Source organism: Phyllobates terribilis, unplaced genomic scaffold (genome assembly GCF_046119375.1).
Source record: "Phyllobates terribilis strain yellow unplaced genomic scaffold, ASM4611937v1 Scaffold_1__5_contigs__length_1240528914, whole genome shotgun sequence".
Classification (NCBI taxonomy): Eukaryota; Metazoa; Chordata; class Amphibia; order Anura; family Dendrobatidae; genus Phyllobates; species Phyllobates terribilis.
The window spans coordinates 766,319,869-766,464,047 of record NW_027362761.1 but is presented as its reverse complement, the minus strand read 5'-3'; positions in this window follow the sequence as shown (position 1 = coordinate 766,464,047).

Genomic DNA, 144,179 nt, shown 5'->3' with positions numbered 1-144,179 from the left:
TTTGGCCTTCTAGCAGTGTGTGGGACTTTCTCTATTAGTCCATCTATACTGACCTCCATCAGGTTGCAAATTAAAAATAATTTTTATCTGCATCTACTTCTGAAAAAATATTTGGGCTTCTAGCTGTGTGTGGGACTTGTTCTATTAGTCCATCTATACTGACCTCCATCACGCTGCAAATTCAAAATAATTTTTTGTCTGCATCTAGCTCTGAAAAAATATTTGGCCTTCTAGCAGTGTGTGGGACTTTCTCTATTAGTCCATCTATACTGACCTCCATCAGGTTGCAAATTAAAAATAATTTTTATCTGCATCTACTTCTGAAAAAATATTTGGGCTTCTAGCTGTGTGTGGGACTTGTTCTATTAGTCCATCTATACTGACCTCCATCAGGTTGCAAACTGAATATAATTTTTTTCTGCATCTAGCTCTGAAAAAATATTTGGCCTTCTAGCAGTGTGTGGGACTTTCTCTATTAGTCCATCTATACTGACCTCCATCAGGTTGCAAATTAAAAATAATTTTTATCTGCATCTAGCTCTGAAAAAATATTTGGCCTTCTAGCAGTGTGTGGGACTTTCTCTATTAGTCCATCTATACTGACCTCCATCAGGTTGCAAATTAAAAATAATTTTTTGTCTTTATCTAGCTCTGAAAAAATATTTGGCCTTCTAGCAGTGTGTGGGACTTTCTCTATTAGTCCATCTATACTGACCTCCATCAGGTTGCAAATTCAAAATAATTTTTTGTCTGCATCTAGCTCTGAAAAAATATTTGGCCTTCTAGCAGTGTGTGGGACTTTTTCTATTAGTCCATCTATACTGACCTCCATCAGGCTGCAAATTAAAAATAATTTTTATCTGCATCTACCTCTGAAAAAATATTTGGCCTTCTAGCTGTGTGTGGGACTTGTTCTATTAGTCCATCTATACTGACCTCCATCAGGTTGCAAACTGAATATAATTTTTTTCTTCATCTAGCTCTGAAAAAATATTTGGCCTTCTAGCAGTGTGTGGGACTTTCTCTATTAGTCCATCTATACTGACCTCCATCAGGTTGCAAATTAAAAATAATTTATATCTGCATCTAGCTCTGAAAAAATATTTGGCCTTCTAGCAGTGTGTGGGACTTTCTCTATTAGTCCATCTATACTGACCTCCATCAGGTTGCAAATTCAAAATAATTTTTTGTCTGCATCTAGCTCTGAAAAAATATTTGGCCTTCTAGCAGTGTGTGGGACTTTCTCTATTAGTCCATCTATACTGACCTCCATCAGGTTGCAAACTGAATATATTTTTTTTCTGCATCTACCTCTGAAAAAATATTGGGCTTCTAGCTGTGTGTGGGACTTGTTCTATTAATCCATCTATACAGACCTCCATCAGGTTGCAAACTGAATATAATTTTTTTCTGCATCTACCTCTGAAAAAATATTTGGGCTTCTAGCTGTGTGTGGGACTTGTTCTATTAGTCCATCTATACTGACCTCCATCAGGTTGCAAACTGAATATAATTTTTTTCTGCATCTAGCTCTGAAAAAATATTTGGCCTTCTAGCAGTGTGTGGGACTTTCTCTATTAGTCCATCTATACTGACCTCCATCAGGTTGCAAATTAAAAATAATTTATATCTGCATCTAGCTCTGAAAAAATATTTGGCCTTCTAGCAGTGTGTGGGACTTTCTTTATTAGTCCATCTATACTGACCTCCATCAGGTTGCAAATTAAAAATAATTTTTTGTCTGCATTTAGCTCTGAAAAAAAAAAAGGCCTTCTAGCAGTGTGTGGGACTTTCTCTATTAGTCCATCTATACTGACCCCCATCAGGTTGCAAACTGAATATATTTTTTTTCTGCATCTACCTCTGAAAAAATATTGGGCTTCTAGCTGTGTGTGGGACTTGTTCTATTAATCCATCTATACAGACCTCCATCAGGTTGCAAACTGAATATAATTTTTTTCTGCATCTACCTCTGAAAAAATATTTGGGCTTCTAGCTGTGTGTGGGACTTGTTCTATTAATCCATCTATACAGACCTCCATCAGGTTGCAAACTGAATATAATTTTTTCCTGCATCTACCTCTGAAAAAATATTTGGGCTTCTAGCTGTGTGTGGGACTTGTTCTATTAGTCCATCTATACTGACCTCCATCAGGTTGCAAACTGAATATAATTTTTTTCTGCATCTAGCTCTGAAAAAATATTTGGCCTTCTAGCAGTGTGTGGGACTTTCTCTATTAGTCCATCTATACTGACATCCATCAGGTTGCAAATTAAAAATAATTTTTATCTGCATCTAGCTCTGAAAAAATATTTGGCCTTCTAGCAGTGTGTGGGACTTTCTCTATTAGTCCATCTATACTGACCTCCATCAGGGGTCAAACAATATATTTTTTTTCTCCATCTACCTCTGAAAAAATATTGGGCTTCTAGCAGTGTGTTGGACTTTCTCTATTAGTTCATCTATACTGACCTCCATCACGCTGCAAATTCAAAATAATTTTTTGTTTGCATCTAGCTCTGAAAAAATATTTGGCCTTCTAGCAGTGTGTGGGACTTTCTCTATTAGTCCATCTATACTGACCTCCATCAGGTTGCAAATTAAAAATAATTTTTATCTGCATCTAGCTTTGAAAAAATATTTGGCCTTCTAGCAGTGTGTGGGACTTTCTCTATTAGTCTATCTATACGGACCTCCATCAGGTTGCAAACTGAATATATTTTTTTTCTGCATCTACCTCTGAAAAAATATTGGGCTTCCAGCAGTGTGTGGGACTTTCTCTATTAGTCCAGCTATACTGACCTCCATCACGCTGCAAATTCAAAATAATTTTTTGTCTGCATCTAGCTCTGAAAAAATATTTGGCCTTCTAGCAGTGTGTGGGACTTTCTCTATTAGTCCATCTATACTGACCTCCATCAGGTTGCAAATTCAAAATAATGTTTTGTCTGCATCTAGCTCTGAAAAAATATTTGGCCTTCTAGCAGTGTGTGGGACTTTTTCTATTAGTCCATCTATACTGACCTCCATCAGGCTGCAAATTAAAAATAATTTTTATCTGCATCTACCTCTGAAAAAATATTTGGCCTTCTAGCTGTGTGTGGGACTTGTTCTATTAGTCCATCTATACTGACCTCCATCAGGTTGCAAACTGAATATAATTTTTTTCTTCATCTAGCTCTGAAAAAATATTTGGCCTTCTAGCAGTGTGTGGGACTTTCTCTATTAGTCCATCTATACTGACCTCCATCAGGTTGCAAATTAAAAATAATTTATATCTGCATCTAGCTCTGAAAAAATATTTGGCCTTCTAGCAGTGTGTGGGACTTTCTCTATTAGTCCATCTATACTGACCTCCATCAGGTTGCAAATTCAAAATAATTTTTTGTCTGCATCTAGCTCTGAAAAAATATTTGGCCTTCTAGCAGTGTGTGGGACTTTCTCTATTAGTCCATCTATACTGACCTCCATCAGGTTGCAAACTGAATATATTTTTTTTCTGCATCTACCTCTGAAAAAATATTGGGCTTCTAGCTGTGTGTGGGACTTGTTCTATTAATCCATCTATACAGACCTCCATCAGGTTGCAAACTGAATATAATTTTTTTCTGCATCTACCTCTGAAAAAATATTTGGCCTTCTAGCAGTGTGTGGGACTTTCTCTATTAGTCCATCTATACTGACCTCCATCAGGTTGCAAATTAAAAATAATTTATATCTGCATCTAGCTCTGAAAAAATATTTGGCCTTCTAGCAGTGTGTGGGACTTTCTCTATTAGTCCATCTATACTGACCTCCATCAGGTTGCAAATTAAAAATAATTTTTTGTCTGCATTTAGCTCTGAAAAAAAAAAAGGCCTTCTAGCAGTGTGTGGGACTTTCTCTATTAATCCATCTATACTGACCTCCATCAGGTTGCAAACTGAATATATTTTTTTTCTGCATCTACCTCTGAAAAAATATTGGGCTTCTAGCTGTGTGTGGGACTTGTTCTATTAATCCATTTATACAGACCTCCATCAGGTTGCAAACTGAATATAATTTTTTTCTGCATCTACCTCTGAAAAAATATTTGGGCTTCTAGCTGTGTGTGGGACTTGTTCTATTAATCCATCTATACAGACCTCCATCAGGTTGCAAACTGAATATAATTTTTTTCTGCATCTAGCTCTGAAAAAATATTTGGCCTTCTAGCAGTGTGTGGGACTTTCTCTATTAGTCCATCTATACTGACCTCCATCAGGTTGCAAATTAAAAATAATTTTTATCTGCATCTAGCTCTGAAAAAATATTTGGCCTTCTAGCAGTGTGAGGGACTTTCTCTATTAGTCCATCTATACTGACCTCCATCAGGTTGCAAATTAAAAATAATTTTTTGTCTGCATCTAGCTCTGAAAAAATATTTGGCCTTCTAGCAGTGTGTGGGACTTTCTCTATTAGTCCATCTATACTGACCTCCATCAGGGGTCAAACAATATATTTTTTTTCTCCATCTACCTCTGAAAAAATATTGGGCTTCTAGCAGTGTGTTGGACTATCTCTATTAGTTCATCTATACTGACCTCCATCACGCTGCAAATTCAAAATAATTTTTTGTTTGCATCTAGCTCTGAAAAAATATTTGGCCTTCTAGCAGTGTGTGGGACTTTCTCTATTAGTCCATCTATACTGACCTCCATCAGGTTGCAAATTAAAAATAATTTTTATCTGCATCTAGCTTTGAAAAAATATTTGGCCTTCTAGCAGTGTGTGGGACTTTCTCTATTAGTCTATCTATACTGACCTCCATCAGGTTGCAAACTGAATATATTTTTTTTCTGCATCTACCTCTGAAAAAATATTGGGCTTCTAGCAGTGTGTGGGACTTTCTCTATTAGTCCAGCTATACTGACCTCCATCACGCTGCAAATTCAAAATAATTTTTTGTCTGCATCTAGCTCTGAAAAAATATTTGGCCTTCTAGCAGTGTGTGGGACTTTCTCTATTAGTCCATCTATACTGACCTCCATCAGGTTGCAAATTAAAAATAATTTTTATCTGCATCTACCTCTGAAAAAATATTTGGGCTTCTAGCTGTGTGTGGGACTTGTTCTATTAGTCCATCTATACTGACCTCCATCACGCTGCAAATTCAAAATAATTTTTTGTCTGCATCTAGCTCTGAAAAAATATTTGGCCTTCTAGCAGCGTGTGGGACTTTCTCTATTAGTCCATCTATACTGACCTCCATCAGGTTGCAAATTAAAAATAATTTTTATCTGCATCTACTTCTGAAAAAATATTTGGGCTTCTAGCTGTGTGTGGGACTTGTTCTATTAGTCCATCTATACTGACCTCCATCAGGTTGCAAACTGAATATAATTTTTTTCTGCATCTAGCTCTGAAAAAATATTTGGCCTTCTAGCAGTGTGTGGGACTTTCTCTATTAGTCCATCTATACTGACCTCCATCAGGTTGCAAATTAAAAATAATTTTTATCTGCATCTAGCTCTGAAAAAATATTTGGCCTTCTAGCAGTGTGTGGGACTTTCTCTATTAGTCCATCTATACTGACCTCCATCAGGTTGCAAATTAAAAATAATTTTTTGTCTTTATCTAGCTCTGAAAAAATATTTGGCCTTCTAGCAGTGTGTGGGACTTTCTCTATTAGTCCATCTATACTGACCTCCATCAGGTTGCAAATTCAAAATAATTTTTTGTCTGCATCTAGCTCTGAAAAAATATTTGGCCTTCTAGCAGTGTGTGGGACTTTTTCTATTAGTCCATCTATACTGACCTCCATCAGGCTGCAAATTAAAAATAATTTTTATCTGCATCTACCTCTGAAAAAATATTTGGCCTTCTAGCTGTGTGTGGGACTTGTTCTATTAGTCCATCTATACTGACCTCCATCAGGTTGCAAACTGAATATAATTTTTTTCTTCATCTAGCTCTGAAAAAATATTTGGCCTTCTAGCAGTGTGTGGGACTTTCTCTATTAGTCCATCTATACTGACCTCCATCAGGTTGCAAATTAAAAATAATTTATATCTGCATCTAGCTCTGAAAAAATATTTGGCCTTCTAGCAGTGTGTGGGACTTTCTCTATTAGTCCATCTATACTGACCTCCATCAGGTTGCAAATTCAAAATAATTTTTTGTCTGCATCTAGCTCTGAAAAAATATTTGGCCTTCTAGCAGTGTGTGGGACTTTCTCTATTAGTCCATCTATACTGACCTCCATCAGGTTGCAAACTGAATATATTTTTTTTCTGCATCTACCTCTGAAAAAATATTGGGCTTCTAGCTGTGTGTGGGACTTGTTCTATTAATCCATCTATACAGACCTCCATCAGGTTGCAAACTGAATATAATTTTTTTCTGCATCTACCTCTGAAAAAATATTTGGGCTTCTAGCTGTGTGTGGGACTTGTTCTATTAGTCCATCTATACTGACCTCCATCAGGTTGCAAACTGAATATAATTTTTTTCTGCATCTAGCTCTGAAAAAATATTTGGCCTTCTAGCAGTGTGTGGGACTTTCTCTATTAGTCCATCTATACTGACCTCCATCAGGTTGCAAATTAAAAATAATTTATATCTGCATCTAGCTCTGAAAAAATATTTGGCCTTCTAGCAGTGTGTGGGACTTTCTGTATTAGTCCATCTATACTGACCTCCATCAGGTTGCAAATTAAAAATAATTTTTTGTCTGCATTTAGCTCTGAAAAAAAAAAGGCCTTCTAGCAGTGTGTGGGACTTTCTCTATTAGTCCATCTATACTGACCTCCATCAGGTTGCAAACTGAATATATTTTTTTTCTGCATCTACCTCTGAAAAAATATTGGGCTTCTAGCTGTGTGTGGGACTTGTTCTATTAATCCATCTATACAGACCTCCATCAGGTTGCAAACTGAATATAATTTTTTTCTGCATCTACCTCTGAAAAAATATTTGGGCTTCTAGCTGTGTGTGGGACTTGTTCTATTAATCCATCTATACAGACCTCCATCAGGTTGCAAACTGGATATAATTTTTTTCTGCATCTACCTCTGAAAAAATATTTGGGCTTCTAGCTGTGTGTGGGACTTGTTCTATTAGTCCATCTATACTGACCTCCATCAGGTTGCAAACTGAATATAATTTTTTTCTGCATCTAGCTCTGAAAAAATATTTTTCCTTCTAGCAGTGTGTGGGACTTTCTCTATTAGTCCATCTATACTGACCTCCATCAGGTTGCAAATTAAAAATAATTTTTATCTGCATCTAGCTCTGAAAAAATATTTGGCCTTCTAGCAGTGTGTGGGACTTTCTCTATTAGTCCATCTATACTGACCTCCATCAGGTTGCAAATTAAAAATAATTTTTATCTGCATCTACCTCTGAAAAAATATTTGGGCTTCTAGCTGTGTGTGGGACTTGTTCTATTAGTCCATCTATACTGACCTCCATCACGCTGCAAATTCAAAATAATTTTTTGTCTGCATCTAGCTCTGAAAAAATATTTGGCCTTCTAGCAGTGTGTGGGACTTTCTCTATTAGTCCATCTATACTGACCTCCATCAGGTTGCAAATTAAAAATAATTTTTATCTGCATCTACTTCTGAAAAAATATTTGGGCTTCTAGCTGTGTGTGGGACTTGTTCTATTAGTCCATCTATACTGACCTCCATCAGGTTGCAAACTGAATATAATTTTTTTCTGCATCTAGCTCTGAAAAAATATTTGGCCTTCTAGCAGTGTGTGGGACTTTCTCTATTAGTCCATCTATACTGACCTCCATCAGGTTGCAAATTAAAAATAATTTTTATCTGCATCTAGCTCTGAAAAAATATTTGGCCTTCTAGCAGTGTGTGGGACTTTCTCTATTAGTCCATCTATACTGACCTCCATCAGGTTGCAAATTAAAAATAATTTTTTGTCTTTATCTAGCTCTGAAAAAATATTTGGCCTTCTAGCAGTGTGTGGGACTTTCTCTATTAGTCCATCTATACTGACCTCCATCAGGTTGCAAATTCAAAATAATTTTTTGTCTGCATCTAGCTCTGAAAAAATATTTGGCCTTCTAGCAGTGTGTGGGACTTTTTCTATTAGTCCATCTATACTGACCTCCATCAGGCTGCAAATTAAAAATAATTTTTATCTGCATCTACCTCTGAAAAAATATTTGGCCTTCTAGCTGTGTGTGGGACTTGTTCTATTAGTCCATCTATACTGACCTCCATCCGGTTGCAAACTGAATATAATTTTTTTCTTCATCTAGCTCTGAAAAAATATTTGGCCTTCTAGCAGTGTGTGGGACTTTCTCTATTAATCCATCTATACAGACCTCCATCAGGTTGCAAACTGAATATAATTTTTTTCTGCATCTACCTCTGAAAAAATATTTGGGCTTCTAGCTGTGTGTGGGACTTGTTATATTAGTCCATCTATACTGACCTCCATCAGGTTGCAAACTGAATATAATTTTTTTCTGCATCTAGCTCTGAAAAAATATTTGGCCTTCTAGCAGTGTGTGGGACTTTCTCTATTAGTCCATCTATACTGACCTCCATCAGGTTGCAAATTAAAAATAATTTATATCTGCATCTAGCTCTGAAAAAATATTTGGCCTTCTAGCAGTGTGTGGGACTTTCTCTATTAGTCCATCTATACTGACCTCCATCAGGTTGCAAATTAAAAATAATTTTTTGTCTGCATTTAGCTCTGAAAAAAAAAGGCCTTCTAGCAGTGTGTGGGACTTTCTCTATTAGTCCATCTATACTGACCTCCATCAGGTTGCAAACTGAATATATTTTTTTTCTGCATCTACCTCTGAAAAAATATTGGGCTTCTAGCTGTGTGTGGGACTTGTTCTATTAATCCATCTATACAGACCTCCATCAGGTTGCAAACTGAATATAATTTTTTTCTGCATCTACCTCTGAAAAAATATTTGGGCTTCTAGCTGTGTGTGGGACTTGTTCTATTAATCCATCTATACAGACCTCCATCAGGTTGCAAACTGGATATAATTTTTTTCTGCATCTACCTCTGAAAAAATATTTGGGCTTCTAGCTGTGTGTGGGACTTGTTCTATTAGTCCATCTATACTGACCTCCATCAGGTTGCAAACTGAATATAATTTTTTTCTGCATCTAGCTCTGAAAAAATATTTGGCCTTCTAGCAGTGTGTGGGACTTTCTCTATTAGTCCATCTATACTGACCTCCATCAGATTGCAAATTCAAAATAATTTTTTGTCTGCATCTAGCTCTGAAAAAATATTTGGCCTTCTAGCAGTGTGTGGGACTTTCTCTATTAGTCCATCTATACTGACCTCCATCAGGCTGCAAATTAAAAATAATTTTTATCTGCATCTACCTCTGAAAAAATATTTGGCCTTCTAGCTGTGTGTGGGACTTTCTCTATTAGTCCATCTATACTGACCTCCATCAGGTTGCAAACTGAATATAATTTTTTTCTTCATCTAGCTCTGAAAAAATATTTGGCCTTCTAGCAGTGTGTGGGACTTTCTCTATTAGTCCATCTATACTGACCTCCATCAGGTTGCAAATTAAAAATAATTTATATCTGCATCTAGCTCTGAAAAAATATTTGGCCTTCTAGCAGTGTGTGGGACTTTCTCTATAAGTCCATCTATACTGACCTCCATCAGGTTGCAAACTGAATATATTTTTTTTCTGCATCTACCTCTGAAAAAATATTGGGCTTCTAGCTGTGTGTGGGACTTGTTCTATTAATCCATCTATACAGACCTCCATCAGGTTGCAAACTGAATATAATTTTTTTCTGCATCTACCTCTGAAAAAATATTTGGGCTTCTAGCTGTGTGTGGGACTTGTTCTATTAGTCCATCTATACTGACCTCCATCAGGTTGCAAACTGAATATAATTTTTTTCTGCATCTAGCTCTGAAAAAATATTTGGCCTTCTAGCAGTGTGTGGGACTTTCTCTATTAGTCCATCTATACTGACCTCCATCAGGTTGCAAATTAAAAATAATTTATATCTGCATCTAGCTCTGAAAAAATATTTGGCCTTCTAGCAGTGTGTGGGACTTTCTCTATTAGTCCATCTATACTGACCTCCATCAGGTTGCAAATTAAAAATAATTTTTTGTCTGCATTTAGCTCTGAAAAAAAAAAAGGCCTTCTAGCAGTGTGTGGGACTTTCTCTATAAGTCCATCTATACTGACCTCCATCAGGTTGCAAACTGAATATATTTTTTTTCTGCATCTACCTCTGAAAAAATATTGGGCTTCTAGCTGTGTGTGGGACTTGTTCTATTAATCCATCTATACAGACCTCCATCAGGTTGCAAACTGAATATAATTTTTTTCTGCATCTACCTCTGAAAAAATATTTGGGCTTCTAGCTGTGTGTGGGACTTGTTCTATTAGTCCATCTATACTGACCTCCATCAGGTTGCAAACTGAATATAATTTTTTTCTGCATCTAGCTCTGAAAAAATATTTGGCCTTCTAGCAGTGTGTGGGACTTTCTCTATTAGTCCATCTATACTGACCTCCATCAGGTTGCAAATTAAAAATAATTTTTATCTGCATCTAGCTCTGAAAAAATATTTGGCCTTCTAGCAGTGTGTGGGACTTTCTCTATTAGTCCATCTATACTGACCTCCATCAGGTTGCAAATTAAAAATAATTTTTTGTCTGCATCTAGCTCTGAAAAAATATTTGGCCTTCTAGCAGTGTGTGGGACTTTCTCTATTAGTCCATCTATACTGACCTCCATCAGATTGCAAATTCAAAATAATTTTTTGTCTGCATCTAGCTCTGAAAAAATATTTGGCCTTCTAGCAGTGTGTGGGACTTTCTCTATTAGTCCATCTATACTGACCTCCATCAGGTTGCAAATTAAAAATAATTTTTTGTCTGCATTTAGCTCTGAAAAAATATTTGGCCTTCTAGCAGTGTGTGGGACTTTCTCTATTAGTCCATCTATACTGACCTCCATCAGGTTGCAAATTAAAAATAATTTTTTGTCTGCATTTAGCTCTGAAAAAAAAAAAGGCCTTCTAGCAGTGTGTGGGACTTTCTCTATTAGTCCATCTATACTGACCTCCATCAGGTTGCAAACTGAATATATTTTTTTTCTGCATCTACCTCTGAAAAAATATTGGGCTTCTAGCTGTGTGTGGGACTTGTTCTATTAATCCATCTATACAGACCTCCATCAGGTTGCAAACTGAATATAATTTTTTTCTGCATCTACCTCTGAAAAAATATTTGGGCTTCTAGCTGTGTGTGGGACTTGTTCTATTAATCCATCTATACAGACCTCCATCAGGTTGCAAACTGAATATAATTTTTTTCTGCATCTACCTCTGAAAAAATATTTGGGCTTCTAGCTGTGTGTGGGACTTGTTCTATTAGTCCATCTATACTGACCTCCATCAGGTTGCAAACTGAATATAATTTTTTTCTGCATCTAGCTCTGAAAAAATATTTGGACTTCTAGCAGTGTGTGGGACTTTCTCTATTAGTCCATCTATACTGACCTCCATCAGGTTGCAAATTAAAAATAATTTTTATCTGCATCTAGCTCTGAAAAAATATTTGGCCTTCTAGCAGTGTGTGGGACTTTCTCTATTAGTCCATCTATACTGACCTCCATCAGGTTGCAAATTAAAAATAATTTTTTGTCTGCATCTAGCTCTGAAAAAATATTTGGCCTTCTAGCAGTGTGTGGGACTTTCTCTATTAGTCCATCTATACTGACCTCCATCAGATTGCAAATTCAAAATAATTTTTTGTCTGCATCTAGCTCTGAAAAAATATTTGGCCTTCTAGCAGTGTGTGGGACTTTCTCTATTAGTCCATCTATACTGACCTCCATCAGGTTGCAAATTAAAAATAATTTTTTGTCTGCATTTAGCTCTGAAAAAAAAAGGCCTTCTAGCAGTGTGTGGGACTTTCTCTATTAGTCCATCTATACTGACCTCCATCAGGTTGCAAACTGAATATATTTTTTTTCTGCATCTACCTCTGAAAAAATATTGGGCTTCTAGCTGTGTGTGGGACTTGTTCTATTAATCCATCTATACAGACCTCCATCAGGTTGCAAACTGAATATAATTTTTTTCTGCATCTACCTCTGAAAAAATATTTGGGCTTCTAGCTGTGTGTGGGACTTGTTCTATTAATCCATCTATACAGACCTCCATCAGGTTGCAAACTGGATATAATTTTTTTCTGCATCTACCTCTGAAAAAATATTTGGGCTTCTAGCTGTGTGTGGGACTTGTTCTATTAGTCCATCTATACTGACCTCCATCAGGTTGCAAACTGAATATAATTTTTTTCTGCATCTAGCTCTGAAAAAATATTTGGCCTTCTAGCAGTGTGTGGGACTTTCTCTATTAGTCCATCTATACTGACCTCCATCAGGTTGCAAATTAAAAATAATTTTTTGTCTTTATCTAGCTCTGAAAAAATATTTGGCCTTCTAGCAGTGTGTGGGACTTTCTCTATTAGTCCATCTATACTGACCTCCATCAGGTTGCAAATTCAAAATAATTTTTTGTCTGCATCTAGCTCTGAAAAAATATTTGGCCTTCTAGCAGTGTGTGGGACTTTTTCTATTAGTCCATCTATACTGACCTCCATCAGGCTGCAAATTAAAAATAATTTTTATCTGCATCTACCTCTGAAAAAATATTTGGCCTTCTAGCTGTGTGTGGGACTTGTTCTATTAGTCCATCTATACTGACCTCCATCAGGTTGCAAACTGAATATAATTTTTTTCTTCATCTAGCTCTGAAAAAATATTTGGCCTTCTAGCAGTGTGTGGGACTTTCTCTATTAGTCCATCTATACTGACCTCCATCAGGTTGCAAATTAAAAATAATTTATATCTGCATCTAGCTCTGAAAAAATATTTGGCCTTCTAGCAGTGTGTGGGACTTTCTCTATTAGTCCATCTATACTGACCTCCATCAGGTTGCAAATTCAAAATAATTTTTTGTCTGCATCTAGCTCTGAAAAAATATTTGGCCTTCTAGCAGTGTGTGGGACTTTCTCTATTAGTCCATCTATACTGACCTCCATCAGGTTGCAAATTAAAAATAATTTTTTGTCTGCATTTAGCTCTGAAAAAAAAAGGCCTTCTAGCAGTGTGTGGGACTTTCTCTATTAGTCCATCTATACTGACCTCCATCAGGTTGCAAACTGAATATATTTTTTTTCTGCATCTACCTCTGAAAAAATATTGGGCTTCTAGCTGTGTGTGGGACTTGTTCTATTAATCCATCTATACAGACCTCCATCAGGTTGCAAACTGAATATAATTTTTTTCTGCATCTACCTCTGAAAAAATATTTGGGCTTCTAGCTGTGTGTGGGACTTGTTATATTAGTCCATCTATACTGACCTCCATCAGGTTGCAAACTGAATATAATTTTTTTCTGCATCTAGCTCTGAAAAAATATTTGGCCTTCTAGCAGTGTGTGGGACTTTCTCTATTAGTCCATCTATACTGACCTCCATCAGGTTGCAAATTAAAAATAATTTATATCTGCATCTAGCTCTGAAAAAATATTTGGCCTTCTAGCAGTGTGTGGGACTTTCTCTATTAGTCCATCTATACTGACCTCCATCAGGTTGCAAATTAAAAATAATTTTTTGTCTGCATTTAGCTCTGAAAAAAAAAGGACTTCTAGCAGTGTGTGGGACTTTCTCTATTAGTCCATCTATACTGACCTCCATCAGGTTGCAAACTGAATATATTTTTTTTCTGCATCTACCTCTGAAAAAATATTGGGCTTCTAGCTGTGTGTGGGACTTGTTCTATTAATCCATCTATACAGACCTCCATCAGGTTGCAAACTGAATATAATTTTTTTCTGCATCTACCTCTGAAAAAATATTTGGGCTTCTAGCTGTGTGTGGGACTTGTTCTATTAATCCATCTATACAGACCTCCATCAGGTTGCAAACTGGATATAATTTTTTTCTGCATCTACCTCTGAAAAAATATTTGGGCTTCTAGCTGTGTGTGGGACTTGTTCTATTAGTCCATCTATACTGACCTCCATCAGGTTGCAAACTGAATATAATTTTTTTCTGCATCTAGCTCTGAAAAAATATTTGGCCTTCTAGCAGTGTGTGGGACTTTCTCTATTAGTCCATCTATACTGACCTCCATCAGGTTGCAAATTAAAAATAATTTTTATCTGCATCTAGCTCTGAAAAAATATTTGGCCTACTAGCAGTGTGTGGGACTTTCTCTATTAGTCCATCTATACTGACCTCCATCAGGTTGCAAATTAAAAATAATTTTTTGTCTGCATCTAGCTCTGAAAAAATATTTGGCCTTCTAGCAGTGTGTGGGACTTTCTCTATTAGTCCATCTATACTGACCTCCATCAGATTGCAAATTCAAAATAATTTTTTGTCTGCATCTAGCTCTGAAAAAATATTTGGCCTTCTAGCAGTGTGTGGGACTTTCTCTATTAGTCCATCTATACTGACCTCCATCAGGCTGCAAATTAAAAATAATTTTTATCTGCATCTACCTCTGAAAAAATATTTGGCCTTCTAGCTGTGTGTGGAATTTGTTCTATTAGTCCATCTATACTGACCTCCATCAGGTTGCAAACTGAATATAATTTTTTTCTGCATCTAGCTCTGAAAAAATATTTGGCCTTCTAGCAGTGTGTGGGACTTTCTCTATTAGTCCATCTATACTGACCTCCATCTGGTTGCAAATTAAAAATAATTTATATCTGCATCTATCTCTGAAAAAACATTTGGCCTTCTAGCAGTGTGTGGGACTTGTTCTATTAGTCCATCTATACTGACCTCCATCAGGTTGCAAACTGAATATAATTTTTTTCTTCATCTAGCTCTGAAAAAATATTTGGCCTTCTAGCAGTGTGTGGGACTTTCTCTATTAGTCCATCTATACTGACCTCCATCAGGTTGCAAATTAAAAATAATTTATATCTGCATCTAGCTCTGAAAAAATATTTGGCCTTCTAGCAGTGTGTGGGACTTTCTCTATAAGTCGATCTATACTGACCTCCATCAGGTTGCAAACTGAATATATTTTTTTTCTGCATCTACCTCTGAAAAAATATTGGGCTTCTAGCTGTGTGTGGGACTTGTTCTATTAATCCATCTATACAGACCTCCATCAGGTTGCAAACTGAATATAATTTTTTTCTGCATCTACCTCTGAAAAAATATTTGGGCTTCTAGCTGTGTGTGGGACTTGTTCTATTAGTCCATCTATACTGACCTCCATCAGGTTGCAAACTGAATATAATTTTTTTCTGCATCTAGCTCTGAAAAAATATTTGGCCTTCTAGCAGTGTGTGGGACTTTCTCTATTAGTCCATCTATACTGACCTCCATCAGGTTGCAAATTAAAAATAATTTATATCTGCATCTAGCTCTGAAAAAATATTTGGCCTTCTAGCAGTGTGTGGGACTTTCTGTATTAGTCCATCTATACTGACCTCCATCAGGTTGCAAATTAAAAATAATTTTTTGTCTGCATTTAGCTCTGAAAAAAAAAAGGCCTTCTAGCAGTGTGTGGGACTTTCTCTATTAGTCCATCTATACTGACCTCCATCAGGTTGCAAACTGAATATATTTTTTTTCTGCATCTACCTCTGAAAAAATATTGGGCTTCTAGCTGTGTGTGGGACTTGTTCTATTAATCTATCTATACAGACCTCCATCAGGTTGCAAACTGAATATAATTTTTTTCTGCATCTACCTCTGAAAAAATATTTGGGCTTCTAGCTGTGTGTGGGACTTGTTCTATTAATCCATCTATACAGACCTCCATCAGGTTGCAAACTGAATATAATTTTTTTCTGCATCTACCTCTGAAAAAATATTTGGGCTTCTAGCTGTGTGTGGGACTTGTTCTATTAGTCCATCTATACTGACCTCCATCAGGTTGCAAACTGAATATAATTTTTTTCTGCATCTAGCTCTGAAAAAATATTTGGCCTTCTAGCAGTGTGTGGGACTTTCTCTATTAGTCCATCTATACTGACCTCCATCAGGTTGCAAATTAAAAATAATTTTTATCTGCATCTAGCTCTGAAAAAATATTTGGCCTTCTAGCAGTGTGTGGGACTTTCTCTATTAGTCCATCTATACTGACCTCCATCAGGTTGCAAATTAAAAATAATTTTTTGTCTGCATCTAGCTCTGAAAAAATATTTGGCCTTCTAGCAGTGTGTGGGACTTTCTCTATTAGTCCATCTATACTGACCTCCATCAGATTGCAAATTCAAAATAATTTTTTGTCTGCATCTAGCTCTGAAAAAATATTTGGCCTTCTAGCAGTGTGTGGGACTTTCTCTATTAGTCCATCTATACTGACCTCCATCAGGTTGCAAATTAAAAATAATTTTTTGTCTGCATTTAGCTCTGAAAAAATATTTGGCCTTCTAGCAGTGTGTGGGACTTTCTCTATTAGTCCATCTATACTGACCTCCATCAGGTTGCAAATTAAAAATAATTTTTTGTCTGCATTTAGCTCTGAAAAAAAAAAAGGCCTTCTAGCAGTGTGTGGGACTTTCTCTATTAGTCCATCTATACTGACCTCCATCAGGTTGCAAACTGAATATATTTTTTTTCTGCATCTACCTCTGAAAAAATATTGGGCTTCTAGCTGTGTGTGGGACTTGTTCTATTAATCCATCTATACAGACCTCCATCAGGTTGCAAACTGAATATAATTTTTTTCTGCATCTACCTCTGAAAAAATATTTGGGCTTCTAGCTGTGTGTGGGACTTGTTCTATTAATCCATCTATACAGACCTCCATCAGGTTGCAAACTGAATATAATTTTTTTCTGCATCTACCTCTGAAAAAATATTTGGGCTTCTAGCTGTGTGTGGGACTTGTTCTATTAGTCCATCTATACTGACCTCCATCAGGTTGCAAACTGAATATAATTTTTTTCTGCATCTAGCTCTGAAAAAATATTTGGCCTTCTAGCAGTGTGTGGGACTTTCTCTATTAGTCCATCTATACTGACCTCCATCAGGTTGCAAATTAAAAATAATTTTTATCTGCATCTAGCTCTGAAAAAATATTTGGCCTTCTAGCAGTGTGTGGGACTTGTTCTATTAGTCCATCTATACTGACCTCCATCAGGTTGCAAACTGAATATAATTTTTTTCTTCATCTAGCTCTGAAAAAATATTTGGCCTTCTAGCAGTGTGTGGGACTTTCTCTATTAGTCCATCTATACTGACCTCCATCAGGTTGCAAATTAAAAATAATTTATATCTGCATCTAGCTCTGAAAAAATATTTGGCCTTCTAGCATTGTGTGGGACTTTCTCTATAAGTCCATCTATACTGACCTCCATCAGGTTGCAAACTGAATATATTTTTTTTCTGCATCTACCTCTGAAAAAATATTGGGCTTCTAGCTGTGTGTGGGACTTGTTCTATTAATCCATCTATACAGACCTCCATCAGGTTGCAAACTGAATATAATTTTTTTCTGCATCTACCTCTGAAAAAATATTTGGGCTTCTAGCTGTGTGTGGGACTTGTTCTATTAGTCCATCTATACTGACCTCCATCAGGTTGCAAACTGAATATAATTTTTTTCTGCATCTAGCTCTGAAAAAATATTTGGCCTTCTAGCAGTGTGTGGGACTTTCTCTATTAGTCCATCTATACTGACCTCCATCAGGTTGCAAATTAAAAATAATTTTTATCTGCATCTAGCTCTGAAAAAATATTTGGCCTTCTAGCAGTGTGTGGGACTTGTTCTATTAGTCCATCTATACTGACCTCCATCAGGTTGCAAACTGAATATAATTTTTTTCTTCATCTAGCTCTGAAAAAATATTTGGCCTTCTAGCAGTGTGTGGGACTTTCTCTATTAGTCCATCTATACTGACCTCCATCAGGTTGCAAATTAAAAATAATTTATATCTGCATCTAGCTCTGAAAAAATATTTGGCCTTCTAGCATTGTGTGGGACTTTCTCTATAAGTCCATCTATACTGACCTCCATCAGGTTGCAAACTGAATATATTTTTTTTCTGCATCTACCTCTGAAAAAATATTGGGCTTCTAGCTGTGTGTGGGACTTGTTCTATTAATCCATCTATACAGACCTCCATCAGGTTGCAAACTGAATATAATTTTTTTCTGCATCTACCTCTGAAAAAATATTTGGGCTTCTAGCTGTGTGTGGGACTTGTTCTATTAGTCCATCTATACTGACCTCCATCAGGTTGCAAACTGAATATAATTTTTTTCTGCATCTAGCTCTGAAAAAATATTTGGCCTTCTAGCAGTGTGTGGGACTTTCTCTATTAGTCCATCTATACTGACCTCCATCAGGTTGCAAATTAAAAATAATTTTTATCTGCATCTAGCTCTGAAAAAATATTTGGCCTTCTAGCAGTGAGTGGGACTTTCTCTATTAGTCCATCTATACTGACCTCCATCAGGTTGCAAATTAAAAATAATTTTTTGTCTGCATCTAGCTCTGAAAAAATATTTGGCCTTCTAGCAGTGTGTGGGACTTTCTCTATTAGTCCATCTATACTGACCTCCATCAGATTGCAAATTCAAAATAATTTTTTGTCTGCATCTAGCTCTGAAAAAATATTTGGCCTTCTAGCAGTGTGTGGGACTTTCTCTATTAGTCCATCTATACTGACCTCCATCAGGCTGCAAATTAAAAATAATTTTTATCTGCATCTACCTCTGAAAAAATATTTGGCCTTCTAGCTGTGTGTGGAACTTGTTCTATTAGTCCATCTATACTGACCTCCATCAGGTTGCAAACTGAATATAATTTTTTTCTGCATCTAGCTCTGAAAAAATATTTGGCCTTCTAGCAGTGTGTGGGACTTTCTCTATTAGTCCATCTATACTGACCTCCATCTGGTTGCAAATTAAAAATAATTTATATCTGCATCTAGCTCTGAAAAAATATTTGGCCTTCTAGCAGTGTGTGGGACTTTCTCTATTAGTCCATCTATACTGACCTCCATCAGGTTGCAAACTGAATATGTTTTTTTTCTGCATCTACCTCTGAAAAAATATTGGGCTTCTAGCTGTGTGTGGGACTTGTTCTATTAATCCATCTATACAGACCTCCATCAGGTTGCAAACTGAATATAATTTTTTTCTGCATCTACCTCTGAAAAAATATTTGGGCTTCTAGCTGTGTGTGGGACTTGTTCTATTAATCCATCTATACAGACCTCCATCAGGTTGCAAACTGGATATAATTTTTTTCTGCATCTACCTCTGAAAAAATATTTGGGCTTCTAGCTGTGTGTGGGACTTGTTCTATTAGTCCATCTATACTGACCTCCATCAGGTTGCAAACTGAATATAATTTTTTTCTGCATCTAGCTCTGAAAAAATATTTGGCCTTCTAGCAGTGTGTGGGACTTTCTCTATTAGTCCATCTATACTGACCTTCATCAGGTTGCAAATTAAAAATAATTTTTATCTGCATCTAGCTCTGAAAAAATATTTGGCCTTCTAGCAGTGTGTGGGACTTTCTCTATTAGTCCATCTATACTGACCTCCATCAGGTTGCAAATTAAAAATAATTTTTTGTCTGCATCTAGCTCTGAAAAAATATTTGGCCTTCTAGCAGTGTGTTTGACTTTCTCTATTAGTCCATCTATACTGACCTCCATCAGATTGCAAATTCAAAATAATTTTTTGTCTGCATCTAGCTCTGAAAAAATATTTGGCCTTCTAGCAGTGTGTGGGACTTTCTCTATTAGTCCATCTATACTGACCTCCATCAGGCTGCAAATTAAAAATAATTTTTATCTGCATCTACCTCTGAAAAAATATTTGGCCTTCTAGCTGTGTGTGGAACTTGTTCTATTAGTCCATCTATACTGACCTCCATCAGGTTGCAAACTGAATATAATTTTTTTCTGCATCTAGCTCTGAAAAAATATTTGGCCTTCTAGCAGTGTGTGGGACTTTCTCTATTAGTCCATCTATACTGACCTCCATCTGGTTGCAAATTAAAAATAATTTATATCTGCATCTAGCTCTGAAAAAATATTTGGCCTTCTAGCAGTGTGTGGGACTTTCTCTATTAGTCCATATATACTGACCTCCATCAGGTTGCAAATTAAAAATAATTTTTTGTCTGCATCTAGCTCTGAAAAAATATTTGGCCTTCTAGCAGTGTGTGGGACTTTCTCTATTAGTCCATCTATACTGACCTCCATCAGGTTGCAAACTTAATATATTTTTTTTCTGCATCTACCTCTGAAAAAATATTTGGGCTTCTAGCTGTGTGTAGGACTTGTTCTATTAGTCCATCTATACTGACCTCCATCAGGTTGCAAACTGAATACAATTTTTTTCTGCATCTACCTCTGAAAAAATATTTGGGCTTCTAGCTGTGTGTGGGACTTGTTCTATTAGTCCATCTATACTGACCTCCATCAGGTTGCAAATTGAATATAATTTTTTTCTGCATCTAACCCAGCCAATAGTTTTGGCCTAATACCACAGTTTGGCCACTCAGCTCTGCTCGGTTCCCATCCATTGTTTTTTTGTGCAAACAACTCCAGAGTTGTGAATTAGTTAACCACCAAAATGAGTGGAAAAAGGCCTGCTGCTGGTGGAAAGGGGAATAGGCGTGTTGGGAAGGGGAAAAAAGGTTGTGTCCATGGGGTAGGTGTTAAAGCAACAGTAACATCTGCAGAAGAAAGACCATCTTCCAGCCAAACTAAAATGTCTACTTCTTTTAGCGGACAATTTGATAAGATCCCTTTCTTACGGCCACGCCAATCGCTACAAATTCCAGATGAGGCACAAAAACAGCAGGTGCTTCAACGGATATCAAGTGCTCCTTTAAGTGGGCTATCCTCCACATCAACTTCAACATCACAAATACTCCAGTCCTCAAAGGTGTCACCCCAATCGCACTTGCTTCCTCACAGCTCCCAAATCTCCAGCTGCCCGTCTGAGTATGAGGTAGAACAGATGGTTGAGTCTGCAGAGCTGTTTACTCATACTATAGCCTGGGAATCAGAGGTCGACTCCAGCGCTTCTGTGAATCCAGACGAGGAAATGATCTGCACTGATGCCCAGAATCTTTATGAGTCGGATCCAGGACCAGACGCAGAAGGTTCTGACCATAATGTAGACCCTCATTCCCAAACTGTAACTCCTGTTGGTGGAGACAATGAGGAAGACAATGATGAGACTCAAATACCTGATTGGAGCGACAACTTTAGTTTTTTGTCAGGGCAGGAACAGGTTGGCTCTGAGGACGACGGGTGTGATAATGCACAGGGTGATGATGATGAGGTTGGAGATCCCACTTACTGTCAACCCACAGTCAGCCAATAGATGAGGTCAGCAGAGGAGGTGGAGGAAGATGCTAGTGACGACGAGGTCAGGTTGCGCCTTCCTGGACAGAGACGTAGTACTGGAAGCACGTCAACAACTGCATCCTCAAACACAACTCTGCCTCTCACCACAAGTCGTGGTGGCTCTTCAGGTCGCATGGGTGCTAAGCCTTGCATAGCCTGGGCATTTTTTCAGATCGATAAAGATGACCCAACTCGTGTTATCTGTAACATTTGTCAGCAAAAGCTAAGTAGAGGCCAAAAAATACATAGTTTGAGTACTTCATGCATGAACCGGCACATGGACATGAAGCATAAGTTGCAGTGGGAAGCTCAGTGTGCTACAATGCGGCCTAGCCGGCTGGGCCAACCACCGTCTGCCATATCTTGTGCATCCGCGGCCTCTTCATCCTCTGTGACTGGGGGGACAGCAGTCACACCTGTTTTGGGGCGCAGACCTGCCACCTCTTTACCCGCAACAGCCAGCGTGATTGGCAGGTCATCATTTTCTTTGGAGGTGGTAACACCAGCTGGTGTTGAGCGCTGTCCGACATCGATAGCACCACCTTTGGATCAAGGCAACCTAACATGTCCGCCTGCATCTTCCTCACAGACCGGCAGTTTGCCGGGGACACCCTTATCAACCCCGTCTAAGCACAATAGCCAGCCCTCGGTCCCTCAGATGTGGACAAGTAAAAGACCATTTCCTCCTAGCCATGAGAAAGCTAAGAGGTTGAATTTCACCATCTGCAAGCTCTTGGCTACAGAAATGCTGCCTTTCCACCTGGTGGACACAGAGGATTTTCGAGACCTTATGTCCGTCGCAGTGCCCCAGTACCAGATGCCCAGTCGGCACTACTTCTCAAAGAAAGGTGTGCCTGCGCTCCACCAGCATGTCGCACACAACATCACCGTTTCTTTGAGAAACTCTGTGTGTGACAGGGTGCATTTCACCACAGACACTTGGACGAGTAGGCACGGACAGGGGCGTTACATGTCGCTGACTGGGCACTGGGTAACTATGGTGACAGCAGGACAAGGGGCTGCTGTCCAAGTCTTGCCGTCCCCACGAGTTGTGCGTCAATCCTCTTTATGTGAAAGTTCCTCCACTGCTTCTGCCTCCTCAACCTCCTCTCGGTCTTCCACCTGCACCCAAAGCCTGTCTGGTCATGCCACAAGCTTTCTAACTGCGCAGAAGGGATCCTGCACACCTCCTTACTATGCTGGCAGTAGGGCTCAACGTCATCAGGCGGTTTTTACTTTGAAATGTCTGGGAAATGTGAGTCACACAGCTGAGGAGTTGTGGTCAGCTCTGGAGAACCAATTTCATGAATGGTTGTCTCCACTGGACCTGAAACCAGGGAAGGCCATGTGCGACAATGCTGCAAACCTGGGTGCGGCCCTTCGCCGGGGCAATGTCACACACGTGCCTTGTATGGCTCACGTGTTGAACCTGGTTGTCCAGGAATTTTTAGCCCACTATCCCAGACTAGATGGCCTTCTGCAGAGGGCACGGTCGCTGTGTGCTCACTTCCGCCGTTCGCATCCCGCAGCTCAGCGACTTACATCTCTACAGAAGTCGTTGGGCCTGCCACTTCACCGGCTAAAATGCGATGTACCTACCCGGTGGAATTCAACTCTGCACATGTTGCAGCGACTGTGGCAGCACCGACAAGCCCTGGTGCAATACGTTCTGACGTATAGCCTGGGCCAATGAGATCCAGAAGTGGGGCAAATCACGCTGGAGGAGTGGTCTCAGATCAGGGACCTATGCACCCTTCTGCACAGTTTTGAAATGGCGACGAAGATGTTTAGTGCTGACGATGCCATTATCAGCATGACTATTCCGGTGATTTACATGCTGGAGCACATGTTAAACAGAATTCGGAGTCAGGTGGTGGCACAAGAGGAGGTGGAGGAAGTAGAGGAGGAGGAGTTGTATGCGGAAGGGCTAACATCTGCAAGGTCCAGACGGTCGGCAGCACCAAGGCGGCAGGCATGTGAGGGTGGGGGAGATGGTTTTACCAGGGCGCATGGTAGCAGCCAAACTAGTGAGGAAGGTGCAGGAGCCCAGGAAGAAGTGGAGGACGAACTGATAGAAGACTCATTAGATGAGGGAGACCTTGATCACATTTCTGTTGTGCGAGGTTGGGGGGAGAGGGCAGAGGAAGGAAGCATGATTGTTACCTCGCCACCAACACAACAGGGACTTGGTGCTCCTGGATGCGCAACACACATGAGTGCCTTCTTGCTGCACTACCTGCAACATGACCCTCGAATTGTGAGAATTAGAAATAATCCTGACTACTGGGTTGCCACACTGTTAGATCCCCGGTACAAAAGTAAATTTGCAGAAATTATTCCTGCCATAGAAAGGGATGCACGCATGCAGGAGTATCAGCAGAGACTGTTGCAGAATCTTACATGTGCTTTTCCACAAAACACCAGTGGTGCACGTAGTGAATCTCACAGTTCAAACTTGCCAACCGTGGGACCGTCAAGTGTTCAGCACTCAAAGCGTAACAGAACCACAGTATCTGCTGGTAACATCAATTTTGCGGAATCATTTCACCACATTTTTAGCCCATCCTTTGCAAGGCCACAGGAGACAAGAAGTCTGACACATAGTCAACGCCTAGAAACGATGGTACAGGAGTATCTCCAAGTAAACATTAAAGCCATGACTGTGTCACTGGACCCTTGCTCTTTTTGGGCTTCCAATCTGGATAAATGGCCGGAGCTAGCCACTTACGCCTTGGAGATCTTGTCATGCCCCGCAGCCAGCGTTCTGTCTGAACGTGTGTTCAGCGCTGCTGGTGGTGTGCTGACAGATAAGCGCACGCGGCTCTCCACTGATAATGTAGACAGACTCACGTTCATAAAGATGAACAAATCATGGATCCGAAACGACTTTTCTACCCCTGTGTCATCCTGGGGAGAGTAAAAGCTTGATGATTGGTTAAAATCACCCTACCAACCGTTTTAAGCTTTCAAATTACTAATCATGTTCATCTGTATCTTGGCTGGAAAATAATTTGGGCTTTGTAGCAGTGTGCAGCACTGATTCTATTAGGCCATCTATAATAAGCTCCACCAGATTTAAAATTACTAATCATGTTTATCTGTATCTTGACTGGAAAATAATTTGGGCTTTGTAGCAGTGTGCAGCACTGATCCTATTAGGCCATCTATATTAAGCTCCACCAGATTTAAAATTAATAATAATTTTTAGCTGCATCTAGCCCGGAAAATAATTTTGGGGCTCCGAGATGCGCAATACACATAAGTGCCTTCTTGCTGCACTACCTGCAACATGACCCTCATATTGTCAGAATTCGAAGTAATCATGACTACTGGGTTGCCACACTCTTAGATCCGCCAAACTTTTCGATCAACCTTTTCATTTTAATAAAGACCAAAAAAATGCTCATTTTTGAAATTATAAGCATTAGCAGGTTATTAGAAACTGAAATCAAACAGTTTTCAACTCAAAACTTTATTCTAGGTGATGTTACATTTTCACATAGGACCCCTTGTTCGAAAGGAGCTTCTGAACTCTCTCGTCCATTGAATTTGTCAGGTTTTGGATGGTTTCTGCTTCAATTGTTTTGCATGAGGACAGAATACCCTCCCAGAGCTGTTGCTTAGATGTGAACTGCCTCCCGCCATCATAGACACTCCTTTTGATGATGCTCCAGAGGTTCTGAATGGGGTAGAGGTCAGGGGAGCATGGGGGTCACACCATAAGTTTGTCCCCTTTTATGCCCATATCAGCCAGAGATGCAGATGTTTTATGTGCAGCATGAGATGGTGCATTATCATGCAAAAAAATGATCTTGCTGTGAAATACACGGTTCTTCTTCTTGAACCATGGCAGGAAGTGCTGTTTGAGAAAATCCACATACATTATGGAGTTCATCTTTAGCGCCTTCAGGGATCCTAAAGGGGCCGACAATCTCTCTCCCCATGATTCCAGCCCAAAACATTACTCCACCTGCTCCTTGTTGGCGCTGTAGCCGTGTTTGCGTGGGGTGTCCATCAACCAGCCATCCTCCACTCCATCCATCTGGACCATCGAGCGCTGCACGGCACTCATCCGTGAACAAAACAGTTTTGAAATCAATCTTCATGTAATGTTTGGCCCACTGGATCCGTTTCTGCTTGTGTGAAGTGGATAGAGGAGGTCGACAGGATGGCGTATGCACAGCTGCAAACCTCTGAAGGACCCTGCATCTTGTTGTTCGGGGGACGTTGGAGGCACCAGCAGCTTCAAAAACTTGTCTGCTGCTATGACAAGGCTTTTTTGCCGCTGCTCTTTTAACCTGACGTAATTGCCTGTAGGAAAGAGTCCTCAATTTGCCCTTATCAGCACGCACGTATGTGTACTGTGAATCAGCTACATACTTCTTGATTGCCAAGACACTTCATCCTGATCATCGCACAATGTTGATTGTAGTCATGCCTTGACCTAAACACTCCACAATTTGTTGCTTCTCAGCAGCCGACACATCCTTTTTCTTTCCCATTTTGGCAGAAAATGTAGGCTGCTTAATAATGTGAGACAGCCTTCTTAAGTAGTCTTGCCTTTCATTGGACACACCTGCCAAACTAATTAGCACAGGTGTCTGCAATTGCTTACAGTGATATAAAGAGCCCTGACACACATCACCATCAATGAGTTTAACTGACAAACAAACAAATTCTTCCCTTATCACTCCTAAACACTTTTTGCATAATAATTTGGAACACAGTGTACATGTGCTTTTCCACAAAACACCAGTGGTTCACGTAGTGAATCTTACAGTTCTAACTTGCCAACCGTGGTCTGTATGGAGTTGTTCAATAAAGGGCCCAAAATTAAGATAACATAGATGGGAGAGGTCTCTATGAATAGGAATTCCTAAGTATTTGATACCCTGTGAGGGCCAGGCAAAGGGAAAGTTGGACTGGATGGAATCCTATATGGATTTGGGGAGGGAGACATCGAGGGCCTCAGACTTCGCTGCATTGATTTTAAAATTTGACCATGTAACAAAGTGATCTATTTCAGCCATAACAGCAGGGATGGATATATGTGATTGAGTGATATATACTAGGACATCATCAGCAAATAGAGAGCACTTGTACTCGGTGACTCCCACCTCAATCCACCTAATATTGGGGTTATGGCGAATTGATGAGAGCAGGTGCTCCGTCACTAGGATGTATAAGAGAGGGGACAGAGGACATCCCTGCCTTGTCCCATTGGTGATTGTGAAAGGTGATGAAAATGTTCTGATGCACCCCCTGGGCCTTGGGACACCCGGAGCCGGACCCTTTTTGGTGGATGCTGGTGGTTGTAGTCTTCGTGGCGGCGACCCGGTTCCGTGGCTCAGGGTGGTCAAACCAGTGGCGGAACTATTTATGTGGTTTTGATGTTTAAATGTCCGACTACGCCACCCGTGGATTGCGGTCAGAGTGAACCGCCGCTGCAGGGCAGACCGCTGAGGCTGGTGTTGTGGGTGCAGCAGAGCGTAGCATAACTCCCCACGGGAGGAGTATAGCCTCAGGGCAGTGTATGCGGAGGATGGGGGTGATGGTGCAGGGCAGCAGTAACGACACGGAGTCAGTGATGCAGTCCAGGGCCTTTACTCACAGTTCTTATTATCCAGACCACGTCTGCAGGTAACGGCTGCCCACGTCGTACTGTGCTCACCAGGTGAGGGGCTCAGACAACTCCCAGATAACTTTGGAGCGCTTCACAGGATCCCCTTTGTGTGTCCTTTGTCTGGCCTTTCTTACCAACCCTTCTGTCCGGCTGCCTCGGGCCTCCTCTTGGTAAACTTGGCGCCAGTTTCCCTGACCCTATGTGGTGCCTTCCTAGCGGGTGTAGCGAGGGGCTGCACCACATAAAATGTCACAGCCTCCGGTTTCTAGCTGAGGGTCGTTTCCTGCCTCCACTAGTTTCGGGGACCGGTCTCCCCATTTGGCCTGACCCCTCCACGCAGGTGGATTCGGGCGTGCGGTGGCGACTCGCCCGTCCGCACCCCTGGGATCCCTTCATTCCTCGTTCCTGGAGCCTTCTCCGCTCCTCTTCCTTCCTTCTCCCTCTTCCAGGCCTGGGCCTCTGTTACTAGGCCCGCCTCCGGAGCAGAGCTCATGCAGAGCCCCTGCTCCCTGCCACTTCTGCTCAGACTTCTCTGCACTGAACTAAGATGGTGCCCACCTTTTATACTCCCTTCTCAATGCACCCAGGAACTGCTTCCTCCCTGCTCCTGCACTACAGGGTTCCCCTTCCTCAGTGTTCCCTCCCCCCACTCCAGCCAGGGACAGGGACTGTCGTGCCCATCTCAGAGGCATATTGGTCGCCCTGCCCCACGGCAATGTGGTGTAATGCATGCAGGTGTCGGGTCCTGATCCACACTCCATCCTTACCTGAGAGTGAGATATCACACCTCTGGGTGAGGTGCAATACCTCTGTAGCAACCGAGCCCTCAGGGTGCTACAGTTCCATTTATCTTCAGCCTAGGTGACGTATTGTGATACAGGGCCGTGATTTTGGCTATAAAAGGGTCCCCTAGACCCCTACCCTAAGCTTTTTAAGAGAATCATATATGGCGTGCCAGGAGACTCTATGGAATGCTTTCTCAGCATCCAACGAGAGTATCTAATTACAAATTTTTAGCTGCATCTAGCCCAGGAAATACTTTGTGCCTAGTAGCAGTGTCTGCTAGTCAGCGGATTATCCCGGCTGTTAAGCAAGCTACACCACCTGTAGTTTGGACACTTAATTTTTTCAAAGGAAATGCTTCGGGACCACGGGATACTCAGTGAAGAGCATCAGGAGGCACCCCAAGGCATAGGGGCTGGGACTGGCAGTAGGATGCCTTGCGGTGGACAGCCGATCTCGATCCTTATAAAAGCTTTTTAACTGCAGCAGCTTTAGTGGACGCTACTGGAGCTGGAATTACGCGGCTGCTGGCATGAGACTTGCCCTCCAATAGATCCTTGTAAATGGATTTAAAGTGTATTCATTCAAATTAGAGAGACAATTTAAATTAAAAAGCTTAGAGCTGCCTCCACCACAGGGGGCTCGCTCGACCCACCAGCGGACAGGCACCAGTATTGGGAGAGGGGGGCTGGCCGTCAGGGTTCACCGCTGCTTTGGCACAAACCCGGCGACACGGAGGTGGCACGGGCAGGAGCGGACTGAACGTGTCGGCTTCTCACTTTTTGGATTTTAGAAGGGCATGACATGCCTATATCTGTGTCTCCCCCTCCTTTTACTCCTCCACCTCTTTTCTTTTCGCATGACTATATGTACTTGTCACTTTTCCATGTGTTAGTTGTGTCTTCTGAGCAGTTTGTCAGCTTTTGGACACCTTTGAAGGTGTTTTCTATGTGTTTCTATGTGTTTTTGTTTGCCTGCCATTGGTTTTAACGGTGTTCGAAGGTGTTCGACGAACAGTTCGGCGAACACACGGGTGTTCGATGAACCGAACCGAACTCGAACACTACGGGGGTGGCTCAACACTATTGAACACTGCCCTGGGAAAAGGACTTGCACGGGGATAGTTGCAAGTCTGCATCTTCTAATGCGGCAAGGATCACTTCTGATGGGCACACTTTTAGGCAGTGACCTGGGTGTCAGAGATGCTTCCAGGGTTCTTCCCCATGCTGTTCCCATGTCTTTTCAGCATTGTATGCATGTGTCACACAGCACATGGCCAGATAAGGTTGTAAAATGTTAAAATGACATTTCCCGGTGAATGCATTTGTCACGGTTGAAAGCAATACAAAAACCCATAAAAAACGCTACTTGTGAACATAGCCCAAGGTGTGGAGGAGTATTTTTGTTTTTGGTCATTTATTTTACCTTATACACAAGTCTTTACCCTGTAAAGGATGTTCCTTAACATATTTCCCAGGAAATCAGTTTCAGTTTCGTTTTTGAACGTTTTATTGTGAGCCCATAAAAGTGGCTTAATACCTCTGACCACGTTGTTGACAGCAGTGACCTGGGGGTCAGAAATGCTTCCTGGGGCGATCCCATGCTGTCCCCATGTCATTTCAGCACTGTCACTATCGTTTTGGGCACTTTTTAGGCTTTCTACAGACTGCCGGGGGTGCCACCGCAAAAATGCTCAGGTCTCCCATAGACTAACATTGGGCTCGTTGCTCGGGTCGAGCACCCGAGTATCACGGTGAGCTCGGCCAAAGCTTCGAGCACCCGAGCATTTTAGTGCTCGATCACACTAATTATTAACATTTTTATTATTACTGCACTATTACTATTACAAATGAACCAGTTTATAATTTTTTAATTAGTTTTATTTTTTGTATTACTCTTATGATTCTAATAATAGTATTACTAAAAGTCCTATACCTAAATCTGTTGATCCAGAAGATGGCAAAAACCCCAAGACACCTTCAGCCAATTCGCGATCAGTACAAGAACCCTGGATCAAATGTAGGTGTAACATTTTGTCTAATTTAACTGTAACCCACAATGTTACCTGTATCGAGCAAATAATCCAGCCCTTTTTTGAAAGCTGTTAGGCTGTGTGCCCACGTAGCATTTTTCAAGCGTATATGCTGCGGAATTTCCGCAGCGTAAACGCTTGAAAAACGCATGTATATCCGCACCCCATGGTCCCCAATGGGATTCCGCAAGTTCTATGCACATGCTGCGGATTTTTCCGCAGCGTTTATACCGCGTTCAAAAATCCGCAGCATGTCATTTAATTTTGCGTTTCCGCAAGCGGAATTGCCTTTGTCCAATGCATAAAAAACGCAAGGCAATTCCGCATGTGGAAAACGCGTGATAAACGCGCGAAAAATGCGCGATAAACGCGTGCGGAATTCCGCATGCGTTTTTCCGGGAGAGGACTTGCATTTATGCAGCAGAAATTTTCTGCTTCATAAATGCAACGTGGGCACATAGCCTTATAGTGTCTGCCATCACTACCTCTTGTGGTAGGGCACTCCACAGTCCGACTGCTCTGACTGTAAAGAACCCTTTCCTGTTTAGGTGCTGGAATCGCCTTTCTTCTACCCGTAATGAGTGCCCCCTGGTCCATAGTATGGTCTTTGGAAGGAATAAGTCATGTGCTAGTCCTTTGTACTGACCACACATATATTTAAATATGTAAATGATCTGCTCTGAGGCGTTGTTTTTCTAAGCTAAACAAGCTCAACTTTTTCAACGTCTCATCATATGAGAGGCCTTCCATCCCTTGTAATAATCTATTTGCCCGCCTTTGAACTGACTCTAACTTATGAACATCCTTTTTAAAATGTGGATCCCACAGAAGTATATGAGTCTCATCAGAATCACCTCCTCCACCGGGGGTTAACGTCTGGTGACCAGGGTCAGGATTCTGCTTGGACCGTACTTTGTCCAGCCTCAGATCCAAAAGACAAAAATTTTGGGCATCAGTGCAGATGCTTTCCTCCTCTTGAGTCTGTGAATCTTTGGAGCAGACCTCTGATGCCCATGGCATAGAATGTGTGAACAGCTCTGCAGACTCGCCCATCTGTGGTTCCCTACAGTCATTTGGGTTGTTGGAGAGTTGTGACTCTGGGGGAAACAAAGGTAATTTAGGTGCGACCTCTGAGGACTGTACTGTGTGTGATGTTTAGGTGGAGGAAGAGGAGGAGAGACCACTTGATGCTTGCTATTCACTGGAGCACATGCTCTTTCTGGCCCTCATCTACAAGGCGTACCACTGTGCAACTGCCAAAGAAAGGGAGTGGAGTAGCCCTTCCAGTAACAGAAGTTGTCAGTTGTCTTTGGATAGGACAACCTCGCTTTTTCCTACTCATGTTGCTCAGATAGTTTGGCCGGAGCACGTTATTAGCAACAAAAAAATTGATTTTCTACTGTGAAGCCCTGGATACAGCACAATCTCAGCACAAAAGAATTATAAGCTCAGATGTGGCCTTGTTTATGCTGCACAGTATTAACAGAAAAAAATAGATTTTTTACTGTGGAGCCCTGGATACAGCACAATCTCAACGCAAAAGAATTACAAGCTCAAATGTGGCCTGGTTCATGTAGCACGGTATTAACAGAAAAAAATAGATTTTTTACTGTGGAGCCCTGGATACAGCTGAATCTCAGCGCAAAAGAATTACAAGCTGAGATGTGGCTTGCTTTATGTAGCATGGTGCTAACAGAAAAAAATGGATTTTCAAAGGTGTACTCCTGCATGGAGCACAATATCAGCAAAACAGAGTTCTATGCTGAAATATGTGTGGCCTGGTGTCTTTGTCTAGACCACACTAATATGCTGGAAGGTCAATTTGACAGCCACACATGATCCTATCTATCTAAACTATCTGACTGACAAGCAACTGTCTAGCTAACTATTTCACTATCTCACTATCCAGGAGAAACAGCAGGAGCAGCCTCTCTGTGCTGTTACACTGACAAAATGGCGCTAAAACAACATGGAGAGGGACATGTGACTTCAGCAGTCAATGACACAGCCCCTTGTGTCTGGATGTTGTGGATGGTTCCTGCGCCCTGACTGGGTTGCCGGAATCTCCACACATTAAGTTAAGAAAAAAAAATTAAGATTAACACACAGTCCACCGCTCCTCTGACCTCTCCCCACCCCATCCCTTCATCAAACACATCTCCCCCGCTCATCATACAGCACCACTATCCTAGCCAAAGTCCTACATAATACACTAGTGGAAATGCAATCATTTACCGCACTTTGTCCGAATTTTGCCAATTTTGCGTAAAAATGTTCGGGGGCCCGATCACGAATCCGAATGTGCAATGTTCGTGTTGAATTTGCAAAAAAAAAAAACGTTTTCCGAACATGTTCGCTCATCTCTAGTAATGATAGCCTACAACTGAGCGTTTAGAAGCCCTCTACACTAGTGCAAAACAAAAGCAATCCTCATGCATTTTGCCAGGAAAAAAATAATTGAGTTACTGCTTCAATTACAATTCATAGCTGTACACTGTTTGCAGAATTATTAAGCAAATGAGTATTTTGATCACATGATACTTTTAATACATGTTGTCCTACTCCAAGCTGCATAGGCTTGAGAGCCAACTACCAATTAAGTAAATCTGGTGATGTGCATCTCTGTAATGAGGAGGGGTGTTGACTAATGACATCAAAACCCTATATAAGGTGTGCTTAATTATTAGGCAACTTCCTTTCCTTTGGCAAAATGGGTCAGAAGAGACATTTGACTGGCTCTGAAAAGACCAAAATTGTGAGATGTCTTGCAGAGGGATGCAGCAGTCTTGAAATTTCCAAACTTTTGAAGCGTGATCACCTAACAATCAAGCGTTTCATGGCAAATAGCCAATAGGGTCGCAAGAAGCGTGTTGGCCAAAAAAGGCGCAAAATAACTGCCCATGAATTGAGGAAAATCAAGTGTGAAGCTGCCAAGATGCCATTCGCCACCAGTTTTGCCATATTTCAGAGCTGCAACGTTACTGGAGTATCAAAAAGCACAAGGTGTGCGATACTCAGGGACATGGCCAAGGTAAGGAAGGCTGAAAAACGACCACCTTTGAACAAGAAACATAAGATAAAACGTCAAGAATGGGCCAAGAAATATCTTAAGACTGATTTTTCAAAGGTTTTATGGACTGATGAAATGAGAGTGACTCTTGATGGGCCAGATGGATGGGCCAGAGTCTGGATCAATAAAGGGCAGAGAGCACCACTCCGACTCAGACGCCAGCAAGGTGGAGGTGGGGTACTGGTATGGGCTGGTATCATCAAAGATGAACTTGTGGGACCTTTTCGGGTTGAGGATGGAGTGAAGCTCAACTCCCAGACCCACTGCCAGTTTCTGGAAGACAACTCCTTCAAGCAGTGGTACAGGAAAAAGTAGGTATCGTTCAAGAAAAACATGATTTTCATGCAGGACAATGCTCCATCACATGCATCCAACTACTCCACAGCATGGCTGGCCAGTAAAGGTCTAAAAGAAGAAAAAATAATGACATGGCCCCCTTGTTCACCTGATCTAAACCCCATAGAGAACCTGTGGTCCATCATAAAATGTGAGATCTACAGGGATGGAAAACAGTACACCTCTCGGAACAGTGTCTGGGAGGCTGTGGTGGCTGCTGCACGCAATGTTGATGGAAAACAGATCAAGCAACTGACAGAATCTATGGATGGAAGGCTGTTGAGTGTCATCATAAAGAAAGGTGGCTATATTGATCACTAATTTTTTTGGTTTTGGTTTTTGCATGTCAGAAATGTTTATTTCTAAATTTTGTGCACTGATATTGGTTTACCTGGTGAAAATAAACAAGTGAGATGGGATTATATTTGTTTTTTATTAAGTTGCCTAATAATTCGGCACAGTAATAGTTACCTGCACAAACAGATATCCTTCTAAGATAGCCAAATCTAAAAAAAAAACCACTCCAACTTCCAAAAATATTAAGCTTGGATATTTATGAGTCTTTTGGGTTGATTGAGAACATAGTTGTTCATCAATAATAAAAATAATCCTCTAAAATACAACTTGCCTAATAATTCTGCACACAGTGTATATAATATATCATTGATAATTTTTAAATATCATTTTTGTATACTATTTCTAATACATTCTATACCAGAAAATGTGGGTGATACAGCAAATGATTTGTATATGACTTTTACCTGTTTTCCTCTGAGATAGCCTATCTGAAAATGATAATTAAAAATAATTTGGGGGAAAACAAAAGAGAATGTTGCAATAGAAGAAACTGTGCTTTCAGCATCAATAATCCTCTTCTAAAAAGTACACTTATTGAGGGACATTAAAAGCCATGAATGTAAAGTGCAAACGCGTTTCAGACTGTCTGACACAGCACAAATCACAGCAGTCACAATGGATCGGATAATAGCGACGTCACCTCACCTGATTAACCCCTTTGGCGCTGATTGGCTGAAGAATAGTTACTAACTAGTGTTGAGCGAACATGCTCGACACTGCTCGGTACTCGCCCGAGCATCACGCTACTCGGGATGTTCGGCGAGCACCGAGCATTTCCGGGTTACTCAGGCGGGAGCTTGGGTCTCCGCCCTGCATGTTTGGAGCTCTTTACAGAGCCAATGAACATGCAGGGATTGCCAGCCAGTCACTGTAATGCCACAGCCATGTTGATTGTGGGCATTACATTGATTGGCTGGCCACACAGCGTCACCTCGAGTATTTAAAACCGGGCGCCGCCATCTTGGACACAGACGGCTGGGATCAGACAGTGTAGGGACAGCGCTGCTGATTTAGGGAGAGATATATACTGCAAAATAGTTAGTGTAGGGTCTGTTAAGGCTGCCAGATCAAACAAACAGTCTTTCTCAGGACTAATATCCATCCCAGATATCAGACAGGCAGGCTGTATAGGAGATGCAGTGGTTATACCAGCAAACGCTGCATTACAGTCCTGTGTGCTCCTGTTGCTGAAATTGCTGGACTTAGCTCCAGGTCCCAGGGGCCAGGAAAAATCCTTTTTTTATCATCTAAATCCTCTTTTTTTTTTTTCCTCCTTCACACTGTACAAATACCTTTTGGTGTCCCCCCCCCAAAAAAAGGAAAAAAAAGTGTGTCTGTGACAGTTCAGACACAAATATATTTGTTGAAAATAGTCTGGAGTAGGCCCGAGAAATAGAAGTGTGGTTTTGCAGTTCCACGGTTCAAACCTCTGTGATATCCACTTTTGGGCCATTTTTACCTAAAATAAAACAGTTTGAGTGTGTCACTCACTGTTCAGCCACAAATTTATCTATTTAAAAAAGTCTGGTATACACCAGCAAATTATAGCTGTGGTTTTGCCGTTCCGCGGTGAAAAATATCTATTATCCTGCTTTTGGCATTTTTTGCCGTAAAGAAAAACAATAATAGTGTCTCCTGATTGTTCAGACACAAATATATCTGTTGAAAATAGTCTGGTAAAGGACAGAGAAATAGAAGTGTGGTTTTGCAGTTCCACGGTTCAAACCTCTGTATTATCCACTTTTGGGCCATTTTTACCTAAAAAAAAACAGTTTGAGTGTGTAGCTCACTGTTCAGCCGCAAATATATCTATTTAAAAAAGTCTGGTATACACCAGTAAATTATAACTGTGGTTTTGCCGTTCCACGGTGAAAAATCTCTATTATCCTGCTTTTGGCATTTTTTGCCGTCAAGAAAAACAGTAATAGTGTCTCCTGATTGTTCAGACACAAATATATCTGTTGAAAATAGTCTGGTGTAGGCCCGAGAAATAGAACTGTGGTTTTGCAGTTCCACGGTGAAAAATCTCTATTATCCTGCTTTTGACATTTTTTGCCGTAAAGAAAAACAGTAATAGTGTCTCCTGATTGTTCAGACACAAATATATCTGTTGAAAATAGTCCGGTGTAGGCCCGAGAAATAGAACTGTGGTTTTGCAGTACCACGGGTCAAATCTCCTTATTATCCAGCTTTTGACATTTTTTTGTCGTAAAGAAAAACAGTAATAGTGTCTCCTGATTGTTCAGACACCAATATATCTGTTTAAATGAGTCTGGTATACACCAGTAAATTATAACTGTGGTTTTGCCGTCCCACAGTAAAAAATCTCTATTATCCAACTTTTGGTATGTTTTCCATAAAGAAAAACAGTAATAGTGTCTCCTGATTGTTCAGACACCAATATTTCTGTTTAAAATAGTCTGGTGTAGGCCCGAGAAATAGAACTGTGGTTTTGCAGTTCCACGGTAAAAAATCTCTATTATCCAGCTTTTGGAATTTTTTCCGTAAAGAAAAACAGTAATAGTGTCTACTGATTGTTCAGACACAAATATATCTGTTTAAAAGAGTCTGGTATACACCAGTAAATTATAACTGTGGTTTTGCCGTTCCACGGTGAAAAATCTCTATTATCCTGCTTTTGCCATTTTTTGCCATAAAGAAAAACAGTAATAGTGTCTCCTGATTGTTTAGACACAAATATATCTGTTGAAAATAGTCTGGTGTAGGCCCGAGAAATGGAACTGTGGTTTTGCAGTTCCACTGGTCAAATCTCTGTATTATTCAGTTTTTGGTATTTTTTCCGTAAAGAAAAACAATAATAGTGTCTCCTGATTGTTCAAACATCAATATATCTGTTTAAAAGAGTCTGGTATATACCAATAAATTATAACTGTGGTTTTGCCGTTCCACGGTAAAAAAATCTCTATTATCCTGCTTTTGGCATTTTTTGCCGTAAAAAAAAAAAATTAATAGTGTCTCGCTGATTGTTCAGACGCAAATATATTTGTTGAAAATAGTCTGGTGTAGGCCAGAGAAATAGAAGTGTGGTTTTGCAGTTCCACTTTTCAAACCTCTGTATTATCCACTTTTGGGCCATTTTTACCTAAAAAAAAAACAGTTTGAGTGTGTCGCTCACTGTTCAGCCGCAAATATATCTATTTAAAATTGTCTGGCATACCCCAGTAAACAATAACTGTGGTTTTGCCATTCCATGGTAAAAAATCTCTATTATTCAGCTTTTGGTATTTTTTCCATAAAGAAAAACAGTAATAGTTTCTCCCTGATTTTTCAGATTGTTTAAAAGAGTCGGGTGTAGGCCAGAGAAATAGAACTGTGGTTTTCCTCTTCCACGGTTCTAATCTACTTTTATTACCCTTTTTCCATTGATAGTGCTAGTGTAAGCTATTTTACTTCCTTTACAATGGGCAAGGCACGTGGCAAGGGACGTGGAACTGGACGTTCTGGTGATGGTGCGTGCAGAAGACGGGGCCGTGGCCAAGGTGAAAATGTGCCACAACCAACAGTCACATCTTCTCGATCCCACTTCTTGACCGAATCACTAGGGAAGCATAGAACAACACCAGCATTGCGAACTGATCAGTGTGAACAGGTTATTAATTGGATAGCAGATAATACTTCCAGTTACCTGGGCACCACCACCTCCGGTCTGTCTTCCACACGGTCAAATCTTAGTAGCCGTGAGTCTCGACCGCATACTCCTCCTCACCCTGAAGCTCCTTCCTCCCACCATGCCGAGTGTCGTCAGACAGCAACTGATCCCACACTTGGACACTCTGAAGAGCTGTTCACTGGTCCATTTCCAGATTTGTGCCCCTCGCCTGCTCCGCTTGAAGTGGTGGAAGAGGAGATCCCATGTAGCGATGCCCAAATATTTGAACAGCCACGGCCACAGGAAGTCGACACTGGCAATTTGTTACAAGAGGTGTACGATGACGAGACACTATTGCCTGGAAGTAAGGAGGAGGATCGTGGTGTGCAAGTGGAAGAGGAGGAGGTGGTGGATGATCTAGTAACTAACCCAATGTGGCAGGAGGACATGCAGAGCGAGGCCAGCAGCACACAGGGTGAGGGAGGCAGAGTACCCCAACAGGCAGGAAGAAGCAGTGTGGTGGCCGCACACAGAAGGCAGGCAACAGTTCCCCGTAACACCAACACGAGGGACGTTGCCAGTACAACCTGTACATCTTCCAGAGTCTGGAATTTTTTTAAAGACTCTGCTGATAACCCCAAAAAGGCCATTTGTACCACCTGCCAGGCCAGCATCAGCAGGGGTGATAAAACTACCAGCCTGACCACCACCAGCATGATCAGGCACATGGAAGCAAAGCAACCGACTTTGTGGGGTGAACCCCAGGGTCCACGACCAGTGTCAGCGGGTGTCACTACTGCTTCTTCTGCTGTTGTGCGTGCAATAGAACCACCTGTTGTGTGTGCAAGGCAATCCCCTGTCCATACTGCATGCAAAGATGCCCCCTCCTCTCAGTCTTCACTTGTTATGGCAGTTTCTCAAGAATCAGCATCAACGTTCACGTCCACGTCCCACCGCAGCGTTCAATTGGCCATAGCCCAGATCTTTGAACGAAAGCGGAAATTCGCAGCAAATGCCCCACAGGCCACAGTCCTAAATTGGCACTTTTCACGACTGCTTGCGTTGGAAATGCTGCCTTTTAGGCTGGTGGAGACTGGAGAAGAGCGGTGTTCGACTCGAACTGTTCGCCAATCTCAAATTCGAGCTGTATTGGGCAGTGTTCGAGCCCTTCAGCGAATACGAACAATTTGAAAAAAATTTGGTTGTTCGAGGTTATGTTCGATAACTGTTCGTGCACCAAAATCATAACTGGATTTTTTTTCAGTAATTCTGAAAATTAATGTTAATACGCAGTTTGAGTGTACAGCGGGGCGGGGGGAGGGGCAGGGGATGGATCTCTGCAGGAATAATGAAGATCTCCATTTTTTTTTCTCTTTCCCGCATTTACAGTGGGGAGGTGCAATCTGTCAGCCTATCAGCAGCGCACACACGGAGCGAACTGCTTTTTTTCACACAAGCAAGGGCATGTGTCATTGGTAGTGTATGTCACATGTCCTTGCCCTATAAGACCAAGCGATTTTCCCCATCGCCACCATTTTCTCACTGCTGCAGCTGCATGTTAGACGGCACCGCTGTTGCTGTGTGCGCTATTCTTTGTTAATTTCAAGCCAATTTTCGCACAAATCTACAGATAGCTTGGGAGTAGGGAATAGTTGTGATTGCAGTCCTTTTAAGGACTAGGTTACATCATTTCCTATGACTTTTATCAGGCAGGTCTGTGCTCTTAAATAGATAGGTTGGGAGTAAAGACTAATTGTAATTGCAGTCCTTTTCAGGGCTAGGTTACATCAGTTCCTATCACTTTTATCAGGCAGGTCTGTGCTCTTAAATAGATAGGTTGGGAGTAAAGACTAATTGTAATTGCAGTCCTTTTGAGGGCTAGGTTACATCAGTTCCTATCACTTTTTGCCAGGCAGGTCTGTGCCAGTGCTGTGCAAGTTTTTTTCACAGCATTTGGCTAAATCTAGCAAAGCAAATCCTTTTTGTCCTCTTGCAGTGTGTGTCAGTCAGTGGAGAAGTCTATCTGTGTTGCAAGCTACACCACCTGTGTATAGAATGCAAATTTTTTTACTGCACCTAGTGAAGAAAAACCTTTTGGGCATAGCATCATTTTATTAGTCCATCTATACTAACCTCCACCAGGTTGCAAATTCAATATAATTTTTTCTGCATCTAGCTTTGAAAAATTATTTCGGCTTGTAGCAGTGTGTGGGACTTGTTCTATTAGTCCATCTATACTAACCTCCACCAAGTTGCAAATTCAATATAATATTTATCTGCATCTAGCTCTGAAAAAATATTTCGGCTTGTAGCAATGTGTGAGACTTGTTCTATTAGTCCATCTATACTAACCTCCACCAGGTTGCAAATTCAATATAATTTTTATCTGCATCTAGCTCTGAAAAAATATTTCGGCTTGTAGCAGTGTGTGGGACTTGTTCTATTAGTCCATCTATACTAACCTCCACCAGGTTGCAAATTCAACATAATTTTTTTTTGCATCTAGCTCTGAAAAAATATTTCGGCTTGTAGCAGTGTGTGGGACTTGTTCTATTAGTCCATCTATACTAACCTCCACCAGGTTGCAAATTCAATATAATTTTTTTCTGCATCTAGCTCTGAAAAAATATTTCGGCTTGTAGCAGTGTGTGGGACTTGTTCTATTAGTCCATCTATACTAACCTCCACCAGGTTGCAAATTCAATATAATTTTTTTCTGCATCTAGCTCTGAAAAAATATTTCGGCTTGTAGCAGTGTGTGGGACTTGTTCTATTAGTCCATCTATACTAACCTCCACCAGGTTGCAAATTCAATATAATTTTTTTTTGCATCTAGCTCTGAAAAAATATTTCGGCTTGTAGCAATGTCTGGGACTTGTTCTATTAGTCCATCTATACTAACCGCCACCAGGTTGCAAATTCAATATATTTTTTTCTGCATCTAGCTCTGAAAAAATATTTTGGCTTGTAGCAGTGTGTGGGACTTGTTCTATTAGTCCATCTATACTAACCTCCACCAGGTTGCAAATTCAATATAATTTTTTTCTGCATCTAGCGCTGAAAAAATATTTCGGCTTGTAGCAGTGTGTGGGACTTGTTCTATTAGTCCATCTATACTAACCTCCACCAGGTTGCAAATTAAATATAATTTTTTTCTGCATCTAGCTCTGAAAAAATATTTTGGCTTGTAGCAGTGTGTGGGACTTGTTCTATTAGTCCATCTATACTAACCTCCACCAGGTTGCAAATTCAATATAATTTTTTTCTACATCTAGCTCTGAAAAAATATTTTGGCTTGTAGCAATGTGTGGGACTTGTTCTATTAGTCCATCTATACTAACCTCCACCAGGTTGCAAATTCAATATAATTTTTATCTGCATCTAACCCAGCCAATACTTTTGGGCTAATACCACAGTTTGGCCACTCAGCTCTGCTCGGTTCCCATCCATTGTTTTTTGTGCCAACAACTCCAGAGTTGTGAATCAGTTAACCACCAAAATGAGTGGAAAAAGGCCTGCTGCTGGTGGAAAGGGGAATAGGCATGTTGGGAAAGGAAAAAAAGGTTGTGTCCGTGGGGTAGGTGTTAAAGCAACAGTAACATTTGCAGAAGAAAGACCATTTCCAGCCAAACTAAGATGTCTACTTCTTTTAGCGGACAATGTGATAAGATCCCTTTCTTACGGCCACGCCAATCACTACAAACTCCAGATGAGGCACAAAAACAGCAGGTGCTTCAATGGATATCAAGTGCTCCTTTAAGTGGGCTCTCCTCCACCTCAACTTCAACATCACAAATACTCCAGTCCTCAGAGGTGTCACCCCAATCGCACTTGCTTCCTCACAGCTCCCAAGTCTCCAGCTGCCCGTCTGAGTATGGGGTAGAACAGATGGTTGAGTCTGCAGAGCTGTTTACTCATACTATAGCCTGGGAATCAGAGGTCGGCTCCAGAGCTTCTGTGAATCCAGACGAGGAAATGATCTGCACTGATGCCCAGAATCTTTATGAGTCGGATCCAGGACCAGAAGCAGAAGGTTCTGACCATAATGTAGACCCTCGTTCCCAAACTGTAACTCCTGTTGGTGGAGACAATGAGGAAGACGATGATGAGACTCAAATACCTGATTGGAGCGACAACTTTAGTCTTTTGTCAGGGCAGGAAGAGGTTGGCTGTGAGGACGACGGGTGTGATAACACACAGGGTGATGATGACGAGGTTGTAGATCCCACTTACTGTCAATCCACAGTCAGCCAGTCGATGACGTCAGCAGAGGAGGTGGAGGAGGATGCTAGTGACGACGAGGTCAGGTTGCGCCTTCCTGGACAGAGATGTAGTACTGGAAGCACGTCAACAACTGCATCCTCAAATACAACTCTGCCTCTGACCACAAGTCGTGGTGGCTCTTCAGTTCGCATGGGTGCTAAGCCTTGCATAGCCTGGGCATTTTTTCAGATCGATAAAGATGACCCAACTCGTGTTATCTGTAACATTTGTCAGCAAAAGCTAAGTAGAGGCCAAAAAATACATAGTTTGAGTACTTCATGCATGAACCGGCACATGGATATGAAGCATAAGTTGCAGTGGGAAGCTCACTGTGCTACAATGCGGCCTAGCCGGCCGGGCCAACCACCGTCTGCCACATCTTGTGCATCCGCGGCCTCTTCATCCTCTGTGACTGGGGGGACAGCAGTCACACCTGTTTTGGGACGCAGATCTGCCACCTCTTTACCCGCAACAGCCAGCGTGATTGGCAGGTCATCATTTTCTTTGGAGGTGGAAACACCAGCTGGTGTTCAGCGCTGTCCGACATCGATAGCACCACCTTTGGATCAAGGCAACCTAACATGTCCGCCTGCATCTTCCTCACAGACTGGCAGTTTGCCGGGGACACCCTTCTCAACCCCGTCTAAGCACAACAGGCAGTCCTCGGTCCCTCAGATGTGGACAAGTAAAAGACCATTTCCTCCTAGCCATGAGAAAGCTAAGAGGATGAATTTCACCATCTGCAAGCTCTTGGCTATAGAAATGCTGCCTTTTCGCCTGGTGGACACAGAGGATTTTCGAGACCTTATGTCCATCGCAGTGCCCCAGTACCAGATGCCCAGTTGGCACTACTTCTCAAAGAAAGGTGTGCCTGCGCTCCACCAGCATGTCGCACACAACATCACTGCTTCTTTGAGAAACTCTGTGTGTGACAGGGTGCATTTCACCACAGACACTTGGACGAGTAGGCATGGACAGGGGCTTTACATGTCGCTGACTGGGCACTGGGTAACTATGGTGACAGCAGGACAAGGGGCTGCTGTCCAAGTCATGCCGTCCCAACGAGTTGTGCGTCAATCCTCTTTATCTCAAAGTTCCTCCACTGCTTCTGCCTCCTCAACCTCCTCTCGGTCCTCCACCTGCACCCAAAGCCTGTCTAGTCATGCCACAAGCTTTCTAACTGCGCAGAAGGGATCCTGCACACCTCCTTACTATGCTGGCAGCAGGGCTCAACGTCATCAGGCGGTTTTTACTTTGAAATGTCTGGGAAATGTGAGTCACACAGCTGAGGAGCTGTGGTCAGCTCTGGAGAACCAGTTTCATGAATGGTTGTCTCCACTGGACCTGAAACCAGGGAAGGCTGTGTGCGACAATGCTGCAAACCTCGGTGCGGCCCTTCGCCGGGACAATGTCACACACGTACCTTGTATGGCTCACGTGTTGAACCTGGTTGTCCAGCAATTTTTAGCCCACTATCCCGGACTAGATGGCCTTCTGGAGAGGGCACGGTCACTGTGTGCTCACTTCCGCCGTTCGCATCCCGCAGCTCAGCGACTTACATCTCTACAGTAGTCGTTGGGCCTGCCACTTCACCGGCTAAAATGCGATGTGCCTACCCGGTGGAATTCAACTCTGCACATGTTGCAGCGACTGTGGCAGCACCGACAAGCCCTGGTGCAATACGTTGTGACGTATAGCCTGGGCCAACGAGATCCAGAGGTGGGGCAAATCACGCTGGAGGAGTGGTCTCAGATCAGGGACCTATGCACCCTTCTGCACAGTTTTGAAATGGCGACGAAGATGTTTAGTGCTGACGATGCCATTATCAGCATGACTATTCTGGTGATTTACATGCTGGAGCACATGTTAAACAGAATTCGGAGTCAGGTGGTGGCACAAGAGGAGGTGGAGGAAGTAGAGGAGGAGGAGTTGTATGCGGAAGGGCTAACATCTGCAAGGTCCAGACGGTCGGCAGCACCAAGGCGGCAGGCATGTGAGGGTGGGGGAGATGGTTTCACCAGGGCGCATGGTAGCAGCCAAACTAGTGAGGAAGGTGCAGGAGCCCAGGAAGAAGTGGAGAACGAACTGATGGAAGACTCATCAGATGAGGGAGACCTTGATCACATTTCTGTTGTGCGAGGTTGGGGGGAGAGGGCAGAGGAAGGAAGCATGATTGTTACCTCACCACCAACACAACAGGGACTTGGTGCTCCTGGATGTGCAAGACACATGAGTGCCTTCTTGCTGCACTACCTGCAACATGACCCTCGAATTGTGAGAATTAGAAATAATCCTGACTACTGGGTTGCCACACTGTTAGATCCCCGGTACAAAAGTAAATTTGCAGAAATTATTCCTGCCATAGAAAGAGATGCACGCATGCAGGAGTATCAGCAGAGACTGTTGCAGAATCTTACATGTGCTTTTCCCCAAAATACTAGTGGTGCACGTATTGAATCTCACAGTTCCAACTTGCCAACCGTGGGACCATCGAGTGTTCAGCACTCAAAACGTAACAGAAACACAGTATCTGCTGGTCACATCAATTTTGCGGAATCATTTCACCACTTTTTTAGCCCATCCTTTGCAAGGCCACAGGAGACAAGAAGTCTGACACATAGTCAACGCCTAGAGACGATGGTACAGGAGTACCTCCAAGTAAACATTGAAGCCATGACTGTGTCACTGGACCCTTGCTCTTTTTGGGCTTCCAATCTGGATAAATGGCCGGAGCTCGCCACTTACGCCTTGGAGATCTTGTCATGCCCCGCAGCCAGCGCTCTGTCTGAACGTGTGTTCAGCGCTGCTGGTGGTGTGCTGACACATAAGCGCACGCGGCTCTCCACTGATAATGTAGACAGACTCACGTTCATAAAGATGAACAAATCATGGATCCGAAACGACTTTTCTACCCCTGTGTCATCCTGGGTAGAGTAAAAGCTTGATGATTTCTTAAAATCACCTCACCAACCGTTTTAAGCTTTCAAATTACTAATCATGTTTATCTGTATCTTGGCTGGAAAATAATTTGGGCCTTGTAGCAGTGTGCAGTGCTGATTCTATTAGGCCATCTATACTAAACTCCACCAGATTTAAAATTACTAATCATGTTTATCTGTATCTTGGCTGGAAAATAATTTGGGCCTTGTAGCAGTGTGCAGTACTGATTCTATTAGGCCATCTATACTAAACTCCACCAGATTTAAAATTACTAATCATGTTTATCTGTATCTTGGCTGGAAAATAATTTGGGCTTTGTAGCAGTTTGCAGTACTGATTCTATTAGGCCATCTATACTAAGCTCCACCAGCTTCAAATTAATAATAATTTTTAGCTGCATCTAGCCCGGAAAATAATTTTGGGGCTCCTAGATGCGCAATACACATGAGTGCCTTCTTGCTTCACTACCTGCAACATGACCCTCAGATTGTCAGAATTCGAAATAATCCTGACTACTGGGTTGCCACACTCTTAGATCCCCCAAACTCTTCGATCAACCTTTTCATTTTAATAAAGAACAAAAAATGGTCATTTTTGAAATTATAAGCATTAGCAGGTTATTACAAACTGAAATCAAACAGTTTTCAACTCAAAACTTTATTCTAGGTGATGTTACATTTGCACATAGGACCTCTTGTTCGAAAGGAGCTTCTGAACTCTCTCGTCCATTGAATTTGTCAGGTTTTGGATGGTTTATGCTTCAATTGTTTTGCACGAGGACAGAATACCCTCCCAGAGCTGTTGCTTAGATGTGAACTGCCTCCCGCCATCATAGACACTCCTTTTGATGATGCTCCAGAGGTTCTCAATGGGGTTGAGGTCAGGGGAGCATGGGGGTCACACCATAAGTTTGTCCCCTTTTATGCCCATATCAGCCAGAGATGCAGATGTGTTATATGCAGCATGAGACGGTGCATTATCATGCATGAAAATGATCTTGCTGCGGAATACACAGTTCTTCTTCTTGAACCATGGCAGGAAGTGCTGTTTGGGAAACTCCACATACATTATGGAGTTCATCTTTACCCCTTCAGGGATCCTAAAGGGGCCGACAATCTCTCTCCCCATGATTCCAGCCCAAAACATTACTCCACCTCCTCCTTGTTGGCGCCGTAGCCGTGTTTGTGTGGGGTGTCCATCAACCAGCCATCCTCCACTCCATCCATCTGGACAATCGAGCGTTGCACGGCACTCATTGGTGAACAAAACAGTTTTGAAGTCAGTCTTCATGTAATGTTTGGCCCACTGGAGCCGTTTCTGCTTGTGTACAGTGGATAGAGGAGGTCGACAGGATGGCTTACGCACAGTTGCAAACCTCTGAAGGACCCTGCATCTTGTTGTTCGAGGGATATTGGAGGCACCAGCAGCTTCAAAAACTTGTCTGCTGCTATGACAAGGCTTTTTTGCCGCTGCTCTTTTAACCTGACGTAATTGCCTGTAGGAAAGAGTCCTCAATTTTCCCTTATCAGCACTCACACGTGTGTACTGTGAATCAGCTACATACTTCTTGATTGTGCGATGATCAGGATGAAGTGTCTTGGCAATGTTGATTGTAGTCATGCCTTGACCTAAACACTCCACAATTTGTTGCTTCTCAGCAGCCGACACATCCTTTTTCTTTCCCATTTTGGCAGAAAATGTAGGCTGCTTAATAATGTGGGACAGCCTTCTTAAGTAGTCTTGCCTTTCATTGGACACACCTGCCAAACTAATTAGCACAGGTGTCTGCAATTGCTTACAGTGATATAAAGAGCCCTGACACACATCACCATCAATGAGTTTAATTGACAAACAAAAAAATTCTTCCCTTATCACTCCTAAACACTTTTTGCATATTAATTTGGAACACAGTGTACATGTGCTTTTCCACAAAACACCAGTGGTTCACATAGTGAATCTTACAGTTCTAACTTGCCAACCGTGGTCTGTATGGAGTTGTTCAATAAAGGGCACAAAATTAAGATAACATAGACGGGAGAGGTCTCTATGAATACGAATTCCTAAGTATTTGATACCCTGTGAGGGCCAGGCAAAGGGAAAGTTGGACTGGATGGAATCCTGTATGGATTTGGGGAGGGAGACATCGAGGGCCTCAGACTTCGCTGCATTGATTTTAAAATTTGACCATGTAACAAAGTGATCTATTTCAGCCATAACAGCAGGGATGGATATATGTGATTGAGTGATATATACTAGGACATCATCAGCAAATGCAGAGCACTTGTACTTGGTGCCTCCCACCTCAATCCACGTAATATTGGGGTTATGGCGAATTGATGAGAGCAGGTGCTCCGTCACTTGTCCCATTGGTGATTATGAAAGGTGATGAAAATGTTCCATTTATCTTCAGCCTAGGTGACGTATTGCGATACAGGGCCATGATTTTGGCTATAAAAGGGTCCCCTAGACCTGTACCCCAAGCTTTTTAAGAGAATAATATATGGCGTGCCAGGAGACTCTATAGAATGCTTTCTCAGCATCCAACGAGAGTATCTATTTGCAAATTTTTAACTGCATCAAACCCAGGAAATACTTTGTGCCTAGTAGCAGTGTCTGCTAGTCAGCGGATTATCCCAGCTGTTAAGCAAGCTACACCACCTGTAGTTTGGACCCTTAATTTTTTCAAAGGAAATGCTTCAGGCCCCCGGGACACTCAGTGAAGAGCATCGGGAGGCACCCCAAGGCACAGGGGCTGGGACTGGCGGTAGGACGCCTTGCGGTGCACCGCAAGGCGTCGATCCTTATAAAACCTTTTTAACTGCAGCAGCTTTAGTGGACGCTACTGGAGCTGGAATTTCCGCAGCTGCTGGCATCAGACTTGCCCTCCAATAGATGCTTGTAAAAGGATTTAAAGTGTACTCATTCAAATTAGAGAGACAATTTAAATTAAAAAGCTTAGACCTGCCTCCACCACAGGGGGGCTCGCTAGACCCACCAGCGGACTGGCACCAGTATTGGGAGAGGGGGGCTGGCCGTCAGGGTCCACCGCAGCTCTGGCACAAACCAGGCGACATGGAGGTCGCAAGGGCAGGAATGGACTGGCCGTGTCGGCTTCGCACTATTTTGGTTTTAGAAGGGCATGACATGCCTATATCTGTCTCCCCCTCCTTTTACTCCTCCACCTCTTTTCTTTTCGCATGGCTATATGTACTTGTCACTTTTCCATGTGTTAGTTGTGTCTTCTGAGCAGTTTGTCAGCTTTTGGACACCTTTGAAGGTGTTTTCTATGTGTTTCTATGTGTTTTTGTTTGCCTGCCATTGGTTTGGTTCGAAGGTGTTCGACGAACAGTTCGGCGAACATACGGGTGTTCGACGAACCGAACTCGAACACTACGGGGGTGGCTCAACACTAGTGGAGACGGAATCCTTCTGCAACCTTATGGCGGTGGCCGTCCATCGGTACTCGGTCCCCAGCCGACACTATTTTGCCCGGTGTGCCATCTCCGCACTACACAAGCACATGTCCCAAAACATCTGCAGTGCCCTCAACAATGCAGTTACTGGGAGAGTCCACCTGACAACGGACAGGTGGACAAGTGCTTGCGACCAGGGATGGTACATCTCCCTGACAGCACACTGGGTAAACATAGTGGAAGCCGGGACCCAGTCGGACCTTGGGACGGAACACATCTTCCCCACACCGAGGATTGCGGGCCCTATGTCAGTCAGAGTTGCCCCCACAGTGTACAGCTCCTGCGCATCATCCTCCTCCTCATCCTCATGTTCAGCCTCCATCTCAGATATCACCACATCAGTTACAAGCTGGAAGCACTGCAGTACTGCCTCCGCCAAGCGGCAACAGACTGTGCTGAAACTCATAAGCTTAGGTGAGAAACATCACACTGCTTGTGAGTTGTGGACAGCTGTGAAAGAGCAGACAGATCTGTGGCTGAGACCGCTGAACCTAGATCCAAGCATGGTCGTGTGTGACAATGTCCGTAACCTGGTGGCGGCTCTGAGGCCAGGCGAGATCACATACGTACCATGCCTGGCTCATGTGCTTAACCTTGTGGTTCATCGGTTTCTTAAATCGTACCCCGAGTTGCCATATCTGCTCGTCAAAGTACGCCGCCTGTCAGCTCATTTTCGCAAGTCGGCTACAGCTTCCGCCGCACTTGCTGTGTTGCAGCAGCGTTTGCAGGTTCCGTCACGCCGAACTCTACCCTCCACATGTTGCAAAGGATTTGTGAGCAGAAGAGAGCAGTTGTGGAGTACCAGCTGCAACAAGGCCGTCGATATTCAGGTCAGACTCCACACATAAGACCTCAGGAGTGGACCTGGATGTCTGGGTTGTCTGACATATGTACCATCTTGACAAACTTTGAGGAGTCCACCAAGATTGTGAGTGGCGATGACGCCATCATTAGCGTCAGCATCCCACTTGTCTGTCTTTTCCAATGCTCTCTGCAGAGAATTAAAGAGGAGGCATTGCAGCCCTAGTATGATGAGATGGATCAAGAAGCCGTAGCGGTCGATTACACACAGCCCAGCCTCATCTCATCCCAACGTGCATTGGGGGACAATGAGGTAGAGGAGGAGAAGGAGGAGGAAGAACAGGTGCTAGTATCATGCGCTGTAGACGGTAGTACCTGTACAACTGTCGTACTGTCGGTTCTGCGTAGGTGGCCAGAGGACAGGGGGGAGGAGGAGGAGAGCATGGTCAGTCGTCATCTTGGTGAGGACACGGAAATCTTGCCCGTTACCAGTTCGGCACGCATGGCTGACTTTATGTTACGCTGCGTTAACCGTGACCCTCGCGTTGTTAAAATGTTGGCTGACAGTCATTACTGGTTGGTGACACTTTTAGATCCCTGCTACAAGGAGAACTTTCACTCTCTTATTCCTGAGGTGGAGAGGTCTACAAAAATGGGGTAGTACCAGAAGGCCCTTGCTGCAGAATTGTTAAAAAAATTCCCATCTGAACACGCTAGCGGCAGAGGTCACAGTTCGTTGCCCAACCAAGGCGTACATGCGAGAGAGACGCAACTCCAATCCAGCAGAGGCAGGGGAACACTGTCAACGTTCTGGGACAGTGTTCTCAGACCCTCCCTTCGGACAGACCCTGAGGTGCGGGGTACTCTCACAAGGAGTGGAAAGTTTCAAAAGATGGTGAAGGAGAACCTTGCCGACCGTACCAGCGTCCTCCGTGATTCCTCTGTGCCTTTAATTATTGGGTATCCAAGCTGGACACTTGGAATGAACTCGGTCTGTACGCCTTGGAGGTCCTGGCCTGCCCTGCTGCTAGCGTGTTATCGGAGCATGTTTTTAGTGCCGCTGGGGGAATTATAACTGATAAGCGCGTTCGCCTGTCAACTGACAATGCTGACAAGCTGACCCTTATCAAAATGAACAAGGGCTGGATTGGGCCAGACTTCTCATCGCCACCAAATGAGAGCAGAGTAACATAAAGTCAAATCCACTGTGTTATTTCGGGAGGTGTATTCACATGCACCGCTTCACACCCACACATGGCTATACGCTTCCTCATTTCGGCTGTTTTATGTTCTTCTCCTTATCCTCAGCCTCGACCACCACTATACCACCAGGGTGACCGTGGTCAGTGTTGCCATTATTGAAAGTTCCTCCATCCTTATTTTTGTCAGATTTTGCTTGGAAGGCATAAGCTAAGACTGTGGGAGACCCACTCCCCAATAATGGGAATAATATTTTTAAGATGCTGTACTGTATGGCTCTTGTAAGGGGCATTAAAACTGTCTTATTAAGCTACTGCGACCTCCACCACTTTTCCAAGGGGCATTAAAACTGTCTTGTTAAGCTACTGCGACCTCCACGTCTCTTCTGAGGGGCATTAAAACCGTCTTGTTAAGCTACTGCGACCTCCACGTCTCTTCCGAGGGGCATTAAAACTGTCTTGTTAAGCTACTGTGACCTCGACCACTTTTCCAAGGGGCATTAAAACCGTCTTGTTAAGCTACTGCGACCTCCATGTCTCTTCCGAGGGGCATTAAAACCGTCTTGTTAAGCTACTGGGACCTCCACGTCACTTCCGAGGGGCATTAAAAGCATCTTGTTAAAACACTGTGAACTCCACAGCTCTTCCAAGGGGCATTGAAATGTTGTTTTTTATTAACTCTAACCTCCACGACTCTTCGAACTGGCATTGCATTTCCTCCTAATTTTTGACAGCTTTTGCTTAGAAGGCATAAGCAAAGATTATGGGAGACCCACTCCCCAATAATGGGAATAATGTTTTTAAAATGCTGTACTGTATCGCTCTTGTAAGGGGTATTAAAGCCGTCTTGTTAAGCTGCTGCGACCTCCACCACTTTTCCAAGGGGTATTAAAACCGTCATGTTAAGCTACTGTGACCTCCACCACTTTTCCAAGGGGCATTCAAACCGTCTTGTTAAGCTACTGTGACCTCCACCACCTTTCCAAGGGGCATTAAAACCGTCTTGTTAAGCTACTGCGACCTCCACGACTCTTCCAACGGGCATTGCATTTCCTCCTAATTTTAGTCAGCTTTTGCTTTTCATTGCCTAGGCGAACACTAAGGGAGACCCACTCCCCAATAATGGGTAGAAGGTTTTTAGTATGCTGTAATCCATGTCTGTTTCAAGGGGCATTGCAGTTCCTCATAATTTTTGGAAAGCCTTCCATTCACTGCGTAGGCCAACAGTGCACAGCAGACCCAGTTGCTATAAATGGAAAAAATGGTTTAGTTAAGGCCCTCTGACCTCCATGTCACATCCAAGGGGCATTGGAGTGCCTCGAAATTTTTGGTAGTCATTGCACTCACTGTATGCCCTATAACTGTGTAGCCAAACCGCTCCTTTTGGTACAGAAACATATCCTACAAGACATGTGTGGTTGACTGGCCTGATATTGATGTGAATGGTCCCTGTTCCTCCTGCTCTTTCTCCTTTGCCATCACGTCATCCATCATTTATCACCTGAAGCTTTGTTTTAATGGGAGTCATAGAACTGGGATAGTAGCAGGAAAACATCCAGCAATCCTCGGAGGAGGTAGGATATGCGCCAAAACGCTGACCACCTCAGGCCTAGCCGCTACTACATACATGCGCTTGCATTCCAAGAAAACAAAGCAGATGCTAACTTCTGTCATCATCATCATGCTCCTCACCTTGGCACTCTTAACTCCCCTGATGGAGAAGCCAGGGCCCACAGGTGGAGTCTGGTTCTCTGGTGGGCTCGTCCAAAGCAGGCCAGGCTAAGAAAAGTGTGTGGGAAGGTGACAGGAGTGTTCGTCACAGTAGTAGTGGCGTTCGTTTTTCTTTTGCAAAAAAAATAGTTAGCTCCAGGTAAATTTTTAGCTAGTGCATTAGGGGAGTGTACATAGTCGTTTTAGTGGAGTCCATTTTTCTTTTAGAAAAAAAAAATATCAGCAGTTAGTACAGTGTAGTTTTATAGGTAGGGAGGTAGCGCATTAGAGCTGCAGATGTCACAGTGTTAGTGACGTCCGATTTTCTTTTAGAAAAAATAAATAAAAGTAGTACAGAGTAGCTTTATATGTAGGGAGTAGTGATGAGCGAACGTGCTCACTACTACTCGGTACTCGCCCGAGCATCACTGTGCTCGACGAGCTCGGTGAGTATTTCCGGGTTGCTTGGGCGGGAACTCGGGTCCTCTCACTGCATGTTTGGCGCTCTTTATAGAGCCAATGAACATGCAGGGATTGCCAGCCACACACTGTAATGCCGTAGCCATGTTGGTTGTGGGCATTACAGTGATATATTCAGTTGTGATACGAGGAGTTAGGCAGACAGGCAGTGTATGTGGCAGACTGCAGTGCATGATACAGCACAAGAGGGTCCATTGAACGTCCTGTTAGTATAGGTATTCCACAACATATATACAGTGCCTACAAGTAGTATTCAACCCCCTGCAGATTTAGCTGGTTGACACATGCGGAATTAACTTGGCATTGTGACATTTGTACTGTAGATCAGCCTGGAAGTTGGAAATGCAATGCAGCAAATTTTTTTTTTTTTTTTTTTTTTTAAAACGTTAAAAGTTAATTCAGAGTGTCATTTATTATTCAACCCCTCAAACCACAAGAATTCTGTTTGGTCCCCCTAAAGTATTAAGAAGTAGTTCAGGCACCAAGAATAATGAGCTTCACATGTGTGGATTAAAGATCTCTTTTGCCAGCCTTTTCTGACTATTTAAGACCCTCCCCAAACTTGTGAACAGCACTCAGACATGGTCAACATGGGAAAGACAAAGGAGCATTCCAAGGCCATCAGAGACAAGATCGTGAAGGGTCACAAGGCTGGCAAGGGGTACAAAACCCTTTCCAAGGAGTTGGGCCTACCTGTCTCCACTGTTGGGAGCATCATCCGTAAGTGGAAGGCTTATGGAACTACTGTTAGCCTTCCACGGCCTGGACAGCCTTTGAAAGTGTCCTCCCATGCCGAGGCCAGGCTTGTCCGAAGAGTCAAGGCTAACCCAAGGACAACAAGGAAGGAGCTCCGGGAAGATCTCATGGCAGTGGGGACATTGGTTTCAGTCAATACCATAAGTAACGTACTCCACCGCAATGGTCTCCGTTCCAGACGAGCCCGTAAGGTACCTTTACTTTCAAAGCATCATGTCAAGACTCGTCTACAGTTTGCTCATGATCACTTGGAGGACTTTGAGACAGACTGGTTCAAGGTTCTATGGTCTGATGAGACCAAGATCGAGATCTTTGGTGCCAACCACACACGTGACGTTTGGAGACTGGATGGCACTGCATACGACCCCAAGAATACCATCCCTACAGTCAAGCATGGTGGTGGCAGCATCATGCTGTGGGGCTGTTTCTCAGCCAAGGGGCCTGGCCATCTGGTCCGCATCCATGGGAAGATGGATAGCACGGCCTACCTGGAGATTTTGGCCAAGAACCTCCGCTCCTCCATCAAGGATCTTAAGATGGGTTGTAATTTCATCTTCCAACAAGACAACGACCCAAAGCACACAGCCAAGAAAACCAAGGCCTGGTTCAAGAGGGAAAAAGTCAAGGTGTTGGAGTGGCCTAGTCAGTCTCCTGACCTTAACCCAATTGAAAACTTGTGGAAGGAGCTCAAGAATAAAGTCCACATGAGACACCCAAAGAACCTAGATAACTTGGAGAAGATCTGCATGGAGGAGTGGGCCAAGATAACTCCACAGACCTGTGCCGGCCTGATCAGGTCTTATAAAAGACGATTATTAGCTGTAATTGCAAACAAGGGTTATTCCACAAAATATTAAACATAGGGGTTGTATAATAATTGACCCACACGTTTATGTTTAAAATTTAATAAAATTCAACTGAGCAACATAACTTTTTGGTTTGTAAGATTTATGCTTCTGTTCATAAAACCTACTCTCGTTTGCAGTTTGAAGGCTCTAACTTATTTGCATCTTATCAAACCAGCTAAATCTGCAGGGGGTTGAATACTACTTGTAGGCACTGTACAGGCTGGTCCAAAAGTAGGTGGACAGAAAGTGTAATAAGGTTATGAAGGGGGAGATTTATCAAACATGGTGTAAAGTGAAACTGGCTCAGTTGCCCTAAGCAACCAATCAGATTCCACTTTTCATTCCTGAAATCTATTGGGTGGAAAGCTTATCGTCCACATCTAATTCATGGTTTATTGGAGGATGATCCAGACAGGCGGCTACAATTTAGTGAGATTATGCTTAACGAAATTGAAGAAAATCCAGTAATTTTAGATAACAATATGTGGAGTGATAAAGCTTCTTTCAAATTATCCGGCCATATTAACAGACATAATTGTATTTACTGGTATAATGAGAACATGCATTTAACATTAGAGCAACAACTAAATGAGCCTGGTGTCAATGTTTGGGGTGGTATTTCAAGTTTTGGTGTTTTAGGACCAATATTTTTTGATGGAACAGTCACAGGAGATAAGTATCTCGAAATTCTAATGAATCAAGTTGTTCCGCAGTTACAGCAACAGCCTAATTCAAATGACCTTAATTTCCAACAAGATGGGGCCCCTCCACATTATTCAAGAGTAGTCCGCGAGTATCTTGATGAAACATTTCCTAATAAATGGATTGGCCTAAGAGGCCCACTTGATTGGCCGGCACGTTCACCAGACTTGACCCCAATGGATTTTTTCTTTTGGGGAGTACTCAAGGACAAAGTTTATAGTCGAAAACCAAAAAGTGTCAGTGATTTGAAAAATTACATAAGAGATGCATTTCAAGAAATTAATACCCAAAGAGACTTGTGCAAAAAAGTTTGCCGAATCGTAAGAAGCAGACTTCAAAGCTGTGCAAATTGTAATGGAAAACAGTTTGAGCACCTGCGTTGATAAAATTTAAGGGCTTTTGTATTATTGCTCAGAATAAAATTTAATTGTCAATGTTATGCTTACGTTAGTAAATATAATTTTATATATAAATCAAAATAAATGTTATTATTTTCTAGCCACCTACTTTTGGACCACCTTGTATATACAGTTATATGAAAAAGTTTGGGCACCCCTATTAATCTTAAGCTTAATGTTTTATAAAAATTAGTGTTTTTGCAACAGCTATTTCAGTTTGATATATGTAATAACTGTTGGACACAGTAATGTTTCTGCCTTGAAATGAGGTTTATTGTACTAACAGAAAATGGGCAATCTGCATTCAAACAAAATTTGACAGGTGCATAAGTATGGGCACCTCACCAGAAAAGTGACATTAATATTTAGTAGATCCTCCTTTTGCAAAAATAACAGCCTCTAGTCGTTTCCTTTAGCTTTTAATGAGTTCCTGGATGAAGGTATTTTTGACCATTCCTCTTTACAAAACAATTCCAATTCAGTTAAGTTTGATGGTCGCCGAGCATGGACAGCCCTCTTCAAATGATCCCACAGATGTTCAATGATATTCAGGTCTGGGGACTGGGATGGCCATTCCAGAACATTGTAATTGTTCCTCTGCATGAATGCCTGAGTAGATTTGGAGCGGTGTTTTGGATCATTGTCTTGCTGAAAGATCCATCCCCTGCGTAGCTTCAACTTTATCACTGATTCTTGAACATTATTGTCAAGAATCTGCTGATACTGAGTGGAATCCATGGGTCCCTCAACTTTAACAAGATTCCCAGTGCCGGCATTGGCCACACAGCCCCAAAGCATGATGGAACCTCCACCAAATTTTACTGTGGGTAGCAAGTGTTTTTTTTGGAATGCTGTGTTTTTTTGCCACCATGCATAACGCCTTTTTGTATGACCAAACAACTCAATCTTGGTTTCATCAGTCCACAGGACCTTCTTCCAAAAAGAAATTGGCTTCTCCAAATGTGCTTTTCCATACCTCAGCCGACTCTGTTTGTGGCGTGCTTGCAGAAACGGCTTCTTTTGCATCACTCTCCCATACAGCTTCTCCTTCTGCAAAGTGCGTTGTACAGTTGACCGATGCACAGTGACACCATCTGCAGCAAGTTGATGCTGCAGCTCTCTGGAGGTGGTCTGAGGATTGTCCTTGACTGATCTCACCATTCTTCTCTGCCTTTCTGATGTTTTTCTTGGCCTGCCACTTCTGGCCTTAACAAAAACTGTCCATGTGTTCTTCCATTTCCTTACTATGTTCCTCACAGTGGAAGCTGAAAGGTTAAATCTCTGAGACAGCTTTTTGTATCCTTCCCCTGAACAACTATGTTGAATAATCTTTGTTTTCAGATCATTTGACAGTTGTTTTGAGGAGCCCATGATGCCACTCTTCAGAGGAGATTCAAACAGGAGAACAACTTGCAAGTGGCCACTTTAAGTATCTTTTCTCATGATTGCATACACCTGGCTATGAAGTTCAAAGCTCAATGAGGTTACAAAACCAAAAAAAGTGCTTTAGTGAGTCAGTAAAAAGTAGGTAGGAGTATTTAAAACAAGAAAATGATAAGGGTGCCCATACTTATGCACCTGTCAAATTTTGTTTGAATGCAGATTGCCCATTTTCTGTTAGTACAATAAACCTCATTTCAAGGCAGAAACATTACTGTGTCCAACAGTTATTACATATATCAAACTGAAATAGCTGTTGCAAAAACACCAATTTTTATAAAACATTAAGCTTAAGATTAATAGGGGTGCCCAAACTTTTTCATATAACTGTATCCATCTGAACTAACAGTCCTTCTGAGGACTAATCCAGCAGCATATAATCAGTGCTAGGCAGGCCGGCAGTGTATGTGGCAGACTGCAGTGTATGAAACAGCACAAGAGGGTCCATTGAACGTCCTGTCTGCTGCTGCTGTAATAATTACAGATATTTGTAGACATAGCCCCAGATATCAGGGGCCAGGGTAATTTTTTTTTATCTTAATCCTGGTTATTTGCTTAATAAGCAATCCAGAGTACACCATTTTTCTGCTCCATTTGCTTGTTCTCACTGCAGAATACAGCCAGATCTGTTCCATATTTCAGTGATAAAAATCCAGAAATTTAAACTGAACGTGGAAAATATTGGCCTCCTTTTCCATTCTGTTGCAGTGTCTTGGTCAAGCTATTCACACTAGGTGTCTGTGAAGAATAGTATTAGTAAATTACAGGCCTGTTATTTAAAACCGTGGTTCTCTGTCAGACATAACACCTATAAGAGTGTTCCAAATTCAGCCATTTCTTCCATTTTCATTTCATTGCAGTGTGTCGGTCAAGCTATTCACACTAGGTCTCTGTGCAGAATAGTATTACTAAATTACAGGCCTGCTATTTAAAATCATGGTTCTCTGTCAGACATAATACCTATAAGGCTATGTACCCACGATGCAGAAATGAAGCAGAAAATTTCTGCAGCATTTCTGCATCTCCCTGGCAGAAAAAACGCATGCGGATTGTACATGCGTTTTTCCTGCGTAATACATGCGGATTCACATGCGTTTCCGCATGCGTATTGATAAGCGCTTTCAAAGCGATTTTAGCATCACTTTGAAAGTGCTTGACAACTAGGTCACACTATATAAATCCATGCAAACAGCATGGATTTATATAGTGTGACCTTTAGAATGGTTAAAAATAAAAAAATAAATGTATACTTACCTTCCGATGGCCCGGGGTGTGCTGCTGCGCTCGTTCCTGGCTGCCGGGATATCGCGATGCCCTGTATTGAAGGACCTACCATCACATGACTGTGATGTCACCGCAGGTTCTATAGTCCAACGCGATGTGCCGGCAAAGGAGAAGGAGCGCAGCGCGGGCCGCCAGAAGGTGAATATAATCTTTATTTTTTATTTTATTATTTTTTTTACAGTTTCTCTGGTACCTGGGTGTGGAGGAGAGTCTCCTGTCCTCTACACCTGGGTACCATCCGCACATTAGAGCACGTCAATTACGAAAGTACAGATGCAGTCTTGCAGCATTGGCGCGTTCTAATGCAAGTCAATGGCGGTGAAAAATCTGCGCTTCAGCAAAATTAATGGACATGCTGCGGATTTTTGAGTGCAGGATAAACGCTGCGGAATAATCCGCAGCATGGGCATTGAAAGTGCGGAATTGCATGGGGGACCATGGCAGAAGGCTTACCATGCGTTTATCATGCATTTACGCTGCGGAAACTTCCGCATCAAAAACGCATGAAATACGCATCGTGGGCACACAGCCTTAGAGTGTACCAAAATCAGCGATTTCTTCCATTTTCATTTCATTGCAGTGTGTCTGTCAAGCTATTCACACTAGGTCTCTGTGTAGAATAGTATTACTAAGTTACAGGCCTGCTGTTTAAAACTGTGGTTCTCTGTCAGACATAACACCTATAAGACTGTTCCAAAATCAGACATTCCTTTTATTTTCATTTCATTGCTGGGTCTGTCAAGCTCTGCACACTAGGTCTCTGTGTAGTATAGTATTAGTAAATTGCAGGCCTGCTATTTAAAACCGTGGTTCTCTGTCAGACATAACACCTATAAGAGTGTTCCAAAATCAGCGATTTCTTCCATTTTCATTTCATTGCAGTGTGTCGGTCAAGCTATTCACACTAGGTCTCTGTGTAGAATAGTATTGGTAAATTACAGGCCTGCTACTCAAAATCATGGCTCTCTGTCAGAGATAACACCTATAAGAGTGTTCCAAAATCAGCGATTTCTTCCATTTTCATTTCATTGCAGTGTGTGGGTCAAGCTATTCACACTAGGTCTCTATGTAGAATAGTATTGGTAAATTACAGGCCTGCTATTTAAAACTGTGGTTCTCTGTCAGACATAACACCTATAAGAGTGTTCCAAAATCAGCCATTTCTTCCATTTCCATTCGGTTGCAGTGTGTCGGTCAAGCTATTCACACTAGGTCTCTGTGTGGAATAATATTAGTAAATTACAGGCCTGCTATTTAAAATTGTGGTTCTCTGTCAGACGTATCACATATAACTGCGTTCCAAAATCAGCCATTTCTCGTGAATGTGGAAAATAGTGTCCTCCATTAAAAATGGGCAAGGTGCGTGGCAAGGGACGGGTAAGTGGACGTGATGGTGATAGTGCATGTAGAGGCTGAGGCCGAGGACATGGCCATGTGCAAGCTGAAATTGTGCTGCAACAAACACCCACATCTTGTCGCACGACCTTCCAGTCCCAATTACTAGGGGATCGCAGTACACCATTTTTGAACCCACAGCAGTGTCAAATGGTTGTTGGTTGGATAGCAGATAATGCTTCCAGTCAATTTGCCAACACCACCACCACCCTGTCTTCCACACGGGCAAGTCTCAGTAGCCGTGAGTCTGGACCGCATATTCCTCAGCCTGATGCTCCTTCCTCCCACCATGCCGAGTGCTTGGAGACAACTGATCCCACACTTGGACACTTGTTCACTTTTCCATTTGTAGATTCGGGCCTGTCGCCCGGCCAGCTTCAAGTGAGTCAAAAGGAAAGCACGTGTAACAGTGCCCAAATATTGGAGCAGCCACGGTCACATGAAGGTGATGGTGGGAAAGTGCAATTACTGTCGCAAGAGGTAGATGATGATGATGATGATGAGACACAATTGTTAGAAGGTCAGCAGGAGGACCAGGTTATGGAAGTAGAAGACGAGGTGGAGGATGATATAGTAACTGACCCAACCTTGCAGGGGGACATACAGAGCGAGGACAGCAGCAAACAGGGGGAGGGAGGCGTAGCACCACAACAGGCAAGAACAAGCAGTGTGGTGGCCGCAGACACAAGGCGGGAAAGCGTTCCTTGTAACACCAAGACGACGGAAGTTACCAGTACAACTGTTAGGTCTTCCTGAGTTTGGTTATTTTTTAAAGACTCTGCCGATAACCCCAAAAAAGCCATTTGCACCACCTGCCAGGCCACCACCAGCATCATGATCAGGCACATGGCAGCAAAGCACCCGACTAAGTGGTCCGAACCCCAGGGTCCAGCAACATTCTCTGCGTGTGACACTGTTGCTTGTTCCGCTGTTGAGCGTGCACACCAATCCCCTGTCCAAAGGCGCATGCCAAGATGCCTCCTGCCCTGCACCTGTCGTTGAACACTCTCAACTAGCACCATCAGCAAGCACGTTGTAACGGGTCTGGGAGGCGGAACCTCTGAGCTACTATACAAGGGGGCGGCCCTTGTAAGGGAGCAGGTGGCGACCAGGAAAGACGGGCTGGAAGTCACAGCAGGAGAACGGGATAGTCTCTGAGTGAACGGGCTGGAGGTCACGGCAAGTGACCGAGGCAGTCTCTGGATGAACGGGCTGGTGGTCACGGCAGGTGAACGGGACAGTCTCTGAGTGAACGGGCTGGAGGTCACGGTAAGTGACCGAGGCAGTCTCTGGATGAACGGGCTGGTGGTCACGGCAAGTGACCGGGACAGTCTCTAGGTAAAGGGTTGGTACGACCTGTGGCGGCTGAAGATAGACGTGAGCTCCCAGGTGAGCAGGCGAGAGTCTCTGGATGAACGGGTGGTCACAGCATGTGACGGCGGAGCCTCCAGGAAGACCAACAGACAGGCGGCAGATGAGCGCTCCCAGGTGAGCGGACAGAAGTCTCTGGACAGGCGGGTGGTCACAGCACGTGACGCCGGAGCCTCCAGGTAGGCTAGCAGACAGGTAGCAGATGAGCGCTCCCAGGTGAGCGGGCAGGAGTCACTGGACAGGCAGGTGGTCACAGCACGTGACGGCGGAGCCTCCAGGTAGGCTAGCAGGCAGGTAGCAGATGTGCGCTCCCAGGTGAGCGGGCAAGCTGGTCCATAGACAGACTGACAGGAGTTTGGAAGGCAGACCGTCGGACCTCAGACTAGCAGGCAGGTAACAAGTAATCAGGCAGGAATCTGGCAGGTAACTGGCAGGTATCTGGCAACGGGACCTGAGGGCTGAAGCACAGGTGAGACACTGGTGCAAACAACATTGCTCGGGCACCTCCATTTTGGAGGAGGTGCCTTATATATGGTGAAGTCCTCCGGCCATTGGCCGGGGACTCCTTAGGACGGCGCGTGCGGCCCCTTTAAGAGGGAGGGAGAGCGCGCGCGCCCTAAGCACAGTGGCCGGGAAGGAGCGCGCGCTGCCAGCAGAGCGGGAGAGGGACGCCGGGCACGGAGCAGAGCGGTGAGGGGAACAGCGTCCCTGCCTAGCAGAGGGCAGGGACGCCGGCGCTACAGTACCCCCCCCTTTAGGCCCCCCCTTTTTTAGGCCAGACAGAAATTTAGCTAAGATGAGAGGGGCATGGATGTTCTCCCGGGGCTCCCACGTTCTCTCCTCAGGACCAAACCCCTTCCAATCTACTAGAAAAACAGGTCTTTCCTCTTACCCTTTTGGTGGCAAGAATGTTCTCTACCTCAAACTCATCCTCAGCAGAAACCGGAGCAGGAGGCGTACCTGTAGACTTGGAAAAAGAGTTAAGTACCACAGGTTTGAGGAGAGATACATGGAAAGAGTTAGGGATCCGTAAGTTGGCCGGGAGTTTCAATTTATAGGCCACCGGGTTGATCTGGCTGATGACCTCCAGAGGACCGATGAACCGAGGCCCTAACTTGTAAGAAGGTATCTTGAGTCGGACATATTTAGATGAGAGCCAGACTTTATCTCCAGGACGAAATTGTGGAGGATCCAGGCGTTTTTTGTCAGCGTGTCTTTTCATCCGTTCGGACGACTGAAGGAGTGCGGATCGGGTACTCTCCCAAATGGAGGAAAATTTGCTAACGAGAGATTCCGCAGCCGGGTTGTCCACAGAGGTGGAGACAGGAAAAGGAATCCGAGGATGTTGACCGAAGACTACAAAAAACGGGGATTTGGAGGAGGATTCGCTCTGGTGGTTATTATAAGAGAACTCGGCCCATGGTAGGAGATCCACCCAGTCTGAATGATGGGCATTAACGAAGTGCCGGAGGTAACTGGTCAGGTTCTGATTGATCCGCTCCACTTGACCATTGGACTGTGGGTGGTAAGCGGAAGAGAAGTCCAGGGTGACGTCTAGCAGTTTACAGGTGGCTCTCCAGAAACGTGAGGTGAACTGTACCCCACGATCCGACACGATGTGGAGGGGCAGGCCATGAAGACGGAAGATGTGGCGGATAAAGTCTTTAGCCAGCTCGGGTGCAGACGGGAAGCCTGGCAGAGGAATAAAGTGAGCCATCTTGGAAAAGCGGTCAGCGACCACCCAAATGACCGTACAACCGGCAGAGACTGGGAGATCAGTTATGAAGTCCATAGCAATATGCTGCCAGGGGGCAGCAGGCACAGGAAGCGGAAGGAGGCGACCGGCTGGCAGGTGTCTCGGGACTTTGTTGCGGGCGCAGGACACACAGGCAGAAACGAAGTCTATTACGTCCTTGTGCAGGGTAGGCCACCAGTAGTGCCGGGCAATAAGCTGGAGGGTCTTTTTCTGACCGGCGTGGCCAGCTAGTTTAGACGAATGGCCCCAGTGTAGGATCTTCTCCCGATCAGGTACTGAAACAAACGTCTTACCGGGAGGGAGACGATTTAGACTCACGGGAGCCACCTGCATTACTCTGGCGGGATCGATGATATGTTTAGGTTCATCCTCGAGATCTGACACTAGAAAGGATCGGGACAAGGCGTCTGCTTTGACGTTTTTGTCAGCCGGGCGAAAATGAAGAACAAAATCAAAGCGAGCAAAAAACAAGGACCACCGGGCTTGGCGCGGGTTAAGTCTCTGGGCATGCTGGAGGTAAGCCAAGTTCTTGTGGTCAGTGTAAATTATTACCGGGTGAAGAGCCCCCTCGAGCAGGTAACGCCACTCCTCCAATGCCAGTTTGATGGCCAATAACTCTCGGTCTCCTATGGAATAATTGCGCTCTGAGGAGGAGAAGAGTTTTGAGAAGAAGCCACAAGTTACCATCCTCCCGGAAGATGATTTTTGAGTAAGTACCGCTCCGGCTCCAGAGGAGGAGGCGTCAACTTCCAGGAAGAACTGCTTGTTGCCATCTGGGCGATGCAGCACCGGGGCGGAAGAGAAGGCCTGTTTTAGGGAAAGAAAGGCCTCCTCTGCTTCGGGTGGCCACTCTTTGGGATTAGTACCTTTACGGGTGAGCGCGGAAATTGGGGCCGTCCGGGAAGAGAAGTGTGGTATGAAGAGGCGGTAGTAGTTGGCGAAGCCCAGGAATCGCTGAATGGCCTTCAACCCCTCCGGTCGGGGCCATTTCTCGATGGCAGACAGTTTCTCAGGATCCATTTGTAGGCCGGTCTGAGAGATAATGTAGCCCAGAAACGGAAGCGAGGTCTGCTCAAAGAGGCACTTCTCAAATTTAGCGTAGAGATGGTTCTGCCTGAGCCTGAGCAGGACCTGACGAACGTCCCTCCGGTGAGTCTGGAGATCCGGAGAAAAGACCAAGGTGTCGTCCAGGTACACCACTACGCAGGAGTAGAGAAGGTCCCGGAAGATGTCATTGACCAACTCTTGAAAGACGGCAGGAGCGTTACAGAGGCCAAAGGGCATTACCAGATATTCATAGTGGCCGTCCCGGGTGTTGAATGCCGTCTTCCATTCATCCCCCTGACGGATACGAACCAGGTTGTACGCCCCACGGAGGTCCAGTTTGGTGAAGATTCTAGCCCCCCTCAGACGATCAAATAACTCCGGAATGAGCGGAAGGGGGTACTTATTCTTCACCGTGATCTGGTTAAGGCCTCTATAGTCTATACAGGGACGGAGGGAGCCATCCTTCTTTTTGACGAAAAAGAAGCCTGCTCCCGCCGGGGAGGTAGATTTCCGGATGAATCCCCTGGCCAGATTCTCCTCAATATATTCGGACATCGAGCGGGTCTCAGCAGCGGATAATGGATAAATACGCCCACGGGGAGGAGAAGTACCAGGTAACAGGTCGATAGGGCAGTCGTATGGTCTATGAGGGGGTAGTGTCTCTGCTTCCTTTTTATTAAAGACATCAGCATAAGACCAATACGGGATCGGAAGTCCAGGTAGATTAGCTGGGGTAGGAGAAGGACGGACGGGATGAACGGGAACCAGACAGGTCTTATGGCAGCCCTGTCCCCAGCGAAGGACCTCTCCGGTCTGCCAGTCAAGAACGGGTGCATGTCTCTGGAGCCAAGGTAGACCTAGCAAGAGGGCGTGAGAGAGTCCAGGCAGAACATGGAAGGAGATACTTTCAGAATGCAGCATTCCCACCTGCAGAGTAATGGATTCGGTGATGAGTTGGATGGGGCGTGGTAAGAGCCCCCCATCCACGGCAGCAACGGACAAGGGTACAGCCAGAGGTTTCGTGGGGATGCGGTATTTCTCTACCAGGGACTGTGAAATAAGATTCCCGGCTGCTCCAGAGTCAAGTTGGGCTAGTTCGAAATAACGGTTCTCCCCGTAGACGATTGAAACTGACAACAGCAGGGATGGAGAGGATTTATTCTTGTCTAGGTGGACCTCTCTGAGCGAACCTAGACACAGGCGTTTCCCGACCTCTCCGGGCAGGCACGGATCCGGTGCTCCTTACTGCCGCAGTAGAAGCAGGTCCCCTCGGCATGGCGTAAGTCCTGACGGGTCTTGACCATCTTGGTCTGGTCGACCTGCATAGGCTCAGGAGAGTGTACCTGGTAAGAGACAGAAGGAGTGACGGGTTTCTGAAAAGTAGGAGCTAGACGGGGTAATCTCCTCTCACGGGTGACCTCTCTGGCACGCTCCTGGAACCGTAGGTCAATCCGGGTGGCAAGAGTTATTAAGTCATCGAGAGTGGTAGGAATGTCCCGGCCGGCAAGCTCATCTTTAATACGGCCGGACAGACCCTCCCAGAAGACGGATACCAGAGCGTCGTTATCCCAGGCCAGCTCCGAGGCAAGGGTACGGAACCGTATGGCATATTGGCCCACGGTGAGACTTTCCTGACGGAGGCGTAGCAGAGATGATGCGGATGAGGTCTTCCGTCCGGGTTCGTCGAAGACTTTCCGGAAAGCCGTGAGAAAAGCAGGCAAGTTGGATACCAGGGGGTCTCCTCTCTCCCATAGAGGATTTAGCCAGGCCAGGGCCTCCCCGGTGAGATGGGACATGATGAATGCAATTTTGGCCCGGTCGGAGTTAAACTGGTGAGATAATAGTTCAAAGTGCAGGGTGCACTGATTTATGAAGCCCCGAGCCTGGGCGGAGTCGCCTCCGAAGCGAGGAGGTGCAGAAAGCCGGGGTCCGGGGTAAGGTACCATGGTATTGGTGGGCAGCGGGGCTGCCGGGTTGCGAGTCATGGCACTGGCAGAGGTTGCTGGTGGAGCAGTCAGAGTGTCCAGGCGAGTATTGACATTCCGCAGGTGACCCAGGATGGACTCCTGTTGGGACCTTTGACGGGACAGTTCATGACACAAGTCCGAGAGCGAGGGAGCTTGGGTGCCACCGGGTTCCATGGCCCGAGCAAACTGTAACGGGTCTGGGAGGCGGAACCTCTGAGCTACTATACAAGGGGGCGGCCCTTGTAAGGGAGCGGGTGGCGACCAGGAAAGACGGGCTGGAAGTCACAGCAGGAGAACGGGATAGTCTCTGAGTGAACGGGCTGGAGGTCACGGCAAGTGACCGAGGCAGTCTCTGGATGAACGGGCTGGTGGTCACGGCAGGTGAATGGGACAGTCTCTGAGTGAACGGGCTGGAGGTCACGGTAAGTGACCGGGACAGTCTCTAGGTAAAGGGTTGGTACGACCTGTGGCGGCTGAAGATAGACGTGAGCTCCCAGGTGAGCAGGCGAGAGTCTCTGGATGAACGGGTGGTCACAGCATGTGACGGCGGAGCCTCCAGGAAGACCAACAGACAGGCGGCAGATGAGCGCTCCCAGGTGAGCGGACAGAAGTCTCTGGACAGGCGGGTGGTCACAGCACGTGACGCCGGAGCCTCCAGGTAGGCTAGCAGACAGGTAGCAGATGAGCGCTCCCAGGTGAGCGGGCAGGAGTCACTGGACAGGCAGGTGGTCACAGCACGTGACGGCGGAGCCTCCAGGTAGGCTAGCAGGCAGGTAGCAGATGTGCGCTCCCAGGTGAGCGGGCAAGCTGGTCCATAGACAGACTGACAGGAGTTTGGAAGGCAGACCGTCGGACCTCAGACTAGCAGGCAGGTAACAAGTAATCAGGCAGGAATCTGGCAGGTAACTGGCAGGTATCTGGCAACGGGACCTGAGGGCTGAAGCACAGGTGAGACACTGGTGCAAACAACATTGCTCGGGCACCTCCATTTTGGAGGAGGTGCCTTATATATGGTGAAGTCCTCCGGCCATTGGCCGGGGACTCCTTAGGACGGCGCGTGCGGCCCCTTTAAGAGGGAGGGAGAGCGCGCGCGCGCGCCCTAAGCACAGTGGCCGGGAAGGAGCGCGCGCTGCCAGCAGAGCGGGAGAGGGACGCCGGGCACGGAGCAGAGCGGTGAGGGGAACAGCGTCCCTGCCTAGCAGAGGGCAGGGACGCCGGCGCTACACACGTCCACGTCCTTGTCCCAGCACAGCGTTTAGTTGTCCCTACCCCAGTCCTTGGAACGCAAGCGCAAATACACAGCCAATGCTCCACAGGCCACACTACAAAATTCACACATTTCGCGAATGCTTGCGCTCAATTTTAGGCTCATGGAGATGGAAGCATTCCACAACCTGATGGCGGTGGCTGTCCCTCAGTACTCGGTCCCCAGCCGCCACTATTTCTCCCAATGTGTCGTCCGCGCATTACATGAGCGCGTGTACCACAACATTAGCCGTGTCCTCAACAACGCAGTTACTGGGAAAGTCCACCTAACCACGGACATGTTGACAAGTGCTTGTGGGCAGGACCGATACATCTCGCTGACGGCACACTGGGTTAATATGGTGGAAGCCGGGACCCAGTCGAACCTTGGGATGGAACACGTTCTCCCGACGCCGAGGATTGCGGGCCCTGGGTCAATCAGGGTTGCCCCCACATTCTACATCTCCTGCACCTCCTCCTCCTCTTCAGCCTTCATCTCCAAAATGACCACATCAGTCGCAAGCTGGAAGCACTGCAGTAGTGCATCGGCCAAGCGGCAACAGGCTGTGCTGAAGCTAATATGCTTAGGTGACAAACCGCACAATGCTGGCTCACACCGCTGACCCTACAGCCAGGCATGGTCGTGTGTGACAATGGCCTGAACCTGCTGGCGGCTCTGAGGCCATGCCTGGCCCATGTGCTTAACCTTGTGGTTCAGCAGTTTCTCAAAACCTACCCAGATCTGTCGGATCTGCATGTCAAAGTACGCCGCCTGTGTGCCCCTTTTAGAAAGTCAGCTACAGCTTCCGCCATTCTTGCTGTGCTTCAGCAGCATTTGCACCTTCCGGCTCACTGACTGATCTGCGATGTCCCCACGCGTTGGAACTCTACATTACAGATGTTGGGAAGGATTTGTGAGCAGAAGAGTGCAGTTGTTGACTACCAGCATCAACAAGGCAGTCAGTATTCAGGTCAGACTCCACACATAAAACCTCAGGAGTGGACATGGATGTCAGACATATGTACTATCCTCCAAAACTTTGAGGACTCCACCAAGATGGTGAGCGGCGATGACATCATAATTAGCATCACCATCCCGCTTCTCTGTCTTCTGAAACGCTCTCTGCTCACAATTAAAGAGGATGCATTGCAGGCAGAGCACGATGAGATGGAGCAAGGAACCATACAGGGTGATTCCACACAGCCCAACCTCATCTCATTCCAATGTGGATTGGGTGACAATGAGGAAGAGGAGGTGGAAGAACAGGAGCTAGTTTCCTGTGCTGTAGACGGTACTACTTGCACAACTGTCATACTGTCTGTTCAGCGTGGATGGCCTGACGACAGGGAGGAGGAGAGCATGGTTAGTCGTCCACTTGGTGAGGACACGGAAGTCTTGCCTGTTAGCAGTACGGCACACATGGCTGAGTTTATTTTACGCTGCCTTTCCCATGACCCTCGCGTTGTCCAAATTTTGGGTGACAGTCATTACTGGTTGGTGATACTTCTAGACCCACGCTACAAGGATAAATTTCTGTCTCTTATTCCCTTGCAGGACTGGCCTAATAAAATGGTGCAGTACGAGAAGTCCCTTGTTGCGGAATTATTGAAAAAAATTCCCATCTGAAAACACTGACGGCAGAGGTCACAGTTCTTTGGACAACTAAAGAGTACAGGCGAGAGAGACACAAATGCAATTCAGCACAGGCAGGGGAACACTGTCAACGTTCTGGGACAGTTTTCTCAGACCCTCTCATCGCACAGGCCCTGAGGCGTGGGATACTCTCCCAAGGAGGGAAAAGTTTCTGAAGATGGTGAATACCTTGCCGACCCTACCAACATCCTCCATGATTCCTCTGTGCCTTATAATTATTGGGTATCCAAGCTGGACGCGTGGCATGAACTAGCTCTCTATGCCTTGGAGGACCTGGCCTGTCCTGCCGCTAGGGTTTTTTAAAGTGGGTTTTTAGTGCCGCCGGTGGAATTATAACCGATAGGCGCATCTGCCTGTCATTTATAATGGACATTGGAGTTCCTCCAAATTTTTGGCAGCCATTGCATTCACTGCATAGGCAAACAGTACGGGAGAACCACTTCCTAATAATGGAAACATTGTTTTCAGGAGGCCCTCCGACCTCTACGTGTCTTGCAAGGACACTGGAATTTCTCCACATTTTTGGCAGCTGTTGCATTCACTCCTTAGGAAAACAGTATGGGAGATCCACTCCTTTTTAATGGGAACATGTCATACTCATTACTGTAGCCCAGCTCCATGTGTTTTTAAATTGTTCATAGGGTTTTTCCTAAATTTTGGCAGCCGTTGGACTCACTGCATACTCTATAACTGGATAGCAGACCCTCTCCTTTCTAATGGGAACATGTCATTACTGTGACCCAGCTCTATGTGTCTTTAAATTGTTAGTGGGGTTTTCCTAAATGTCAGCAGCCGTTGGACTCACTGGATACCCTATAACTGTATAGCAGACCCTCTCCTTTCTAATGGGAACATTTCGTTAATGTGGCCCAGCTGTATGTGTGTTTAAATTGTTAGCGGGGTTTTCCCAAATTTTGGCAGCCCTTGCCGTCACAGCATGGGCATTACAACTATAGCAGACCCACTCCTTCATAATGGCAACATTTTTTTACTGAGACCCTACTCTTTGTCTCTTCAAAGGGGTATTGGGTTGCGTCCAAATTTTTGCCAACCTTTGCAATCACTGCATACGCAATAACAGTATAGGAGACCCAATCTTTAATAATGGGAACAACAAAGCATAGCCGACTGCTGGCCCTTTAAGAATAGTAAGGCTCTAAAAATAGTGTTTGTTACTTTCACAATCCCTCCTTCATAAATGAAGCAGTATGTGTCTGATGATGTTTTACACACCACATGGCCAGATAAGATTGTAAAATGTTAAAATGACATTTTCCGGTGAATGCACTTGTCATGGTTGAATGCAATGCAAAAGTGCAAAAACGCATCAAAAACGCTATGTGTGAACATAGCCCAATGTGTGGAGGAGCATTTTTGTTTCTGATTATTTATTTTGCCTTATATAGAAGTCATTACCCTGGAAAGAATGTTCCTTAACATTTTTCCCAGGAAAATCCATTTTGGTTTAGTTTTTGTATGTTTTATTGTGAGTCCATAAAAGTGGCGCAATACTCTGACAACATTGTTTACAGCAGAGACCTTGGAGTCAGGGGTCTTCCCCATGCTGTTCCCATGTCATTTGAGCACTGTTCCCATCTATTTGGGCAATTTTTAGGCCCCCTGCAGACCTCCGGGGGGAGGCTGCTGGAAAAATGCTTCAGTTTCCCATAGACTTACATTGGGCTCATTGCTCATGTCGAGCACCCGAGCATTACGATTTGCTCGACCCAAGCAACAACCCCCCGAGCATTTTAGTGCTCGCTCATCATTAGTAAGGAGTTTGTGGTCCAGACGGACCTCAAGGTTGGGTTAGGAGCCATATTGTCCCAAGAAGAAAACGGGGAGGAATATCTCATCCTGTATCTAAAAAAGCTATGCTATTGTGGAAAAAGAGTGCTTGGCCATCAAAGTTCAGGCTAGTGTCTGCTCATGCGCCCCTGAGATGGATAAGGGAAAGGAAGGGGAAGAATGCCTGGGTGACTAGGTGGTTTCTAGCTCTCCAGGATTTTAGCTTTCATTTGGAGCACAGGCTCGGGAAGCTACATGGTAATGCAGATGGCCTGTTTAGACTTTCCTGTTTGGTGACTGAAGATGCCAAAACCCCAGGCTTTGGGCAGAGGGAGGAGATATGTGACAAAGTCACTGGCAAAGTACTGGAGGTGAGATATGTTTCACTGAGTCTATTAGCTTCAATGATCTGAAACACAGAAGATTGCACCAGCAAGGAGAAATGTTACCCCTTGGATACCGGTCTGATGCCTCTCACCCAGCCAAACCAGATCTCACACTTTGCACTGACGAGGGGCAGTACCCCGAAACACAGTGTTTGAAAATTGAGGTTCTGGCTTTTATCTTAACTCATGTGACAAGGCTCGTCAAAGGGTCGATATTGACTTTTAGGATTGCTAATTCCTATAGGTGGCACTAAAGTTCCAGTGCTCTTCCTCTCTTAAGAGACAATTTGCATATTTCCCAGAGGAGCATTGCGGCTTAAAAGTCTCCTTATCTTGACATGCTTAACATGTCACTCTTCGCAAGGAGAAATGTTACGCCTTGGATACTGGTCTGACGCCTCTCACCCAACCAAAGCAGACCTCACACTTTGCACTGACGAGAGGCAGTACCCCGAAACACAGTGTCTGCAAATTGAGATTTTGGTTCTGGCTTTTATCCTAAATCATGTGACAAGGCTCATTAAAGGGTCGATATTGACTTTAGGATTGCTACTTCCTAGAGGTGGCACTAGAGTTCTAGTCCTCTTCCTCTCCAAAGAGACAATTTGCACCAGTACACTAAGTGCTGAGAGGGGTTAATCAGTTATTTTAAGAGCTAAGTTTTATGTGAACAACTAAAGAGTGGGTGGGAGGTTGATCACCAAATCTCCATCCCAGGGTGGTGTTTAGAAGATAAATAGACTTTTGAGTCATTAGGTGTTCAGTGTGCCTGGAGGCAAGAGCTCCATAGCTCTGTTTATACTATGGGCTAATGACTAAACCGTGAACATTTTATAACCTCTGATGAGGTAATGCGGCCAGTCAATCACAGTAATGCTATTACCAAGATGGCTACGGCATGACAGTGACTGGCAGGCAATCACCACATGTTTTTTGGCTGTGTAACAGGCACCAAACATGCGGGGCAGGGATTCGATCATTAAATCCTAGCACCAGCCAATGCTCAGGGAGTGCACACATCAGAGCACCCACATACTCAAGTTATATCCGAGTATCACCGAGCACATTCGCTCATCACTGCTCACCACCTGTCCCAGGTGGTGCATCATTACCACTGAAAAACATTCACCCAATGAACTGTGAAACTCATGTGTTGTTCCTGGCCATAGTTGCAGCTGCAGGTATCTACAGTGATGTGTACATTGAAGCTCAAATACCATCGTCAAATTCAGCAACCTCTTCTGACGACCTCACCTCTTCATCACCCCTGTCTGGTTCTCAGGTACTGTCCACCAAAGAATCAATATAATCATTTTCATCATCATCCCTGATTTGACTGATAGATGTCTTGGTGTGGAAAGTGGCCAGTGCTCCTAGCCACCCCACTATCCCTCACCCCCAACCGATTCTCACCCTAATATCTTTCCCGATTCAGAGTGCTACTACTACTACTACTACTATTGACCGTTACCGTAGCAACACGGCTCACAGAGCCCACAACACAACTTGGCATTAGAATGTTGTTCTCTATATTCTCCTTCACCATGTCTTCAAGAAACAAAGACTGACTGTTCATCTCTTCAAAAAAATTAACTGGAAGCAGTTTTTTTGTTGCACCTTAGGATGCTGTGGGGTAGAGAACTATAGAGCAGAACAACAGGTATCACTGATGGATTGGGAATATACAACATTAACTGTAATGGCGGTGGAGGAGATGGACTGAGCTGAACACTGCCTCCAGTTGATGATGTCGCTGTCAAAGCTTACATCATTCTGCTGTGATTGAGATGAGGGATTGGTCATATAGTCAATTATGTTCTACACTTCCTCCCCACTAATACACTTGCCAGAGACAAAGCAGACCAAATGTGACCTGAATTTGGTACTACTACTGCCAGGACGTATACTGTCAGCAGTGCCAGTGGTACTGTTGCAATTGCAGAACAAATTCTTAGGAGTGATATAATGCTTAATTTCTGAACTTTGTTGACAAACTTAGCAAACCCCAGGAAAATATGATCAACTAGAAATGATAATCACTGGCAGGGCTAACATGGTGGACAAAAAGGATAATTCAACAAAAGCCTGCCTGTAATATCAGTGTGGTGTGTATCTCTTTGACAATTTACGCTGGTGTGGCAAAACCATCCTGCACATTTATATGTCCCAATTTATTGTAATAATTTATTTACAAATTTCTGTAATAGTTCACATGAATTCCCTTGCAAAAAAAGACCATGTAAAATGTTAGGAGATAGGAGTACTGCCTAAAAATGCTGCAACAGACAACATCATAGTTATTTGATGTATCATTGCTAAAACAGAGTATTGAAATAGATCTAGGGGAAATATTTTTGTTATCAAATTCTCTCATTCTTAACAAAAAATGCTTAGCCCTAAATAAAGAGGTTGCTATGTATGTACACGCACAGTAAGTAATTTGTGGCAACAGCCAGCAGTACTGATGTGGCGCCTGGGAGATAAAACCAGGAGTGGGTGATAAATGCAGAATTGGTGACTTGTTTCTATTATACCTTTTCTCTGATTGTTCCTGATCTGGTTTTGGCTCCCATTCCTGAGTAAAAATACTGACCGAATACTGACCAAATACTGATAGTGGGGCCGTGGCCTTAGTCAAACAGTTGTAAAACCTTAATTTTTTTAAATTATTGTTAATTGTTTTTATAATTTTTTCTTTCTTTCTTTATTTTAAATATTGACAATCATCGCCATTCAACAAAACTGGGATGTAAGTTAAAGAAGCACTTCTCCCATTAAAGTTTTTATCCCCTTAATATATTGCAATCACCATATTATATAGCACTGTGTACTTGCAATTGCTCAATTTGCCCTTCTACCCAGCTAATTCTTCTCTTTTTTCTGTGTAGAAACAGGCAGTCTGTTGTTCCTGCATCAGTCATCCCCCCTTCAACTCCTGACTCAGCTGCTCCCTCTTCCCCCATGCTAGAGACTTTTGCAGTGACTTTCCCTTTTACAGGGAAAATAAATTTCCTGTTTCTACATAGAGTTTAGAAGGATTCAGCTAGTCAGTTTTTAATCACGTGATGTCATAGACCTAATGGAAATGAGAAGAATTAACTGAGTAGAAAGGCAAAATGAGCAATTGTAAGTACACAGGGCTATATAATATGATGACTGCAATATATTACGAGGATAAATGTAGCATCGGCGTCTCTGCCCCCTGCTAGGCAGAGATGCCGTCCCACTCACCTCCTCGCTCCCCGCGCTCCCCGCTCTGCGTTCTCCAGCGCTCCTCTTCCTGCTGCCGGCGCGCGCAGCACCCCGGGCACTGTGCTTAGGGCGCGCGTGCGCTCCCTCCCTCTTAAAGGGGCCGCGCGCCGTCCTAATGAGTCCCCGGCCAATAGCCGAGGATCCTCCCATATATAAGGCACCTCCTCCAAAATGGAGGTGCCCGAGCAAAAGTTGTTGCACAGTGTTTCTGACCTCTGCTTCAGCCCTCAGGTCCTGCTGCTAGCCTGACTACCAGTCTTGCCCGCCAGCCTGTTACCTGCCTGTTACCTGCCGTGCCTGCCAGCCCGCTCACCTGGGAGCACTTGCCTGTTGCCTGCCTGTTACCTGCCGTGCCTGCCAGCCCACTCACCTGGGAGCACTTGCCTGTTGCCTGCCTGTTACCTGCCATGCCTGCCAGTCCGCTCACCTGGGAGCACTTGCCTGTTGCCTGCCTGTTACCTTCCGTGCCTGCCAGCCCGCTCACCTGGGACCACTTGCCTGTGACCTGCCTGTTACCTGCTTGTTACCTGGGGTGCCTACCCAGAGACTCCTGCCGTCACTTGCCGTGACCACCTGCCAGCCCACCTAGAGACTCCTGCCGTCACTTACCGTGTCTACCTGATAGCCTACCTGGAGGCTTCTGCTCGCCAGCCTGCCTGCTGTGCCTACCTGCTATTCCGGTCAGTCCCTGCCATCTGTACCGTGGGAGTCAGCTGCTCCCTTACAAGGTCGTCCCCAGAGTAGCACCTGGTCCCTCGGTTCGGTCCCTCCCTGGTCATGGAGTCGTTAGCTGCCGTACGACCAGGGTCGGTCCAAGTTGATACTTAGTTACGCCCCTCTGGGTCCCTCCTTGCACCGTAGCACAGAGGTTCCACCTCCTGGATCCGTAACAATAAAAACTTTGATGGGAATGCATCTTTAGGCTATGTGCCCACGATGCAGAAATGAAGCAGAAAATTTCCGCCTCATTTCGACATCTCGTTGCCCGGAAAAACGAGTGCGTAATTTTCGCGCGTTTTTTGCATGTTTTGCCTTGCGTTTTCTAATGCATTGTAGATGGCAATTCCGTATGCGTAAATGCACAAATAATGGACATGCTGCGGAATTTTCCGCACATCAAAAACGCTGCGGAAAATTCCACAGCATGGTCATTGAAATTGCGGATTTACATTGGGGACCATGGGAGAAGCATTACCAAGCGTTTCCCAAGCGTTCACGCTGCAAAAATTCCGCAGCAAAAACTCTTGAAAAATGCATCGTGGGCATGGACCCTTAAGGAAACAAGAATTGCTAGTCTGTGAAGTTGCTACATTTAAGTTCACATTTGGAATCGAACATAAAAGAAAAGGGCACTATGGTCGTGGGTGTACAGTATTTAACGTAGAGAATTAGAACAGGTATTCAAAGAATTAAAAGAAAACTTTTATACTAAAGGTTTAAAAAAACAAACAAACATGGCCACGTACAAAATAGGATAGGACAATACAATATAGGTAGGTAAACATTTGGTAGGTAAACAGTTACGTTGAAGTTTCAGAATTATGGAGTTTTCGCTTTTGTAAAAAAAAATAATAATTTGGCTTGTATGTGTAATATACATCAGAGGTTGAATTTGGAGCAAGAGCTGACTTTTTATGAGTGTTTCCCTTTTTCCAGCTAATAAAGCAGGATGCATCGAGGTTAAAACCTGTACCGAAAAATGGAAAAAAGAAATTCCAAGTGGGGAAGATTTAAAACAAAAACAGCAATTTCACTCTTTACCCAGCGTGTGGTTCAATTTCAACAAAAATGCAAAACAAAATGCTGTGCACGTAGACATTTTATTGTTTTACTATAGACTGAACAACAGCATTTTTTAGCTAAAAATGGCAATGAAAAAACTCTATAATAACGGTTTGGAAAATGCAGTGTGAATGTCGTCTTAAAAGAATAGTTTGCATTTTTAGACACAATTGTAAAAGGGGTTTAGAAACCATGTTTATAAATACCCTGAAAGAGAGTTGTGAGTAAAACCTTATCTTTTAGGCAACGTGCACACATACAGTATTTGGTCAGTATTTACATCAGTATTTGTAAGTCAAAACCAGGACTGCAACAATCGGAGGAAAAGTATAATAGAAACACATGCACCACTTCTGTGTTTTTCACCAACTCCTAGTTTTGGCTCACAAATACTGATGCAAAATACTGCCCAAATACTGAATGTGTGAACATGGCTTTAGACAGAGCGAAGTACAGGAAGTATTTGTGTACACATTACATATACAGTAGAGATGATCGGATTTGGCAAAATTCAATTTGCCAAATTATGCAAATTTTTACAGGAAATTAAATTTGCAGCTAAGCTAATCTACACAAATTGAATGTTCCTTATTGTGCTTTGAGGTCTCTGTGGATGCCAGAGCATAAACATTAGATGTAAAAAAAAAAACTTATACTCACCTCACTGCTCACTGCTTGGCATCTGCTTCTCTGCGCCTCTTCTTTCTGCTGTTGTATTTCAAATCTTCGATGTCTTCAGTCCAGAATGGGACGTCACATGACATCATGCCACGATCTTATGATACTTAGGGATCTCTGAGGCCTTGTTGCTACCGGAAGTCACATTCTACATAAAGATACTAGAAATGCGGCGCCTGATGAGGGAAAAGTTTTTTAGAAGATGACTGGATGGCGGTGAATTAACAGCCAGGCAGCTTGAGAGGTGAGCAGTAGGGTATTAGTTTTTTTTTTACTGTTTGCCAAAAAATTCCATATTCTGGAGAGTACAGAAAATTTGAGTACAATTCAAAAATACTCGATTAAATTTGATACACCATCTAAATGACCAAATGACCAAAGAAAACCTACATTTCCCTCAAAATTGGGAACTTTTTAAGCAGAGGAAGGGCAGCTCTGGCTGAAAGATTTCTGCTGTAATAATAGAAAGTTTGTACTGATTATTATCGTATATTTGAATGTAAAGAAGTTTTATTTTAAAATATATATAAAACATTTTATGAAGTACCTGTGTGAATCATACTTAGATTTAATCATTTTAAGGTAAGACATCATGCCAAATAATATTTGGTCAAATACGTTCTTGCTGCAAATGGGATTTCAAGTGTTTTCGACCTCTCATTAAGCTACAAAAGTAAAGCTAAAGCCTATAATGAACAAGATATGTTTTAACAGTAGAGGTTCCTAAATGTGAAGTGTAATTTCCCCAAGCCATTTAGGTTCATCAGATGCTATCAATGAGACAATCTATATGACCAAAGTACAGAAAATAGGGATGTGTCCGATTGAATGACATTCCAATTACAATGAACCTTTTGTGAATGACCTTAAAATCATTCCTATAATTCTGTTCAAAAGATAATCTGCCAGTGTTAGCAGGGGTCATTTTAGAAGTAGGAATACACTTAAAAGCGCCCTTACAAAGATGTGGATTATTTTATTTCGCAAGAAAGCCTTTCATCTGAGTGTATCCATTACAGGAACACTGAATCTTAAAAAAAAGAAGGCAAAAAATAAATACATGTATCAAAATGTCCCCCAAAGATAAACCTACAAGACTTAAAGTAAGCTGTGGAAACAAGCAGTTTTGCTGAAATTTTGCAGATCATCTTTCTTCATCTTTGGTTGTATACTAACTGGTAACCGGCACGCCCTCACTGCTTAAACTGGAGGTCCAATAAAAGCAGTGGGCTTAAACCCATGCCTATAATCAACACATTAAGCTAGACAATGATCATGGACCTGAAACAGAGAATCTCAATGGCAATTGCTCATTTGCTCAATGGCAAGAATTGTACCATTGCACTGATAACAAGTAAGTTTTAAGTTTCTTGGTTTTGTGAAAGATATCTTCTTGACATTTTTCAAAATATAAAAAATTACAATTGTATCCTCTTAACATACTGTTATAGCTCTCCTAGGTTCCTGAACAAAAATTTTTTTTAGCTAAGCTGATATACTAATGCTTTATCACTGCATGACAAAGCAGATGTGGCTTTTAGTGGTTTCTCATGGACTGTCTCTTAGCTAAATTTCACCGGTTCTTGAATAGCAAATGTGACTAGTCATTCGATGATATGACCTAGAAAATCTGTTAAATTTAGATAAAAAAAAGTCTGTGGATCTATGATAGAGGACAAATTGGTCATCTCTAACACATACAAAACTGCTCTTAAACTTTGCAACTATCACGTAGTTGTAACGTGGCACATTACATGAAAGTGGGGGTCCTGGCTGGGTGTGTGGGCATGTGCCATGCAGACCGCATGTAACCAATGTTTTTGGTTTGCCAGGACCAGATGTTTGACATTTCAATGAGGGAGACCACCATTCAAACATAAGCTTTTTTCTCTGAACAAGAACTTAGTAGGCAATATATACAAGAGATAGTGAGTACACAGTCTTATGAACGTTTCCTTTACAACTTGAAGCATTTTCCACACAGTTTCCTTTCTTCATTTTTCTATTGCTTTTTATCTTCACCTTTCCTCTTTACTCAGTCTACTCCTCCTCTGTGTCCACTGTTTCTCCCTATTTCACCACAACCCAGTCCTGCTTAGCAAGAGTCATTTACTTGTCCTGCGGTTCCGCATCCTTTTTTCCCTTTAGGGTGCCAGTATGGTCAGTAATGCTAAGGCTCTGGAACTCCTGCCTGGGACACTTTACTTGTCTCACGTACTCAATCCTGTTTAGGCCTGTTACCTTCAAGAATTATAAACTTTGGGTCTTGTGGCTAGGCTTCCTCTCCCAGGACCCATCTCCAGAAGGTCACTCTGTCTCTTAGTCACTTCTGCTCTAGATCTCGCTATCCCCTTTCTTCCATCTCCTCTCCCTTAGGGACACCCCAGAATGTGGCACTGCTCACCTTGGACCTTGGAGGCCACTAAATATGCACTCAGGCCCTATATAACATTCTAACGGGTGATTGTCACTTTCCCTTCAACTTATCCTCTCCCACTCTGGTCTAGTCCCGCACATTACTTTAACTGTCTCTATGGTCAATCTACACACATTGTCACTATCACCAATACCTTTAATGCACATCACAAATTAGACTATACTTTATAGTTCACATTGCATTGCATAACATTTTATACCAGTAAACTTGTTTCTTCAAGATGGAAACATGGGCAGCATGTCCATCTCCTTATATAGTACAATGTAGTGTAATGCTGACCACATACTCTGTGGTCACCATTGCAGCTCCACAGTGTTGTCACCCAGCTTTTACAGGACTTTCAATAGAAAATCTGTTTAGCTATATCTGGAATATTTATCACCGTATAATATATAATTTAGTTGTCTGGGAAACAACCTCTGCAGATATGTAAAGCCACACTTAGCACATACATTCTGTACATCCATATATCACAGGAACAATGAGTGTACTACTGTACTTGCCCAATTTAATCTTTAGCATAACTCATTGGCTCTATTTTCATTATACATTTTTTTTACGCTTCAAAAGGAAAAAAAGGAAAAAGCTTCAAAAGGAAAAAACTGCATAACCATGTAACAATAAAGGAAGGACTCAATTAGCATGGCATAAATTGGCAAATTTGCATATTAGAAGTTTTGGATAGCTGAGTGGCATCTCCTGTGGTACTTTATATTGGACTAAAATAACTTTTTGATCACTACCACCCTGATGCTGTGAATTAGTAGCACTGGGACAACAGTACATATGTACTGATTGTGTCCCCGTAAAGTTGCTTCTGAAAACAGAAATTTCTTATTTTATCACTGAAAGTCAGCAAGGCACCAACAGCTGGTGTCAACACATTACTGCAGGTAATACGATGATTATACTCAATGTGTAGACAAAAAGCATGCAGTCTAAATCCAGCCTCTTCTAAACATTCTGTATCATTCGCACTATGGTGGAGAGGAAAAAAAATATGGCCGCCTCCTGAGAATAGTATTCACTACTTTTCTATTATATTCATATCCAGTAGTGTGAAAAAGTGTTTGCCCCCTTTCTGATTTCTTATTCTTTTGCATGTTTGTCACACTTAAATGTTTCAGATCACAAAAACAAATTTAAATATTAGACAAAGATAACACAAGTAAACACAAAATGCAGTTTTTAAATGAAGGTCTTTATTATTACGGAAAAAAAGAAATCCAAACCTACAGGTGTAATGCAGGTGCTGGAATGCAACGCACAGAGACACAAGGCGAGAACAGTCAGAGATGATTGTAAACTGTTTTATACAACAGGTATTCTGAAACAAGGGATTAGCAACAAGGGTAATGAACAGTGGTTTGAAATATCAGAAAAATACGAAATTTCTCAAAGTAAGGCGCAGTCTCTTAAAATAAGGCGCAGTCTCTTAAAATAAGGCGCAGTCTCTTAAAGTAAGGTGATGCCCTCAAGCATGAGAGACACCACACAAGTTCTTTAACCGTGAATTTGGCCCTAGCGGGGGTCACCGGTTATTCCCGCTAGGCCGTGAGTCTCTTTCCGGATAAATTCAATTAAATCACGTTGTGCTACTTTAGCCCCAACCGTTCCCCTCCCAACCTGAGTACTTAAACCCAATTGTCCCCGGTACCGTGGGTGAGCAGTGGAATTGACGGCTCTGCTCACGTATGCAGCTCCTCTCTGCTTGGCCGTTTGGAGGCAGTCTCTCGAGTCTTGGGTAGGGAGGTCCAGGCCTCGTCTGTCGGCGGGCGACGTCGGGTTCCGCGAACTCACTCAGCACCGCGATCAGGTTCCTAGTATCCTCAGCAGGCACAGCACTCGGGTCACAACTGTGAGGGATCCGGAGCTCTTTTACCGGTGCCCGGCTGGAGCACCTCTCAGGGCTCAGGATTTGTCCTGTCACGCGGGGTTTCTCAGGAAACGTCTGCTCCTCTCTGCTGCTTGGCGCCAAAGACCCCTCAGGTTTGGCGCGCTGGCCTCTTATCTCTCTCAACTCCTTCCTGGAAGTCACCTGATCGGGTCCAGCATCTGAACCTGCTCCCCCTGCACTTCCCTTGTATATTTTGGTTCCGCTTGACTGTATCTGGCAGTCTCGCTCCATCCTTGAAACGTCATGTTGAAGTTCTTTTACAAGCTTTCTTGCCCATTCTACATTCCTCCCTCCTTTTTGCTCGCCAGTCCTCGGGCGAGTGGACTCCTCGCAGAATTGATGTCTCCTTCCAGGCAGTGCAAGCTCAGACAGGAGTTGGGCACACTCCTGCGTTTTCTGTTGGATTCGAGACCAGATAAACTCTTCCTGAGCATACCGGTTAGGAGGAATTCCGGCATTAGCCCGCTCAGTTCTGCAGGGCTCTACTTGCGGAGGAGACTCCGGGAGATCCGAGGAATCAACTACTGGGGATTGCAAATCATTTCCTGACTCATTCTGAGTTCCACTCGGGAGTGGCACCAACGGTTCTGATGGGCCCAACTGCATTGTGGCCCACCCTTCTTCATCCCCCAAGGTTCCTGTATGTGGCACTTCAGCCAACACGTCTGAGGGCCCAGCCCCGTTACAGACTTCTGCTTCAGAGGAGCAAGGTCGCAACATATTACGGTGCAACACCCTGAATGTCGCGGTGTCATCCCCTTCGGGCCTAACCTCGTAGACGGGGTTGTCTGGGTGAACCTTCTTCATCACCTGATATGGTATTGCCTCCCAACGATGGTTCAGCTTACTCCCAAATCGTTTAGCCCTCACCAGCACTCGGTCTCCTGGCTGAAGCGATCCACCTGTGGTCGGGGGCCGAACTGCATGCTCTACTTCCTGAAACTTCTGAGTAACCAGTCTTCTCACGGTATGGAGTCGACGCTGGTATTCTCGAATCCAGGTACTTGGGCTACTGCCCGGACCGGGGTCTTCTGAGTCTAGCTCCAGTTCGGTGATTTCTCGGCCACTTCTTCCAAACAGCAACATGTAGGGGGTGTAGCCGGTGGTTGCGTGAACTCGATTATTATACACCCACACCAGCTCGGACACGAATTCGGGCCACTTCATCTTTTTGTCCACTTCCAGTGTTCGCAACATTTGCAACAGGGTTCGGTTAAAGCGCTCACATGCACCGTTCCCTTGCGGGTGGTAGGGAGTTGTCCGGGAATGGTCGATCCCATAGATGCGGTATAGCTCATCCATCACTCGTCCTTGGAAGCAGGCTCCCTGGTCAGAATGTATTCGCTTCGGGCACCCATAAATCCGGATGAAATCTTGACAGATGGCCTTGGCTGCGGCTTCTGCCATCTGATCTTTAGTGGGCGTCACTACTGTGAACTTAGTGAAGTGATCAGTCATGACTAAACAGTGTCCATAACCGTTGAATGAAGTTCCTACCATCAAGTAGTCAATCATCAAGACTTCCAAGGGGGCAGAAGTTCGGATGGTCTGAATGGGAGCTCTTTGATCCGGGGGCTTGTTCAACTCACACTGGCGACATGTTCGGCAGACCCCCTCGACTTCTTGTCGCAGTTGAGGCCAATACACCAGCCGTTGCAACCACCGGAAGGTCTTTTCTACTCCAAAGTGAGCACCTCTTCTATGAGCTTCTTGGGCTAGCTGTGCTACTAGCGCTCCTGGAACTACCACTTGCCAGGTAACATCAAACTCTCGAGGCAGCTGGATTCTTCGGCATAGCAAGCCGTCCTTCAGGAGGAGCCTCTCCCACTGTCCTAGGATTTGTAGGGTAGTTGGAAGTGAAGCGGCTCTGGTTTCCTGGTTGGGTCTCTGATTAAGGGCGACCCATTCTCTCAACTTTGCTAGCTCCGGGTCGGATTGCTGCAGATGTATCCATTCGTCTCTTGAACGGCCCAGAATCTGAGTGGGCCTCGGCTCCCCTCTGGTCTCTTGGGCGTCGACCACAGCAACGGCGAACTGGCTGAAATCCGGGATCTCGTCGCCTTCGAGCTCCTCATCTCTGTCCTTCTTCGGCCCCGCCTGAGTGACCCGGGACAGGGCATCTGCATGTGTGTTCAGGGCCTTGGACCGATAGGCGATTTTATACTGGAATTTGGACATCCTTGCGACCTACCGCTGTTCTAACGCGCCCAGTTTGGCGTTCTCCAAGTGGGCCAAAGGGTTGTTATCTGTCCGTACTTGCACTTCTGACCCTGACAAGTACTCAGCAAATTTCTCGGTCATTGCCCACACCAGTGCCAGTAGCTCCAGCTTAAACGAACTGTAGTTGTCTGGATTCTTCTCCATATCTCGGAGTGACCTGCTGGCATACGCGATCACTCGCTCTTTCCCTCCTTGTACTTGAGCCAGCACTGCTCCCAGCCCATGCAAGCTTCCATCAGTGTACAACATGAAAGGCTGCGAAAAGTCAGCGTAGGCCAGAATTGGGGCATCTGTTAGCGCCATTTTTAATGCTCGGAATGACTCTTCTTGTCGTGGGCCCCACTGAATGGGCTGCCGCTTGGCACCCCCGGCTGTTCCTCTCAGCAATTCATTGAGCGGGATCGCATTCTTAGGGAAGTCTTTAATGAATCTGCGGTTGTATCCAGCAAGCCCCAGGAATGCCCTTAGTTCCCTTAGATTGGTGGGCGTGGGCCACTTCTGCACGGCAGCTACTTTCTCCGCAGTGGGTTGCACCCCTGCACTGGACACAGTGTGCCCCAGATATTCAATTTCTCGTTTGAAGAGACGACGCTTACGAGGCTTAATTTTCAGGCCGTGCCTTTGTAGCCGTTCTAACACTTGTTCCAATCGGCGGAGATGATCCTCAAACGTAGCGGAATAGATAATTATATCGTCCAGATATATTAAAGTGACTTCAAAGTTGAGGTCCCCCAAGCATCTCTCCATCAGCCGTTGGAAGGTTCCTGGTGCATTTGTTAGTCCGAACGGCATTCGATTGAACTCAAACAGGCCCATAGGGAGAACAAAAGCTGTCTTCGGACGATCCTTCTCAGCTACTGGGACCTGACAATAGCCACTGGCCAGGTCGAGGGAGGAGAAGAATTTGGCGCTCCCTAGTGCAGATAGAGACTCTTCGATTCGGGGGATTGGATAGGAGTCCCGTACTGTACAGGCATTCAGCTTTCGATAGTCTACGCAGAATCTCAGGGTACCATCCTTCTTTCGGACCAGCACGATCGGAGCCGCCCAGGGGCTCTGGCTTTCACGGATCACACCGTTCCGCAACATGTGGGCCAACAGCTCTTTCACCTCCTGGTACATTTGAGGCGGGATCTGCCGATATCTCTCTCGGATGGGAGCAGTATTTCCAGTGGGTATTTCGTGCTGAATGTCCCGAGTGCACCCGAAATCATCTTCATGCTGTGCAAACACTCCCTGATATCGCTGTAGAAGTTGTTCGATCTGCCTTACTTGTCCAGCAGAAAACTCAGTCAGGTTAGCTTCCATTTCTTCCAGGAGGTGGCGTCCAGCCAACGGTTCTCTTCCATGTTCCTGGCTATTGAGGGACACCTCTAGGGTCCATGGTTTTCCTTCCACAGGTGCCAGCCCTATAGCGTCAGCTCTAGTAAGGGCCTCCGGCATTATGCACACTCGCGCCACCTCTTGTCGGGGCAACAACTGTAAACTGGTGCCACTTAAATAGATGCAGCGCACGGGTACTCGACCGTGCCGCACGGTGGCCAGAGTTCGAGCAATCAGGAGTCCAGAGGGCGCTTCTTCTCCCTCCATTGGTTCAACTTGAATGTCCACGCCCTCTAAGGACACATGTGCCAGCACCGGCAAAGTGAGTACAGTCTGTCCCACTGGCAGTGTCATTGTGGCTTCGGGCGGTATCAATACCTTACCAAGGTACTGGGAGGTAGTGGGCAACTTTTGAATCTGACTGTCCCGCACGAGGTGCTGGAACACTCTCTTGTTAGCTGGGTCTCGAGTGGCGCGGGTCCAGTTGTTTTTGCTAGAGCCCTCAGCCAGGAACTGTCCGACTTCTTTCAGCACATTCATGCCCAGGGTTACAATGGGCCCATCGCCTCCGGGCCCGGTGGTCAGTACGATCCCTTTTCGACCGAGGTCCTTTCCACATGCCCGCACGGACATCCATACTACTCCCGCTACTGGGATAGGTAGTTGATTAGCCGCCACCAGTTTGACAGTGGGTTCCGGGCAGGAACGAGCGACTTCAGGAAAGTGACTTTGGAAGTACGTCTCAGGCATAGTGGTCACTTGAGACCCGGTGTCCATCAAACAGCGGATCTGCTGCCCATTGAATTCAGCCCAGATAATGGGCCTCTCGGAGACAATGTCTTCAGAGCTCCCTCTTCTACTCTCTGAAGCTCGAGACCCCACGGTATGCTCCACAACCGTGGGGCATTTTAGTTTAACGGCTGTTCCCTCCTCCTCCTTTCTCGGTTGGGACAGTCTTTGGAGATATGCCCCCTACCTCCGCAGGTCCAGCACTCCGGTCCTCGTTCTGCCGATAGGTCGGGTACATGTCGTGCTGGGGCCGGATAGGAACGTCTTTCTCGTTCTGGTCTCCATCCGCGTTGAGCAGTACGGTCCGTCGGCAAGTGGGCAGTAGGAGTCTTCCTAATAGCATTCAGCTCACCCCGAATGTCTCGAATTTCCTGACGTATTTCCCGTACCCAATCAGGCTCCTGGTTGGTGAATCCAGGAGCAATTGCCTCATGACTTCTAACTGTGGCTTTGAGAACAGGAACTTCTCTCTCCAGGACTCTAGCTTCAGCCCCTACCTCCAGGAAGCCCATATCAGGGCTCAATCGCAGCCGCTCCTTCAGGATCTGCCTCAGGGAAGGGTCTTTCAAGCCGGCAATCAGTTGGTCATGCAACACCTCATCCAATGGTCCCAGTCCTCGGTTCACATCTCGAGTTTTCTTAGTGATATGGGCCGTCACTTCCTGTAATACATTAACATACTGATTTACTGTCTCATTTTCCCCTTGGACCCGCTGAAACAACCGTAAGCGCAAGTGTCCCAAATCTGTAGTGTCACCGTGCATGTCCTCTAGAATTTTTATCACTTTATCCACGGTGTCACGGTCCCCAGGTGGGCGGTACATCACAGTCTGTCGGGCCTCTCCATCAAGGGCTAGGAGGGCCAGCTCCGCCTGGGCTAGAAGGTCAAGGGGATACATACGTAGCATACTTTTCAGTCTTTCTGCCCAGTCCCAAAGTGACATGCCATCCCCTGTAAACTTGGGAAGATGGCTGAGCATAGCCCCCAGGGGTATATGGCTCCAGCCGGACCCAGTCACAAACTGATCCGCCATCTCTGCGTCTGAATGTTGCATCCTGCCGACTACGCCAAATGCAATGCAGGTGCCGGAATGCAACGCACAGAGACACAAGGCGAGAACAGTCAGAGATGATTGTAAACAGTTTTATACAACAGGTATTCTGAAACAAGGAATTAGCAACAAGGGTAATGAACAGTGGTTTGAAATAGCAGAAAAATACGAAATTTCTCAAAGTAAGGCGCAGTCTCTTAAAATAAGGCGCAGTCTCTTAAAGTAAGGTGATGCCCTCAAGCATGAGAGACACCACACAAGTTCTTTAACCGTGAATTTGGCCCTAGCGGGGGTCACCGGTTATTCCCGCTAGGCCGTGAGTCTCTTTCCGGATAAATTCAATTAAATCACGTTGTGCTACTTTAGCCCCAACCGTTCCCCTCCCAACCTGAGTACTTAAACCCAATTGTCCCCGGTACCGTGGGTGAGCAGTGGAAGTGACGGCCCTGCTCACGTATGCAGCTCCTCTCTGCTTGGCCGTTGGAAGCAGTCTCTCGAGTCTTGGATAGGGGGTCCAGGCCTCGTCTGTCGGCGGGCGACGTCGGGTTCCGCGAACTCACTCAGCACCGCGATCAGGTTCCTAGTATCCTCAGCAGCCACAGCACTCAGGTCACAACTGTGAGGGATCCGGAGCTCTTTTACCGGTGCCCAGCTGGAGCACCTCTCAGGCCTCATGATTTTGCCTGTCACACGGGGTTTCTCAGGACGCAGGGAGCACGTCTGCTCCTCTCTGCTGCTTGGCGCCAAAGACCCCTCAGGTTTGGCGCGCTGGCCTCTTATCTCTCTCAACTCCTTCCTGGAAGTCACCTGATCGGGTCCAGCGTCTGAACCTGCTCCCCCTGCAACTTCCCTTGTATATTTTGGTTCCGCTTGACTGTATCTGGCCAGTAGATGGCAGTCTCGCTCCATCCTTGAAACGTCATGTTGAAGTTCTTTTACAAGCTTTCTTGTCCGTTCTACATTGGGCTCTGTGTGAAAAGGTGATTCCCACCCCACTTAAAACATAAATTTTGCAGTGTATGATACAGCACAAGAGGGTCCATTGAACGTCCTGTCTGCTGCTGCTGTAATAATTACAGATATTTGTAGAAATAGCCACAGATATCAGGGGCCAGGGAAAATGTTTTTTTTATCTTAATCCTGGTTATTTGCTTAAAAAGAAATCCAGAGTACACCATTTTTCTGCTCCATTTGCTTGTTCTCACTGCAGAATAAAGCCAGATCTGTTCCATATTTCAGCGATAAAAATCCAGAAATTTAAACTGAACGTGGAAAATATTGGACTCCTTTTCCATTCTGTTGCCGTGTATCAGTCGAGCTATTCACACTAGGTGTCTGTGAAGAATGATATTAGTAAACTACAGGCCTGCAATTTAAAACCGTGGTTCTCTGTCAGACATATCACTTATAAGACTGTTCCAAAATCAGCCATTTCTTCCATTTTCATTTCGTTGCAGTGTGTCGGTCAAGCTATTCGCACTAGGTCTCTGTAGAATAGTATTAGTAAATTACAGGCCCGCTATTTAAAACCGTGGTTCTCTGTCAGACATAACACCTATAAGAGTGTTCCAAAATCAGTTATTTCTTCCATTTTAATTTTGTTGCAGTGTGTCACTCAAGTTATTCACACTAGGTGTCTGTGAAGAATAGTATTAGCAAATTACAGGCCTGTTATTTAAAACCGTGGTTCTCTGTCAGACATAACACCTATAAAAGTGTTCCAAAATCAGCCATTTCTTCCATTTTCATTTCGTTGCATTGTGTAATATTAGTAAATTACAGGCTATTTTAAATTGTGGTTCTCTGTCAGACGTATCACATATAACTGCATTCCAAAATCAGCCATTTCTCGTGAACGTGGAAAATATTGTCCTCCATTAAAAATGGGCAATGTGCGTGGCAAGGGACGGGGAATTGGACGTGATGGTGATGGTGATGGTGCATGCAGAGGCCGAGGCTGATGATGTGGCTGTGGGCAAGCTGAAATTGTGCCACAGCAAACACCCACATCTTGTCGCTCGACCTTCCTGTCCCAATTACCAGGGGACCGCAGAACACAGCTATTGAACACAGAGCAGTGTCAAAAGGTTGTTGGTTGGATAGCAGATAATGCTTCCAGTCACTTTGCCACCACCACCACCACCCTGTCTTCCACACGGTCAAGTCTGAGTAGCCGTGAGTCTGTACTAGTGTTGAGCTACCCCCGTAGTGTTTGAGTTCGGTTCGGTTCGCCAAACACCCGTATGTTCGCCGAACTGTTCGTTGAACTGTTCGTCGAACACCTTCGAAATCCCTTAAAACCAATGGCAGGCAAACAAAAACACATAGAAACACATAGAAAACACATAGAAAACACTTCAAAGGTGTCCAAAAGCTGAAAAACTGCTCAGAAGACACAACTAACACATGGAAAAGTGACAAGTACATATAGTCATGCGAAAAGAAAAGAGGTGGAGGAGTAAAAGGAGGGGGAGACACAGATATAGGCATGTCATGCCCTTCTAAAATCAAGAAAGGCTGGAGTAAAAATCTAAAATCAGCCTACCAACACCCAGACGTTGTGACAAGAAAATTGAAAAAATAAATATCTTTAGGTAGAATGGCGGTCCCATTCAGAACACTTTCCTTACAAGATGTAGTGGTATCCCCGTTGTGAGTTGTGCCAAAAATGGAACCCAATACATTCGGACTAATCCACCATTTGTCATATCCAAGTACAGTAGTATATACTGTACATCCTTTGACAAGGCAATCAGGCGGATCAAGAAGTTGGGAAGGGTCACCCTAATGGCCAAAACAGACATTGATGCGGCGTTCCGGTTACTTACTACCTGTGCCTCCGAATAGTGTCCACCTATTGGGCTGCTTCTGGGAAGGAGCATACTATATAGATCGCTGTTTGCCCATGGGGTGCTCCAGATCCTGCTCACTATTTGAGGCGTTTAGTTGCTTCCTCGAATGGGTTGTAATAGACGTTTCTAAGGGGGCTCATATTATCCATTACCTCGACAACTTATGCCTGGGCCCCAAAGATTCGCCACAGTGTGAATACACGCGGTAGTCCACCTGTGAGAAGGAGAGAGCTGGAGGGAGAGCGGACACCACAGAGCCAAGGGGTTAGATGGAGAACGGAAGAAGGAAAGAGGGCGAGGGAGGTAAGGGAGTACAGTGGAAGGCCGACCTGAGCTCCCCCATGTTCCTGCTGGGCGGGGAACAGCCCTGGGAAGAAAAGCCGCTTGCGCATCCCTTTGAGGTTACGGGCGCAAGCGGGCAGAGGGACTACGCTGGAGTGCGAAGCCGTCACGGCCAGTCCGTTCCTGCCCGTGCGACCTCCGTGTCGCCGGGATTGTGCCAGAGCCATGGTGGACCCTGACGGCCCCTCTCCCAAAACTGGTGCCTGTCCGCTGGTGGGTTGAGCCCCCCCGTGGTGGGGGGGAGTAACATCTGCAGAAGAAAGACCATCTTACAGCCAAACTAAGATGTCTACTTCTTTTCGTGGACAATGTGATACGATCCCTTTCTTACGGACACGCCCATCGCTACAAATTCCAGATGAGGCACAAAAACAGCAGGTGCTTCAACGGATATCAAGTGCTCCTTCAAGTGGGCTCTCCTCCACCTCAACTTCAACATCACAAGTACTCCAGTCCTCAGAGGTGTCACGCCAATCGCACTTGCTTCCTCACAGCTCCCAAGTCTCCAGCTGCCCATCTGAGTATGGGGTAACACAGATGGTTGAGTCTGCACAGCTGTTTACTCATACTATAGCCTGGGAAACGGAGGTCTGCTCCAGAGCTTCTGTTAATCCAGATGAGGAAATAATCTGCACTGATGCCCAGAATCATTATGAGTCGGATCCAGGACCAGATGAAGAAGGTTCTGAGCATAATGTAGACCCTCGTTCCCAAACTGTAACTCCTGTTGGTTGAGACAATGATGAAGACAATGAGGAGACTCAAATACCTGATTGGAGCGACAACTTGACTTTTCGGTCAGGGCTGGAAGAAGTTGGCTCTGAGGACGACGGGTATGAGAACACACAGGGTGATGATGATGAGGTTGGAGATCCCACTTACTGTCAACTCACAGTCAGCCAGTCGATGAGGTCAGCAGAGGAGGTGGAGGAGGATGTGACTAGCCCAGGGGATGGGGATGACTCGGTACCCGGGCCTTTGCCTGGCCTTGGGGATGTTGCGGTGGTCGGCTCCCGGGCCCGTACCCTGGGGTCACTCTTTAAAAGGGTGGATAATTGTTAATTTTATAAGAGTTCGTGATGCCACCTGTGGTATCTGGTGAGAAGCACCAGCGCTGCAGCAGTCCACTGAGGCCTCAGAAAAGCGTATGCAGGGGGAATGCAGGACAAGCGAGACCCAGCTGGGTCAGAGCAAGAACGGGAACGGACACGGTAGTCACTTCAGTACCTTTTACTGGTGGAAATTCAGGCACATCCCGGAGCACTGTAGGGTGAAGGGTGCATATCAGGATCCTCCCCAATGAGCGGGTGTAGGGCCTCCTGTTTCCTGCCTCTGCGTAGTAAGTTTCTGACCTGCCTGGAGCTAGGCCTAACTTTGTCTCTGTCCTGCGCTGGCTGACCTTGTGGTAGGGCCTTGTCTTGGAGTTCACGCTCCCAGTATGCGGGGCCTAAGCGTCTCCTGGCTCTGTTACGTATCAGCACCTTAGCGATCCTGGGACTTGTAGTTCTCCAGGGATTCCGGTTATGCCTTACTGGGTCATAGAGATCCCGGTAAGCTCGGATCCGGTGTCCGGTAAATGCTTCGGGGTGAGCTGGTTAAGCTCCTCTGCCCCCTATGTACTAACTCTCCACTCTCCACTCGCCTTCGGCCTATCGGGCCCTCACTAGGCTATACACACTAACGGCAGCTTGCCGCGCTTCACCGATCTTATGGCGCCGGCACACCTTAAGCTCTAACTGGGCTCCCTGAATCTAGCTAGCAGGAGCCTCGTGCTCCACTGCTAAACTATTAACTGAGTTCTCTAGACTAGACTGAGCTCCACAGCAGACTGACCTCTCTTAGGCTTCTCTACTGCAGGAACTCTTCAGAGGAACTGAACTGCCTAGCTCCACCTTCCCTATTTATATCCCTAACGGGCTCCCTCTGCTGGTCTGAGGTGGAAGGTGGAGATGTGTGAATGTTTATGGGGGCCTCTTGTGGAGGATTCCATCAATGCACTCTTCTAGGATCTGTGACAACAAGCGCAGCTGGGTGTCACAGATGCTATTGACGACGAGGTTAGGTTGCGCCTTCCTGGACAGAGACGGAGTAATGAAAGCACATCAACAATTGCATCCTCAACCACAACTCTGCCTCTAACCACAAGTCGTAGTGGCTCTTCAGGTCGCATGGGTTCTAAGCCTTGCATAGCCTGGGCATTTTTTCAGATCGATAAGGTTGACCCAACTCGTGTTATCTGTAATATTTGTCAGCAAAAGCTAAGTAGAGGCCAAAAAATCCATAGTTTGAGTACTCATGCATGAACCGGCACATGGATATGAAGCATAAGTTGCAGTGGGAAGCTCACTGTGCTACAATGCGGCCTAGCGGGCCGGGCCAACCACCGTCTGCCACATCTTGTGCATCCGCGGCCTCTTCATCCTCTGTGACTGGGGGGACAGCAGTCACACATGTTTTTGGACGCAGACCTGCCACCTCTTTACCCGCAAGAGCCAGTGTGATTGGCAGGTCATCATTTCATTTGGAAGTGGAAACACCAGTTGGTGTTGAGCGCTCTCCGACATCGAGAGCACCACCTTTGGATCAAGGCAACCTAACTTTTCCGCTTGCATCTTCCTCACAGACCGGCAGTTTGCCGGGGACACCCTACTCAACCCCGTCTAAGCACAACAGCCAGCCCTCGGTCCCTCAGATGTGGACAAGTAAAAGACCATTTCCTCCTAGCCATGACAAAGCTAAGAGGTTGAATTTCACCATCTGCAAGCTGTTGGCTACAGAAATGCTGCCTTTCCGCCTGGTGGACACAGAGGATTTTCAAGACCTTATGTCCGTCGTAGTGCCCCAGTACCAGATGCCCAGTCGGCACTACTTCTGTGCCTGCGCTCCACCAGCATGTCGCACACAACATCACCGCTTCTTTGAGAAACTCTGTGTGTGACAGGGTGCATTTCACCACAGACACTTGGACGAGTAGGCATGGACAGGGGCGTTACATGTCGCTGACTGGGCACTGGGTAACTATGGTGACAGCAGGACAAGGGGCTGCTGTCCAAGTCTTGCCGTCCCCACGAGTTGTACATCAATCCTCTTTATCTAGAAGTTCCTCCACTGCTTCTGCCTCCTCAACCTCCTCTCGGTCCTCCACCTGCACCCAAAGCCTGTCTGGTAATGCCACCCGCTTTCTAACTGCGCAGAAGGAATCCTGCACACCTCCTTACAATGCTGGCAGCAGGGCTCAACGGCATCAGGCGGTGTTTACTTTGAAATGTCTTGGAAATGTGAGTCACACAGCTGAGGAGTTGTGGTCAGTAGTGTTGAGCCACCCCCATAGTGTTCGAGTTCGGTTCGGTTCGTCGAACACCCGTATGTTCGCCGAACTGTTCGTCGAACACCTTCGAACACCGTTAAAACCAATGGCAGGCAAACAAAAACACATAGAAACACATAGAAAACACCTTCAAAGGATTGCAAAAGCTGACATACTGCTCAGAAGACACAACTAAAGTGACAAGTACATATAGTCATGCGAAAAGAAAAGAGGTAGAGGAGTAAAAGGAGGGAGAGACACAGATATAGGCATGTCATGCCCTTCTAAAACCAAAAAAGTGCGAAGCCGACACGGCCAGTCCGTTCCTGCCCGTGCGACCTCCGTGTCGCCGGGTTTGTGCCAGAGCTGCAGTGGACCCTGACGGCCAGCCCGCCTCTCCCAATACTGGTGCCTGTCCGCTGGTGGGTCGAGCGAGCCCCCCCTGCGGTGGAGGCAGGTCTAATCTTTTTAATTTAAATTGTCTCTCTAATTTGAATGAGTACACTTTAAATCCTTTTACAAGGATCTATTGGAGGGCAAGTCTCATGCCAGCAGCCGCGGTAATTCAAGCTCCAGTAGCGTCCACTAAAGCTGCTGCAGTTAAAAAGCTTTGATAAGGATCGAGCTAGGCTGTCCACCTCAAGCCGTCCTACCGCCAGTCCCAGCCCCTGTGCCTTGGGGTGCCTCCCCGATGCTCTTCACTGAGTGTCCCGGGGGCCCGAACCATTTCCTTTGAAAAAATTGTAGTGTCCAAACTACAGGTGGTGTAGCTTGCTTAACAGCTGGGATAATCCGCTGACTAGCAGACACTGCTACTAGGCACAAAGTATTTCCTGGGCTAGATGCAGTTAAAAATTTGTAATTAGATACTCTCGTTGGATGCTGAGAAAGCATTCCATAGAGTCTCCTGGCACGCCATATATTATTCTCTTAAAAAGCTTGGGGTTGGGGTCTAGGGGACCGTTTTATAGGCAAAATCATGGCCCTGTATCGCAATACGTCACCTAGGCTGAAGATAAATGGAACATTTTCATCACCTTTCATATTCACCAATGGGACAAGGCAGGGATGTCCTCTGTCCCCTCTCTTAGACATCCTAGTGATGGAGCACCTGCTCTCATCAATTCGCCATAACCCCAATATTAGGTGGATTGAGGTGGGAGGCACCGAGTACAAGTGCTCTGCATTTGCTGATGATGTCCTAGTATATATCACTCAATCACATATATCCATCCCTGCTGTTATGGCTGAAATAGATCACTTTGTTACATGGTCAAATTTTAAAATCAATGCAGCGAAGTCTGAGGCCCTCGATGTCTCCCTCCCCAAATCCATACAGAATTCCATCCAGTCCAACTTTTCCTTTTCCTGGCCCTCACAGGGTATCAAATACTTAGGAATTCCTATTCATAGAGAGCTCTCCCGTCTATGTTATCTTAATTTTGGGCCCTTTATTGAACAACTCCATACAGACCACGGTTGGCAAGTTAGAACTGTAAGATTCATTACGTGAACCACTGGTGTTTTGTGGAAAAGCACATATACACTGTGTTCCAAATTATTATGCAAAAAGTGTTTAGGAGTGATAAGGTAAGAATTTTTTTGTTTGTCAGTTAAACTCATTGATGGTGATGTGTGTCAGGGCTCTTTATATCACTGTAAGCAATTGCAGACACCTGTGCTAATTAGTTTGGCAAGTGTGTCCAATGAAAGTCAAGACTACTTAATTAGGCTGTCCCACATTATTAAGCAGCCTACATTTTCTGCCAAAATGGGAAAGAAAAAGGATGTGTCGGCTGCTGAGAAGCAACAAATTGTGGACTGTTTAGGTCAAGGCATGACTACAATCAACATTGCCAAGACACTTCATCCTGATCATCGCACAATCAAGAAGTAAGTAGCTGATTCACAGTACACACATGTGCGTGCTGATAAGGGAAAATTGAGGACTCTTTCCTACAGGCAATTACGTCAGGTTAAAAGAGCAGCGGCAAAAAAGCCTCGTCATAGCAGCAGACAAGTTTTTGAAGCGGCTGGTGCCTCCACCGTCCCCCGAACAACAAGATGCAGGGTCCATCAGAGGTTTGCAGCTGTGCGTAAGCCATCCTGTCTAAGAGTGAGGCAACCCAGTAGTCAAGATTATTTAGAATTCTGACAATCTGAGGGTCATGTTGCAGGTAGTGCAGCAAGAAGGCACTCATGTGTCTTGCGCATCTACGAGCCCCAAAATTATTTTCCGGGCTAGATCCAGCTAAAAATTATTATTAATTTGAAAGCTGGTGGAGCTTAGTATAGATGGCCTAATAGAATCAGTACTGCAAACTGCTACAAGGCCCAAATTATTTTCCAGCCAAGATACAGATAAACATGATTAGTAATTTTAAATCTGGTGGAGTTTAGTATAGATGGCCTAATAGAATCAGTACTGCACACTGCTACAAGGCCCAAATTATTTTCCAGCCAAGATACAGATAAACATGATTAGTAATTTTAAATCTGGTGGAGTTTAGTATAGATGGCCTAATAGAATCAGTACTGCACACTGCTACAAGGCCCAAATTATTTTCCAGCCAAGATACAGATAAACATGATTAGTAATTTTAAATCTGGTGGAGTTTAGTATAGATGGCCTAATAGAATCAGTACTGCACACTGCTACAAGGCCCAAATTATTTTCCAGCCAAGATACAGATAAACATGATTAGTAATTTTAAATCTGGTGGAGTTTAGTATAGATGGCCTAATAGAATCAGTACTGCACACTGCTACAAGGCCCAAATTATTTTCCAGCCAAGATACAGATAAACATGATTAGTAATTTGAAAGCTTAAAACGGTTGGTGAGGTGATTTTAACAAATCATCAAGCTTTTACTCTCCCCAGGATGACACAGGGGTAGAAAAGTCGTTTCGGATCCATGATTTGTTCATCTTTATGAACGTGAGTCTGTCTACATTATCAGTAGAGAACCGCGTGCGCTTATCTGTCAGCACACCACCAGCAGCGCTGAACACACGTTCAGACAGAACGCTGGCAGTGGGCCATGACAAGATCTCCAAGGCGTAAGTGGCGAGCTCCAGCCATTTATCCAGATTGGAAGCCCAAAAAGAGCAAGGGTCCAGTGACACAGTCATGGCTTCATTGTTTACTTGGAGATACTCCTGTACCATCGTCTCTAGGCGTTGACTATGTGTCAGACTTCTTGTCTCCTGTGGCCTTGCAAAGGATGGCCTAAAAAAGTGGTAAAATGATTTCGCAAAATTGATGTTACCAGCAGATACTGTGTTTCTGTTACATTTTGAGTGCTGAACACTCGACGGTCCCACGGTTGACAAGTTGGAACTGTGAGATTCACTACGTGCACCACTAGTGTTTTGTGGAAAAGCACATGTAAGGTTCTGCAACAATCTCTGCTGATACTCCTGCAGGCGTGCATCTCTTTCTATGGCAGGAATAATTTCTGCAAATTTATTTTTGTACCGGGGATCTAAGAGTGTGGCAACCCAGTAGTCAGGATTATTTCTAATTATCACAATTCGAGGGTTATGTTGCAGGTAGTGCAGCAAGAAGGCACTCATGTGTCTTGCGCATCCAGGAGGACCAAGTCCCTGTTGTGTTGGTTGCGAGGTTACAATCATGCTTCCTTCCTCTGCCCTCTCCCCCCAACCTCGCACAACAGAAATGTGATCAAGGTCTCCCTCATCTGATGAGTCTTCCATCAGTTCGTCCTCCACTTCTTCCTGGGCTCCTGCACCTTCCTCACTAGTTTGGCTGCTACCATGCACCCTGGTAAAACCATCTCCCCAACCCTCACATGCCTGCTGCCTTGGTGCTGCCCACCGTCTGGACCTTGCAGATGTTAGCCCTTCTGCATACAACTCCTCCTCCTCTACTTCCTCCACCTCCTCTTGTGCCACCACCTGACTCCGAATTCTGTTTAACATGTGCTCCAGCATGTAAATCACCAGAATAGTCATGCTGATAATGGCATCATCAGCGCTAAACATCTTCGTCGCCATTTCAAAACTGTGCAGAAGGGTGCATAGGTCCCTGATCTGAGACCACTCCTCCAGTGTGATTTGCCCCACCTCTGGATCTCGTTACCCCAGGCTATACTTCAGAACCAGAGGTGGGGCAAATCACGCTGCAGATCTCAGATCAGGGACCTATGGATTTGACGCGCCCCCTGAGCCGTGGGGTACCCGGAGCCGGGCCGGTAGACGCTGGGGGTTGTAGTCACTGTGGCGGTGACCCGGTCCGTGACCCAGGGCGGTCAATCCAAGGGTAATTTGTATATATGGATTTTATAATGTCCGACTACGCCAACCTGTGGAGTGCGGAACAGTCCTCTGAAGCTGGTGGTTTTGCAGCAATGGTATTATTACTCCCCACAAGAAGAGTGTAGCTTCAAGGCAGTGTGGGTGGATGATGGTGGTTGTAGTGCAGGGAGTCAGTAATGAACACAGAGTCCGTGTGATGCAGTCCCAAGATCTTTACTCACAGTTGTTGCAGTCCAGATTACAGGTACCAGAGCAATCTCCCCCGTCGTGCTGTGCGTACTCAGTGAGGGGCTCAGTCCACCCCCAGATAGCTCCGGAGTACTTAGCAGGACCCCCTTCTGTGTGTCCTTTCTCTGGCCTTCTCCCTGCACCTCACACCCAGTGACACTTCTATCCGATATCCTCGGGCCTTGGTGGGCGACGTGTGTTCCGTCCCCTGGGTCCTATGTGGCTACCTTCTTAGTGAGACTGGTGTGGACTTTGGCCTGCAGTACATGAAATGCTGCAGCCTCCGGTTTCTAGTTGAGCCTTGCTGTTTCTCCGCTAGTTGAGGACCGGTTCCCCTTATCTGGCCTGACCCCTCTACCTCCTGGTAGCAGTGGGCGTACGGGTGGCCTTCTGCACGGCCCATACCCCTAGGGTCCCTTCGGTTCCTGGAGCCTTCCTGCTCCCACTCCTCTCTTCTCTCCTTCAGTCCTGGGCCTCCCCGGCTAGGCCCGCCTCCGGAGCAGAGCTCATGCCGAGCCTCTGCTACTGTCACTTCTCCTCCTCTGACTGGCTTGCTCTTTCTAAGATGGCTTCCTATTTATACTCTCCCTGTCATGTGCTCCCCTAAGCTGCTTTGTCCACCCACACCCACTACATAATACCCTCCCACCAACTAGGGACCTGGGACTGTGCTCTCCCTTAGGAGCAATCTTGCCATACCCCCACTGCGGGTATGTGATGGATGCAGGTGTTAGGGTCCCGAGCCATACTCCTTCCTTACCTGAGGGTGAGATACCACACCTCTGGGTGAGATGCAGTACCTCTGTGGCGACTGAACCCTCAGGAGTGCCACACACCCTTCTGCACAGTTTTGAAATGGCGACGAAGATGTTTAGTGCTGACGATGCCATTATCAGCATGACTATTCCAGTGATTTACATGCTGACGCGCACGTTAAACATAACTCAGAGTCAGGTGGTGGGACAAGAGGAGGTGGAGGAAGTAGAGGAGCAGTCGTATGCGGAAGGGATAACATCTCCAAGGTCCAGACGGTCGGCAGCACCAAGGCGGCAGGCATGGGAGGGTGGGGGAGAGGGATTAACCAGGGCGCATGGTAGCAGCCAAACTGTTGAGGAAGGTGCAGGAGCCGAGGAAGAAGTGGAGGACGAACTGGTGGCGGGCATGTAAGACTCATCAGATGAGGGAGACCTTGACCACATTTCTGTTGTGTGAGGTTGGGGGGAGAGGGCAGAGGAAGGAAGCATGATTCTTACTTCGCTACCAACACAAAAAGGACTTGGTCCTCCTGGATGCGCAAGACACATGAGTGCCTTCTTGCTGCACTACCTGCAACATGACCCTTGGATTGTCAGAATTCGAAGTAATCCCGACTACTGGGTTGCCGCACTCTTAGATCCCCGGTACAAAAGTAAATTTGCCGAAATAATTCCTGCCATAGAAAGGGATTCACACATGCAGGAGTATCAGCAGAGGCTGTTGCAGAATCTTACATGTGCTTTTCCACTAAACACCAGTGGTGCACGTAGTGAATCTCACAGTTCTAACTTGCAAACCGTGGGACTGTCGAGTCTTCATCACTCAAACCGTAACAGTAACACAGTATCTGCTGGTAATAGCAATTTTGTGGAATCGTTTCACCACTTTTTTAGACCATCCTTTGCAAGGCCACAAGAGACAAGAAGTCTGACACATAGTCAACGCCTAGAGAGGATGGTACAGGAGTATCTCCAAGTGAACATCGAAGCCATGACTGTGTCACTGGACCCTTGCTCATTTTGGGATTCCAATCTGGAAAAATGTCCGGAGCTCGCCACTCACGCCTTGGAGATCTTGTCATGCCCTGCAGCCAGCGTTCTCTCTGAATGTGTGTTCAGCGCTGCTGGTGGTGTGCTGACAGATAAGCACACGCGGCTGTCCACTGAGAATGTAGTCAGACTCACGTTCATAAAGATGAACAAATCATGGATCCGCAAGGACTTTTCTACCCCTGTGTCATCCTGGGGAGACTAAAAGCTTGAGGATTTGGTAAAATCACCTCACCAACCGTTTTAAGCATCTCTGGGGCAATTGATGCCACTTAAGTGGTGTCTGTGCCACAATTTTTGGAAAAAATGGAAACTCTTTTTGGAGTCCCCTTGTTGTGTTTTACGTGACGTTGGCATCGTCAATTCCAGGTGGGTTGGGTCGCCCCCCCCCCTTTAACTGTAAGAAACTACATACACTATGGCTTGGGGTAACACAGATGGTTGAGTCTGAAGAGCTGTTTACTCAGAGGTCTGCTCCAAAGCTTCAGTGTCTGCTAGTCAGCGTAGAATTTTTAACTGCATCTAGCCTAGGCAATACTTTGGGTGTAGTAGCCCAGCAGCAAAGCAAGCTGCACCGCCTGTGTATCTAATAAGAATTTTTAAATGCATCTAGCCTAGGCAGACTGTGGGGACCTCCAACCAAACCCAGACGCTCAGCCCCCCTACCGCCCCCCTTTCCTTGAAAATACAATAATGTAATTCTTACAACTGGATGGGTGAGGATCGGTCACAGCTTTATTAACTCTTTATACTCATTCCATTAGAAAGGCATTTTATTTCTAAAATAATTCAGTTTGTTGCAGCATGCCCTGGGTCTCCACACCGGCAAGTTGGCCAACAAGTGTAACTCTCCAACATGTCGTTTCTATTTCCAGGCCACGGAGGATCCTGCGTACTCGTATGCAGGACTCTGACCCCCATACATCACTCTTAACGCTTGTTCCACTCCGTCCTGGAGTCCTGACAGGAATATGTCCAGTCCAATATCGGGCCGTATGAGGCCTGCTTTATCTCCTTCCACTTGTCGGTGTTGTATCACTGCACCGCCTCTGTCTCTTCTAAATTTTGCCATCCGAATATTTATTACCCGCCTTGTCCGTTCGATGGCCGTGATGTCTCGCGCACCTTGCCATACCGCTATCGGCACAATCTCTGACCATACTATAGTTAGTTTTGTGAAAAATTCTCTGAAGCGCTCAGTGTCTAGTTTCATTATTTCCATTAGTTATGCGCTCTTGTGATGACCTAGGTTGTTTCCCCCGGCCTGTATAACTAAGATGACCGGACCTCTTGCCTCTCTCCCTACCTTGATTACCTCCATAAGTACCTGTGGCCATAGCAGGCCTCTAATACCTCTCCAGTTGAAATATGTGTTATGAAACTCTAATTTCCTCCCGCCTGGGCGGACTTTCGCCCTTTTTTCTGCCCAATATATATACGAGTGGCCTATCACCCACACTGTTGGCTTAGCGTCACCTGTAAAAGAAACAAACCACGTTAGGATAACAAGTCCGGTCTTATGTATCTCGCCAAACACGTGGATCGCCATCTCCCTATCCTCTGAACTTCCGTTTCTGACAGTCCTGCTCTTGCTGCTTCCGTGGCAGCTCCTATGCGGAATGAGTGTGTCCCATAATCTTTGGGGTGGTTCCCTGCCGATGTTATGCATTTATTAAATATAGCTTGGAACTGGTATCTTGATAATGGCATTCCATCAATGTGTGATAGGAAGAAATTACTTTGTAATCTGATGGTTATATATGTTTTTACTATTGTCACCTGACTCAGTGTACCGTTTGTGGGTTGTAGAAGTACCCAAGTGCCCATGCCCGCTGGAACCGTTTTCGATTGGCGTATGCGTAGACGTATTGCATTATTGGCTATGACTACGTCCTGGTTAGAGATGAGCGGTGTTCGACTCGAACTGTTCGCCAATCTCAAATTCGAGCTGTTTTGGGCGGTGTTCGAGCTGTTCGGCGAACGCGAACAATTTGAAAAAAATTCGGCTGTTCGAGGTTATGTTCGATAACTGTTCATGCACCAAATCATAACTGGATTTTTTCTCAGTAATGCTGAAAATTAATGTTAATACGCAGTTTGAGTGTACAGCGGGGCAGGGGGAGGGGCAGGGGATGGATCTCTGCAGGAATAATGAAGATCTCCATTTTTTTTTCTCTTTCCCGCAATTACAGTGGGGAGGTGCAATCTGTCAGCCTATCAGCAGCGCACACACGGAGCGAAGTGCTTTTTTTCACACAAGCAAGGGCATGTGTCATTGGCAGTGTATGTCACATGTCCTTGCCCTATAAGACCCAGCCATTTTCCACGTCGCCACCATTTTCTCACTGCTGTAGCTGCGTGTTAGACGGCACCGCTGTTGCTGTGTGCGCTATACTTTCAGTGTTAATTTCAAGCCAATTTTCGCACAAATCTACAGATAGCTTGGGAGTAGGGAATAGTTGTGATTGCAGTCCTTTTAAGGACTAGGTTACATCATTTCATACGACTTTTATCAGGCAGGTCTGTGCTCTTAAATAGATAGGTTGGGAGTAAAGACTAATTGTAATTGCAGTCCTTTTCAGGACTAAGTTACATCAGTTCCTATCACTTTTATCTGGCAGGTCTGTGCTCTTAAATAGATAGGTTGGGAGTAAAGACTAATTGTAATTGCAGTCCTTTCATGACTAAGTTACATCATTTCCTATCACTTTTTGCCAGGCAGGTCTGTGCCAGTGCTGTGCAAGTTTTTTTCACAGCATTTGGCTAAATCTAGCAAAGCAAATCCTTTTTGGCCTATTGCAGAGTGTGTTAGTCAGTGGAGTAGCCTATCTGTGTTCCAAGCTACACCACCTGTGTATAGAATACAATTTTTTTTACTGCACCTAGTGAAGTAAAACCTTTTGGGCATAGCATCATTCTATTAGTCCATCTATACTAACCTCCACCAGGTTGCAAATTCAATATAATATTTTTCTGCATCTAGCACTGAAAAAATATTTCAGCTTCAAGCAGTGTGTGAGACTTGTTCTATTAGTCCATCTATACTGACCTCCATCAGGTTGCAAATTCAATATAATTTTTTTCTGCATCTAGCTCTGAAAAAATATTTCGGCTTCTAGCAGTGTGTGGGACTTGTTCTATTTGTCCATCTATACTAAACTCCATCAGGTTGCAAATTCAATCTAATTTTTTTCTGCATCTAGCTCTGAAAAAATATTTCAGCTTGTAGCAGTGTGTGGGACTTGTTCTATTAGTCCATCTATACTGATCTCCATCAGGTTGCAAATTCAATATAATATTTTTCTGCATCTAGCTCTGAAAAAATATTTCAGCTTGTAGCAGTGTGTGGGACTTGTTCTATTAGTCCATCTATACTGACCTCCATCAGGTTGCAAATTCAATATAATTTTTTTCTGCATCTAGCTCTGAAAAAATATTTAGGCTTCTAGCAGTGTGTGGGACTTGTTCTATTAGTCCATCTATACTGACCTCCCTCAGGTTGCAAATTCAATATAATTTTTTTCTGCATCTAGCTCTGAAAAAATATTTTGGCTTGAAGCAGTGTGTGGGACTTGTTCTATTAGTCCATCTATACTGACCTCCATCAGTTTGCAAATTCAATATAATTTTTTTCTGCATCTAGCTCTGAAAAAATATTTCGGCTTGTAGCAGTGTGTGGGACTTGTTTTATTAGTCCATCTATACTAACCTCCATCAGGTTGCAAATTCAATATAATTTTTTTCTGCATCTAGCTCTGAAAAAATATTTAGGCCTCTAGCAGTGTGTGGGACTTGTTCTATTAGTCCATCTATTCTGACCTCCATCAGGTTGCAAATTCAGTCTAATTATTCTCTGCATCTAGCTCTGAAAAAAATATTTCAGCTTGTAGCAGTGTGTGGGACTTGTTCTATTAGTCCATCTATACTAACCTCCATCAGGCTGCAAATTCAATATAATTTTTATCTGCATCTAACCCAGCCAATACTTTTGGCCTAATACCACAGTTTGGCCACTCAGCTCTGCTCTGTTCCCATCCATTGTTTTTTTGTGCAAACAACTCCAGAGTTGTAAATTAGTTAACCACCAAAATGAGTGGAAAAAGGCCTGCTGCTGGTGGAAAGGGGAATAGGCGTGTTGGGAACGGGAAAAAAGGTTGTGTCCGTGGGGTAGATGTTAAAGCAACAGTAACATCTGCAGAAGAAAGACCATCTTCCAGTCAAACTAAAATGTCTACTTCTTTTAGCGGACAATGTGATAAGATCCCTTTCTTACGGCCACGCCAATCGCTACAAATTCCAGATGAGGCACAAAAACAGCAGGTGCTTCAACGGATATCAAGTGCTCCTTTAAGTGGGCTCTCCTCCACCTCAACTTCCACATCACAAATACTCCAGTCCTCAGAGGTGTCACCACAATCGCACTTGCTTCCTCACAGCTCCCAAGTCTCCAGCTGCCTGTCTAAGTATGGGGTAGAACAGATGGTTGAGTCTGCAGAGCTGTTTACTCATACTATAGCCTGGGAATCAGAGGTCGGCTCCAGAGCTTCTTTGAATCCAGACGAGGAAATGATCTGCACTGATGCCGAGAATCTTTATGAGTCAGATCCAGGACCAGATGCAGAAGGTTCTGACCATAATGTAGACCCTTGTTCCCAAACTGTAACTCCTGTTGATGGAGACAATGAGGAAGACGATGATGAAACTCAAATAGCTGATTCGAGCGACAACTTTAGTTTTTTGTCAGGGCAGGAACAGGTTGGCTGTGAGGACGACGGGTGTGATAACACACAGGGTGATGATTAGTGTTGAGCCACCCCCGTAGTGTTCGAGTTCGGTTCGGTTCGTCGAACACCCGTGTGTTCGCCGAACTGTTCGTCGAACTGTTCGTCGAACACCTTCGAACACCGTTTAAACCAATGGCAGGCAAACAAAAACACATAGAAACACATAGAAAACACCTTCAAAGGTGTCCAAAAGCTGACAAACTGCTCAGAAGACACAACTAACACATGGAAAAGTGACAAGTACATATAGTCATGCGAAAAGAAAAGAGGTGGAGGAGTAAAAGGAGGGGGAGACACAGATATAGGCATGTCATGCCCTTCTAAAATCCAAAAAGTGAGAAGCCGACACGTTCAGTCCGCTCCTGCCCGTGCCACCTCCGTGTCGCCTGGTTTGTGCCAGAGCCGCGGTGAACCCTGACGGCCAGCCACCCTCTCCCAATACTGGTGCCTGTCCGCTGGTGGGTCGAGCGAGCCCCCCTGTGGTAGAGGCAGCTCTAAGCTTTTTAATTTAAATTGTCTCTCTAATTTGAATGAATACACTTTAAATCCATTTACAAGGATCTATTGGAGGGCAAGTCTCATGCCAGCAGCCGCGTAATTCCAGCTCCAGTAGCGTCCACTAAAGCTGCTGCAGTTAAAAAGCTTTTATAAGGATCGAGCTCGGCTGTCCACCGCAAGGCATCCTACTGCCAGTCCCAGCCCCTATGCCTTGGGGTGCCTCCTGATGCTCTTCACTGAGTATCCCGTGGTCCCGAAGCATTTCCTTTGAAAAAATTAAGTGTCCAAACTACAAGTGGTGTAGCTTGCTTAACAGCCGGGATAATCCACTGACTAGCAGACACTGAGCAGAAGTGGCAGGGAGCAGGGGCTCTGCATGAGCTCTGCTCCGGAGGCGGGCCTAGTAACAGAGGCCCAGGCCTGGAAGAGGGAGAAGGAAGGAAGAGGAGCGGAGAAGGCTCCAGGAACGAGGAATGAAGGGATCCCAGGGGTGCGGACGGGCGAGTCGCCACCGCACGCCCGAATCCACCTGCGTGGAGGGGTCAGGCCAAAGGGGGAGACCGGTCCCCGAAACTAGTGGAGGCAGGAAACGACCCTCAGCTAGAAACCGGAGGCTGTGACATTTTATGTGGCGCAGCCCCTCGCTACACCCGCTAGGAAGGCACCACATAGGGTCAGGGAAACTGGCGCCAAGTTTACCAAGAGGAGGCCCGAGGCAGCCGGACAGAAGGGTTGGTAAGAAAGGCCAGACAAAGGACACACAAAGGGAGTCCTGTGAAGCGCTCCAAAGTTATCTGGGAGTTGTCTGAGCCCCTCACCTGGTGAGCACAGTACGACGTGGGCAGCCGTTACCTGCAGACGTGGTCTGGATAATAAGAACTGTGAGTAAAGGCCCTGGACTGCATCACTGACTCCGTGTCGTTACTGCTGCTGCCCTGCACCATCACCCCCATCCTCCGCATACACTGCCCTGAGGCTATACTCCTCCCGTGGGGAGTTATGCTACGCTCTGCTGCACCCACAACACCAGCCTCAGCGGTCTGCCCTGCAGCGGCGGTTCACTCTGACCGCAATCCACGGGTGGCGTAGTCGGACATTTAAACATCAAAACCACATAAATAGTTCCGCCACTGGTTTGACCACCCTGAGCCACGGAACCGGGTCGCCGCCACGAAGACTACAACCACCAGCATCCACCAAAAAGGGTCCGGCTCCGGGTGTCCCAAGGCCCAGGGGGTGCATCAGAACATTTTCATCACCTTTCACAATCACCAATGGGAGAAGGCAGGGATGTCCTCTGTCCCCTCTCTTATACATCCTAGTGACGGAGCACCTGCTCTCATCAATTCGCCATAACCCCAATATTAGGTGGATTGAGGTGGGAGGCACCGAGTACAAGTGCTCTCTATTTGCTGATGATGTCCTAGTATATATCACTCAATCACATATATCCATCCATGCTGTTATGGCTGAAATAGATCACTTTGTTACATGGTCAAATTTTAAAATCAATGCAGCGAAGTCTGAGGCCCTCGATGTCTCCCTCCCCAAATCCATATAGGATTCCATCCAGTCCAACTTTCCCTTTGCCTGGCCCTCACAGGGTATCAAATACTTAGGAATTCCTATTCATAGAGACCTCTCCCATCTATGTTATCTTAATTTTGGGCCCTTTATTGAACAACTCCATACAGACCACGGTTGGCAAGTTAGAACTGTAAGATTCACTACGTGAACCACTGGTGTTTTGTGGAAAAGCACATGTACACTGTGTTCCAAATTATTATGCAAAAAGTGTTTAGGAGTGATAAGGGAAGAATTTGTTTGTTTGTCAGTTAAACTCATTGATGGTGATGTGTGTCAGGGCTCTTTATATCACTGTAAGCAATTGCAGACACCTGTGCTAATTAGTTTGGCAGGTGTGTCCAATGAAAGGCAAGACTACTTAAGAAGGCTGTCTCACATTATTAAGCAGCCTACATTTTCTGCCAAAATGGGAAAGAAAAAGGATGTGTCGGCTGCTGAGAAGCAACAAATTGTGGAGTGTTTAGGTCAAGGCATGACTACAATCAACATTGTGCGATGATCAGGATGAAGTGTCTTGGCAATCAAAAAGTATGTAGCTGATTCACAGTACACACGTGTGCGTGCTGATAAGGGCAAATTGAGGACTCTTTCCTACAGGCAATTACGTCAGGTTAAAAGAGCAGCGGCAAAAAAGCCTTGTCATAGCAGCAGACAAGTTTTTGAAGCTGCTGGTGCCTCCAACGTACCCCGAACAACAAGATGCAGGGTCCTTCAGAGGTTTGCAGCTGTGCATACGCCATCCTGTCGACCTCCTCTATCCACTTCACACAAGCAGAAACGGCTCCAGTGGGCTAAACATTACATGAAGACTGATTTCAAAACTGTTTTGTTCACGGATGAGTGCCGTGCAGCGCTCGATGGTCCAGATGGATGGAGTGGAGGATGGCTGGTTGATGGACACCCCACGCAAACACGGCTACAGCGCCAACAAGGAGGAGGTGGAGTAATGTTTTGGGCTGGAATCATGGGGAGAGAGATTGTCGGCCCCTTTAGGATCCCTGAAGGCGCTAAAGATGAACTCCATAATGTATGTGGATTTTCTCAAACAGCATTTCCTGCCATGGTTCAAGAAGAAGAACCGTGTATTTCACAGCAAGATCATTTTTTTGCATGATAATGCACCATCTCATGCTGCACATAAAACATCTGCATCTCTGGCTGATATGGGCATAAAAGGGGACAAACTTATGGTGTGACCCCCATGCTCCCCTGACCTCTACCCCATTCAGAACCTCTGGAGCATCATCAAAAGGAGTGTCTATGATGGCGGGAGGCAGTTCACATCTAAGCAACAGCTCTGGGAGGGTATTCTGTCCTCATGCAAAACAATTGAAGCAGAAACCATCCAAAGCCTGACAAATTCAATGGACGAGAGAGTTCAGAAGCTCCTTTCGAACAAGGGGTCCTATGTGAAAATGTAACATCACCTAGAATAAAGTTTTGAGTTGAAAACTGTTTGATTTCAGTTTCTAATAACCTGCTAATGCTTATAATTTCAAAAATGACAATTTTTTGGGTCTTTATTAAAATGAAAAGGTTGATCGAAAAGTTTGGGGGATCTAAGAGTGTGGCAACCCAGTAGTCATGATTACTTCGAATTCTGACAATATGAGGGTCATGTTGCAGGTAGTACAGCAAGAAGGCACTTATGTGTCTTGCGCATCTCGGAGCCCCAAAATTATTTTCCGGGCTAGATGAAGCTAAAAATTATTATTAATTTTAAATCTGGTGGAGCTTAGTATAGATGGCCTAATAGGATCAGTGCTGCACACTGCTACAAAGCCCAAATTATTTTCCAGCCAAGATACAGATAAACATGATTAGTAATTTTAAATCTGGTGGAGCTTATTATAGATGGCCTAATAGAATCAGTGCTGCACACTGCTACAAAGCCCAAATTATTTTCCAGCCAAGATACAGATAAACATGATTAGTAATTTGAAAGCTTAAAACGGTTGGTAGGGTGATTTTAACCAATCATCCATCTTTTACTCTCCCCAGGATGACACAGGGGTAGAAAAGTCGTTTCGGATCCATGATTTGTTCATCTTTATGAACGTGAGTCTGTCTACATTATCAGTGGAGAGCCGCGTGCGCTTATCTGTCAGCACACCACCAGCAGCGCTGAACACACGTTCAGACAGAACGCTGGCTGCGGGGCATGACAAGATCTCCAAGGCGTAAGTGGCTAGCTCCGGCCATTTATCCAGATTGGAAGCCCAAAAAGAGCAAGGGTCCAGTGACACAGTCATGGCTTCAATGTTTACTTGGAGATACTCCTGTACCATCGTCTCTAGGCGTTGACTATGTGTCAGACTTCTTGTCTCCTGTGGCCTTGCAAAGGATGGGCTAAAAAAGTGGTGAAATGATTCCGCAAAATTGATGTTACCAGCAGATACTGTGGTTCTGTTACGGTTTGAGTGCTGAACACTTGACGGTCCCACGATTGGCAAGTTGGAACTGTGAGATTCACTACGTGCACCACTGGTGTTTTGTGGAAAAGCACATGTAAGATTCTGCAACAGTCTCTGCTGATACTCCTGCATGCGTGCATCCCTTTATATGGCAGGAATAATTTCGGCAAATTTACTTTTGTACCGGGGATCTAACAGTGTGGCAACCCAGTAGTCAGGATTATTTCTAATTCTCACAATTCGAGGGTCATGTTGCAGGTAGTGCAGCAAGAAGGCACTCATGTGTGTTGCGCATCCAGGAGCACCAAGTCCCTGTTGTGTTGGTGGCGAGGTAACAATCATGCTTCCTTCCTCTGTCCTCTCCCCCCAACCTCGCACAACAGAAATGTGATCAAGGTCTCCCTCATCTGATGAGTCTTCCATCAGTTCGTCCTCCACTTCTTCCTGGGCTCCTGCACCTTCCTCACTAGTTTGGCTGCTACCATGCGCCCTGGTAAAACCATCTCCCCCACCCTCACATGCCTGCCGCCTTGGTGCTGCCGACCGTCTGGACCTTGCAGATGTTAGCCCTTCCGCATACAACTCCTCCTCCTCTACTTCCTCCACCTCCTCTTGTGCCACCACCTGACTCCGAATTCTGTTTAACATGTGCTCCAGCATGTAAATCACCGGAATAGTCATGCTGATAATGGCATCGTCAGCACTAAACATCTTCGTCGCCATTTCAAAACTGTGCCGAAGGGTGCATAGGTCCCTGATCTGAGACCACTCCTCCAGCGTGATTTGCCCCACCTCTGGATCTCGTTGGCCCAGGCTATACGTCAGAACGTATTGCACCAGGGCTTGTCGGTGCTGCCACAGTCGCTGCAACATGTGCAGAGTTGAATTCCACCGGGTAGGCACATCGCATTTTAGCCGGTGAAGTGGCAGGCCCAACGACTTCTGTAGAGATGTAAGTCGCTGAGCTGCGGGATGCGAACGGCCGAAGTGAGCACACAGCGACCGTGCCCTCTGCAGAAGGCCATCTAGTCTGGGATAGTGGGCTAAAAATTGCTGGACAACCAGGTTCAACACGTGAGCCATACAAGGCACGTGTGTGACATTGCCCCGGCGAAGGGCCGCACCCAGGTTTGCAGCATTGTCGCACACGGCCTTCCCTGGTTTCAGGTCCAGTGGAGACAACCATTCATGAAATTGGTTCTCCAGAGCTGACCACAACTCCTCAGCTGTGTGACTCACATTTCCCAGACATTTCAATGTAAAAACCGCCTGATGACGTTGAGCCCTACTGCCAGCATAGTAAGGAGGTGTGCAGGATCCCTTCTGCGCAGTTAGAAAGTTTGTGGCATGACCAGACAGGCTTTGGGTGCAGGTGGAAGACCGAGAGAGGTTGAGGAGGCAGAAGCAATGGAGGAACTTTGACATAAAGAGGATTGACGCACAACTCGTGGGGACGGCAAGACTTGGACAGCAGCCCCTTGTCCTGCTGTCACCATAGTTACCCAGTGCCCAGTCAGCGACATGTAACGCCCCTGTCCATGCCTACTCGTCCAAGTGTCTGTGGTGAAATGCACCCTGTCACACACAGAGTTTCTCAAAGAAGCGGTGATGTTGTGTGCGACATGCTGGTGGAGCGCAGGCACACCTTTCTTTGAGAAGTAGTGCCGACTGGGCATCTGGTACTGGGGCACTGCGACGGACATAAGGTCTCGAAAATCCTCTGTGTCCACCAGGCGAAAAGGCAGCATTTCTGTAGCCAAGAGCTTGCAGATGGTGAAATTCAACCTCTTAGCTTTCTCATGGCTAGGAGGAAATGGTCTTTTACTTGTCCACATCTGAGGGACCGAGGGCTGGCTATTGTGCTTAGACGGGGTTGATAAGGGTGTCCCCGGCAAACTGCCGGTCTGTGAGGAAGATGCAGGCGGACATGTTAGGTTGCCTTGATCCAAAGGTGGTGCTATCGATGTCGGACAGCGCTCAACACCAGCTGGTGTTACCACCTCCAAAGAAAATGATGACCTGCCAATCACGCTGGCTGTTGCGGGTAAAGAGGTGGCAGGTCTGCGCCCCAAAACAGGTGTGACTGCTGTCCCCCCAGTCACAGAGGATGAAGAGGCCGCGGATGCACAAGATATGGCAGACGGTGGTTGGCCCGGCCGGCTAGGCCGCATTGTAGCACACTGAGCTTCCCACTGCAACTTATGCTTCATGTCCATGTGCCGGTTCATGCATGAAGTACTCAAACTATGTATTTTTTGGCCTCTACTTAGCTTTTGCTGACAAATGTTACAGATAACACGAGTGGGGTCATCTTTATCGATCTGAAAAAATGCCCAGGCTATGCAATGCTTAGCACCCATGCGACCTGAAGAGCCACCACGACTTGTGGTGAGAGGCAGAGTTGTGTTTGAGGATGCAGTTGTTGACGTGCTTCCAGTACTACGTCTCTGTCCAGGAAGGCGCAACCTGACCTCGTCGTCACTAGCATCTTCCTCCACCTCCTCTGCTGACCTCATCTCTTGGCTGACTGTGGGTTGACCATAAGTGGGATCTCCAACCTCATCATCATCACCCTGTGCGTTATCACACCCGTCGTCCTCAGAGCCAACCTGTTCCTGCCCTGACAAAAAACTAAAGTTGTCGCTCCAATCAGGTATTTGAGTCTCATCATCGTCTTCCTCATTGTCTCCACCAACAGGAGTTACAGTTTGGGAATGAGGGTCTACATTATGGTCAGAACCTTCTGCGTCTGGTCCTGGATCCGACTCATAAAGATTCTGGGCATCAGTGCAGATCATTTCCTCGTCTGGATTCACAGAAGCGCTGGAGTCGACCTCTGATTCCCAGGCTATAGTATGAGTAAACAGCTCTGCAGACTCAACCATCTGTTCTACCTCATACTCAGACGGGCAGCTGGAGATTTGGGAGCTGTGAGGAAGCAAGTGCGATTGGGGTGACACCTTTGAGGACTGGAGTATTTGTGATGTTGAAGTTGATGTGGAGGAGAGCCCACTTAAAGGAGCACTTGATATCCGTTGAAGCACCTGTTGTTTTTGTGCCTCATCTGGAATTTGTAGCGATTGGCGTGGCCGTAAGAAAGGGATCTTATCACATTGTCCGCTAAAAGAAGTAGACATTTTAGTTTGGCTGGAAGATGGTCTTTCTTCTGCAGATGTTACTGTTGCTTTAACACCTACCCCACGGACACAACCTTTTTTCCCCTTCCCAACACGCCTATTCCCCTTTCCACCAGCAGCATCCCTTTTTCCACTCATTTTGGTGGTTAACTAATTCACAACTCTGGAGTTGTTTGCACAAAAAAACAATGGATGGGAACCGAGCAGAGCTGAGTGGCCAAACTGTGGTATTAGGCCAAAACTATTGGCTGGGTTAGATGCAGAAAAAAATTATATTCGATTTGCAACCTGATGGAGGTCAGTATAGATGGACTAATAGAAAAAGTCACACACACAGCTAGAAGCCCAAATATTTTTTCAGAGGTAGATGCAGAAAAAAAATATATTCAGTTTGCAACCTGATGGAGGTCAGTATAGATGGACTAATAGAGAAAGTCCCACACACTGCTAGAAGGCCAAATATTTTTTCAGAGCTAGATGCAGACAAAAAATTATTTTGAATTTGCAACCTGATGGAGGTCAGTATAGGTGGACTAATAGAACAAGTCCCACACACTACTAGAAGGCCAAATATTTTTTCAGAGCTAGATGCAGAAAAAAATTATATTCAGTTTGCAACCTGATGGAGGTCTGTATAGATGGATTAATAGAACAAGTCCCACACACAGCTAGAAGCCCAATATTTTTTCAGAGGTAGATGCAGAAAAAAAATTATTTTTAATTTGCAACCTGATGGAGGTCAGTATAGATGGACTAATAGAGAAAGTCCCACACACTGCTAGAAGGCCAAATATTTTTTCAGAGCTAGATGGAGAAAAAAATTATATTCAGTTTGCAACCTGATGGAGGTCAGTATAGAAGGACTAATAGAACAAGGCCCACACACAGCTAGAAGCCCAAATATTTTTTCAGAGGTAGATGCAGATAAAAATTATTTTTAATTTGCAACCTGATGGAGGTCAGTATAGATGGACTAATAGAGAAAGTCCCACACACTGCTAGAAGGCCAAATGTTTTTTCAGAGCTAGATGCAGAAAAAAATTATATTCAGTTTGCAACCTGATTGAGGTCAGTATAGATGGACTAATAGAACAAGTCCCACACACAGCTAGAAGCCCAAATATTTTTTCAGAGGTAGATGCAGGTAAAAATTATTTTTAATTTGCAACCTGATGGAGGTCAGTATAGATGGACTAATAGAGAAAGTCCCACACACTGCTAGAAGGCCAAATATTTTTTCAGAGCTAGATGCAGAAAAAAATTATATTCAGTTTGCAACCTGATGGAGGTCTGTATAGATGGATTAATAGAACATGTCCCACACACAGCTAGAAGCCCAATATTTTTTCAGAGGTAGATGCAGAAAAAAAAATATTTTTAATTTGCAACCTGATGGAGGTCAGTATAGATGGACTATTAGAGAAAGTCCCACACACTGCTAGAAGGCCAAATATTTTTTCAGAGCTAGATGCAGAAAAAAAATTATATTCAGTTTGCAACCTGATGGAGGTCAGTATAGATGGACTATTAGAACAAGTCCCACACACAGCTAGAAGCCCAAATATTTTTTCAGAGGTAGATGCAGATAAAAATTATTTTTAATTTGCAACCTGATGGAGGTCAGTATAGATGGACTAATAGAGAAAGTCCCACACACTGCTAGAAGGCCAAATATTTTTTCAGAGCTAGATGCAGATAAAAAATATTTTTAATTTGCAACCTGATGGAGGTCAGTATAGATGGACTAATAGAGAAAGTCCCACACACTGCTAGAAGGCCAAATATTTTTTCAGAGCTAGATGCAGAAAAAAATTATATTCAGTTTGCAACCTGATGGAGGTCAGTATAGATGGACTAATAGAACAAGTCCCACACACAGCTAGAATCCCAATATTTTTTCAGAGGTAGATGCAGATAAAAATTATTTTTAATTTGCAACCTGATGGAGGTCAGTATAGATTGACTAATAGAGAAAGTCCCACACACTGCTAGAAGGCCAAATATTTTTTCAGAGCTAGATGCAGAAAAAAATTATATTCAGTTTGCAACCTGATGGAGGTCAGTATAGATGGACTAATAGAACAAGTCCCACACACAGCTAGAAGCCCAAATATTTTTTCAGAGGTAGATGCAGATAAAAATTATTTTTAATTTGCAACCTGATGGAGGTCAGTATAGATGGACTAATAGAGAAAGTCCCACACACTGCTAGAAGGCCAAATATTTTTTCAGACCTAGATGCAGATAAAAATTATTTTTAATTTGCAACCTGATGGAGGTCAGTATAGATGGACTAATAGAGAAAGTCCCACACACTGCTAGAAGGCCAAATATTTTTTCAGAGCTAGATGCAGAAAAAAATTATATTCAGTTTGCAACCTGATGGAGGTCAGTATAGATGGACTAATAGAACAAGTCCCACACACAGCTAGAAGCCCAAATATTTTTTCAGAGGTAGATGCAGATAAAAATTATTTTTAATTTGCAACCTGATGGAGGTCAGTATAGATGGACTAATAGAGAAAGTCCCACACACTGCTAGAAGGCCAAATATTTTTTCTGAGCTAGATGCAGATAAAAATTATTTTTAATTTGCAACCTGATGGAGGTCAGTATAGATGGACTAATAGAGAAAGTCCCACACACTGCTAGAAGGCCAAATATTTTTTCAGAGCTAGATGCAGATAAAAATTATTTTTAATTTGCAACCTGATGGAGGTCAGTATAGATGGACTAATAGAGAAAGTCCCACACGCTGCTAGAAGGCCAAATATTTTTTCAGAGCTAGATGAAGAAAAAAATTATATTCAGTTTGCAACCTGATGGAGGTCTGTATAGATGGATTAATCGAACAAGTCCCACACACAGCTAGAAGCCCAATATTTTTTCAGAGGTAGATGCAGAAAAAAAATATATTCAGTTTGCAACCTGATGGAGGTCTGTATAGATGGATTAATAGAACAAGTCCCACACACAGCTAGAAGCCCAATATTTTTTCAGAGGTAGATGCAGAAAAAAAATATATTCCGTTTGCAACCTGATGGAGGTCAGTATAGATGGACTAATAGAGAAAGTCCCACACACTGCTAGAAGGCCAAATATTTTTTCAGAGCTAGATGCAGAAAAAAATTATATTCAGTTTGCAACCTGATGGAGGTCAGTATAGATGGACTAATAGAACAAGTCCCACACACAGCTAGAAGCCCAAATATTTTTTCAGAGGTAGATGCAGCTAAAAATTACTTTTAATTTGCAACCTGATGGAGGTCAGTATAGATGGACTAATAGAGAAAGTCCCACACACTGCTAGAAGGCCAAATATTTTTTCAGAGCTAGATGCAGATAAAAATTATTTTTAATTTGCAACCTGATGGAGGTCAGTATAGATGGACTAATAGAGAAAGTCCCACACACTGCTAGAAGGCCAAATATTTTTTCAGAGCTAGATGCAGAAAAAAATTATATTCAGTTTGCAACCTGATGGAGGTCTGTATAGATGGATTAATAGAACAAGTCCCACACACAGCTAGAAGCCCAATATTTTTTCAGAGGTAGATGCAGAAAAAAAATATATTCAGTTTGCAACCTGATGGAGGTCTGTATAGATGGACTAATAGAACAAGTCCCACACACTGCTAGAAGCCCAAATATTTTTTCAGAGCTAGATGCAGAAAAAAATTATATTCAATTTGCAACCTGATGGAGGTCAGTATAGATGGACTAATAGAATGATGCTATGCCCAAAAGATTTTACTTCACTAGGTGCAGTAAAAAAATTGGTATTCTATACACAGGTGGTATATCTTGCAACACAGATAGGCTACTCCACTGACTTACACACTCTGCAATAGGCCAAAAAGGATTAGCTTTGCTAGATTCAGCCAAATGCTGTGAAAAAAACTTGCACAGCACTGGCACAGACCTGCCTGGCAAAAACTGATAGGAACTGATGTAACCTAGTCCTGAAAAGGACTGCAATTACAATTAGTCTTTACTCCCACAATCTATCTATTTAAGAGCACAGACCTGCCTGATAAAAGTCGTAGGAAATGCTGTAACATAGTCCTTAAAAGGACTGCAATCACAACTATTCCCTACTCCCAAGCTATCTGTAGATTTGTGCGAAAATTGGCTTGAAATTAACAAGGTATAGCGCACACAGCAACAGCGGTGCCGTCTAACACGCAGCTGCAGCAGTGAGAAAATGGTGGCGACGGGGAAAATGGCTTGGTCTTATAGGGCAAGGACATGTGACATACACTGCCAATGACACATGCCCTTGCTTGTGTGAAAAACAGCAGTTCGCTCCGTGTGTGCGCTGCTGATAGGCTGACAGACTGCACCTCCCCACTGCAAATGCGGGAAAGAGAAAAAAAAATGGAGATCTTCATTATTCCTGCAGAGATCCATCCCCTGCCCCTCCCCCCACCCCGCTGTACACTCAACTGCGTATTAACATTAATTTTCATCATTACTGAGAAAAAATCCAGTTATGATTTTGGTGCACGAACAGTTATCGAACATAACCTCGAACAGCCGAATTTTTCTCAAATCGTTCGTGTTCGCCGAACGGCTCGAACACCGCCCAAAACAGCTCGAATTTGAGATTGGCGAACAGTTCGAGTAGAACAACGCTCATCTCTACTGATGATGATGAGGTTGGAGATCCCACTTACTGTCAACCCACAGTCAGCCAAGAGATGAGGTCAGCCGAGGAGGTGGAGGAGGATGCTAGTGACGACGAGGTCAGGTTGCGCCTTCCTGGACAGAGACGTAGTACTGGAAGCACGTCAACAACTGCATCCTCAAACACAACTCTGTCTCTGACCACAAGTCGTGGTGGCTCTTCAGGTCGCATGGGTGCTTAGCCTTGCATAGGCTGGGCATTTTTTCAGATCGATAAAGATGACTCAACTCGTGTTATCTGTAACATTTGTCAGCAAAAGCTAAGTAGAGGCCTAAAAATACATAGTTTGAGTACTTCATGCATGAACCAGCACATTGACATGAAGTATAAGTTGCAGTGGGAAGCTCACTGTGCTACAATGCGGCCTAGCCGGCCGGGCCAACCACCGTCTGCCACATCTTGTGCATCCACGGCCTCTTCATCCTCTGTGACTGGGGTTACAGCAGTCACGCCTGTTTTGGGACGCAGACCTGCCACCTCTTTACCCGCAACAGCCAGCGTGATTGGCAGGTCATCATTTTCTTTGGAGGTGGTAACACCAGCTGGTGTTGAGCGCTGTCCGACATCGATAGCACCACCTTTGGATCAAGGCAACCTAACATGTCCGCCTGCATCTTCCTCACAGACCGGCAGTTTGCCGGGGACACCCTTCTCAACCCGTCTAAGCACAACAGCCAGCCCTCGGTCCCTCAGATGTGGACAAGTAAAAGACCATTTTCTCCTAGCCATGAGAAAGCTAAGAGGTTGAATTTCACCATCTGCAAGCTCATGGCTACAGAAATGCTTCCTTTCCGCCTGGTGGACACAGTGGATTTTCGAGACCTTATGTCCGTCGCAGTGCCCCAGTACCAGATGCCCAGTCGGCACTACTTCTCAAAGAAAGGTGTGCCTGCGCTCCACCAGCATGTCGCACACAACATCACCGCTTCTTTGAGAAACTCTGTGTGTGACAGGGTGCATTTCACCACAGACACTTGGATGAGAAAGCATGGACAGGGGCGTTACATGTCGCTGACTGGGCACTGGGTAACTATGGTGACAGCAGGACAAGGGGCTGCTGTCCAAGTCTTGCCGTCCCCACGAGTTGTGCGTCAATCCTCTTTATCTCAAAGTTCCTCCACTGCTTCTGCCTCCTCAACCTCCTCTCAGTCCTCCACCTGCACCCAAAGCCTGTCTGGTCATGCCAGAAGCTTTCTAACTGTGCAGAAGGGATCCTGCACACCTCCTTACTATGCTGGCAGCAGGGCTCAACGTCATCAGGCAGTTTTTACTTTGAAATGTCTGGAAAATGTGAGTCACACAGCTGAGGAGTTGTGGTCAGTTCTGGAGGCCCAGTTTCATGAATGGTTGTCTCCACTGGACCTGAAACCAGGGAAGGCCGTGTGCGACAGTGCTGCAAACCTGGGTGCGGACCTTTGCCGGGGCAATGTCACACACGTGCCTTGTATGGCTCACGTGTTGAACCTGGTTGTCCAGCAATTTTTAGCCCACTATCCTGGACTAGATGGCCTTCTGCAGAGGGCACGGTCACTATGTGCTCACTTCCGCCGTTCGCATCCCGCAGCTCAGCGACTTACATCTCTACAGAAGTCGTTGGGCCTGCCACTTCAGCGGCTAAAATGCGATGTGCCTACCCGGTGGAATTCAACTCTGCACATGTTTCAGCGACTGTGGCAGCACCGACAAGCCCTGGTGCAATATGTTCTGACGTATAGCCTGGGCCAACGAGATCCAGAGGTGGGGCAAATCACACTGGAGGAGTGGTTTCAGGTCAGTGACCTATGCACCCTTCTGCACAGTTTTGAAATGGCGACGAAGATGTTTAGTGCGGACGATGCCATTATCAGCATGACTATTCTGGTGATTTACATGCTGGAGCACATGTTAAACAGAATTCGGAGTCAGGTGGTGGCACAAGAGGAGGTGGAGGAAGTAGAGGAGGAGGAGTTGTATGCGGAAGGGCTAACATCTGCAAGGTCCAGACGGTGGGCAGCACCAAGGTGGCAGGCATGTGAGGGTGGGGGAGATGGTTTTACCAGGGCGCATGGTAGCAGCCAAACTAGTGAGGAAGGTGCAGGAGCCCAGGAAGAAGTGGAGGACGAACTGATGGAAGACTCATCAGATGAGGGAGACCTTGATCACATTTCTGTTGTGCGAGGTTGGGGGGAGAGGACAGAGGAAGGAAGCATGATTGTTACCTCGCCACCAACACAACAGGGACTTGGTGCTCCTGGATGCGCAAGACACATGAGTGCCTTCTTGCTGCACTACCTGCAACATGACCCTCAGATTGTCAGAATTCGAAATAATCCTGACTACTGGGTTACCACACTCTTAGATCCCCCACACTCTTCGATCAACCTTTTCATTTTAATAAAGAAAAAAAAATGGTCATTTTTGAAATTATAAGCATTAGCAGGTTATTAGAAACTGAAATCAAACAGTTTTCAACTCAAAACTTTATTCTAGGTGATGTTACATTTGCACATAGGACCTCTTGTTCGAAAGGAGCTTCTGAACTCTCTCGTCCATTGAATTTGTCAGGTTTTGGATGGTTTCTGCTTCAATTGTTTTGCATGAGGACGGAATACTCTCCCAGAGCTGTTGCTTAGATGTGAACTGCCTCCCGCCATCATAGACACTCCTTTTGATGATGCTCCAGAGGTTGTCAATGGGGTTGAGGTCAGGGGAGCATGGGGGTCACACCATAAGTTTGTCCCCTTTTATGCCCATATCAGCCTGAGATGCAGATGTGTTATGTGCAGCATGAGACTGTGCATTATCATGCATGAAAATGATCTTGCTGTGGAATACACGGTTCTTCTTCTTGAACCATGGCAGGAAGTGCTGTTTGAGAAACTCCACATACATTATGGAGTTCATCTTTACCCCTTCAGGGATCCTAAAGGGGCTGACAATCTCTCTCCCCATGAATCCAGCCCAAAACATTACTCAGCCTCCTCCTTGGCGCCGTAGCCGTGTTTGCATGGGGTGTCCATCAACCAGCCATCCTCCACTCCATCCATCTGGACCATCGAGCGTTGCACGGCACTCATCGGTGAACAAAACAGTTTTGAAGTCAGTGTTCATGTATTGTTTGGCCCACTGGAGCCATTTCTGCTTCTGTACAGTGGATAGAGGAGGTCGACAGGATGGCTTACGCACAGCTGCAAACCTCTGAAGGACCCTGCATCTCGTTGTTCGGGGGACGTTGGAGGCACCAGCAGCTTCAAAAACTTGTCTGCTGCTATGACAATGCTTTTTTGCCGCTGCTCTTTTAACCTGACATAATTGTCTGTAGGAAAGAGTCCTCAATTTTCCCTTATTAGCACACACACGTGTGTACTGTGAATCAGCTACATACTTCTTGATTGTGCGATGATCAGGATGAAGTGTCTTGGCAATGTTGATTGTAGTCATGCCTTGACCTAAACACTCCACAATTTGTTGCTTCTCAGCAGCCAACACATCCTTTTTCTTTCCCATTTTGGCAGAAAATGTAGGCTGCTTAATAATGTGGGACAGCCTTCTTAAGCAGTCTTGCCTTTCGTTGGACACACCTGCCAAACTAATTAGCACAGGTGTCTGCAATTGCTTACAGTGATATAAAGAGCCCTGACACACATCACCATCAATGAGTTTAACTGACAAACAAAAAAATTCTTACATTATCACTCCTAAACACTTTTTGCATAATAATTTGGAACACAGTGTACATGTGCTTTTCCACAAAACACCAGTGGTTCACGTAGTGAATCTTACAGTTCTAACTTGCCAACCGTGGTCTGTATGGAATTGTTCAATAAAGGGCCCAAAACTAAGATAACATAGATGGGAGAGGTCTCTATGAGAAGGAATTCCTAAGTATTTGATACCCTGTGAGGGCCAGGCAAAGGGAAAGTTGGACTGGATGGAATCCTGTATGGATTTGGGGAGGGAGACATCGAGGGCCTCAGACTTCGCTGCATTGATTTTAAAATTTGACCATGTAACAAAGTGATCTATTTCAGCCATAACAGCAGGGATGGATATATGTGATTGAGTGATATATACTAGGACATCATCAGCAAATGCACAGCACTTGTACTCGGTGCCTCCCACCTCAATCCACGTAATATTGGGGTTATGGCGAATTGATGAGAGCAGGTGCTCCGTCACTAGGATGTATAAGAGAGGGGACAGAGGACATCCCTGCCTTGTCCCATTGGTGATTATGAAAGGTAATGAAAATGTTCTGACGCGCCCCCTGGGCCTTGGGACACCCGGAGCCGGACCCTTTTTGGTGGATGCTGGTGGTTGTAGTCTCCGTGGCGGCGACCCGGTTCCGTGGCACAGGGCGGTCAAACCAGTGGCGGAACTATTTATGTGGTTTTCATGTTTAAATGTCCGACTACGCCACCCGTGGATTGCGCTCATAGTGAACCGCTGTTGCAGGGCAGACCGCTGAGGCTGGTGTTGTGGGTGCAGCAGAGCGTAGTATAACTCTCCATGTGAGGAGTATAGCCTCAGGGCAGTGTATGCGGAGGATGGGGGTGATGGTGCAGGGCAGCAGCAGTAACGACACAGAGTCAGTGATGCAGTCCAGGGCCTTTACTCACAGTTCTTATTATCCAGATCACTTCTGCAGGTAACGGCTGCCCACGTCGTACTGTGCTCACCTGGTGAGGGGCTCAGACAACTCCCAGATAACTTTGGAGCGCTTCACAGGACCCCCTTTGTGTGTCCTTTGTCTGGCCTTTCTTACCAACGCTTCTGTCCAGCTGCCTCGGGCCTCCTCTTGGTAAACTTGGCACCAGTTTCCCTGACCCTATGTGGTGCCTTCCTAGCAGGTGTAGCGAGGGGCTGCGCCACATAAAATGTCACAGCCTCCGGTTTATAGCTGAGGGTCATTTCCCGCCTCCACTAGTTTCGGGGACCGGTCTCCCCCTTTGGCCTGACCCCTCCACGCAGGTGGATTCGGGCCTGCGGTGGCGACTCGCCCGTCTGCACCCCTGGGATCCCTTTGTTCCTCGTTCCTGGAGCCTTCTCCGCTCCTCTTCCTTCCTTCTCCCTCTTCCAGGCCTGGGCCTCTGTTACTAGGCTCGCCTCCGGAGCAGAGCTCATGCAGAGCCCCTGTTCCCTGTAACTTCTGCTCACCTTTTAAACTCCCTTCTCAATGCACCCAGGAACTGCTTCCTCCCTGCTCCTGCACTACAGGGTTCCCCTTCCTCGGTGTTCCCTCCCCCCACTCCAGCCAGGGAATGGGACTGTCGTGCCCATCTCAGGGGCATATTGGTCGCCCTGCCCCACGGCAATGTGGTGTAATGCATGCAGGTGTCGGGGTCCTGATCCACACTCCATCCTTACCTGAGAGTGAGATATCACACCTCTGGGTGAGGTGCAATACCTCTGTAGCAACCGAGCCCTCGGGGTACTACAGTTCCATTTATCTTCAGCCTAGGTGACGTATTGCGATACAGGGCTGTGATTTTGCCTATAAAAGGGTCCCCTAGACCCCTACCCCAAGCTTTTTAAGAGAATAATATATGGCGTGCCAGGAGACTCTATGGAATGCTTTCTCAGCATCCGAGAGTATCTAATTACAAATTTTTAACTGCATCTAGCCCAGGAAATACTTTGTGCCTAGTAGCAGTGTCTGCTAGTCAGCGGATTATCCCAGCTGTTAAGCAAGCTACACCACCTGTAGTTTGGACACTTAATTTTTTCAAAGGAAATGGTTCGGGCCCCCGGAACACTCAGTGAAGAGCATCGGGGAGGCACCCCAAGGCACAGGCGCTGGGACTGGCGGTAGGACGGCTTGAGGTGGACCGCCAAGCTCGATCCTTATCAAAGCTTTTTAACTGCAGCAGCTTTAGTGGACGCTACTGGAGCTGGAATTACGCGGCTGCTGGCATGAGACTTGCCCTCCAATAGATCCTTGTAAAAGGATTTAAAGTGTACTCATTCAAATTAGAGAGACAATTTAAATTAAAAAGATTAGACCTGCCTCCACCGCAGGGTGGCTCGCTCGACCCACCAGCGGACAGGCACCAGTATTGGGAGAGGGGGGCTGGCCGTCAGGGTCCACCGCGGCTCTGACACAAACCCGGTGACACGGAAGTCGCACGGGCAGGAACGGATTGGCCGTGTCGGCTTCGCACTTTTTTGGTTTTAGAAGGGCATGACATGCCTATATCTGTGTCTCCCCCTCCTTTTACTCCTCCACCTCTTTTCTTTTCACATGACTATATGTACTTGTCACTTTTCCATGTGTTAGTTGTGTCTTCTGAGCAGTTTGTCAGCTTTTGGACACCTTTGAAGGTGTTTTCTATGTGTTTCTATGTGTTTTAGTTTGCCTGCCATTGGTTTTAACGGTGTTCGAAGGTGTTCGACGAACAGTTCGACGAACATACGGGTGTTCGACGAACCGAACCGAACTCGAACACTACTGGGGTGGCTCAACACTAGTCCTGGTGTAATAAGCCTCCACTGGTGGTAATTTTGTATTGAAGGACTAATTCGCTTATGCGTAGCGCCCCGAAGAAGGCGATCGCAAATGCAGTAGACAGTAGTGTTGCTTCAAATTGTGAGTGTCATGTTAATGGTGTTAGGGATATGATGTGAGAAATCAGTTTTAGTGACACGGGATGGGACGTCTACACTCCTGAATTGGCTGACCCCTTTTCCACCCTTTTATGGATTGTCTGATGATGAATCTCTTTGTCACATCTCCCCAATTCAGTAGTTGGAAGTGAAATGCTACTCCGGTCAGACACCGCTGCGCTGACGCCCCTGATATGCCCCTCATCATTAGCTGGTGGTGAAATTCTATGGTGACTTGTAATCTGGCTTGTTCACAATGGTCAACCCATCTGCCTGCTACTAGTCATGTCCACTCTTCCCATGCCTTACCGTATGCTTGCCACGTCGACGGGGCAACTGACACTCTGATTAATGGCATCAACTATTCGCCACTAGATCCCATAGGGAGGGTGGGCAACTGTTGCCCGATGGGTGGGCGTTGGGGAGGAGCTGTGTGAAAATCTGCCAATTGAATTGTGATAAAGCGTTAGCAGCAGCTTTAGACCCCTCAGCATCGTGGCTAGCGCGGACCCATACATTGTGTTTTAGGCACAGGAATGCTAGCCGGCGTAGTAGGCCTAGCACTGGGAGAGACGATGATGCCATCTTATTAATGCAGTGCGCTAGGCTGGTGTTTTTTGTTATGAAGCGTATATTTTTGTTAGCCAGGCGCGTGCCCCATATTTCTATTGCTACCACAATTGGGAAGAAAAATTATTTTCCGGGCTAGATCCAGCTAAAAAGTATTATTAATTTCAAAGCTGGTGGAGCTAGGTATAGATGGCCTAATACAATGAGTACCACACACTGCTACTATGCCCAAAATTATTTTCCAGGCAAGATGCAGCTAAAAATTATTAGTAATTTGAAAGCTGGTGGAGCTTAGTATAGATGGCCTAATAGAATGAGTACCACACACTGCTAATATGCAAAAAATTATTTTACAGGCAAGATGCAGCTAAAAATTATTATTAATTTCAAAGCTGTTGGAGCTTGGTATAGATGGCCTAATACAATGAGTACCACACACTGCTACTATGCCCAAAATTATTTTCCAGGCAAGATGCAGCTAAAAATTATTAGTAATTTGAAAGTTGGTGGAGCTTAGAATAGATGGCCTACTAGAATGAGTACCACACACTGCTAATATGCCTAAAATTATTTTACAGGTAAGATGCAGCCAAAAATTATTATTAATTTCAAAGCTGGTGGAGCTTGGTATAGATGGCCTAATACAATGAGTACCACACACTACTACTATGCCCAAAATTATTTTCCAGGCAAGATGCAGCTAAAAATTATTATTAATTTCAAAACTGGTGGAGCTTGGTATAGATGGCCTAATACAATGAGTACCACACACTGCTAATATGCCCAAAATTATTTTCCAGGCAAGATGCAGCTAAAAATTATTAGTAATTTGAAAGCTGGTGGAGCTTAGTATAGATGGCCTAATAGAATGAGTACCACACACTGCTAATATGCCCAAAATTATTTTACAGGCAAGATGCAGCTAAAAATTATTATTAATTTCAAAGCTGGTGGAGCTTGGTATAGATGGCCTAATACAATGAGTACCACACACTGCTACTATACCCAAAATTATTTTCCAGGCAAGATGCAGCTAAAAATTATTAGTAATTTGAAAGCTGGTGGAGCTTAGTATAGATGGCCTAATAGAATGAGTACCACACACTGCTGATTTGCCCAAAATTATTTTCCAGTCAAGATGCAGCTAAAAATTATTATTAATTTCAAAGCTGGTGGAGCTTGGTATAGATGGCCTAATCCAATGAGTACCACACACTACTACTATGCCCAAAATTATTTTCCAGGCAAAATGCAGCTAAAAATTATTATTAATTTCCAAACTGGTGGAGCTTGGTATAGATGGCCTAATACAATGAGTACCACACACTGCTACTATGCCCAAAATTATTTTCCAGGCAAGATGCAGCTAAAAATTATTAGTAATTTGAAAGCTGGTGGAGCTTAGTATAGATGGCCTAATAGAATGAGTACCACACACTGCTAATATGCCCAAAATTATTTTACAGGCAAGATGCAGCTAAAAATTATTATTAATTTCAAAGTTGGTGGAGCTTGGTATAGATGGCCTAATACAATGAGTACCACACACTGTTACTATGCCCAAAATTATTTTCCAGGCAAGATGCAGCTAAAAATTATTAGTAATTTGAAAGCTGGTGGAGCTTAGTATATATGGCCTAATAGAATGAGTACCACACACTGCTAATATGCCCAAAATTATTTTCCAGGCAAGATGCAGCTAAAAATTATTATTAATTTCAAAGCTGGTGGAGCTTGGTATAAAGGGACTAATACAATGAGTACCACACACTACTACTATGCCCAAAATTATTTTCCAGGCAAGATGCAGCTAAAAATTATTATTAATTTCAAAACTGGTGGAGCTTGGTATAGATGACCTAATACAATGAGTACCACACACTGCTACTATACCCAAAATTATTTTCCAGGCAAGATGCAGCTAAAAATTATTAGTAATTTGAAAGCTTGTGGAGCTTAGTATAGATGGCCTAATAGAATGAGTACCCCACACTGCTAATATGCCCAAAATTATTTTACAGGCAAGATGCAGCTAAAAATTATTATTAATTTCAAAGCTGGTGGAGCTTGGTATAGATGGCCTAATAGATTGAGTACCACACACGGCTACAGGCCCAAAAGGTTTTACTTGGGTAGGTGCAGTAAAAAAATTGTATTACATACACAGGTGGTGTAGCTTGCAACACAGATAGGCTACTCCACTGACTAACACACACTGCAAGAGGCCCAAAAGGAATTGCTTAGCTAGATTTAGCCAAATGCTGTGAAAAACACTTGCACAGCACTAAAACAGACCTGCCTGGCAAAAAGTGATAGGAACTGATGTAACCTAGCCCTCAAAAGGGCTGGAATTACAACTAGTCACTACTCCCAACCTATCTGTCGATTTAAGAGCACATACCTCCCTGCTAAAAGTGCTAGGAACTGCTGTAACCTAGCCCTCAAAAGGGCTGCAATTACAAACTAGTCCCTACTCCCTAAACCTTTCTGTCTATTTAAGAGAAATTTCGCTTGCAATTCAGTTACACAATATAGCGCTAACAGCAGCAGCAGTGCCGTCTAACACTCAGCTGCAGCAGTGAGAAAATGATGGCGACGGGGAAAATGGCTGGGTCTTATAGGGCAAGGACATGTGACATACACAGCCAATGACACATGCCCTTGCTTGTGTGACAAAAAGCACTTCGCTCCGTGTGTGCGCTGCTGATAGGCTGACAGACTGCACCTCCCCACTGTAAATGCGGGAAAGAGAAAAAAAAATGGAGATCTTCATTATTTCTGCAGAGATCCATCCCATGCCCCTCCCCCCGCCCCGCTGTACACTCAAACTGTGTATTAACATTGATTATCAGCATTACTGTGAAAAAATCCAGTTACGATTTGGGTGCACGAACAGTTATCGAACATAACCTCTAACAGCTGGATTTTTTTCAAATCGTTCGCATTCGTCGAACGGCTCGAACACCGCCCAAAACAGCTCTAATTTGAGATTGGCGAACAGTTCGATTCGAACACCGATCATCTCTAGTCTGTACCGCATATTTCTCACCCTGATCATCCTTCCTCCCACCATGCCGAGTGCCCGGAGACAACTGATTCCACACTTGGACACTCAGAAGAGCTGTCCATTTTTCCATTTGTAGATTTGGGCCTCTTGCCCGGCCAGCTTTAAGCGAGTCAAGAGGAGAACGCATGTAGTGATGCCCAAATTGGAGCAGCCACGGTCACACGAAGGCGATGGTGGGAAAGTGCAATTACTGTTGCAAGAGGTGGATGATGATGATGATGAGACACAATTGCCAGAAAGTCAGGAGAAGGACCAGCGTGCGGAAGTGGAAGATGAGTTGGTGGATGATATAGTAACTGACCCAACCTGGCAGGGGGACATACAGAGTGAGGACAGCAGCACACAGGGGAAGGGAGGCATAGCACCACAACAGGCAGGAAGAAGCAGTGTGGTAGCCGCAGACACAAGGCGGGAAAGCGTTCCTTGTAATGCTAACTTGACGGAAGTTGCCAGTACAACTGTTAGGTCTTCCTGAGTCTGGTTATTTTTTAAAAACTCTGCAGATAACCTCAAAAAGGCCATTTGCACCACATGCCAGGCCAGCATCAGCAGGGGTAGCAAAACTAGCAGCCTGACCACCACTAACATGATCAGGTACATGGCAGCAAAGCACCCGACTAAGTGGGCCGAACCCCAGAGTCCAGCAACAGTGTCTGCGGGTGACACCGCTGTTTGTTCCGTGCACACCAACTAGCACCATCAGCAAGCAAGTCCACATCCTTGTCCCAGCGCAGCAATCAGTTGTCCCTACCCCAGTCCTTGGAACGCAAGTGCAAATACGCAGCCAACGCCCCACAGGCCACACTACTAAATTCACACATTTCGTGAATGCTTGCACTCGAAATGTTGCCTTTTAGACTTGTGGAGACGGAAGCTTTCCGCAACCTGATGGCGGTGGCCGTCCCTTGGTACTCGGTCCCCAGCCGCCACTTTTTCCCCCGGTGTGCTGTCCCCGCATTACAAGAGCACATGTCCCACAAAATTAGACAAGCCCTCAACAACGCAGTTACTGAGAAAGTCCAACTAACCATGAACACGTGGACAAGTGCTTGTGGCAGGAACGGTACATCTCGTTGATGGCACACTGGGTTAATATAGTGGAAGCCGGGACTCAGTCGGACCTTGGGACGGAACACGTCCTCCCAATGCCAAGGATTTCGGGTCCTGGGTCAATCAGGGTTGCCCACACATTCTACAGCTCCTGCACCTCCTCCTCCTTTTCAGCCTTCATCTCCGAAATGACCACATCAGTCACAAGCTGGAAGCACTGCAGCACTGCCAAGCAGCAACAGGCTATGCTGAAGCTAATATGCTTAGTTGACAAACCGCACAATGCTGAAGAGTTGTGGACAGCTCTGAAAGAGCAGGCAGATCTGTGGCTGACACCGCTGACCTTAAAGCCAGGCATGGTTGTGTGTGACAATGGCCTGAACCGGGTGGCGGCTCTGAGGCGAGGCAAGCTCACACACGTACCATGCCTGGCCCATGTGCTTAACCTTGTGGTTCAGCGGTTTCTCAAAACCTACCTGGATCTGCCAGATCTGCTTGTCAAAGTACGCTGCCTGTGTACCCATTTTAGAAAGTCACCTACAGCTTCCGCCGCCCTTGCTGTGCTTCAGCAGCATTTGCAGCTTCCAGCTCACCGACTTATCTGCAATGTCCCCACGTGTTGGAACTCTAAATTGCAGATGTTGGGAAGGATTTGTGAGCAGAAGAGGGCAGTTGTTGACTACCAGCATCAACAAGGCTGTCAGTATTCTGGTCAGACTCCACACATAAAACCTCAGGAGTGGACATGGATGTCAGACATATGTACCATCCTCCAAAACTTTGAGGACTCCACCAAGATGGTGATCGGCGATGACGCCATAATTAGCAACCACCATCCAGCTTCTCTGTCTTCTGAAACGCTCACTGCTCACAAATAAAGAGGATGCATTGCAGGCGGAGCACAATGAGTTGGAGCAAGGAACCATACATGGTGATTGCACACAGCCAAGCCTCATCTCATCCCAACGTGGATTGGGTGACAATGAGGAAGAGGAGGAGGAGGAAGAACATGAGCGAGTTTCCTACGCTATAGACGCTACTACCTGCACAACTGTCATACCTTCTTTTCAGCGTGGATGGCCTGAGGACAAGGACAAGGAGGAGGAGGAGGAGAGCATGGTCAGTCATCCTCTTTGTGAGGACACAGAAGTCTTGCCTCTTTGCAGTCTGGCACACATGGCTGAGTTTATGTTACGCTGCTTTTCTAGTGACCCTCGCGTTGTCCAAATTTTGGATGACAGTCATTATTGGTTGGTGACACTTCTAGACCCATGCTATAAGGAGAAATTTCTGTCTCTTTTCCCCGCGCAGGACAGGTCTAATAAATTCCCATCTGAAAACGCTGGCGGCAGAGGTCACAGTTCTTTGGACAACCAAGGAGTACAGGCGAGAGAGATACAAATGCAATCCAGCAGAGGCAGAGGAACACTGTCAAAGTTGTGGGACAGTTTTCTCAGACCCTCCAATCGCACAAGCTCTGATGCGCGGGGTGCTCTCACAAGGAAGGAAAAGTTGTGGAAGATGCTGAGAGTGTACCTTGCCGACCGTACCAAAGTCCTGTTAAGGGGACGGTTGCAAACAACTTTATTAAATAATGGAAAGCAACCGAACCCGGGGTCCGCAATGCAACCTGGTGGACTGCGGCCGAACACCTTCCGGGTGAGAAGGTAAAACAACCAACTTAAATAACAATCCCTTCCGTGTTACTGCACACCGGAACGGGAATAGTGATTCGAACTATCTCCGTTAACTGCACGAGAGATGTGCGATAAATAATGTATCTGTAGTACTGTTGCAGCACAGGGACTACACAGTTAGCGCTAGGATGCGTGTGTGACTCACGCCGGCGAATACGTGCTCCCAGCCGGCGTGCTACCGGACTGAGGAGTATCCCTCCACGTGGCTTACAGGTGGTACTGGGAATAGGCTGTCTGAAGACTGTTCGGGGTGTAAGGCGACCCCTTTGTCGGAGCCAGACTGTCAGATGAAGCTACCTGCCTATTTCAACTAAGCCTGCCTATTTCCACTAAACCTGCCTGCCAGAAACTAAAGCACACGTGGAGCCCAAGAGACCAAGCGTCCACACAACACCATCACAGCTCAATGATCAGAGCGCGCCGCCATGTTTGTGGGCGGGCTTTTTAAAGATTAAGCCCTGCCCACCGTCGCACCATTGGTGACGTCACCCGCGACCAATCAGGCGGTGCCAGGTCACCGGATCAGCTGACTCCCAAACCACCAATCACGGTCCGCCATGTCATGGGCATGCTCAGTACAGAGAATCCTGGACTTAGGCTTTAGCAGCCCTGTCTCCCTCCGCAACCTATCTTTCATGTTGCTAGGAACAAAGACCCAAGAGACAACCTGTATGTCTCGTGGACCAGCTAGGCGTTGGGACTGATGACGATGCTGAGCAACATCAGCCCCGGCTGGGCTGGAATAGGAGACCACAGAAGGTTCTGGACCCATTTCAAATCCAGCAAATGCCTGACACCTAACATGTCCTCCGTGATTCCTCTGTGCCTTATAATTATTGGGTATCCAAGCTGGACACATGGCATGAACTTGCTCTCTACATCTTGGAGGTTCTGGCCTGCCCTGCATCTAGCATTTTATCAGAGTGGGTTTTTAGTGCCGCCGGTGGAATTATAACCGATAGGCACATCTGTCTATCAACTGAAAATGCTGACAAGCTGACTCTTATGAAAATGAACAAGGGCTGGATTGGGCCAGACTCAAATACAGTGTCTTTTTTTGAGGAGGTCTAACTCTATTCCCATGCACCTCTGCCTTCACACCCAGACATGAGCATACGCTTCCTGATTGTCTATTTGCTCTTGTCCTCCTCCTTCTCCACATCCTCATCCTCCACCACAATATCACCACCTTATGTACCATATCAACATATCTACGTTTCTTGCAAGGGACATTGGAGTTCCTCCAAATTTTTGGCAGCCGTTGCTTCACTGCATAGGCAAATAGTATGGGAGACACACTTCTTAATAATGGGAACATTCTTTTCAGGAGGCCGTCCGGCCTCTACGTCTCTTGCAAGGGGCAATGGAGTTCCTCCAAACTTTTGGCAGCTGTTGCTTCACTGCATAGGCAAACAGTATGGGAGACACACTTCCTAATAATGGGAACATTGTTTTCAGGAGGCCCTCCGACCTCTACGGCTCTTGCAAGGGGCATTGGAGTTCCTCCAAATCTTTGGCAGCCGTTGCTTCACTGCACAGGCAAACAGTATGGGAGACACACTTCCTAATAATGGGAACATTATTTTCAGGAGGCCCTCCGACCTCTACAGCTCTTGCAAGGGTCATTGGAGTTCCTCCAAATTTTTGGCAGCCGTTGCTTCACTGCATAGGCAAACAGTATGGGAGACCCACTTCCTAATAATGGGAACATTGTTTTCGGGAGACCCTCTGACCTCTATGTCTCTTGCAAGGAGCACTGGAGTTTCTCCAAATTTTTGGCAGCCTTTGCTTCACTGCATAGGCAAACAGTATGGGAGACCCACTTCCTAATAATGGGAACATTGTTTTCAGGAGGCCCTTCGACCTCTATGTCTCTGGCAAGGGGCATTGGAGTGCCTTCAAGTTTTTGACAACCATTGCTTTCACTGCATAGGCAAACAGTATGGGAGACCCTCTTCTTTCTAATGGGAATATGTCATTACTGAGGCCCACCTCTATGTGTCTTTAAATTGTTAGTGGGGTTTTTCCTATATTTTGGCAGCCGTTGGACTCACTGCATACCCTATAACTGAATAGCAGACCCTCTCCTTTCTAATGGGAACATGTCGTTACTGTGGCCCAGCTCTATGTGTCTTTAAATTGTTAGTAGGGTTTTTCCTAAATTTTGGTAGCCGTTGCACTCACTGCATACCCTATAACTTTATAGCAGACCCTCTCCTTTCTAATGGGAACATGTCGTACTCGTTACTGTGGCCCAGCTGTATATGTCTTTAAATTGTTAGTGGGGTTTTTGCTAAATTTTGGCAGCCATTGGACTCACTGCATATCCTTTAACAATATAGCAGACCCCCTCCTTTCTAATGGGAACATTTTGTTACTGTGGCACACCTCTATGTGTCTTTAAATTGTTAGTAGGGTTTTTCCTAAATTTTGGTAGCCGTTGCACTCACTGCATACCCTATAACTTTATAGCAGACCCTCTCCTTTCTAATGGGAACATGTCGTACTCGTTACTGTGGCCCAGCTGCATATGTCTTTAAATTGTTAGTGGGGTTTTTGCTAAATTTTGGCAGCCATTGGACTCACTGCATATCCTTTAACTATATAGCAGACCCCCTCCTTTCTAATGGGAACATGTTGTTACTGTGGCCCAGCTCTATGTGTCTTTAAATTGTTAGTAGGGTTTTTCCTAAATTTTGGCAGCCGTTGCACTCACTGCATACCCCATTACTGAATAGCAGATCCTCGCCTTTCTAATGAGAACATGTCGCACTCGTTACTATGGCCCAGCTCTATGTGTCTTTAAATTGTTAGTGGGGCTTTTCCCAAATTTTGGCAGCCCTTGCAGTCACAGTATGGGCATTACCACTATAGGAGACCCACTCCTTTATTCCTTTATAATGGAAACATTTTTTTTACTGAGGCCCTCCTCTATGTCTCTTCAGAGGGGTATTGGGTTGCGTCCAAAATTTTGGCAGCCCTTGCAGTCACTGGATACGCAATAACAGTATAGGAGACCTACTCGTTTATAATGGGAACAACAAAGCATAGCAAGCTGATGACTAACAATAGCAAGAGCCGACAGCTGGCCCTTTAAGAATAGTAAGGGCCGCCTGATGGCACTATAAAAATAGGCTTTGTGACTTTCAGAGTCCCTCCATCATAAATGAAACAGGATATGTCTGATGATGTGTCACACACCACATGGCCAGATAAGGTTGTAAAATGTTAAAATTACATTTCCTGGTGAATGCATTTGTCTCGGTTGAAAGCAATGCAAAAGTGCAAAAATGCATCAAAAATGCTACGTGTGAACATAGCCCCAGGTGTGGAGGAGCATTTTCATTTTTGTATATTTATTTTGCCTTATATACAAGTCATTACCCTGGAAAGGATGTTCCTTAACATATATCCCAGGAAAATTCAATTTGGTTTCCTTTTTTGAATGTTTTATTGTGAGTCCGTAAAAGTGGCATAATATCTCTGACAACATTGTTGACAGCATTTACCTGGGTGTCAGAAATGCTTCCAGGGGTCTTCCCCTTGCTGTTCCCATGTCATTTGTCCACTGTTCCCATCGATTTAGGCAATTTTTAGGCCCTCTGCAGACCGCCTGGGGGAGCAGCCGGAAAAATGCTCTAGTTTCCCATAGACTTACATTGGGCTCGTTACTCGGTCCGAGCACTCGAGCATTCCAATTTGCTCGACTCGAACAACGTGTACCCGAGCATTTTAGTGAACACTCATCACTAATCAGCACCAATATGGTGAAACAACATGATTATAAATCTTTTTTGTTAGAGTGGTGTAGGACATGCTTAGCAATCTATAACTTAAGAAGGTAATGAGGGTCTATTTCTACCCATTCACAATTGTTTTAGTTTGAATGTTATGTCATATAGTAACTATACACAAAATAGATGCAATATGTTTGCTTCCATATCAATTACTTCTAAAGCAAAAACCTATTTTTTGCATAATTTACTAAAAAATATTAAGTTGTGCCAAAATGCTTAGCCCTTTCATTGTTGCACTTTAGACCATAGACCACAGACCACTTTAGACTTTTAGACCATAACAGGAAGAGTCTGTTCACTCATCATGACTAATGATACTCCACTAAAACAGAAATAAAGACTGACCACTGCGTGACATGGGTTAAATATCCAATGCAGCTTTTCATTGATTTAATCAATTTCAAACACAAACATTTCACAATGTTATACAGAGGCACTTGCTGCATCTAAGTGGTTAAACAGCAGCAATCTCTGGGGGCTAAGGAGAAGAAAGTTACTTTTACCCTCCTATTGCCCCATTGCAACAAAATTGCAGGGTTCTGATTTGTTAAAGGGAATCTGTCACCCCCTGGCACTTATCTGACCTCTGATATGGGCATACAGGTGATAGAAATGTAAATCTATACCTACCTGTATGCCTCATATTAGAGGTCTGGTAGCTGTGAAAAGTCTTTTTTTTCAATCAAGTTTCTGATGCTTGCAGGCCGGGGGACCGGAAGAAATCCCCGTCTCCTGTGTGAATTATAATGTTTCCCCCCTACCCTGCTTGTCACAGTGCCCTGTGATGTGTAGTTGTCATGGCCAAATCCAAGCACTGTGACATGCAGGGGAGGGGGGAATCATTATAATTCACACAGGAGGTGGGGATTTCTTCAGGGCCCTGGATCTGCAATCCTCAGAAACTTGATTGAATAAAAAGACATTTCACAGCAACCAAACCTCTAATATGAGGCATACAGGTAGGTATAGATTTACATTTCTAATACCTGTATGCCCATATTAGAGGTCAGATAAGTGCCAGGGGGTGACAGATTCCCTTTAACATGGTAGCCGAGACTTGCTGAAGACCCCCATCAGTCTATATATTACTTTGAAAACTAACCTGTGGCTGGGCTTCATAGGAGATCGGTAAATTGACAATATGCTGCAATACTAAATATGTATACATTTCACAGACCCAAAAGTTAAAATCACCAAAGTTTTAAATCCAAAAATCGAAAAATTATAAAATTAGCATAATTGAGATTGCTGTGCCCATTTCAAAATGATTTATTCCATATGATAAAGTGCATAAAGAAACAAAAATCAAACCACTGGAATAGCATTTTTACTTTTATACAGTCTCCCAAAAAATGGATTATAAAAGCTATAAAGAAGTCATATGTACCCAACAACTGTGTAAAAAAAACTACAGCTCGCCGTGTAAAAAAAAATACCCATCCATTTCCATTGATAGAAAAAAAGTTATCAGTCTAAAAAAAACACAAATACAGTTCAGAATTTTTTACAAGCAGTAAAATAGAAAATAAATAGAAATTTGGTATTGTTGCAGCCGTACTTCAGGTTACCAAGTTATTTTTACTGCACAATGAATGTCATAAAAAGAAAACCCCCAAAAAATGTCATACCGCTTTGAATTTTTTTCAATACATTGTATTTTATAGTGAATGTTGTAATTCAAAACTACAGCTTGTCCAGAAAAATCATAAGTGTACTTGGTTACATGGCTATGTCAGTTGGAAAAGTTAGTTGAAAAAATCTAAATGAAAATAAGAAAAAAAATGACCTGGTCATGAAAGAATTAAAGGGAACCTGTCAGGTCACACATGCCCTCCAACCCAACAGCATTCACATACCTGCATGTATGACTAAATTCACTGCCTAAGCAGCCCTGTATAATGTTATTCAGTTAAATCACTCTTTAAAAAAAGCATTTATACAATCTGCTTTTCCTATGCTAATTAGGGCTTTGACTAGACGACCCTCTTTCAATGTTATCACGCCCCTGCAAGAATCGTCGCCAGCTCCTGCACATCTTGCGCTCATTTTGGCAGCGTCACTTTTCCTCTTTAGCTGGGTGTACTGTCCCCAGCTTTAGAGGCGCACTACAGTTGACTGAAAGTTCAGAGAAGGCGGCTTCCGCTCATGTGCAGTGCGCCTCTTAAGCCGGGAAAAATTGCAGCCAAAAACCATACCTTCAAAGAGGAAACAAGGTCCCATGACTCGTACTATGCATGAAAACATCGAAATTCAGGTGCAGAAAAATGGCAGCAGGTGCTATGGAGATGATGAGGCAAAATTTGAAATATTTAGCTCTAACAAAAGGCAGTTTGTTCATTGCATGACTGGAGAGCGGTACTATAATAAGTGTCTGTAGATAACAGTGAAGCATTGTGAAGGATCCTTGCATGTTTGGGCTAAATGGAGTTGGGAATTTGGTAAAGATTAATGGTGTCCTCAATCGCTAGAAATAAAGATTGATATTTATCCTTAATACAATACCATGAGTGAGACATCAGATTGGTTCCAAATTCATTCTGCAGCGGGACAACAACCCCAAACATACAGCCAATGTCATTATAAACTACCTTAGCGCAAAGTAGAACAAGGAGATCTGGAAGTGATGATATGGCTCCCACAAAGCCCTGATCTCAACATCATTGAGTTTGTATTACATGAAGAGACAGAAGAATTTGTGCAAGCCTATATCCACAGAAGATCTGTGGTTAGTTCTCCAAGATGTTTGGAATAAAATCCTTGGGTTCCTTAAAAAAATACGTGTAAACTATGTGTAAATGTATCTAGAAAATAGATGCTCTGTTACTGTTTTGAAGGCAAAGGATAGTCACATTAAATATTGATTTGATTTATATTTCTCGTTGTTCACTCACTTTGCATTTTGATAATTGATAAAAATAAACTATTCACATTTCTATTTTTTAAAGTATTCTTACTCTGTAGCATTTTTTACACCCCTGCCTAAAACCCTTGCACAGTACTGTACGTCAATGGCAGACACAATACTTCTAGGTGTATGCTTTTCATAAAGTCATGCATTCATTGATCTTTTCAATTGTGACAATTTTTACAAAAAGTTATAGTAGGATCTGTTCAATACAAGAGGAACAGCTGGGCTTCCTATGGGTGTGGGATCAATACAATTTAATCCAATGTAATATTTTTATCTACCTCAAAATAGGGCTTTCATAGTTAGCTTTTCTAATTGACATAGGATACGCCAGTTGCTTTATTTTCAGTAATGACATACCTGCTAGGACATTTCATCATCTAGTTATTTTCTGGCTCCAACTTTCTTGACCTCCACGCCTCTCTAGAAAAAAAGAGACCCCAGCATTAGCTAGGCATTGTGACTCCTGTTCAGTGCTTCCCTGCATAGAAACATGTGAATGGGGCTTTATCCTTGAGATCTCCTGCATCCTGCTAGTGCATTGGTAATCTGACCTGGAGTTAGTAAGTCTGTTTTTTTCTATGAATTTTCTTGAATTAATGTCCTATTTGAGCCGTTTTTGAATTTCGTGTAAGGACTCGCAAGTATGAGGACCCTTGACGTAGGTTGCAAGCTTGCACATTTTGGTCAAAATATCGACCAATACCTCTTGTATTTTATACATCATCTTTCATCTTTTTGTTGCATTTTTTTCTATTTTTTACAGGATACTGCTATGCCCTTTTAGTGTTAATTGGGGGAATTGAGCCGTCTGTCTTGTCGGGTGCACTTATATAGTGCTGGGCAGCCCACATAGTATGGCATTATCAATAGGCTGTAAACCAGACACTGTGCACCTCATGTACCCATGTGACTGGCGCCCTATGCAAGCCTCTTCTGTGTGCATTTTTAATACGAGGCAACCACCCCCTCCATGAATTGGTAGGTTTGTGAGTGGTTGCTCCATCAGTATTTGGCACCTGTGCTGCCCCCGCCTTTATCATGGAGTCTCCTGCATTCTGCTAGTGCATTGGTAATCTTACTTGGTAAGATTGTTGTTTTCTGTGAAAACTTAAAGTGGTTGTCCGGTCCAAATTGATAAGTCTGCATGTATGAATTCTCCCAGCGCATGCACTGTCCGCTGCGGGGATTCACCGGCTTTTGTGCAGGGACCGGAGGGTATGTATGCAGTATACATACTCCCGGCCAGTGGGTGCAGCATCATTCCCATACACTTGTATTGCGCTAGGCCGCGCCCCAACTAGTGATGTGGTGGTCCAGTGGGTGTGGTCTACTAGAGGGTGTGGCCTCGCTCCATACAAACCTATAGAAGCGAGGTGGCGCCCATTGGACGGGGGTATGTATAACGCATACATACCATGCAGTCCCAGGTCAGAAATTGGTGAATCCCCAAGTGGCTTCAGACTTATCGATTTGGATTGAACAACCCCTTTAAGAAGACTATAGTTCTATTATTCTCCAGATTACCAAGCCTAAACTGTGGAACCACAATCGATTAGAATGTAATGGCATGCCTTAGCGATGAGGCAGCATAACATTCAATGATGGGAAAACCCCTAAATTATGTAATAACAAAAATGTAACTTGTTGCACTGAGATATCGATGGGAAAGCAGTGTAATCAACATTTTCCTTGAGTACTGTTGCTGCTTTTGCTTTATAGTATTAATTTTCTGGAAGAAGTGATTATTTCTTCATCCTTGAGAATCTGGGAAGAGACTGCTTGCTATAATCAGTAACATATCTGAAATAAATGAGATAAATAATTGTAAACAACTAGACCGCATTGTATATTTCTCCATTTCACAAAATCTTTTATAGAGCCAATATTACATTTTGCACTAAGATGTAGGATTATAAAAGATAAAGTGTGGCATCTGCAACCCTTGTACTTCATTAAACACAGGCACATACAAAAACAACGTTGGCAGCTGCTGCTTGCTTCTCCGTAGCAAGTTATTAATTACAACACCCTTAGGGGGATTTATCCTTTTTAAGATATTACTTCATTCTTACATTGGGATTTTTGACAGTTGCACACATTAAGTCCATTTATTTTTTTTATTTTATGCATTTATTGGATTATCACATTCTGAACTCAACACTTAAGCTTGCATTGAGTATTTCAATATGTCAGAAATTATGCTTTATGATAAATGTTGGGAACAACTACTACACTTCCGTCTCTTCTAACTCTTGAAAGATGGCCGCTGAACAGGTCCTTGAGGGGAGATATGTATCACCAAGATTGGTAGTTTCGGTGATGTAAACCCGGGAAAAACATGCTCCAGCACACCGAGTGCTGAGAGGGTTACTAGGGTGTATCAGGGCCAGTTTTCTTGAGCAGTGATAAGAGATGGGAGGGAATGGCTGCTCACATATCCCCAACCCAGGGAGTGGTTCTTGTAAATAAAATGGAGACCGAGTGTCTCATTCAGTGTCTGTGGCTGAAGGTGTGGAGACCTCCAGCGTGTCTGTGCTAGAGGACACTGACTGTGAATGGGCGAACCTGAAGTTCTGTATGGACTGTTTATTTTCTGTTTTGTTACTTTGTGACGGACAAGGCTGTGTTTTGTTTACTTTGAAAGTGCTGTTTATGAAGTCTGAATAAACCCGCCTTGGACTTTTTAAAGAAATCGCTTCCTGTGCCTTCCTCAAAAGCAGCTGGGTGAGTACAAAAGCCTACAATTGGTGCTAGAAGCACGGGCACGAATTCCAAGGGGCAGTGTGACTGCTACAGGAAATAGTTTATGCAGAGGTGTATCTAGGTTTTCTGGCAACCGGGGCAAGAATTCAGTTTGGCGGCCCCACCTCTCGCACATATGCGATTTGCACACTTAGTCACGTGCCAACGAGCTGCTCTTCCTAATTCTCTCAATGTTCAGTGAAAAACAGAGAACCCGGAAGAGAAACTAGTTGTCATGTGACCATAAGTATGAAAATCACATATGAGTGAAGTGGCCATGTGATGACTGCTGGAACCAGCAAGCAGAGCTGAACGCTGACAGTGAGGATATTAATCACTGTTAGGATTGGCATGCTACAGGGCTTCATTATAATTAAAGTGTTCGTCCAGGTTTGAGATGAAAGTCTGTAGTCTCTAGGTGACAGAAGGCGTCTGAATTTCCACAGCGTATGCACTGCGCACTTTTAGGATTCTCCATTACAGGTGGTAAGAGTGGACGGTTATGTGAGCACAAGTATGTTATTAGTAAACTTCTGGCCACATTCCGACTAGACGTGACTGGCCTCACTCAATTCATTTTCATTGAGTGAGGCCATGCATTTCTAGTCGGCACGTGACCACATGTATGTCAATCGTCACGACAGAATCCTGACCGCGTGCAGTGTGCACTGTGAGAATTCAGAAGCCTGCAGTCACATAGAATGACTGCAGACGCATCACAAACTTGGACAATCCCTTTAAAGCTCCTAACAAATAAAAATATGAGAATTAGTCAGTATCACAAATAACATTTACATCCAAGTACCTGATAGATGACATTTTCTGAGCACTTGTTCTCTTTCTTCTCTTCTTCATCTTGTCCAGACACTATGATGACTTTTCTCATCTACACATCATCTCTGCAGACTTCCATCTTCTCCGGTCTTCTGCAGCACATCCCCACATGATGTCCTTAAAGATAGTACTGTCAGTATAATGCTACTGAATAAAAATATCTGCCCTATGCCAAGCCCCTGAATAAATAATTGTCCCTCACTATAATCCCTGCACAAAATATGACCTCCACACTGTCCCTCTTATGGTACATGCCCTTCACACTGCCCTCTCCTTTCTATACTGGACCCCCTCTTCACATTGTCCTCTCATACTGTGTCCCCTCTGTAGGGCCCAGTTTCTATATTCTGAATATATTGTGATCCCTCATCACACTCCCCCTCCTTGGCTTACTGTTCCTTCCTGGCTGTGCCCTTACAATGTCCCCCCATGCTACCCCACTCTACTCAGTCTTTATTCTGTACCCACTCACACTTTTCTCCCCCATACTTTGTCCTCACACTATTCCCCCTCCCTCCTCATACTGTCTCCTCTCACGTCCCCCCTGCTAATGATACTGTCTCCTTACACATATTTACCTCCTCACTCTACATACATTCTCCTCACACATCCCCCAGACTCCGCATACAGTGTCTGCACACATCCAATCACCCTCGATCCCCATACTATGTTCGCATACATTTTTCCCCTCACTACTCATACTGTGTCTGCACCCATCTCCCCACTCATCATCCTGTGTCTGCACCCATCCCCCACACTTTGTTCTCAATACTGTATCAGCACTAGTGTTGAGCGAACATGCTCGACACTGCTCGGTACTCGCCCGAGCATCACGCTACTTGGGATGTTCGGCGAGCACCGAGCATTTCCGGGTTACTCGGGCGGGAGCTCGGGTCTCTGCCCTGCATGTTTGGCGCTCTTTACAGAGCCAATGAAAATGCAGGGATTGCCAGCCAGTCACTGTAATGCCGCAGCCATGTTGTTTGTGGGCATTACAGTGATTGGCTGGCCGCACAGCGTCGCCTCGAGTATTTAAAACCGGGCGCCGCCATCTTGGACACAGTCGCTCCGGACCAGACAGTGTAGGGACAGCTCTGCTGATTTAGGGAGAGATATATCCTGCGAAATAGTTAGTGTAGGGTCTGTAAAGGCTGCCAGATCAAACAAACCGTCCTTCTCAGGACTAATATCCATCCCAGATATCAGACAGGCAGGCAGGCTGTATTGGAGACGCAGTGGTCATACCAGCAAAGGCTGCATTACAGTCCTGTGTGCTCCTGTTGCTGAAATTGCTGGACTTAGCTCCAGGTCTCGGGTGCCAGGAAAATTCCTTTTTTTTCATCTAAATCTTCTTTTTTTTTCCCTCCTTCACACTGTACAAATACCCGTCTGATTAACCTTTTGGTGTCCCCCCCCCCCCACAAAAAAAAGTGTGTCTCTGATTTTTCAGACACAAATATATCTGTTGAAAATAGTCTGGTGTAGGCTACAGAAACAGAAGTGTGGTTTTGCAGTTCCACGGTTCAAACCTCTGCATTATCCACTTTTGGGCCATTTGTATCTAAAAAAAAAACAGTTTGAGTGTGTCGCTCACTGTTCAGCCGCAAATATATATTTTTCAAAAAGTCTGGTATACACCAGTAAATTATAACTGTGGTTTTGCCGTTCCACGGTAAAAAATCTCTATTATCCTGCTTTTGGCATTTTTTGCCGTAAAAAAAAAAATATATAGTGTCTCCCTGATTTTTCAGACACAAATGTATCTGTTGAAAATAGTCTGGTGTAGGCCAGATTACTAGAAGTTTGGTTTTGCAGTTCCACGGGTCAAACCTCTGTATTATTCACTTTTGGGCCGTTTGTATCTAAAAAACAACAGTTTGAGTGTGTCGCTCACTGTTCAGCCGCAAATCTATATATTTATAAAAGTCTAGTATACACCCCAGTAAATTATAACAGTGGTTTTGCCGTTCCACGGTAAAAAATCTCTATTATCCAGCTTTTGTTATTTTTTCCGAAAAGAAAAACAGTAATAGTTTCTCCCTGATTGTTCAGATTGTTTAAAAGAGTTGGGTGTAGGCCAGAGAAATAGAACTGTGGTTTTCCTCTTCCACGGTTCTAATCTACTTTTTATTACCCTATTTCCATTGATAGCGCGAGTGTAAGCTATTTTACTTCCTCTACAATGGGCATGGCGAGTGGCAAGGGACGTGGAACTGGACGTTCTGGTGATGGTGCGTGCAGAGGACGGGGCCGTGGCCAAGGTGTAAATTTGCCACAACCAACAGCCACATCTTCTCGCTCCCAATTCTTGACCAAATTACTAGGGAAGCACAGAACAACACCAGTATTGTGAACTGATCAGTGTGAACAGGTTATTAATTGGAAAGCAGATAATACGTCCAGTTACCTGGGCACCACCACCGCCGGTCTGTCTTCCACATGGTCAACTCTTAGTAGCCATGAGTCTCGAACGCATACTCCTCCTCACCCTGATGCTCCTTCCTCCCACCATGCCGAGTGTCGTCAGACAGCAACTGATCCCACACTTGGACACTCTGAAGAGCTGTTCACGGGTCCATTTCCAGATTTGTGCCCCTCGCCTGCTCCGCTTGAAGTGTTGGAAGAGGAGATCCCATGTAGCAATACCCAAATATTTGAACAGCCACGGCCACAGGAAGTTGACGCTGGCAATTTGTCACAAGAGGTGGACGATGGCGAGACACAATTGCCAGGAAGTGAGGAGGAGGATCGTGGTGCGCAAGTGGAAGAGGAGGAGGAGGTGGATGATCTAGTAACTGACCCAACGTGGCAGGAGGACATGCAGAGCGAGGCCAGAAACACACAGGGTGAGGGAGGCAGAGTACCCCAACAGGCAGGAAGAAGCAGTGTGGTGGCCGCACACAGAAGGCGGGCAACAGTTCCCCGTAACACCAACACGTGGGACGTTGCCAGTACAACCTGTAGGTCTTCCAGAGTCTGGAATTTTTTTAAAGACTCTGCTGATAACCCCAAAAAGGCCATTTGTACCACCTGTCATGCCAGCATCAGCAGGGGTGACAAAACTACCAGCCTGACCAAAACCAGCATGATCAGGCACATGGCAGCAAAGCACCCGATTTTGTGGGGCGAACCCCAGGGTCCACGACCAGTGTCAGCGGGTGTCACCACTGCTTCTTCCGCTGTTGTGCATGCATTAGAACCCCCTGTTGTGTGTGCAAGGCAATCCATACTGCATGCAAAGATGCCCCCTCCTCTCAGTCTTCACTTGTTATGGCAGTTTCTCATTAAACAGCGTCAACGTCCACGTCGCACCGCAGCATTCAATTGTCCATATCCCAGACCTTTGAACGAAAGCGGAAATTCGCAGCTAACGCCCCACAGGCCACAGTCCTAAATTCGCACATTTCACGACTGCTTGCGTTGGAAATGCTTCCTTTTAGGCTGGTGGAGACGGAATCCTTCCGCAACCTTATGGCGGTGGCCATCCCTCTGTACTCGGTCCCCAGCCGACACTATTTTGCCGGGTGTGCCATCCCCGCACTACACAAGCACGTGTCCAAAAACATCTGCCGTGCCCTCAACAATGCAGTTACTGGAAGAGTCCACCTGACAACGGACACGTGGACAAGTGCTTGTGGCCAGGGATGGTACATCTCCCTGACGACCCACTGGGTAAATATAGTGGAAGCCGGGACCCAGTCGGACCTTGGGACGGAACACAACCTCCCCACACCGAGGATTGCGGGCCCTATGTCAGTCAGAGTTGCCCCCACAGTGTACAGCTCCTGCGCATCATCCTCCTCCTCTTCCTCATGTTAAGCCTCCATCTCAGATATCACCACATCAGTTACAAGCTGGAAGCACTGCAGTACTGCCTCCGCCAAGCGGCAACAGGCTGTGCTGAAACTCATAAGCTTAGGTGAGAAACCTCACACTGCTTGTGAGTTGTGGACAGCTGTGAAAGAGCAGGCAGATCTGTGGCTGAGACAGCTGAACCTACTTCCAGGCATGGTCGTGTGTGACAATGGCCGTAACCTGGTGGCGGCTCTGAGGCGAGGCAAGATCACACATGTGCCATGCCTGGCTCATGTGCTTAACCTCGTGGTTCAGCGGTTTCTTAAATCGTACCCCGAGTTGCCAGATCTGCTCATCAAAGTACGCCGCCTGTCAGCTCATTTTTGCAAGTCGGCTACAGCTTCCGCCGCCCTTGCTGTGTTGCAGCAGCGTTTGCAGCTTCCGTCACACCGACTGGTGTGTGATATCCCCACACGTTGGAACTCTACCCTCCACATGTTGCAAAGGATTTGTGAGCAGAAGAGAGCAGTTGTGGAGTACCAGCTACAACAAGGCCGTCGATATTCAGGTCAGTCTCCACACATAAGACCTCAGGAGTGGACCTGGATGTCTGACATATGTACGATCTTGACAAATTTTGAGGAGTCCACCAAGATGGTGAGTGGCGATGACGCCATCATTAGCATCAGCATTCCACTTGTCTGTCTTTTGCAACCCTCTCTGCAGAGAATTAAAGAGGAGGCATTGCAGCCAGAGTATGATGAGATGGATCAAGAAGCCGAAGCGGTCGATTACACACAGCCCAGCCTCATCTCATCCCAACGTGCATTGGGGGACAATGAGGGAGAGGAGGAGGAGGAGAAAGAACAGGAGCTTGTATTATGCGCTGTCGACGGTAGTACCTGTACAACTGTCATACCGTCGGTTCAGCGTGGGTGGCCTGATGACAGGGGGGAGGAGGAGGAGGAGGAAAGCATGGTCAGTCGTCATCTTGGTGAGGACACGGAAGTCTTGCCCGTTACCAGTCTGGCACGCATGGCTGACTTTATGTTACGCTGCCTTAACCTTGACCCTCACGTTGTCAAAATGTTGGGTGACAGTCATTACTGGTTGGTGACACTTTTAGACCCCCGCTACAAGGAGAACTTTAAGTCTCTTATTCCTGAGGTGGAGAGGTCTACAAAAATGGGGCAGTACCAGAAGGCCCTTGCTGCAGAACTGTTAAATAAATTCCCATCTGAACACGCTAGCGGCAGAGGTCACAGTTCGTTGCCCAACCAAGGCGTACATGCGAGAGAGACGCAACTCCAATCCAGCAGAGGCAGGGGAACACTTTCAACATTGTGGGACAGTTTTCTCAGACCCTCCCTTCGGACAGACCCTGAGGCGCGGGGTACTCTCACAAGGAGTGGAAAGTTTCAAAAGATGGTGAGGGAGTACCTTGCCGACCGTACTAGCGTCCTCCGTGATTCCTCTTTGCCTTTTAAATATTGGGTATCCAAGCTGGACACTTGGAATTAACTCGCTCTGTATGCCTTGGAGGTCCTGGCCTGCCCTGCTGCTAGCATGTTATCGAAGCGTGTTTTTAGAGCCGCTGGGGGAATTATAACTGATAAGCGCACTCGCCTGTCAACTGACAATGCTGACAAGCTGACCCTTATCAAAATGAACAAGGGCTGGATTGGGCCAGACTTCTCATCACCACCAAATGACAG